Consider the following 109263-nt stretch of genomic DNA (forward strand, 5'->3'; position numbering starts at 1 on the left):
GTAGCTACACACTGCTCCGAGTGGCCATGCTGACCCTTGTCCTGCATGACATTACCATCACAAGACCATCAGTGGTAAAGTGAATATGTACAACCTAATCACAATTCTCTTAAAAAACATATGTTTATTACTAAAAAAATGCATTGGCAAATCATTTGTCACTCTAAACTCTCAAATAGACAAATCAGTGCAGTATCTTCCATTAAATATTATGTTGGTCTATTTAATTTTTTTACAGTGTGCAGTTATGAACACAATCTTCAGTGGAAGATGATGAACTGAAGATGGGTTGACAATTAAAGTGTATAGATAAATAAATGAATAGGGGCAAAGGGGGTCACTGAATTGGTAAATTGATATAAAAATTATGTAAATCAGTTGGTCTTGACTCTGAAGAGATTTGAGACCAATTACAGTATATGTATACATTTACCCTTTACCACATCATCGTCAAAAACGTTTTAGGAAGAATTGTGGTCCTCTCCATTAAATTCTAGAGACTTGAAGACTCTTTGCTCCTAAGCACTGCAGATTATGGAAGGTCAGTTATTGCTTTAATATATCCCCCATCTGCACACTTTTCTGTTCAGCCATGGATAAGTGAAGCATTCTCCCTTACGATATCCATAGAATTAAAAAACAAAAAGTATGGGGGAAATGACAGACTTACTGAACATTACCTCTCTTACATCAAGCCTTAATATATTTCACCTAACAGACAGTGGGCAACATTTTTTTCTGAACATCCTACCAGGTTGGTAGCTATGCAAACAGAGGGGAAGTGTGATGAGTCTGCAGGGACAGATGCCCTCAGCACGTCTGTTGCACTTTCACCTTTAATCCTGGCACTCCGACCTTTATCCAAAAGCAAAAATTAAAAATCAGCCTGGAAGAGACTGTGATGACACACTGGGTCAACAGCTGATTTAATTAATTGTGAAACCTACAGGGGTGTCATGCAGCTTTGAGGGCACGGAGATTATTGCCTTTCCATGATGTTAATTATTAATCTCATTACACTGCACATGGAGGGGGATATTGGGGAGATGTCTCAACACACAAATTCAGATGCCGACCATTGCGTGTCTGAATCTGCTTTTGGCAGGGGAGAGAAAAGGGGTCGCAGCTCATCCCTCTCAAAGCGCATGTCCCCCCGCGTGCACCGCGGTGCCATTTGGGACTGACCTCACACTCTCCCGTGCCATGTCAAAACTTGTTTGCGGATCCCAAATAAAATCTCCACCGCTGTAAATAAGCAGTCTCTAAAGAATTACAGCGTACCACCCTCCTGAACGCTTGAACAAATAGGGGGCGAGTCCTGTAGCTCCCCCCGTTGATATTCTCATGCAATTCAACAGCTTTCCAAGCAGAACAACGCTGCTGAGAGAAACCACGTTCTACATTACATAATGTGCATCTGGCACACGGTTGGGATGAGGCAGGGTGTCTCCAGGACTGCTCTTGCATCGAGTAGCTGCGCCTTTGTTCAAGTGTCCATATGTGAGAGTTGAGGCAGCAGGCGCTTATTTCAGCCGCTGTGGTTGTCACTTACTGGGAATTTTGTGAAACCTTCCCGAGTAACAGGTAGAATTTCAACTTTGTGTGTCTAAATCGTTCCTGTGCTACAGCAGATAATCTGGCATCCAAGCAGACACGTAAACGTCATTAGATGGTCTCTATACTAGTCTTTCACACTTGACGCTCAAGAAAACGAAACACCGTCTATTCAGCAGTACAATGACTTGGGGGTCAGCTGTGTTTGCTTGATGCATGTTTAGGAAATGTGACTTTTAAACCGCTGTCAGCAGAATCAGACCCCCCAGGATCCAGCGGTTGGTCGTGCAGTTTTGATCAGCACCACGGACAGCTCCTGGTCCGCGGTTCAAACTCCAGGCAGCGTCAGTCGCCTCCTTCATTCATTCATCCAGCTCCAGTGCAGTTCACAGCCACACTGGTTTTAGGCTTTTTTAAAAAACAAAAACAAAATAAAAACTCTACATTGCTGCAAGGGACATGCCTTGATTCCACACGGTTCATTCACCACACGGCAACACTGGAAACCGAGGAATCCTGCACAGGTAAGATATGCTGTGTGTTAGGCGCCTGAAGGTGCTTTAGCTGTGTACTTCTACAGTAGGAGCGGAAATTAAGTCAGTTTATTCAGTTCTGAATTTGTTGTCACCTTTTTAAAACTCTTTTTAAAGTAGTGTCATATTCTTGCAGTTTGAAATGGAAGGAATCAATTAGGATGTACCTTGTTATTTTCCAGAAATGATATTTAAGAATAATGTTATTTTTTTTCATTGATGCGTCTTTGCCTCCTTTTTACTTACTACTATCTTTGGTTAAAGCCAACACTTGCTGCACATGTATAAGCCTGCAACACAACTACTAAACCGCCAGCTGCAGTGCAACAAAACCGCCATATCTCAAATCCCATTCGTTTGGAAAATTACTTTGTGTAATAAGAAGTACGAAAGTGAATGTTTAAAGTCAAAAACACGAGCTGCTTTGTTAGAATATTGATGTAATGGAAACAACGTAAAACAAACGTCGCTCATCTTCTCGACGAATTTACAGAGAAGGCATTCCTTCTCCTCTTTCACGCGATGCATTGGGAAATAAACTTCAAATGTAATAATCCAAATTGTTAGACAACGTTAGTGCAGATTACCGCCAATCGTTGTAAATGAGCATGAGGACAGTGATGGACTGTATGTGTGGTTATGGACAGAGTGACGGACTCTGTGTGTTTTATCATGTCAGTGGGATTTACAATGCATTTTAGGAAAATAAAAATACCTAAATACTTCAAGGAGCAAATATTGAGAGCCTGCGTCGCTAATAAGCCATTAGGGAGGCAAAATGCAGCAACAGTGGACGCTTCCTATAGTCCCTGGGACATCTGCATGTTCAGCAGATAGAATACAACAACAACAACAACAAAAAAAAAACGTCAGTACAGTGCAATCTGTTCATGACAGGATACAGACTGATACAGACTGATCAGCCACAACATTAAACCAGGCGCAGTGAATATGATTGGCTATCTTGTTACAACAGCACATGTTAAACAGTGGGATATATGTGAAGTTGATGAAGCAGATAAAAACGGTCTAAGCACCTTTGTGACTTTGACAAGGTTCAGATTCTGATGTGTGAAAGTGCCTGTGTGAACATCAGAACATTAATATATTGAGAAATTGAAGAAGCTGGTCTGGTCTGTATGAAACACGTTTATTTTTACTTCATGTGAGCGGCCGGGTGTGTGTGTTGTCTGCTTGGGAAGGAGATGGCACCAGGGTGCACCATGGGAAGAAGGGAAGCTGAGGGAGGCGTGTGATGCCTCGGGCAATGTTCCGCTGGCAAACCGTGGATTTCAGGATTCATGTGAATGTTACGTTGACATGTACCATCTACTTAAACATTTTTGCAGACCAAATACATGTCTTTGTAGCAATGGCAATATGCCCTGCCACCATCCACACATTAATCAAGTGTTGCCTTGTCCTCCAGGGTCCCCAGATCTCAGGCTAGTTGTACATCTGTGGGATGTGCTGGAAAAACAACCTCTTGCCAAAGGAGACTTTCTGAGGTCTCATGGAGTGCAGAGCTTAATGGCTCAGAACTGTTTTGGTGGCCCGAGGAGTCCCCACACTTTATTAGACAGGTGGTTTCAGTGTTGCAGTTGATTGGTGTAAATTTTACTATCAATATACTCTAACATTAATCATTTCACTGATCATCAGTACGTCAGACAGATTTTCTTACTTCATGGCACAAAGCATATAAGTAAAGTGAAGTTATGTGTGAGCATTCACAGCTGAAATTGACTGTAAATTCAGGTCATGGCTGACTGGAAAACTTCATCTGCTGTCATCATCTAAATCCAGAGACAAACAATAGCAAGCGGCTGTAAGGCTGTCTGACCTATGGTCTCTCCACAGCTTAGTCCTGCTTACAGTATGCCTCACCTGTCACGCTTGGCTTGATGCTTGATAGGGACAAACTTGCAGTGTTACATAAGGACGGGGATTCATTTTAATTAAGTTGGGCACTCAACAACCACGGCTAGACAGCAGCATGTAAGAGTTTTTCGATAATGCATGCATGACTCCTTATCTGCAAAGAGAACCCAAAACAGATTAACCAAAATGCTACTCATAGAAGGAATTCAATTATAACAACAAGCCTCTTTAAAACCTTTACAAACAGCATAATTTTTTCTTTTAATGTCCGCTAAAATTTACAATGATCAATAAAGTGGTTTGTCTGTTAGTTATAAGTGAAGATTAGGACCAATTTGTGGATTGCCACCAAGTCAACATAACATGACTAAACTTTGTGATTTGAAATCAATAGACTTCTGCCTTGTTGCTTTGTCATCACTCAGACCTCTTACAATGCAGCTACCACTGATCCCTAATTACATTTCTCAGTCCTTTTTGATGGACAGCTTGATAGCTTCCTTATTGTTAAACAGTCCCCCCCTCACACACACACACACACACACACACACACACACATACACACCTACACACACACACACACACACAGAAGCTGATGAGGTGATGAGGTACATCACTTGAATGACTGCCAGCGCCATCCATATAAAGTCTATACTACACACCTGATGCCCACAACAACTGGTAAATGACGTCCATCTGTACTGTTGTAAATATACTGTAGGCATTTATTTACTGATTTATATTATATAACATGATAAAGTACTGTTATCTTATCTACACCAGTGTAAATTAGACAAGTCCATGTTGTGTGCAAGGCAATGACATTCCTAGCACTAATTTTTTGTGACACAGTCCCAGACAGAGTAAATGTAAATTTTTTCAGTGTTTTTTAATAAGCTACTGGATTTATAGTTGCTATGCAGTATGAGTTTCAGCTCAAATGTCACATAGAAGTCAGCCTCCCATACACTGGTGATGCAATCGTGGTAAAATTACAGGTTAAATAGCAAAAGCACTTGTAACTCAAAGTAGAATTTAAACAGGTTTTTACTCAAGTGAAAACACAGAGAAGCCTCCAATGAATTATTGATATGTGTAATACGTTCAAATGAGTAATTTCTCTTTTACATTCTTTTTGTGCTGTATGAGTGAAAGGTTCTTAGGTCAGCTTTGTCAGTTATTTCAATTGTGAGTATTCACGAAATGTTTCTGGTTCCATTTACTTAGAATTTTTATATAAATACATTCCAACTAAACCTGACAGGAATAGGAATGCTCAAAATAATATAATTAATAAAAATGTTTTTCTACCTGTGTTCAAAAGATGTCCAAGCTCACAGAAACTTAACACAAAATATCTGAAGGTTCTAATTCAGCTGGTAGTTGCTCATAATTGAGCAGTGACACACTGTAGGGACCTGGTTGATAATTATATTTGAGGAGAAGAGTCAGGCAAACTTTGCTTTCTTTGCTTATGCCACTAAAACACTGTTAAACGTCCAGAACAGTTGTGTTATCTGAGTAGTAGTTCAAAAGACCATTTAACTTAATACTATGCTTAGTGAGGGCTTTGTGATCAAATACTGATGCAACAAAATGTTGTGAGCAGCTTAAATAGAGTGGTTATCATTTTTAGCAGGTTTTTAGAAAGTCTGAAAAATAAACATAATCTTGTGTATCAAAATTTATTGATATTGATAATTATCTTGTAATGCACCAGGTTGATCTTGGGAGTCCTTGTAGAGATGCTGACCTCCAAGTTTGGAACCGCTGCAATACAATATTTAAGGTCCAGCTTTTCGGCAGCATTTTGGTTTTTATAGACTGACATCTGACTCACATGGACTATTTAGTTTTATGTTGTTAGAAATGCAAATTAAGTGGAACACGTAAAATGTTGTCTAGTTAAATGTATAATTAAACAAAGAATGAAATTAAATAAGAACAAAGCCGGACAAACCCACTGCCCTCAATTGGAATAAAATAATGGGATTGTTACATCATTCTGTGCCCTGACAGCAGTTTTGATTAATACAGTTGTGGGTTTGTTTGCTGAAGTTTTTAGACCAGTGTCAATTGTATTTGATGACACTACACACACTACACTGTCCTGTAATCAAACGTGTAATCAAACTTAGGACACAGATTTTTCACGTTTAATAGAAATAATATAGATTTATTCTCAGGGGTATTAGATAAAATGTGCTTTCTGTTACTTTCTATTTCTGTTATCAAATGCTTTAAGGTACAGGTTATTGTTGTATGTGCAAGCGTAACTATAACCATGAAACTTTCAATTTATTTAGGCAAGATCTAAAATTAAGAGAAGCAACTTTTTACATACAGTCCTGATTGTTATTTTTGTAGTTTTACAATGTAAAAAACTGAATCTGACCTCTTGATTGGTCTAATTTCAAAATAATGTAACTTAAATACTCTTGTTAATGTGAATGGTTAGCCCAGAACCAACATTAATGCCTGCCAATAAATACATAAATAAATAAAAAGCGCAAAAGTAATGGTGACCCATGCATCTTTCTTCTAATATTGTGGTGTAATGATGAATAATGCAAAGAAACAGTAAAAACCTCTGGAACAAAAGCATCATGCATCCATCACAGTGTTTTGGCCAATCACTGGCTCTGCAGTAATGATCTCTGAGAGACAAAGAGATAGGATGAATGTTTGATGAGGGAAGCAGAATTGGGCTCCTGGGAGGCAAAGGACTGTTGAACACATACAAGGGATTCCCTGCTTTACAGGTAGAGAGAGAGAGGAGATGGATGAGGAAGAGGTTAGGTACAGTCGGCTTTGACAGATGGAGAAGTCAGAAGCATATACTGTATTGCAAGCATGCAAATAGTAAAAAAAGGCTGGAATTTACTGGAATAGTTGCAGTGATTCCTTCAAATTGAATAATGTCTTCTTAATTGCAGCAAATGTTACTCAGAAAATGTCTTTTTCTTTCATCAGTAGATTTTCCAACACTGAGAACTTCTTCAGTTTCTAATTTCTAATAGTATAAATGGCCTAATTAGCAAAGAGCAAAGAGTTTTATGATGTAACTTCAGAGTTAATATTAAGTTATTGAGTTATACATCTGCAAAACATTGAATCCTTGAAGTGGATTTAAATACATGATTGCTCTTGAGCAAGGATGGCCATAGCTTTTCTGTGGCCATGGGCATGTTTTTGATAGATATGAGATGTGTATTATATCATCCTGCAAACTGACAGGTGAACACATTAAATTAGTTGAAATCTGCTTCTCTGTGTTGTATGTTTGAGTGCAATGAAGAAACAGAAGATCAAAGAATTAAGTTACTGCTGCTGTGCCATGTGGTAAATTGTGCACAATCCGTCTTTTAATTTAGTAATGTGCTCAGGGTTTATCCTACCGCTGAAGGACATATGGGTAGCACAGAAATATTTTTGTGGAGGCCTTAAGTTAGTTGAAAATAAAACCGCATTTAGATTAAATATAAAAAACAGTGTAAAAACACCAAGCTAACCAAAAAACTTTCTCTCTTATTTCTCTGTATTGTTATTGTTTATCTGTATTATTATTGTATGTTGGGATGGCGAATTTCTCTCTTCTTGACATAATTGAACCTTTTTTTTGCATAGGTTTAAAGCTACGGGTAACACTGTGTAGTGAAGCAGCAGATGTGCCCTGTTGAGAGGCGTTCAGGGATAGTACAGAATGTAGGTCAACCCTGTTTAAGACACTAAATGGAAAGTACTGTAAAAGTCTTTAAACATAATTTCTTACTGAGTTGACAGCTGTATAATTTAAAGACTATATTGACTATAGACACCTTTTCTTTTTGTAAACATGTTGTTTTCTGCGGGACAGAGCATAGCTGGAGGCTAAATACTTCTCTCAACACATTAGCTAATGCAAGCAGTGGAAGATGGTATCCAATAAAACATAAAGTTAGAGCGATTATTACTGTGATTTTGGTAATGAACAACACAACACTATTACATTTCCGTAAGTGATGTAGCTTGACGTGAGTCATGTTTGCCTCAATTTCTTTCTTAACCTAGAGCTAAAACCTTGACATGATCACAGAGAAATGTTTGTTTTTACGGAACGATTGCTTCTTATATGAAAAGGTTGGCTCGTCCTCTGTAACTTATAGAAGGAAAAAGGATTTTACAGTTTGCAACTTGTCTATTGGACTCAGCATGCAATAAATAAAAAACAATTATACATAAATATTACCAAGTGTGGTCACTAAGGGGCAGACACTGCTTTCTTGAGGTGTTTAGAATGTAGGATTTTCTGTAAATATCTGTCAACACTTCAGATCAATGTAGTAACTACTAGTTTTTAAAAATGTAACAGCCTAACATTTTAACAGGCTGCCCACGCTGCTGAATCACGTTGTCATGTTACTGTTGGAATAATTCAGTGTGAACAATTCCACAGAGGTTTAGTGAGAGAACTAAGTGATTTGAGTCGAAAACGTATCCAAAATCTTATCGATAGAAATACTCTTAGATTGGAATGTTAAAGGTCATGCAACCACAGAGATCTTCACATGACCTGAAAGACACTTTGGTGGTAGACAGTGGATCTCAGTTGTATCCACTTACAGTTGATATTTGTATCTTGTGAATCATGCCTGAGTAGAATAATTCATTTATACTGTTTCTATTTGGATGTACTGTATCTTGAATACCCTACTTCTTAATAAGGATAGTTATTGGACAGTTTTGGTTTTTCAAATATTACAACTAAATATCAAATATTCAATGATCTGAGTCACATTTGTCATACATGCTTTGAAGATTTTAGTTGCATATTGTTTGTGACCAGTAACCAAACAGTGTGTGTGTGTGTGTGTGTGTTTGTGTGTGTGTGTGTGTGTGTGTGTGTGTGTGTGTGAGTGAAGGTGTGTGTGCTTTCTTTCCCATTAGCAGACCATCTTCAGTCTCCCCCACCGAGGACCATTCTCTTTGTCAGCTGGAAATGTGATTTTAGGGAGGTCTGACTCCCATTACCTTTGCTTCCTCTCAGCCATAGTCCAAGTCATTCCACTGGGGATATCTATCCTGCTCATCCAGGCTAAGGGCTGCATATACAGTGGATGACCTCCACTCTCCAGCACTTGCTATTGCCTAGGGGGATATTACCATATTAATGCAGCGCTCCACTCCTGGGGCAAATGATTGTCATAAAGAAAATCAGCTTGGATAGCATCTTTCTCACCCCACCCTAAAGCCCCTTTTTCACTGCTGCCAGTGCTGCCATTTTTCTGTTTTTTCTGCCCTCTCACATCTGCTATCTTTTCTTGTATTTTTTCAGCCCCCAATCACTCCTCCCATTCCTTCACACAGTCTGGTTTGAACTGTTTAAGAGGCTGGCAGGCTTTTTGCTCTTGAATTAAAAAGGCCATCTGGTGAAGAGGGAAACAGGGATGGCGGTATAGGAGGGGAGAGGAAAAATAACATTCACGGTTTTTCTTTGAACTTACTGTGTGTAGACAGAATCTTGGGAGGGATTTTACATCCAAAGTGTAAATATTACTTTTAGCATCTAAGCATCTGTCACTATACATACATTTGGGATATATAATACTAATTTAATGTACATTGTGAGTTACAAACACAACAATCGCTCCAGTATTTTCATGGCTATAAAATATTATCACTATTCATTTCATCACCATAAGAATAGCTTGAAATATAGATAGTTGGTTTGAGTTAGATCAGACACAAACTGATAGCACCATCATGTGTGTTTACCATTGTGAATATGAAGCTGACACCAGCTTAGCACAAAATGTTAAAGAGTGGTCTGGCTTTGTCAATAAGTAACAAAATCACCCGGCCAGCACCTTAATACTCATTCCATTTTGTTAAAAGCCAAAAAAAATCACCTGTTGTAGTTTAATGACTGCATTATAAATCTTGGCTGGGAGCAGGACTCCAGTACCTGAGTGGCCAACACATAAACCTGGTAAAATGTGTCAATCTTACCCATTTTTTTTTAATGTGCATTAACCAAGCAAGACACAGTTAATTAATTACTGTCTGTTTCTAGTTTTCAGTCTTTGTGTCAAGCTATATTGTGCACAGGTGTGCGAGTGCTATCAGTCGTTTCATAGAACTCTTGAGAGATGGTGTATACGTGTATTTCCCCAAATATCTTTGTATATATACACATTTTATTTATTTGTTTAATGCAAATAAGTCAGAGACTTCTGGGTTGAATTCTTATTTGAGCCAGAATTACCTGTGTTTGTTTTCAGGTAGCAGAGGTGCTTTTGCAATAGTGTGACGAGTCTATTGTTCAGATCTAATTTTATATGGCAAGTTTTCTGGTTAGCATTGTTTTATTTTTTTACCTTTAAACAGTGCTAGGCTTGATTCATTTATGTTCCAGCTCTGTTTTAAACAAATTGCTAATAGCTTTCTTGTCATCATACACACATAACTCTCATTACTCTCTTTTAACTCTTGACAAGAAAGCAAATAAGTGTATTTTAACACACTGAAGTAGTGATTTTCAAATGAAGTAAAGGAAAACTTATACTGTACTCATGATAGGTTTTGGTTAAGAAATAAAGAAGCAAAATTCATAACAATGTTGCATGTAGAGAGGAGGTGAATGATAAGGAATGTGTGTTCTATCATATTGATTGGATATTGGATGGTAAGGATCAAAGAGAGAGATAAAGAGTGTGCAGGTGACAGAGACATCATCTGCAGGATCAGGGAGGAGACTCACAATGTGTCAGCTAGAAATCCTTTTGCCACTATTCTCTCTTGTGCCTGTGTGTTTAAGTGCTTTATCAGTGTTACTGCCAAGAACCATGGTTAGTCTGCTTACAGCAGCTTACTTCACTATTAAGACATTTATGATGGCAGTGTTTTACATGCTGCAGAGCGACACAACTACGCTCCCCAAACACAAAAAAGCTCTTGTTGTACACAGTCGCATTTTTTCCCTTGTCTGCAGTTGCTTTTCTATCTGACAGAACTAGAAGTGACTTAGCCCATATGTTCTAGATGTTGCAATGGACTTTCACTTGTTGACAAGCTGCTGAGGGAGCAAATCCATCGTCTCACATCCAAACACTTATTTTATGTGGGAAAACTATTCCCCATTAGGTATAAGTAACAGTTCATCACAAAAAATGTGACACATCACATCTTATTTATAATTAAAGACTGCAGTGGTTGCACCAGAAGCATCTCTAAGACAATACATAAGACAACTGCTGGACAGTTCAGACAGAGATAGATAGAATATATTATTGCAACATTTTGTGTCCTGAAAGAGACAGTTACTGTTTTTTTTTTTTTTTTTTTTTTTGGGTTTCAGAGATGCTCAACTGAAGTCTGATCAGTTCGGTCAGTTTTAGTGCAGGCTTCCCAGTTCTCCCACAGGACCTAGCACCATGCATGGTCAGACTGGCCCACTTGTCACCTTCTCCATCTACTGGCAAGTTTCCATGGAAACAGGGAGAGAGAAAGGATAGAGAATGAGACAGAGAAAAACAGAGAACACCCCAAAGCATGGGATCTGTAGTCTGACTTGTTGAGAGCTTTATGTTATTTTAATAGGTATGACAGTATTTTAAAACAGAAGTGAGGAAATATAACCATAAATGTCCCCTTGCTTTGTTTTGATAATGTCCCATTACAGTGATTACTGCTTGTCAGCCTACTTGACTTGTTGAAACAGTGGATATGAGACAGTTCGTTCTGGCTCAATAATTTACTGCAGTAAACTTCATCCCCACTCAACACTCTGCTTTGTTAAGCCTCTGGGATTTGTGGGGACTGATGCCAGGACTGAACAGTAGCCCTGCATCTCTTCTGTTGCATACATGAGCTGGATCAGCTCTAACTATTTACAAGTGTCACACAAATTTAGGACAAGACAGAAACTCAGCACAGGGTTAATGCCAAACTTATGATTTTTTTTTTAACTGGAAAGTTTTTTTAATTCAGGCAAATGATAAAACTTGCAATTATACAGTACAGTAATATATAAAAAAAGTTATCTACCTTAGTGGACAGAAACGTTTATCAATTTGCTTTCAAGATGACAACTAAAAGCAAAGATTAATTCTATGGTCATGCATTTCCATTTCATACAGTATCAAGGAGCCGCTGGTTTGTTTATCATGCTAACAAAATCAATTTTAGTAAGACTCAAACAACCGTAACTAAGAATCCAGGAAATCCATCCCAATGCTAAGCTCTGGTTTGGCTGATCAATTGTGTATTATTATTCATTAAAATATATAATGTACTTCACTGGCGACTCTAAAATTTAATGTTTTTTTTCACTACACTAACCAGTCACATTTTTACAAACATGTTCTTAGCTGGGAAACTGAATTACATGCATTGAAGTTGCATTGCACTTTGTATTAAAAGAAGGCAATTTACCACATTACAGATTACACACAAGTTAAAATCACACAAGTTATTTAATCATTTCTATGCTTGAAAGAGAAATATTCTAATTACTTTTTTCATTATACTTACATGTGGATTTTACTATTGTTGTATGTGTTTACTGAAGACTGTGTGAGTAGTTAACAAGATTGGACAAAATGTTCCTTGGGAGCATGATTTGTTAGCTCTGTAGACTTGTAGACGGTGTTCAGGAGCATGTGCATATGTGATTAGAAAATGAGTTATACAATCATCTACCTTGGAAGGGAAGCAACATAAGGTTGGAAAGACAATGAATAAAAGGAGAAAGTGGAGCTGGAAAATATAAAATTTGGTCTAAACGAAGTCACACTGACTGTGTGCATGTTGAAAAATCGAGAAATCCTTTTGAGGTGACGTCTGGTCTAATTGAACTTTGCTCTAAAGGTGAACTTTGCTGTCAAGTTTCTGCAGACAAAGTAATTAGTTGATTATATAGTATTTACCTTCTATAATAAAAAAACAAAACACAATTGTCCTTGTAATTTCAGTCAAAGAAATTAAAGATCAAGGTGTACTCATGTCGTCGATGAATGGTCTGTATTTTATTCTGTCCTGCTTATCACATCCATAATCAATCATAATCAACAAATACAAATGTTGACTTGTGCAGATGTTAAAAATTTCCACAGGACAATTCAGTCCCTGGCAGATGTGATGTGAGTGAAACAAAGAGATTATTGTACTCCAGCTCAAAGGCTGTGACTGAAATTCTTTCTGTTTGATCTGCAGGCTGTAATCTACAAAAACTCTGAAGAAGAGAGGGATGGAGAGGATGGCAATGAGGCTGAAATGGCCTCTGTCAGAATAAAAACAGTTGTGCTTTGAGATCTGGTGCTGCTGCGCCTTACTGTTCATCTCTTGAGTGCCACCATCATCAAAAGCAGACCAGACACCGACCAGAAACCACAGGCAGGACCGTGACCTTGTTTTGCCCAGGGATATGTCATTGGGGAAATCCCCTGTGGTGGGGGTGCGCCCTGTGCCCCGACCCTTCTGGGTGTCCCACCTCAGCCTGCTGTGCTTATTTGTGTTTCTCTTTGCCCAGGCTCCCCAGGGTTTGCCTGTGGTAGGTTATAGCACAGACTCCAAGAGAGAGATCACACTGGACGGAGATTTGATGATTGGCGGCCTGTTCCCTGTGCACCAGAAGGGCGAGGGGGCAGAGGACTGTGGGAAGATCAATGCTCAGAGAGGGATCCAGAGACTGGAGGCCATGCTTTTGGCACTAGATGTAATCAACAAGGATGAGCGCATCTTGCCTGGAATCAGGCTGGGAGCACATATATTGGACACTTGCTCAAAGGACACCTACGCTCTAGAGCAGTCTCTGGAGTTTGTCAGGGCATCCCTCACAAAAGTGGATGACAGTGAGTACACGTGCCCAGACGGCTCCTACGCCATCCATGATGATGTCCCTCTGGCTATATCTGGGGTCATAGGTGGCTCCTACAGTGATGTCTCCATTCAGGTAGGAACTAAAGAAAAGACACAAACTTAGTGGATGGGCTCTGTTACATCTGTAATATAATATTTATAATGATCTAATAATAGATTTTCAAGATCGTTGTTTTGAATAAAGATCACTGCTAGTAAAATGCTACATTATTTCTTTTTACTGTTATTAGTGCTACTGTATGCTTCAGAGAAACACAGAATAAGGAGGAAGTACTAGAGTGTGATGGATGGTCATATACTGTCACTGTCTATCTGTACCATGTGCAATTACCTCTTGTGAGATGTTAACACAGGCACTTAATGAGTATCGGCTCCACAAGGAGGATGTGTTTACCTGAATGAACCCATATGCTTGTCTGATCTAATTTTGAAAATCTCTATGTTTTTTCCTGGCAATTCACACTTTAGTCCTGTCAGGGGCAGACATGCTACAGATGTTTTTGCTAGAGACGGGCTGCCAGGATGACTAGAGACGGCGTGATTACTTTAAGCAGCAGTCCTCCTTTCAGCTCACTCAAGCCGATGTGATGAAAGCTCTGCTAACTGGGTCTGGAGATCTACAGCTGTAAAATGGTCGCCACATCAGTGAAACTTTAAGTCACTCAGAGAAGAGATTTGTAAATATCCACATATATACATGCCTTAAAGCATTAACTTAACCTCATCATCCTGGCTCACCCAACCATGTCTGCCGTCTCGGCTGAGCACGGTTCACGGGTATGGTTCACCTCACTCGAGACCCACAGCCTCATGTTCCAGATATCTGCTTGTCTGAACAATGGAACAGACTTCTGCCCAACCAGAAATAATGACTGGGTTCAGATCATTAATAAACCATAGATACCTTCAATAGCTTGACTAAACATTTTTGTCATGGTTTGTAGACAACAGTGGCCAGCAGTAAATATGTCAGCACTGAGATCCGAACATAATTTTAACCACAACGAATAGCTGCTTCACTGTCTGCTGTCACACAAATGTTTTCTTAGGCGGGCATGTGTTAGAAGTTTTAGCAAGCAAAACAAATCAATATACTGTATTTACAGATATTCAATTGAGTAAATGCTACACTTAAAATGGTGTTAGGTTTAATAGTCCCTGATTGCTCATACTCGTCTGTAGTTCAGAAACAAATGTTTTTTCTCCCAGCTGACAAAACACAATGCCAAACAAACACAGTACAGTACAGTGATACATTATACAAGTAGAAAGCTCCTGACAAACGATGGAAGAGGACAATTCAGAACACCTATAAAAAGGGATTCCTCGTGAAAAGGACAGTTTGGAAATAACAGATTTGATAAACGAGCTGTAATTTTAGTGAAATCCAGCATCTTGGGCTCCTCAGAGAGTGCCCTTGTCTTGTGGTAATTTATAGGTGTACTATTACAAGCCTGAGGTCTGAGGTCTGCCCTAGCTTTTCACTGAATCTTCCTTACCATTAGGACTGCACCACGGGACATAGTTCCCTTTCCCACCATTAATAACCCTCTAAATAACCCTGCAGTATAAATTGCAATGCACTTCATTTATTAGGTATGCTAGCTCTTCGATAATCATGGCAGACAGCTACCCAGACATGTCATCGCATTATTATCTCATTTTAAAACACATCACTGGCTGTCCTTGCAACTAATGTAATCACTGTGAGGTTGCACAGATTGCTGTGGGAGATTTGCCCTTTGAAAACAAGAGGTGCATTTCTTTACAAATGCGACTGTCCTACTTTTTTCAGGCCCAATATTATTACACAGAGATAGGCTTTTAGGGCATGTAAATGTGTGGCATTTCTTTAGCACTTGTTGTTCTGTAGATACCATCTCCACATGATGTTTCTGTCCTTTGTGGCTGCCTGGTTTTTGCATTGTCAGGCAACCAAGAGCCAAACGTGCCTGCTCGCCTGTGTGAACAGCAGGCAGTCAAGTCAGATGTGTGTATTTCATCCCAACAGCAAGGCACTTACAGGACAACCAACAATATTAGTTTAAAGACCCCGATTGCCATGGTGACATGTTGGAGCATGGGGAACTGACAGGTGGTTAGAACGCTGAGTGCTGTCTAAATCTGTCACAATGAGGCAGTGCATTGCTCTGTTGCTGGTGTTGTAGTGTGACAGTCACAGATATGGGGGTGTATCTGGCTGCATGCCTAGCTATGCTGGCGTTACATTGGCACAGTCCGAGTTAAGTGTGGAGGCGAAGTTCTATGACGCTCATGCAGGCTAGGCCCTGTCTTCACCATCTGTGGTTGCAGCAGGGCTGTCTGGTGGTTTGGCAGAGGTGGGCATGCACACAGAGGATGTAGAGAGATTGAACGGGGGATCATGTTTCACAGAAACACTGAGACAGTGACAGGCAGATATCATAGTGGAGGAAAAGAGATGGAGTCACATAGCGGTGTATGCCGTCAAACCATTTGACAATCAAAGCCCCTCTTTCACAGTCAGAGGGAAGTCGGCAATGCCATCTGGACAGTTTGAAGGAATCTATTTGTAAAAATATTTCTATGATTTGGATGTTGAGCCTTAATCATGTTCTAAGTACTCGATCTAAACAGCAGTGAGAGTTGAGCAATGACCATCTGATGGCATGTTCATTAGGCTACGTTCAGCATCTTCAATCAAATGTGAAGACTAGGAGCACTGACAAGATATGTGTTTGCCTACAGTATCTTTAGGGGTATTTTCCCATACTGAAAGTAAAAAGATTAGAATCTCCTCTGGTGTTTTGCTGCTTTATGAAGGGGGCATATTATTATGTAGTGTTCTAAAAATGAAGGTTAATTACAGATGTGTTATATTTTTTTACAGCTGGGAAATATCTCGCCTCTGGGTTGGTTTTTGGTTAATAAATGGAAAGGACTCCACTTTTTTTGCCCAACAGCAGTCTGTGCTGCTAAATAAGATTCACTGGTATTAGAGCATCACAAGGCATAACATCACAGTCACCATGGCGCTTTAGAAGAACACCACCTCTTGAATGTCAAACACTCAAAGTTCACAAAATATTTATTCTCAGGCATGAAACAAAGATAGAGGAAATTTCTGGAACTAATGTGCAAACAATGAAAAATAACCTACTCTGATCTTTCAGAGAGCCATAAAAATGGCAGAAACCCAGCTTATTCTGCGTCATTTGGATGATAGCTCTTATTGTGTAATGGCACCTTTTTGATATTAATTGAAATATTTTAGCTCACTGCCTGAGATGTGATCATTTTTTCTGATTGGAATAGGAGAAGACACACTCACAAGGATGCATGCTGGAATTTGAAGATAAAGATCCTGATATGAACAAGCTGTTTGACATTTGCAGACTAAACTGTGAGCGGAATAATAATCTAAATGTATGAGCTTTCAGCAAACTTAGGAATCTCATTTTTAACCACCCGCAAACACTCCTATTTTTAGAATATCTTCATCTGCAGGTAGTAACCGCCAATGTCTGGAGAATACATGAGTCATACAAGGAATGTTAACATGAATTTACATGACAGAATCAATGCAAGACATAAGCTAAACCCCAATTTGGTTTTTCCTTGTACTGTATGCAGATGTGTGATTGACCAAAAGCAGCTTTCTTGCTAGGTCACACTGAGCAGGCCTTTTTATGTATCTTTGACAAAACAAAACTGATTGTAAAGAGATAATAATGCAAAGATTCATGCAATGGAGCCATAAAAGCAAGTCAAAGCTCAGTTACAGACATTGTAATTTAATGGAAGTGCAGCTGCAGCTTAACATGTGGTGTGTGAATGGTGGACACTGGGGGCTTTGAAAGACTACTGTAGCATAAAGGAGATTCCTATTATGCAGCAGTTCGAGGGGGAACAACTTGATCAAAAAACATCCTTGCTCTAGGTAACTAACAGTTCATGTTTCTACCCTTTCAAAGTTGTTACCAAGCAACTGAATCATAAATAAACTAAAAAATGATTCAGTGCATACTCTAATTATGCTCTCTGTGTGTGTCATATATGCATGCATGTCTTTTTATCGTGTATGTGTTTGCATGTGTGTTTCAGAGTGTTGCGGTGGGCCTTGTGTATGTGTGATAATGAGTGGAGCTAAGGACTGCTGCTCTGGGAATACAGAGCTATTGCTGTAGAAGCACACTGAGTCAGTCTTCTGGGAAGAGCAGATGGGCTTTTCATGTAGAAAAAATCATGACATCTCTACAAAGTAGGCCTGATATTTCCTGGACCAGGAATCTCTCTAAGTCTTCTATTTCTTGATTCTTGTATATCTCTAGGTCTATTATTTGTCTATTGCCCAAACTACATCTGATCTTTCATTTTTGTAAAATGTCTTTGTCTGTGTTGCCTCTCTCCCACTCAAAAGCACATTAAGCAGCCACATATCCAAATAATTACAGTTCCTAATATGCACTATAGATGCATATTATGCATTTCCAAAGCACATTTTAGAAAACTGCCTTTCGATTTCATTAAAAGTAAATAGAAAAAAAATGAGATATGCAAAGTTTAAAATGTATTACGGTTTGTTATGTATAAATAGGGTTTTATGCTGAGTAATGCAACTGTAAATTGAGATTTTCACAAGTCAGTCTGAAAAAATCTAGCTCATGGTGTTGTCTGGTGCCTTAGGGGTATCTGTATGGAAACAGAATCCTTTTATTCTGTCTCTCTGTGTCAAGTACAGTTAGGTCCTGTATGCTGTCATTGCTTGGGAGAGAACCACTTTCAGTGTAATCTCCTCAGTTCCAGAACTTGCAGTCAAAAGCCAGTTGTTAATTTTGTTAATTAGATATAGTGCAGTTTGATCCAGGATGATCCCTAAAGCTTAATTCATAAGACAGTTGGTCATACAGTGTGGTGCAGTGTGGAAAACTATTATATATATAAACCTTTAGTTTGCTCTTGTAAAACTGATATTAGATTAATATTAAGCGACTGTGATTGCAAAACTCTTGTGTGCAAATTGTGAGGACCGATGACTGTAATCCTCCTCCTCTCATTTCTTCTTTCTAAGCATGAATTAGAAAGTACAAAAGTGGTAGACTATTTACCTTTCTTTAAAAAAAAATTATTTATTATTTTCTTTACTATATTCCTATGCTTAAATCAGTACAGTATAACTGATACCAATATTTTATGTTACTGCTAAAATTTGGAAAGTTCAAATTTCTGATTTTATTTTAATTCTTAAGTATTAATTTTAACATATTTGTAATAAAATGTTCAGTGTGGGAAGTATTTGAGTTGATCATTTTGTTAATTCAAGTCCTTAGAGATGTAATTAAACTCCACCCACCTGTCAAACATCTCTGATTAAACATGTCTGTGCCATTGAACTCCTGGTTTGCAGATTGTGTAATCACACCAAATTTACTGAAATGTAACATTATACCTAATTTTTTGGTTTTAACAACTGAACATACATGAAGAATATTTTAGATGAACTTGATAAATAAGGGCTATGTCTCTAATTAGAAACCACAAGTAAACCACAATTATATGTATCAATGATGTTTTTTCATTTGCATCGTTTAGTCTCTACTGTAAAGGATGCCTTCACTGATTTGGAATTTGCTTCTTTTGGTTCTAGTTTGGGTAGTTCATGTAAATATATGCCATTAAACTTCCCTTTGACTTCCATACATTAAAATATATCTTCTAGCTAATAAAAATGCCTCCAGATGACATCACTTGAAGGAGCTTGAGTTCAGATAATGTCATCTCATCGCTCAACCTGCTTTTCCAGAGCTTCTCCACATGACATCATCTGAACTTCTAATGATGAAAAATTCCTCTGGGTGATGTCAACTAGAGGTGTTTTTCAGCTAAAAGCATATTTTAATATAGGGGATTTAGAGGGAAGGTTAAAAGCATTAGTGCACATTTAGACCCTAAACTAAAGCCATAAAAAGCAAGTCAGAAATTGATGAAGTCGTCCTTTAATGCATGTCTTTATCAGACTACAAAAAAAACATGGCTGTCCACTAGTTCATGATTACCCTGACAACTCATATGAAAGCATAATTAGTATATGTTTTATTATGTTAAATATAATATCACTGACAAAACAGTAACACTGCTGTTCTTGGGAAGCTACTGTTGTAGTAATTAATACTGTAGGAGTGTTAAAGGTCAGTTATATCAATTTAGAAATTACTAAAGAAATTACAAAATTAACTACATTACTAAAGCAATCGAAGATTTGTTCATGTCTTAAATTTTCATGTACACATGTATAATTGCCCAAATTTACTGTACAACACAGCGACAGTGATGCACAGGCAGGTCTCGCAATACTCTGTCTTTTTTGTTGTTGTTGTTTTCTCACATTTGCATATGAGAAAACAACATTGTCACAGGGTTCTTAAAACCCTCCAAGCACAAATTGCTGAACAACAATGTCTGGAGGCTATGAAGTCGCCATAGAAGCCCTTAATGCATTGCATGTTTCGCTCCTTTTGACTCAGCATTTTTTTGGTGTCATGTGAATAATTCCTCAAGTTCTTCTTCTCTGCTGTTCTTGTCCTCTTAAACGCCAACACTTCTGTGCTCCTTTGAACCCATCACAGTCAGGATTCTCAACTTAAAATCCTCATGCTTTTGTAACAAGTTGGCAAAGGGTTTCTTGGGTAAACTAAACATAGTTGTAAATATTCATAAGCAATCACAAAAACAAAAAACAAAACATGATCACTGTCTTGCCTGTAGATTGAGGTCTGCCCTCTGATACATTCATGATTCGTGTTAGTGACAGGCTTAGGTGCATAGAAGGATCTTGACTTGTCATGTATGCATCTTTTCAAACTAACTGCTAATATTTTGCAATACTGTCATTTAAAGACATCTTTGGCAGAGTGTGTTGCAACCTTTCATAAATCACATATAGTTGGATTATACTAACTAACCCTTATGATGAGTATTGATGAGTAACCTTTTTTAGTTTTGAATTTGTACCTGTATATGGAGAAACCTCTTTGAACACAACTAAGATTTTAAAAACATATTCGAGCTGATGACTGACTATTAAATTTAATTTATCCAACAGTTAAAGTAAATGTTAAACTTGTTTTTTCCTAAAATAATTCCCTTTGTTATGTTTTTTCTAAACAAAAACATAACCAAATCTTCTGATTTGCTAGTATTTTTTAAAATATTATTAGCATTCTCAAAGTTTCATGTGTTTACATACAGAAAATCAATAGTTATTAGTAAAAGCATGTATCTCACCAAATTCTTTGGATTATGTGTAAAAAGTTAATTCTTACTTATTTTCAATAAGTCAGCCCTGTCAAATTGAAATGTTCTAGTAACATTGTGTAAGTCAATGTTGTCACAATGTATAGTTGTTTTGCCGCAATAATCATTTACTGTACATTTACAGTAATGTATAATCTTTCCTGTAATAACATTAAATACTGTAAAACAGAGTAAAAAACAGAATTTTTGCCTAGCACAGTGGTACATTACAGTAAATGTACAGTAATGTTTCATCAAGCATAATAAATGCTGTAGAAACAAAATATGCAACAAATACTTATGGTGTAGCAAAACAAAATTGCAGTATAAACAAAAATGCAACACTGAAGGATTGAACATGTCTGTCCTGTCTGTCTATTTGGCCACACATTTTAACACACCATACTTCACCATCACTTCATATTCTCCTTCAAAATACACAGGAGAGAATCATCTGGTTTTCTGTATGCATCCTCTGCAAGCTTCTGTTAAAATGTCGTTATAGGCATCAGGCAAAGTCATTTGATATAATGGTCTGTGATCATTTACTTTTCATTGCCATACGGGAAAAAGTCAATAAGTTAATTTAAATAGGTTCAAAAGTAGAAAGTATGATGGTAGGAACTCTCTCAACATGCTTGTGTGTGCACCGAACCTCCATTTGATGATAATCAGAGCAGTGGAAACTGAATATGTGCATAGTTTGCCAAGCTTCCTCTCATTACTCCTGTCTCATTTTTGCTATGGTACACCAAGGAAGGCCAGAATGTGTTTTTCGTTTTTAAGTAAACCGAAAAGTCTTCCGCAATTTTAGTCGATTGTCAATTTTTTACAACGTCTTACTGTTCGGTCAGCACCTGTCTAACTAATCATCCTCAAATGTAACATGTTCCAAATGATGAATTTGAAGTACTGCCTGATAACTGCCATGTATGCTGCGTATATGGAGAGCATGATGGTGCAGTAACATGCTGATGTCATCTTAGACATGCAGCTGAGTTTTAAATGTTTTGTTATGTGATATTTGTAGCTGAAAGCAAAGACTAGGTCAGTTCATTTAATTCAATTCAAGAATTGAAGTGTCTTCAGTACAAAACACATAGCGCCTCTTTTATTATGAAAAGTATTTAAATGCAATTATGTGGGAATTATAGAGAAGAACCCCAGAAGAGTTCATTATTATGGGAATTGCTTTCACAGTTTTTAATGAAGAATTGAAGGACGTTAAATTATTAATTACTGTTTGTGTGTCACTTGCCACTTTAGATCATACTCTGATTTCTTCCTAAGAGATCAAGCACACTGCTGCCAGCTGTTTCGCCACATGTTGAGAAAGGCTGTCAAGGCAGTTTAAGGAAAGAGACAATTCAATGTAGGTAATAAGAAATGGGATTATTAACCTGTGTGCCTAATCAGGGTTTCTGACCTGAAACAGGGGGGTTCAGGAAAGAATAACCTTTGAACTGATATGAAATCCTCTCTCATGCATTTTAATAAGCGGGATTCCCATTTTGTTTGTCAGTTGCTACCTAGAGAAACAGCTGTAATGTTCAGCTAGAAAATTAGTTCACCATTGCCTCTTTATGATTTGGTTTGGATGGTGTGTAAGGCATTCTCTCATTAATTCAAATAAATCTAGTGGTCTGGAAACCACTGTGATTGGCTTATTTAATATTCATCTCTCTGATTCTGCAGAGTAACTAGGATTCCTATAGGCACACCACAGTTGATATACTGTAATGTCTTTGTTTACTGCCCAATTTTTCATTGAGGATCTATTTGGATCAGTGTCATGTCCGTGTATCATGTGCCCCTTTGTGATGGAGTATTTGATTTATGATTTTTGTCTGATACAATACATTGCTGACTGCTATGTAGTTTTTGTGACCAATATGCCAGCAGTTCTAAACTGGCTCCAGTAAGAAACTATTTATTTGGCCCCATACTTGTTACCTTGTAGCTTATACAGGCAGTTGTATAAGTGACTTTAAATTGTGACTTATTGAATTACCGTAATTTTTTCATGTAACTTTCCCATCACCAGCATAATTTCAAGCAATCTTTTGCTATAAATGCATGACATTTACTCATATCATTGTGTAAAAGATAAAATGCAGTAACATTTTTCACATAGAGAATGACAGTTTTATAGTTTAAAGTACACTGTTTGAAATATTTCCAGGGTGAAAAAATATCACGTTTAACACAGTCACAATGTGACAATATAGAAATGATGATTAAAACATCGAGTGGATGTATTTATTTATGAATTTACTCTCTTGTTCAGTTCCCGGGGAGGGACTCATTGGCATTCAAGATGTTGTGCCACGAGTGTGTGCTGGTGTGAGAGCCGACATTAAAGTCAACCAGATTTAGGTTGGCATTCTTCTTGAGTGATCAGACAGGCTCCCCTTAGGCTCCCACAGAAATGCCTGAAGCAAAAGCTAGTCAGTAACTCCTTCAGCACTCTGTGTGCCATGTCACGACACTGACAAAACCTATTACATAGAAAACACAAAGTTTGAAGATTTTGTGATACTTTTACCCCCTTCCACTTACCCATCCCTGCCCTCAACCTCTCTGTGACTACTTCTTATCTCTCCAAGCAAAACAAGAACTTTCTGTTCGTTTTGTAGTACAAAAAAATTCTATCCACTGTGGCTAACACCTGCAACCACAGAGGCCTCTGTACATATTGTTTGGTTAGTTTTGTTGACAGCACCAGAAATCAGAGAAATAAGGTAGAATATAGAGCGACTCATGCAGTTTTTAAATACACTATCTCACCACTCAGTCAGCTGGAGTGTTGTGAAAGTCCCAGCAGGGATGTGGTGCAGAAATGAAAAACTGAATGGGGTGAGACTAATTGCATCTGCAGGGGAGAAATATGTAATGTAGCCATTTTCATTAATTCATTTAATGACAAGCAATTAAAACAATTCCCACAGTTGGCAGGTGTATGTTTTCTGTGTGACCTATAATCAGATAATTCCCAGTTTCCCAATTAATGTATTATAATAGTATGCTTATTTACTCTAATAGATATTTATTGATGTGAAGTCTGATTTCAATATCACATTATTCATCTGGTGTCTTTCCCTTTTTTACCAGGTGGCCAACCTGCTGCGACTCTTCCAAATCCCTCAGATAAGCTATGCTTCCACCAGTGCCAAGCTCAGCGACAAGACCCGCTACGACTACTTTGCTCGCACCGTGCCCCCTGACTTCTACCAGGCCAAGGCCATGGCAGAGATCCTGCGTTACTTCAACTGGACATACGTATCCACAGTGGCATCAGAAGGTGACTATGGTGAGACTGGCATCGATGCCTTCCAGCAGGAGGCACGTGCCCGCCAGATCTGCATTGCCACCTCAGCCAAGGTGAGCCGCTCCATGAGTCGATGGAGTTATGAGAATGTGATCCGCTCCCTGCAGCAGAAGTCAAACGCCAAGGTGGTGATCCTGTTCACGCGTAGCGAAGACGCCCGCGAGCTGCTGGTGGCAGCCAATCGCATGAACGTCACCTTCATCTGGGTTGCCAGTGATGGATGGGGAGCGCAGGAGAGTGTGGTGAGGGGAAGTGAAGCTGTTGCAGATGGAGCGTTCACTATTGAACTGGCCTCCTATGTAATACCTCCGTTTAACGACTACTTCACTGCCTTGCATCCATACAACAACACAAGGAATCCGTGGTTCAGAGAGTTTTGGGAAAACCAGTTCCAGTGCAGCCTCCATGATCTGAGCTGTGGGAAGCAGTCACTCCGTGAAGTTCCTTTTCAACCCGAATCCAAGATCATGTTTGTAGTAAATGCTGTTTATGCAATGGCTACCGCCTTACATAACATGAGGCAGGCCTTATGCCCCAACTCCACCAAGGTGTGTGACGCCCTTAAACCTGGCAATGGTAGAAAGTTTTACAGAGACTACATTCTCAAAGTCAAGTTTGATGGTGAGTAAAATCGCGCTAGCTAATATTTTTACAGTGTTGTTTCAACAATATGAATTGTCATGATGTGATGTGTTTTTCCTTTGCTGATTGTTCCCTTGTTGGAACATGGTCTTGACTGAGATGGAGAAGAGTTGCATTAACATGACACTGAAATGACAGCTGACAGCAGCAGAGAGACAAACAAGTTTAAAATTGATAGCTATAAGATGATTGGCTCATAGAGACTGTGGCAGAAGTCAATTGGTTAACAATAAGGAAATGCTTTTAGTCAGTGGATAGATTTGGAAGAGGAGAGGGAATTAGATAGGCAGATAGGAATAAAACGAGAGAGGGTAAATACAGCACAGTGTCTTGCGGATTGAATTTTTGCTTTGCTTCATTATAATGTAATCTCACTCAAGTGCACTGTACACATACTGTATCCTAACAAGTTAGGTTACATCAATTCATTGTAGCAGCTTATATAAAATGTGAAATTAGGGCAGGAGTAATTCTGCATGTTTATACACTGCAGCTACTGATGAACTCTGCAATAATTCAATTTTCAAAGATAAGGCTATTTCCTCACTCCCATGCTTGGAGGCTTCTTTTCTCGTGCATCTTGACTTAAGTGTGAATACAGAGAGGGTTCTTCAGTTTAAGCACAGCAGATACACAAATAAATCACTTCCTGTCTTCATGCAGAGAGAACATGTGCTTTCTGCTTGTCTGCACAAAGCTGAAGCACAAAGGTTTAAACAGCATATCCATCAACACATTCACATTTCACAAATGATGGACTCGCTTTAGTGAATGATCTGTAATGTTCTTATTATTTAATCTATGAAAAAAATGAAAACAAATTTTACAATCCAAAGACTTGGAATAGAGGTTAGATTGGTCAGTCTGTGGGCAGCACATTGGTGGAGTGGTTAGTCGTCTGCTGCCTTTCTGCGTGGAGTTTGCATGCTCTTCCCCGGCTAGTTTGGGTTAACTCAGAGTACTCTGGTTTCCTCTCATAGTGCAAAGACATGCACATTTGGTTTATATGTTACTCCAAATTGCCCGTAGGTGTGAATGGTTGTCTCTCTTTATATGTCTCTCTGTGTTGACGGCTGGGATAGGCCCCAGCCCCCTGTGACCCTACACAAGTTAAGCAATTACACGTGATGGATGGACGGCTGGTCAGTCCGTGCATTAACACACTATTTCCTGGCTGGGTATGCAGTCACTACTGCTACTTCTATTAAAGTCAGCACAACCAGGATATTGGTAGGTGCCTTATTTAAGCCACCTGAATTTCCAGTCTTGTGTTCAGCTATGGAACTTTCTACCAAAATAACATGAATTTGTATCTGTGTCACTTAATTAACAGTCACTGTTTATGCTGTGATAGACAGAGAAAATTATAGCACATACTGCATATAAGTAAAGGTACATTAATTACAACACTGTTGTATTTGAGGAAAACCTGCTCTGTGAGAAGCAGGTTCATCGTGCATTATCATTGCTGAAGCTTATAATACACACGTTCACATTTATGGTTTGCTTTCATTTTGGCAATTTTCATGACAGGTTTTGCACCTGTCACAAAATCACTCCCCTTACATTTGCCATTGTTCATGTCTAACACTGTCTTTTTTTTCTTTTTACCTTTAGCCCCATTTCGTCCACCAGACACAGAGAATGAAGTACGCTTTGACGCCTTTGGAGACAGTCTTGGCCGTTATAACATTTTTCATTATCACAAAGAGGGAGGACGGTATGTCTACCATAATGTTGGCTACTGGGCCCAGAGCTTGACCCTGAACACTAGCCTTATCCCCTGGGCTGGCCAGGTTGCCCCAACATCCCAATGTAGTGACCCCTGCAAGAAGAACGAGGTGAAGAGCATGCAACCTGGAGATGTGTGCTGCTGGATCTGTATCCCCTGTCAACCTTACCAGTACTTGCAGGATGAGTTTACCTGTGCTGACTGCAGCTTTGGACAGTGGCCCCTTGCCAATCTTACAGGCTGCTACGACCTGCCTGAGGAGTACATCCACTGGGAGGATGCCTGGGCCATAGGACCTGTCACCATATCCTGTCTAGGGATAATGTGTACTCTCTTTGTCATTGGCCTCTTCCTTAAATACAATGAGACACCAGTGGTGAAGGCCAGTGGACGTGAGCTCTCCTATATTCTCCTGCTGGGAGTGCTGATGTGTTATTGCATGACCTTTATCTACATTGCCAAACCTTCCACAGCAGTCTGTACGCTCCGCCGGTTAGGTTTAGGTACCTCCTTTGCTGTGTGTTACTCAGCCCTTCTTACCAAGACCAATCGCATTGCTCGGATCTTCAGTGGGGTGAAGGATGGAGCCCAGCGTCCTCGATTTATCAGTCCAGCCTCCCAGGTTGCCATCTGCGGTGCTCTGATCTCCTGCCAACTTGTGGTGGTGGTGGTCTGGATGCTGGTGGAGGCCCCAGGGGTGAGAAAGGAAGTGAGCCCAGAGAGGAGAGATGTGGTCACCCTTAAGTGTAACAGCAAGGACTCCAGCATGCTCGTGTCTCTCACCTACAACTGCATCCTGATTATTCTCTGCACGGTCTACGCCTTTAAGACACGCAAATGCCCAGAGAACTTCAATGAGGCCAAGTTCATTGGGTTCACCATGTACACCACCTGCATCATCTGGCTGGCTTTCCAGCCCATTTTCTACGTTACTGCCAGTGACTACAGGGTGAGTTAAGTTATACCTGATTTATAAGATTTAAATGACAAGCACTACACATTTCAATGACAGGTGTGCTGTAGTAACGATACAAATGAAATTATTTAGGTGGATTTTTTCTCTCTGGATTTCTCTCTAGCAAAATAGACCCCAGCAAACATTGACATTTTCTAGGGTTAAATTTGGATTTTATACACAAGAAAACACAATCTAATGTCAGCTAGTATTGACTTAGCAATTATTAATTAATTATCTGTTTATTTTTTGCCTGTGGTTCCTAGAAATACAGTAGAGATTTGTTATTACTGCCTTGCTTTCATTCTTCATGTAGCTCCATAGTTATCACTGTGCTATGTGTGATAGCAAGATTGACTCCCTTATTTCATATTAAATTTAAATATGAATAAAGTGAAAATTTCAAATACAATTTCAAACATGGATTTTTAATCCCCATGTAACAGACTTCTGGGGTGACTGTGGCACAGGAGGTAGAGCGGTCGTCCACCAATCCCCCAGTTGTTGGTTCGATTCCTGGCTCCTCCAGTCACATGTCGAAGTGTCCTTGAGCAAGACACTGAACCCCAACCTAGTTGCTCCCGGTGAGCGTTGTCCAGCTGCATAGCAGCTTCCCCATCAGTGTGTGTGTGTGACTGTGAGTGTAAATGGGTGAATGAGAAGCAGTGTAAAAAAAGTGCTTTAAATGCCAATAGATAGAAAAGTGCTATATAAGTGCAAGTGCAGACCTTTTACTTCTAAGATCCTCCCCCAGAATTGTTTAAATTCTTGTGACAATTTAACAAGTCAAAAGAACACAGCAGTTTCCTTGTACAAGGAACAACAAGTTACATACCCCTACAAACCTAATGGGTCCACAACTCTACATAACTCCAAAGTAAAAATATAGAAAATATACTTGTACACAATCTAAAACAATCCCTCTGATTTAAAGATAAGTCCACTCAAATGTCACTGATTAAGTCACACATTCTGTTTGTTCTATACAGTCTGAGCATCAAACTCAAAGGCCTCTGTCACTGTGATATCTTTTGCCCCAAACCAATGTGAAATGATGAACAGAGATACAGTACATATGTAGATAGATCAATGCTGACCATAAATGGTGATGATCATCTGTAGAAACACCAACATATACTAAACTGATAGAACATCACAGAGGAAGATGACCTGGGTCATGTGTGATTATCCTTTTGGGACATGAACTGGCATGCAGGGAAACAGAAGAGAGACATAGACAGAGGAATCCCCTGACACAGCTGCCTCTGCAGAAACATGGAGCAGGAAGGAAACCATGAGGGCTGAAAGGGAACTGAACGTCCCTGTGTGTCCCTGTGTGTGTCAGTGTGGAATGGAGTGTGAAAGAGTGGGATGCCGAGTCCCAGCTGTGCCCTCTGTCCTGGGACTACGGTGTGGCTCAGAGGACCCCTCCTCCTGGCCCTCCAGGCAGCAATTTACAGCCAGAGCAGGCTCATCACAAACAAAAAACTCCCCTTTGAAAGATGAATAATTACTGAAGCAACTAAGCTGGCACAGTGTCTCAAGATTTTCAGAAGCAGGGACATATTACTACTGTTCTCCTAGTTTTACACCGCTTCTCAATCTGTTGTCACAGCCAGATGCAAATTTACAGCTGAATAACAAATACAGATTTGATTGTGGTATGTCATAAAATGTTAAAGTAAACTAAACACAATCTACTAAACAATGAATAATGTATTTGATTATTATATGAAATATTAAAGATGTTTTCTTCACCCTGAGGGACAGGGCTCTCGTCACAAGCTTGTGCTGGTCATCACATCTTAGCAGCAAATAAAACTGATTAAACTGCTGCTAAAGACAAGTCAAAGCACTTCTCTGTAAACACCAGAGGCAAGGGACAGTCCTGAAAGACAGAAAAGGTGATCTTTACAGCAGCTGCCAATTACATTCCCTGGTCCTTCAGTCTTGAAAGTTTCTGTTACTGGCGCTTTTTTAAAGTAGTTCAGTGTCATAATACCTGGTACCTAAAATTCTATAGTAGCCTACTATAAAGCCCACTGACATTGTTATTTTACACCAATTAGATGTAGTGCAAACATCAGCTCTCCAAGTACAACAATCAGACTTAACAGGAGGGAAGGAGGAAGTGTCTATATACAGAATCTAGAGCCCTTTGAGGAAAAACTAGTAACAACCACCGCAATGCTGCTCCAGTAGAAAAAAACTTTTTTTGTTTTTGTTTTACAATAAATAAACTGGCCAGTAGGTTTTGTCCATGCTAGATCCATGCCTGCTACCTGCACCGGTTTATCCAATAAAGCATTTTAATAAACTATAGCACAGTAAAGACCAATAACAGCCAGAATCTCATCCCCTGTGAGAGGTTCTCCGGGGGAACGAACCTACCTGAACACAGCAGACATTATTTATATCTGAAGCAGCAGTGCTGTATTCGTGAAATAAAATAAAATCTTCAAAAGCCAAACAGTAAAAACAACAGTGAACAGAGACAAGCAGAAATTGTAGTGGCCATAGTGTACATCCTGTTCTATACCGTCAGGCAGAAGACATCTGGAAAAGTATTAGTACAAAGGCAGATTCCATGTCCACTCCTCTTCTAAAGCAACAGCTTGTGAATTATTGAAACCTCTTATGCAGCACTGTCCGTGTCTTTATTCCAAACTTTTCTAATTATATAGAGGACATTTAGCCTCTGCGCACTTTTGGTGGTGGTCAAATTTGTATTTATGAATTCCCATTTTATCTCTGTATGTTATCATTATTCCATGTACCCAAATGCAGCTCAGATGTACACCTAAAGAAGATAGTAATTAGGGGTTTGGGGAATTAACATCTCAACATAGGAGTGTATGTATACTCTGTTTCAAAGGTGGCATGGGGCAAATTCTAGTGGTTTCACATTCGATCATGTGACCTTTAGTCAGTGATCACTTTGTTGCAAACACAAACACACTGTATATAACCTGTATTATCATTCAGATGTTCAGATATTTGTCTTAATAATTTTCCTTAATCATATATTGTATTATTATGTTTATTATTATGATTACTACTTCAGTAGAAATCTATCTATATATAAGAACAATGACTCTGTAAACATTAATATAAGATGTTTAAGTCTGTAAATATGAAAAACATCTCTGGAACAAAGGAATGAGTTTATTCACTAATTTTATGTTATCTTTGTTATCTTTGCTGCCAAACAGTGTGTGCACAGCACAATACATGGTTCCCACTTTATTTTAATACCAATATTAGCATTCAGGGTGATGACAGACACCTGCTGTGCCTTGTGAAAATGAAACACACCTGCCACACACTACAGCTTGGCTATATCCTGTTATCCAGGAAAAAACAAAAGGAAATCTGCAAGAGGATTGGAAATGAGAGAGCAGATTGATGACACATAACAATGATGATGCGGGCAGGCTGAGGCGAAAAGGGGTGAGGGTTGAGTAGGTGATTGACAAGCAAATAAACAGAACGTTTAACACCTCTCTTTAGCAGTCCCGGGTGATAACATCCTCCATCCTCTTCTGTTACACCTAGCTTTGATTCTGAACTTGGAAAGATTTCCTTATCATTTCTTTTCCAACTCCTGAGACCCCTTCTTATTAAAATGAATATGGCAGAATAGTGCCTCATTTTTAATCAGTAATGTTAACTTAACACTTTCTGGTACCCTCAAAGCTTTCCCTCAGAACCGTATCAGTTTTATGGATGAACAAACATTTGAATTTTTTAATACAAAAAAATATCACTGAAAATATCAACATTAATTAACACTGGGACTGTGTGTGAACATTAATACTGGCACTGGTGTGAAATTAAGATTGTCTCTTTAGCTGGGGTGTAGGAATTCAACACTTTGGCAGAAATGTGGGTGTACTGTTCTGTGACATGTTTATTACAAAAGAAAACAAATTAGAGACCTTATCTTTTAATTAATTTTTACAATTTTCTACTTATGAGAACAGGGCCCTATGACTACAACTAAATATCTCATAATTATAAGGTCCTGAAGTTGTGAATATGGGAATCTTCAGAACTTGACTGAGAATTATCAAGTTTTTAAGTTTTCCTCAGTATCCATAAGTATTTGTCATCAATGAACTGTTTATGACTAATCTGGTGAACAATACATATTTGCACAGGCTAGAAGAAGTCACCTGTCAAATATACAGTAGATTTAAAAATTAAACCACTGCCCCACAAGCTAATCCTGGTTTTAGTTTTAGTAATTTTTCCCACCTGTCTCTGATCCACCAGGTGCAGACCACCACCATGTGTATCTCTGTCAGTTTGAGTGGGTCGGTAGTGCTGGGCTGCCTCTTTGCTCCCAAGGTCCACATCATTATGTTCCAGCCACAGAAGAATGTCAGCACCCTCAGGGTGGCCACCACTCGCTTCAGTGTTACCACTGGTCCAGGATCCAGTTTCTCTCAAGGTACCACTTAATACGCAATAACAATGAAACACATAACCAGAGCCAGATTTATATTACTCTATACCCAGTTATCAATTTATCACTGGTATTACACTTCCTCAGTCTGCACCACTAAAAATCCAGATTATTTGATTATTTCGTTTTTTTACTTTCACCAGATAAAATATTGAACATTTCTTTTATTTCTATAATTTACAAAAATGTGTAATAATTGGACAGGGGGCACAAATTGAACATGTGACATTAAAACACTCATTCACATACATGCAAATCACTCGAGATCACTTGATTTCACATATTTCATTACTTGATTATTGTGCCGTTAATTCATCTGTAATAACATGGTACATTGGGGTGTTTACAGTACAGAGCTAAGTGTAAAAGGAAACACAGGGTCATCTTATATACTTCTCTAAAGTCTGCTTGTGCAATCTAAAAAATATAAATCTTTTAATGTTATGCAGCATCAGCCTCCAATGTTGTTCGAACAGTGTGCAATGGGCGAGAGGTGGTGGACTCCACAACGTCCTCCTTGTGAAGATCAGCTGAGTTCTTTTGCCAAACATTGTAAACAAAGTTATATAATCCATAGTCCTGAATCAGGTGTCTCAGATATTAAAGAGGTCACACAGACGACTGTCCTGACTTAGTTGTCCTCAAAGTGCTGTGAGTACAATGTTCCAGTTAATTTTTGTTCTTTGACTCGTAGCAATTTAAAATGAGATGCCAATAAAGTCACATATAGCCCTTGTTTATATTGAAGAATCTACTTGCAACATTGGCGTAAATTATAGTAAATCTGTTAAATGTAATATATACAAGACGTTTTTAATGTAGATTTTGGTGGACCAGTTTGTGCTTTCTTGTAATTTATGTAAATAAAATGTGTTTTTTATCAATACTAAAATGACTTATAGTCTATTTTTTTGCACATAAGGCAACATTCTCCAGCAAGTTATAAATGAAAACATACTTTGAGATGTTTATTTGTTCAGCTTCAGATTATAAATCCCGGCAAAAAGGAATTCACATGATTCAAAAAGTAATTCTTATACTTAAGTCTTGGTAGAATGTACAAATCTGCCAAACATTTTTCATGTTATTTACACATTCATTTATTCATTATCTACCGAGAGGAACCCTACCAAAGCTTGGAAATAACATGGAAACTCCATGCAGAGAGGGGTTCAAACCGGAGACCTTCTAGCTGTGAGATGGTCGCACTAACCACGATGGGCAGCACAATTAAACTCATGCACATGTTATTTCATACTACACAGATAGAGTATAAATAAACTTTAAAGCACACATACATTTTACACTTCTTTGCTTTGTTTCTTATTCACATCTTGCTGATTGCAACAGAGCTGTCATACAGTGTGCTGACATGGCCTTTGAGCAGTACCAATTTCAGGTGCCGTGTCTTGCTCAGGAACGCTTCAACATGTGTACAGAAGGAGCTAGATATCAAACTATCAAACTGCAAAATTTTTCCAGCTGTACCTTCTGAGACACAGCCCTAAAAGAAAGAGATGTATAAAGTCATAATTTCAATGAAAACTTTACAATTCCTTGGCTATTTAAAATATATGATGATGTCAGTGAAGTTCAAATTTTGAATTGGATGGGTTGGAAATCTGAGCTGTATTTATCAGCTTCAATTTACACCATCTGCCATGACCAGACAGGATCTGCATAAAAATTACCAGTGCAAATATCATTATCTGCTGAAATGGGATAAAATCCACCAGAGCTGTCCTAGGAGTACACACAGCAGGCATTACCACTGTGTACTCAGACCACATCAAACGGAACACTTTGTGATTTAACACTGCCATCTTCTGTCCAAAATGTATCATTAAATCAAGGATTTTGCAACAAAAAGTGAACTGACAATCTCAAACTTGTCTGACTTTATTAGATCTTGGCAATGACCATCATGTAAGTACAGAGTCTGAAAAAAAATCTCCACTACAGGCACAACTTCAAATCTGTAAAAGTAGTTTTTAGTTAAATAAAAGTAAAATTATTTAACTAAAAAAACATTGTCCTCCAATCAATAGTGATTATAGTAAACGTGTAACTAATAAAAAACAAAGGTCAAAGGTCACTGTTGGTAAAGGTCAAGCTGATTTTAATACGACAGGTGGGTAACCCATGATAAATTAGCATTAGTAGTTTTTAACATTTTCATGAAAAACATAAAATAATTTTAAGCTTATTTTTTGTGCGGGATCTTATTTTGATGAGCACACCATGCAGCCAATCACATGTGAGTTCAGATTAGGATCATACCATTATGAAAAAGAAAGAAGAGGGGCTGACGTTTCGTAATGTTAAGCCTTTGGCCTTTATTTATTTGATCAGTTAAAATTGTTCTGCGTTACTTTTGTTCATTTTGAGGTTTGATTAAAATGCTAAACGATAGTAACTGTAATGAAAAACAAACTTAAAAATAAGGCTTTTTACACACGCACACACCATTCATAATTGCTAAATTAGGCTAAACTAGAAGGCTGATGGTGATACTAAATTAGTAGGCACATGGGAGAGAGATCCGCTAGATGGCGCTATAGCAGACAACTGTCTCCACAGCAGCCTCATGGGGCTCCGGGAGCAGCAGAGGTTACACTGGAGCTCCTCCTCTTCCTCCCACTGCAAAGTGACAGCAAACTTCCCGAAACCACTCAATCATTTGCCTTTAATCCTCCTGATCCAGCGCCCTGTGAACGTCGCGTTTCCGTCTGCATCTCTTCAAAAGGTGAGTTTCCAGCTGTAACTACCGACGGTCTTCGGGATACACCTGGGAGGGCGCCGGCTGCTTCTTCAAAAACATCAACTATCAAGTTGACGTCACAAACACAGTATCCTGGTTATAGTTGCCCAGTAAGTACACATGTACACATATAAGCAATGAATTCGTTTGTGCCGATGAAGAGCTGAATTGTCTAAACTGTGGGGACATGTCTGAGCTTGTCCAGGCACCGTCTCCATTTACCAACACCACAGGTTTGTGTGCTTTGCTGTCAACCAGCACCATGGCACCAAAGAGGCGGGCTGCTTCTGCTGTGAAGGCCGGTGGCAAGAAGGTGAAGGAGGAGCCCGAAGCGACAAACCCAAAGGACACCTTTACTTCTACGAAGGAGGCGCTTCTGGCTGCAGGGCCACAGGTAAAAGGCAAGAGGAAGGTGGATGACCACTGCTCGCTGTCCGACCGTGGACAGGTAAGACGTTTGACACCAGACGTCCTCGTATAAATTCCAGTAACAGGATTGTTTTGCGGTCACGTAAATAATGTTCTGTAATTGTCTTCGACAGGTGTTTGAGGACTACGACTGTATGCTCAATCAGACAAACGTTGGAAATAACAATAATAAGTTTTATGTGATTCAAGTTATCAAAGAAAGCAGAAAATACTACACATGGAACAGATGGGGTAGAGTGGTGAGTTTCATCTGCAGGTGATTCCAACCAAACTACTGCACCCTGTGATCGTTATTCTGCTGGGTTCGATTATCTTCTTAAAGCCTTGTGACACTTCACTTTACAGATCAGTAGTAATAGTGTGGTCATATTTTCCAAATAACAAACTGATATGATGTGATATTTATGTAATAACGATAACAATGAAACAAAAACAACAAGTGATAGCTTAGGAGGCCAGAATCACATATTTATAATATGGAAAGTAATCTCTAACAGCTGCAGGTATTCTCTGTAAACACATCCTGCTCTCCATAACTCCATGTTTCTACTTAATTTCTTTGTAATATCTGTAGTGATAATGGTGGATGACATGACAGCTGTCCAGAAGTGAGACCACCTTAAGCCATGGTTGCTATATAGGTCACAAACCTGCCCCCTCCATGTCAGCATATGGAGCGTTTTTCTTTACGTACTTTTTTAAATATCATAAAGGCCATATTATGGTATAATTGAGTGTTTTGATTCACAGGGTGAGATGAGATGTGCCACAGAAGCTAAGAATCAAAAAGCAAATTTCATTTGTTTATTCATTGCAAACAGTGGCAGGGTTTATAACCTGTATTGTAACGATTGATGACACCAGCCGAGTTTTCAAAACCCTTTGACAATATGTGTTTACATTAGGAGGAATTTTGGAGCATATTAACTAAAACTAAACTAAATTAAAAACACATTTGGAAAAGTAAATTCTGTAGCTTTTAGAAACTGCTGTACTTTTAGTATGAATAGTTGAATGAAAGCATCCATTGCAGAAACATGTTGCTGATATTTTATTGCATACTGTATGAAGTTTTTGCATTTTCAATATTTCTGTTGACAAATAGTACGTCTTTATTGTCCCCAGTCATCCTTTAGTGGTTAAAATAATTGCTGCTGTTATCACTTGCAAATGAATGTATTGAGTATGTTAACAACAATAATAACTAAAAATTGATGATTAATATACTGTAATGATCATGCTTATTTTTTATTTTTTTGCAGCTTGTGCTGCCTGTTGGTGTGTTTAATTTTGTTGTACAAAGCAAATTGCCCCTGATTGCCTCATGTCTTGTTTGAATTCAGGGGGAAGTGGGCCAGTCCAAACTTAATCCCTTTGATAAACCTGAGAATGCCATCAAAGACTTTGAGAAAAAGTTTAAGGACAAGACCAAAAACAACTGGAGCGATCGGATGAATTTTGTGTCTCACCCTGGGAAGTACACCCTAATTGAGGTGGATGGAGAGGAGGATGCTGAGGTCAAGGTAATTAAACTGCACATCTCACTGAAACAACAAGCACTGACTCAAATAGGAACCATAAAAACACAGTACACTGTTGAACCACTATTAATGACAGATTTTATCATGAAGGTGTTTCAGATATTTTAAACATTGGTGGTCTGTTAAATTGTCTGAATCTCACTGGAGATACTTTTTGCAGGTGGACAGTGTGGATGGAAAGTCTGTCAAAGTCACAAAAAATACCCTACCTTGCACCCTTGACAACGCTACACAAAAGCTCATCAAGCTCATTTTCAGCAATGACATGTTTAATGAGGCAATGAAATGTATGAATCTAGGTGGGTGTGTTTCAGTCAACCAACCCTTAACAATAAACAGGTACATGTGTGTATATATACTGGTTCTATAACATGGCTAGATTATGTTAGAGTACATATGGCACTGAACTGCTAATCTAAAAATAATTTCTTGAGCTTTACAGATATTTATTTTGACTTTCAATACTGCTGAGAAATCTAGAAAACTCAGTTTAAAAGATTGCCAACAATGACATAAAATTGATCACTGCTATAAAGAAAGGGTGAAGTCTGCATTTACAAAGCACAACGGTTTTTCTAACATTGAAAGTAGTTGAAGTAAGAAGTCGCATATCAAAATAATCAAAACATACTTAAAAAAACAAAACAATCTCCAATAACTACTTTGTTTAAGATTCATGTTCTTCTGTGCATGTGTGTGGATGCTAAACAGACATCAAGAAGATGCCTTTGGGAAAGCTCAGTAAATTGCAGATTGCAAAGGGCTTTGATGTGTTGGAAGAAATCCAGGCAGCCATGAACCAGAACAGCAGAAGGGAATGCCTGGAGGAGCTCTCCTCAAAGTTCTTCACCACAATCCCACACAACTTTGGACGGAACAGACCCCCAGTTATCAATGACAAAGAGATTGTGGAAAAGAAGAAAGAGATGCTTATGGTCAGATTTATTTAATATCATATATATATATATATATATATATATATATATATATATATATATATATATATATATATATATATATATATATATATATATATATATATATATATATATATGCATATGAATCGTTTTTTCCATTATGATGTCTCAATCCTAAAGTCACTCTCCTTTTACATACTCCATAAAGGTGCTGGCTGACATTGAGCTTGCCCAGACTCTGAAGTCAGAGACTGAGAAGGCTCAGGAACAAATGATAGAGGCAGTTCCTCACCCTCTAGACCAGGACTACAATTCTCTGAAATGCAGACTAACATTAATGGACCCAAAGACAGAAACATTTAAGGTAGCATGTCAGACAGTAAGTGATAGAGGTAAAAAAAAAAAATACGAAGCCTTGTAATGTGTATTTATCTTTTTTTCTTTCTCTTTTTTTTTTTTTTTTTTTTTTTTTGCATTTAAAGGTCATAGAACAATACCTGAAAGCGACTTCAGGTTGTTATCATTGCCCCACAATTGTCAATGTTTGGGAAGTTGATCGAGAAAAAGAGGTAGGAATTGTTAATTTAAATTGAATGTAATACATACATTCAATTAACTTTTTAATGTAAAAAAAAAAAAAAAAAGTAAAAAGCAGACTCATGTCAAAGTGAAACATATCGCCACAAAGTAATATAAAGTAATCAAATACATAAAAATGAAAATAAAGGATTGCATAAAGATTGACCCTCTTTAATATAATTCACCTAAATCATTACTTTTGCTGCCATTTGTTTTCTGAAGTCACACAGTTAGTTAAATGGGGTTAACCTGAGTGCAATGAATGTGTTTAAAGGATTGTAGTATAAATACACCCATTGAAGCGTATAACTCCTTCATAGAAGTCATAGGTGTTTTTGTGGCCTCCCTCTAGTCTCTTGTCACTTGTTTTTTAGCATTGCCTGCCCTAGGCAGATTTACACATGTTATGTCTTAATGATAGATGCACCTTTACTCCAAGGGATATTTAATGTCTAGGAAAGTTCTTGTATCCATTCTGCTTTTCATTTATTTATTTTTTTATGGAGTTAATTTCTATTTAACTTCTTGTGTGACTTCGAAAACAAATTTAATGTTGTAAAAACCATAAAAGGTTTAAAAAAAAAAAAAAACTTCTTTCTTTTTCTATAACCACTCCTGTGACCTAACACATAACACACGTATGTTGCACATTGCAGGGAGAATGGTTCAATGAGCATGATCACCTGGGGAACCGCCGCCTTCTGTGGCACGGTACGAACATAGCAGTGGTGGCAGCTATCCTGAAGAGCGGTCTAAGGATAATGCCCCATTCAGGAGGCCGTGTTGGTCGTGGTATCTATTTTGCATCTGAAAACAGCAAGTCTGCGTGTTATGGTGAGGTTATATTAAAAGAAAGGGACTAAAGAAGATCATAATAATACTTCCAATCATAATAATATGAAGTTAGATGATTATTTTCCCCATGTTTTGTTTTGTTAGTGCGCACATCAAATAAAACCGGAGTGATGTTTCTAAATGAGGTAGCCCTCGGCAAAGAACATACCATCACCATAGACGACAGCTCGTTGAAGAAGGCTCCTGCGGGCTATGACAGTGTGGTGGCAAGAGGGACTATGGAACCAGGTACAGTACCTTCTTCATTAAGACTATGTTACTCTTAGGGTCACTGCCATTTAATTTATGTTGTTTTTTTTTTTTTTTTTCACCGCGTGTCAGCTCAACTCATCTCTGCTCACTTGTGGTAACATGTTAGTATTTCACTGCAGATTGTACTGCCTCGTTGTAGTGGGTTGTCATAGCGACGCTGCTTGAAAACATGGTGATGTTATTGTCTCTGTACACAAACAGAAACAATGGAGGATATTGAGGAAATGCTGTATTCGTTTCTTAGTCTGTGGCTGTTAGTCACAGTGAGGAGATAAGTTCTGTTCCAACAGAAGGCAGAGCGACGAGGGACTGGAAGAGCTTATAAAATACTTCTTCAGAGTACAGAAAATTAGTCGAATGTGGACACAGTGTTGCTTTTTAGTTTATGATCCTGTTATTTAAACAAAACTATTTGATTCCGTTTTGAAAAAGTTTTGCAGATGTTGATAAAAATGTAATGTATTAATAGCATCACGCACCATCTTTTGTTTGGTAAAGTGTTTCACCTTCTTTGTTTTTAGATCCCTCCAAGGACATCTTCATCACCCTGGAGGGCAATAAGGTTGCTGTGCCTCAGGGCGAGCCCATACATCAGCCCCAGTTTTCAAACAGCTCCTTCACTAACAGTGAATATCTCATATACAAAGAGAGCCAGTGTCGTATTCGCTACCTGCTGGAGCTCAAAATGCAATTCTAATTTACTCAAGGAAAGAAGCATGTCCTCTGGAAAAAAAGAAGTTTCTCATTGCTTCTATACAGGAGTCTTCCTATGCTGTTTTCTAATCTAATATGGTTATTGACAGTTATTGTGCAGATGTTCCTTCTATGATGCATAAATGACTCATAATTTGCTGTGCCTTATATTTTGCACACTATACAACTGGCCTGCAATTGACTGCACTTTGGTTGTTATTGATACTGACGTACTGTGGAAATGTTTTCTATTATTACGCTAAACATGGTGTCTTTTCACCATATAGTTTACTTGAAATATCTGAAAGGCTTGAGTAGCTTATCTTTTACTCATTCAATTTATTTTTGAAGTAGTATCCATCCCTCAGAAGTAAGATATATTGGATATTAACAGAAGTTTGCTGCACGCTTCCGCAGTGATTTAAACAATTATCATTGTAAAGAAGAGAAGTTAAAAGATTGCACATAAATGTTGACGTGGTAGTGCAATTTGTGGTAATGTTTGAGCACTTGCATAATTCTAACATTTTGTTTTTCTGTTGCTGTTGTGATATAAATAATCTAAAAGTCAAATGTAAGTCATGAATAGCTCATCAAAGCACAATGATACCATAGAAAGAGCAACTCCCTTTAGAATGTAATTGCCTCAGCATTTTTGCACTATGACACTTATATACTGAAAAGCAATATTTAGTAAATAAACTGAAGTGCCACTTTTAACTTGTTGCAATGATTTTCATTTTGGATTTTGAGCTTGAAGGCTTTGATCTTTTTATAAACTTGCTGTTTTAGGTTCTGATATTCAGTTATTGGATTTTACATAGGAAATCTTTCCTGCTGAATGAATTTTGATAAATGAACTAGAAGAAGAAATAGCTTTACTAGCTACGTAGGCTAACACAAGACATTTTCTATCAAGGAGTGTTTAGATCTTAGTAATTTCTTTTGCCTGTGTTTGAAGTCCTGGAGGGAGTGGAGCGAAGCACCAGTCCAATCTGTTCCTGTCCTTTTTGGAGGCTGATCCAAACCAAACTGTGATAGACGTGCACAAGACATACTTAATAACAAATTAATTAAATTCATTTGCAAGACAGTTACATGCAGTTACAGACAGTACATGAAGAAAAAGTGTTGATGATAGTCTGTGCACAAGTGAGATACTTTAAATAACAGCCGTAGATGCTTTGCTCCAGTGAAGATAATGAACATCAATAAAAAAAACAGCATGTTGTTTTATATTACAGTCAAATCAGAAAGGGAATGTAAAGATTATCAAGGTCCTATGACAAAAAACCAAGCTACATGTCCAAAATTATATATCCAGTGTAATTTAAAACAACAAAGACGAAAGTGCTTTTAAATACAATTCAGAACATTGTAAACACCTGTCAAAAACAATATGAACCACATAAATAGACTTTGCACTTTACCAACTTTACTGTTTACAAAATCAAACAGCCACAATCTGGCAACAGCAAAGCACACAACCACATCACAGTCTGGTTATACTCAGGAAGTTAGTAGCAAAACTGAAGTCTTCCACATGTTCTCTTGACATGTTCTCATGTTCTCTAATGTCTTGGCCGCCTCTTTCATTCTAAATAGGATACAAATCAACTAACAGCTTCAACGTCAATAATAAACAGAGATTAGAATTGTGACCTTTCCTACAGTTTCAACTTTAAAAACTGAGTAATGATACCATTGTAGATGTAGAATTCATTTGAGAGCTGCTGTATCTAATAACAAAGTGGCCAGTGGATGGATGGATGGATGGATATATATATATATATATATATATATATATATATATATATATATATATATATATATATATATATATATATATATATATATATATATATATATATATATATATCAGCTGATGTATCAGTATGGGTTAACCACCTGAAATGGTTCAAATCAGCTCGACCTTTACCAACGGCAATCCTTTATTGACCTTAATTTTTTATTAATTACCTTTTGCTTTACCATAATTACCATAATCTATACTGTTTACAGTATATTGTGTACATATACGTTTGTACAATTCTTTTTGTATTTTCTAGTTTAACATCCATGTCGTCAGACTGTTTGAGAAATCCAGAGTACCAAGAGGAAATCCACCCAAGCACGGGAGGACATGCAAACAAGCCACAACATATTTTCAATCGTGTCAGTAAAGAAAATGTCTTTCTCTAGTCATACAGTTACTCTGCTTCTAGTAAGTAACACTACTTGTTTTAAAGACACAAGATAGTTGCATCAGAGTAACTGTGACTTTGTCTTTGAACTTGTGGTTATTAGGACCCAGAGACAAGGCTCTGAAGGGAGACAGTGGAGTGTGTGTCTGTGTAAAAGAGAAAAAAACACCCAATCACACAAAACACAATGTGTGACAGTCACTGCCATACACAGCACAGGACAGGAGTGAGAGTGTTACTGGAGAAGAGATGAGGACAGACAGGAAGCATCATCTTGAATCTAAAACAATCGTGAATTCAATGTTCAGCAGTTCTTTAATTAGAAATATACATGTGTGCTATGTCTGGACCTTTGGACCTTCACCACAGAAGGCATATACCTCATGGAGTTAACTGGACTTGATAACATGGAGCTTTTACTTTAATGTTTTTTGATAACTTTCAACAAAATACCAAAACAAACGATACGTAGCAATTTTACAGAAGCTTTATTGAAGCTGGTCAACCACTGTTGTCTGAAATGTATCGCACAAACAGAGAGTGGATCATGGGTAAGTGAGTGTACAGTATGTGCTCTATAATCAGTTTGAATGCATTTCTTTTTATTTTTGATAATAACAGTCTAGACATACATTTACATTTGTTTCTTATGTTTTTTTGTTAGAGCAAAACTTTGTGAAATAAAGATTAAACATGAATTTATTCCATGAAACAGTCAGAAAGCAAAAGCAAATCAAAATGTTACAAATCTTTGTCTTGAGTCTGCATAAGTCTGTTCAGACTTTTACATATACACACAGGTGAAATCATAGGCTGCCTTGTTAGCATTTAGCATTTGTACAGATATATACACATTTTTCCACTATGTAAATTGTAAATATTAAAAAAATTGGTGTGCCATTGCACAAAAAACTTTCATCTTTCATCAAATAAACCACTAATCACAAGATCAGAGGTTTGATTCCCCAGGTTCTCGCGTCCACATTTGAAGTTGTCTTAGGGCGAGACACTGAGCCTCTGCTGCTACTTTTATCCTTCTTTGGATAAAGTGCTGCTAATTGACTAAATGTTAATGTTAATGGAAAACAAAACGGCTGATAGCTGAGACAACAAAACATTATATGAAGTAGGCACATGTCTGTATCTTATAGTACAGTTTTCATTTTACCCTTTAAACATAAATATGTGTTAACTGAATTGCAATAGATTTTCTAAATAATTTCATCAAATATATCAATTTGTTTTCATACATACATTTTTATATGAGTAAAAGTAAAAGCACATACACATACATTTTTATTTATTAAAGCAATAATTTAACATTTTTTATTCAAATTATTCTGTAATTGTGTGGACTGTGTGTCTTCTTCCATTTACAAACTGTGTCTGTCTTTTCAACACAGGACATCCAAACCTCACAACATCTGAGAAACAAATACACTGTATTGAGAAAGAATAATGGCTGACAAAACTGATCCCATGATTGCCTCTGTACCAAATCTCACAACTGCCTTATGGGAGCGCAATCCAACAGTTCCTGCAGATGTAGGTGTCGTCACAAGCTCCCAGTCGCAAATCAAAGACCTGTTTGGGTTATTCTGCATGGTAACCCTTAACCTCATTGCTTTGTTGGCGAACACTGGTGTGATGGTGGCTATTGCTCGTGCACCCCACCTGAAGAGATTTGCTTTCGTGTGTCACCTTTGTGCAGTGGACCTGCTGTGTGCGATCCTCCTCATGCCTCTGGGTATAATATCCAGCTCACCGTTCTTTGGCACTGTGGTGTTTACTGTTCTGGAGTGTCAGGTTTACATCTTTCTCAATGTTTTTCTCATCTGTCTGTCCATCCTCACCATAACAGCCATCAGTGTGGAGCGGTATTTCTACATTGTGCACCCAATGCTTTATGAAGTTAAAATGACTATCAACCTTGCTGTTTGTGTAATGCTCCTTATCTGGGTTAAATCAGTCCTCTTGGCTTTGGTCACGCTCTTTGGGTGGCCAGCTTATGGACATCAGAGCTCTATTGCTGCAGCTCACTGTTCTCTCCATGCGAGCCACAGCCGTTTGAGAGGAGTGTTTGCAGTGCTCTTCAGTGTGGTCTGCTTTCTGCTCCCCGCAGTGGTTATCTTTGCTGTTTACTGTGCTGTGTACAAGGTGGCTCGTTCTGCCGCTCTGCAGCAAGTACCCTCCGTGCCAACATGGGCAAGTTCAAGCCCTGCTAAGGATCGCTCAGACTCCATCAACAGCCAGACCACTATGATCACAACCACCCGCACTCTGCCCCAAAGACTATCTCCAGAAAGGGCCTTCAGTGGAGGCAAAGCTGCACTTACTTTGGTTTTCATTGTGGGCCAGTTCTTGGTTTGTTGGTTGCCCTACTTCATCTTTCACCTGCAAATGTCTCTGTCTGGCTCCATGCAGAGCCCTGGGGACTTAGAAGAGGCGGCCACCTGGCTAGCTTATGCCTCCTTTGCAATTAATCCATTTTTCTATGGCCTGTTGAACAGACAGATCAGAGAGGAGCTGGTAAAGTTTCGACGCTGTTGCTTGACCCAGCCTCTGGAGATTGGGACATCCAGCCATGAGGGGTCCCTTCAGGAGAACTTCCTCCAGTTCATCCAGAGAACGGCCAGTGTGGCTGAAACCCAGTCTACCTGTGCCAATTCCAGCAACAGTAACACTGTGGACAAAGGCATTAAGATCCCTGGACAAATACCAGAAGAAAAGGCTTAGCTACACTATATGATCTTCAGTACTAATAGAGTATACAGCCCATGTCTCGTCTGTATTTTTTCATTGATTGTTCATTTTTCAAGTTTTAAAAATAATCCTAAAAGAGTGTCGACAAGCCCATATGGACCTTGAAAAGTTATTGTAATAGCTCCCCCTGTCCAGACTGGCTACAGACATCCCTTCTTTAAAGTAATCCCCTGATTTGGATGACTCAGTTCTGGAGCCTTGTATTATCTTCAGCTAAATTGTGGATTTTCCTTCATCATTCACAATTAGGTTACTTTAATAAGAAATATCTTTATGTCCAGTATAGACAAGGGGCCATTACTGTGAACAATAGTCCTTTCAGTGATTATCTATGATATGTCAGTATTGTTTTATGACACACTTCAGAAAATATGAACTTACTGTACCCCTTTAAATAGCCCTTAAATACACAGTGGAATTTGTTGTTTTATTCAGGTAGGCTTTCTCATTATATGTTAAGATGCTATTACTGTACTGTAATATGAAATTTTGAAAGACTACTGAAAATGTGTATTTGTAGACTTAGGCTACAAAAACAGCTCATGAATGGATCAATAACTTAATGTTTTATTGTCTTTATTTTTGTCATTTTAAACATGTCAATAACAATATTCTGCCTATGCAAGTGTTATATTGAACGTATAATGAAAATACTGGTTCCTGTTACCAAGCACTGTTCTAAGGAAGAAGTTGAATAACAATAGCATGACTCAAGCTCTTCACTAAATTATCTTTTTATCACACTAACACGTGGGCTCCGAATGCGATGAGCTCTCACGAATCTGAGGGACAATACCTCAGAGTTCCTGTGTGAAACAGATGTGCTGATAGACGGTGAATGTCATCTGCCCCTGTTGTCATGGAAATTGAGTTAGCCGGTGACTCACGTAGCAACGGTGGCCTTTCGGCTGGATGTATGCTTTACCTTTAGATCCTGATTGGAGTATACTAATTCTCACTCATGCCTGGTTTTCACATGCAGAGTAATTAGACAAGGTATATAAGGTTAACATCGAGGCCTTTTAACATGTGAATAGTGGCTAAGGGCAATTACCTCTGAGTATAGACTGCTATGATAGGGACATGGTTATGGTGAGGCAGTGGAAATCATTACTGGGCATTGATAATGCTCTCAGACTAGTCACAAAGTGCTATTTTATGGCCTTTGCTGTTTGTATTAATCTTTCACAAACAAAAGAAAAGACAGAATTGTGTGGTTACAGCAAATAACAGCATTTTGCTCTATGGCCACCATTAACAGATATATACACCAGTATTACACAGGTATGATTGTTTATTATACTAATACTATAAAAATACTACTAAATACTATTGTTTATTATACTAATATTTTGAATTGAACACAGCATTAGCTGCATTAACACATTTCAAAATTATGTTGTGAGAATATTTGCATTAACAAGAATGCATTTAATCCTATTTATTTTTGATGACCATCTGCTTCTCTGTTCACAGCTTTTCTGACTACTCTTTTATTTCTCGGTTTCAAATGTTTGGCTGTTAAATAGTGAGAAGATTTCTTTAAACCAACATGACAAAATCTACCTTATATGCAGAGTCTCATGTCAGAATTCATGGCATAACAGCTGCTGAAAGGTTTAAGAAAAATCCACACAATTTCCACTGAATGCAGAGACTTGGCTGGGATGAACCCTTGTGTTTAAACAATTATTCAGACGATACAAAACATCAATTCTACAGAGAATTAGCAAAAATAAATATTACTGAATACACATTAGGACATAGTGATATCTTTTCTTGTGACCTGATTCAAGAACCTTTGACTCACTACCAATCAGTTCATTAAACACTGTTATCCGAGTTGTTCATTAAGCTAAGAAAGACATTAGCATCTTGTTCCAGAAATGTCTGGATGGACAGATGCGAATGTGAAAAAGCTCAGTGCTTTTTTCCTTCCAAATTTTAATGCCATATTTTATCTACGGTCCTTTTGTCAACTTTGTCTTCTACACCCTGTCAGTCTGAAAACGTTAGGTGTTTAAGCCCTGACCGTGGTTCACATTCAATTGGAATCACAAGCTCCATGTTGCAAAAAAATACTTACTGAGCCACACATTTCTCCTAGTTTTCTGTAGTGTTACACAGTATCCTATCCCAATCAGCCCACATGGCTTCTACTGTTCAAGCATTATTTGTTGTTACGTAATCATAGTCTACCATCACTTCACTACTGTAGAAAAAAGTATTTTGGTATTTTCTAATTGGTGTAAGGTGTTTATTTTACCAGTTGGATATGCGTCATTAGAAAATGCAGTAATCTATGATCAACAGAGTGCGCTATGCACCAGTGAACACCCCCCCCCCCCCCCCCTCCTCTGACAAGTCATTTTCATTTAACAGTGAGATATTGTCTGCAAAGTGTCTGGTCAACTTATGTTCAAAAAGTGAAACAAACATACATACTATTCAACCACGAGATGAGCCAGGGTTCAGTCCAAACAGGCAATTGGGTAGGTTTAGCAGCTGAAATTAATGAGTGAAGATTTAGAGTTTACTGTGTGATCGTGGAGATGCTTAGTGAGAGATAGTACTGTGAAACACACATGCTGTGTTATTGCGAAGTAAATTAATGATTTACCATTTGTACAATAACAATAAACAGGTAGCACACATTTACAGTGAATAAGCATACAATATATCATGCCTGCATGTAGTGTCACAGAAAACCAAAACGGAAGAGAGTGAATACAGTAATAAGTGGAATTGCAATTATTGATTGTTTTCTGGGTAGAGCTCTTGGCAAGAAGCTCTTAAGGAGACAAGCAGTCGGGTCTTAGTGGACTCCCCTCACAATAAGAGGACTAAGATTGTACTGTATTAGTGCTGAAATACACGCACTAATCATTGTCACTCCTCCAAAGTTTAAGTCAAGTAAAGTCCATTGATTGTTTGTCAAGTATGTCTAAAATACATTTTAGATCTCTACAACGAGATCTTGTAGTGTGTCACCTGAAAAAGGCCACGAAAGACAATAATTACATTCCTCAACCAGGCAGTCCGCAGGCAAATATGTTCCGCCTGGGTGTCAGCAACAAGCCTGCAGAGTGGTTAGTCATGTTCCAGCTGCACCCTGCTCAGTCTGGTAATGTGATATTGGACTGCTAGTTAAACATCAATGTAATAGTGACCTCAAGTGGACATGATCATTCACACACTATTGTTTTTGTTCATTTCTATAGGATCCAAACAAATGATGAATAAATGACTATGTTGCCAGTGCAGTACCTTCACATACTATATACATCAATCTCAATCTGCATGTCAAGATTTTGTAATAAGTACCCAAGCTCCCAGTGGGATACAAACATCCCTAGAAATCACTCAAAATGTCTCTGCATGTATCTTGAGGTTACATTTGAGGATGTGATTGCAGAGTCTACTTCAGCACTGAGCTTTGGCAAAGTGTGGTTGTGGAGTCATGATCAGAGAGGTGTCTATGCGATGGTTCGACCATTTCATCCCCACTGCTGGCAGTTCCGCTCTCACTGGCAGCAGGGCTAATCTTCGTAGTGCTCAGCTGCCTTCACATCTGGTAGGACTGTTGTTATACTCAGATGAGGTAGACTTAAACACATGAATTACTGAATGTTATTTTTTTTTCTGGTGAATAATTATAGTCTATTTAAATCTGTCAATTTTGAAATGGTAATTCCTGCTATTAATCACCATAGATTTTCTTTATTAGTCACCTAGAAGGACTTTTCATTTTTTATATAAGGTCATGTTGTGTGCATGTTTTGTCCCTGTATATCTCCAGGCTGAACATCCTCTGTGTGCAGCTCCTTCTCATCAACATTCACTGGGTCAAGACAGTGTGGAGCAGCATACTGAACATCTTCATCTGCTTCTTTTGACCTAGAATTAATAAGTGCTGTGGTCAAATCATCATCTATGTGGAAAAAGATGAAGAGAAATGCTGCGAAATGTTTGTTTACAGCATTTCTGCTTACAGTGCCTGTCGTTATACTTGGCATGCTGACACAAATATAAATGGTCCCGTATGATGTATAGAGTAAACACCAAGGCAGAAGAATATGTGCAATAAATAACATTAAACTGTTGATATATATTTGTTGATATATGTTATCATTATACAAATACCAAAGAAGATATTGAGAAAATGAGTATAGAAAACACTGCAATTACTCATGAACTGACTCTGAAGCAGAGGAAATGCTGGTAGAGTTCCTCTGGATTGACCAGTGTTTTCCTGCAGGAAAGGCTTAAAAAAAAATCCCCTTTTCAGGTGCTGTCTTTTTCCTTCCTTCAAGCTCAGGCCCTCTAACAGAGACCTGCTAGATTGAGGGTCCTCCTGGGACTGCACTATTCTTGACAGAGATCTCACAATTTGGTTCTGGAGAGTCACACCCCCTAATGTTCCTTTTACCAGAGGGGCCACTTGTGCCTTCACCTTCTACATCTTTTCTGAATATTTCAGCCCTTGGTATTTCTCAGGGGGGTAGTTGGATGGAACTGCTCCCTTATGAGGGTCCTGTAGTATCAGAACCCTCCAGCCTTCAGTCATGATTTACAATGTCAGGTTATTGCTTTTGCATCAAACTTGTCTGGGGTTGATGATCATATTTCCTGACATGTCTTCCTAGCTCCCCCTTGCCATAGCATTTGTGTTATACCTCATCCATCTCCAGTTGTGATAGCAGAGGTGCTTTTTGCAGATATTGGAACACTGACTACTAGTTGTATCTATATTAGTCTAGATGTTGGGTTTTAAATTATTCATAGGTCCCTCAGCATCTGTATAAATCTCCTCTTGCTGGGGTTATTTGTTACCTACTATTCCAGTATTTGTTCTTTCTATCTATCTATCTATCTATCTATCTATCTATCTATCTATCTATCTATCTATCTATCGATCTATCTATCTATCTCTCTCTCTCTCTCTCTCTCTATCTCTCTATCTCTCTATCTATCTAGCTGTAATACTAATCTAATAATGTCCAGTGTCCTACCCAAGGACACATGTCACCTATGGGAACACTAAATCAAATTACTAACCCTGCAGTTCATGGACCACATTTTACAGTAGCTTGTTCAGTGTACTCACCAAGTACAGTGTGTACACCCAGCACTGCTCATTGCAAAGGAACCAACCACCTGCACTTGTAAACCAACCCCTGTTACTAAAATCCATGGTATACAACTCTAAATATAGCTCTGAGACCCCTGCATGTCTGTCTACATTAAATGGAAGACTGGACCCACTGCAGTCTCAGCTGATTGCCTTGAAATTCATAGAGGCAGAGGTATGCCACACCAACTTGCTGCTAAGCTATTTCTGTCTCTCAGCCACCATGGCTGAATGGCCTCTACTCCCTCTACTGCCACGCCAGGAATACTCCCCCCCACTCCCTCCCCCGCTCTTGTCCCTCTCTCTGCCACCAGGGATTTGAGCCTTGGAATTCAAATCCATGCTCTGAAGTCACACTTTCTGTACTGTTCACACACTCTGAGTGCTATGAACCCTTGTAACACTTTTTTTAGGAAACTCTTCCTCTTCTCGGTTGTTCTGGTAACACCACTCTGTTGGAGCTTGTTTATGCACCATGCTGATATAGAAAGTTATGAGTGATAGCAACAACTGTGCATCTTAAGCATGACTGAATCAGAGTTTTATTTTGGGAGACTATTGAATTTTATGTATTGGGCCCTGGTAAAATCAGAAATATGAGAGGAAGATCGGGACCTTGTGTGAACTCTATTGTGCGGCACTAAAACTGTGAAGCAATGAGTCAGTTTATAAAGACTGAGTTAAAACATACTTTACAAATTATATTTGCTTTCACTTGACACCCTTCTCTTAATATACTGTACACCACATATGCATACTTCTTAAAAGTACAATTCAGTTTTAACACGCAAAAATACTGTGTCCAAGTTATAAGTACATGGGGAGTGTTTGTGCATACTGTCTCACTCCGTAGTGGAAGTTTGTGCCACTGTGCAAACCCTGCCCAGTTTGCCCCACAACTCTGTGTGAAATGTGACACAGCCCTGGGGTCTCCTTTAAGTCATGTCTTTTCTGTCTGTGTGCACTACATTGTGTGTGTGTGTGTATGTGTATATACACACTGTTTCTGTCAGTGTGTGAGTACAGGGTGGGTGTCAGGCCTCCATTTTTACCAGGACGTCTGCAGCAGCTGTCCATTGGCATGTCAGTGGGAGCGCCACGGTGGTGATACAGGGGTTCAGAAGGGAACTGAGGCGACTGTCTGCAGTGTGATCAGGAAGGTTTACCCTCACTGTCTCCAGCCCATCGAGGACCTGCAGTCCCACTATGGCGGATCAGTACCAGTACAACACCAACGAGGAGAAGATTGTCAAAGACAGCCACACAAAGGAGATTGATCTAATTAACAGAGACCCCAAGCAGATCAATGAAGACGTTGTGAAGGTTTGTTCAGCATGGAGACAACGCCCTGTCAGAGAAAGGATTAGGAATGTAACCTGTTTTGGCCAATATAAAAGCATGTGAAGCAAATGCAGAGAGTGACTGCTAGGAACAAAGATGGGAAAACAGGTTATTAAACTCCACTAACTATTCCTGTAGCCAGTGCCGATCTTAGAGTTTATTTTTAGAATGGGGAAGAAGTGTGTGAAACTGATACACTATGCCACTGTGTTTTATTTAGGCTTGGCCAGTGTTACTGTGATTGTTGCCATGCTGCCACAAAACATTTTGTGCGAGGACAGAACCAAATAAACATGTAGATTAGATTTAGTTTAATTAAATGTGATTTGTGTAAACATGTTCCATGAGGGTGGCAAATCATGAGTAATGACTTCAGCATATGTCTGCATGACTCAGTTTGGAACGCTGTTCAAGCCAGTTCTCATGAAAATCTTTGAGCAGCTAATAAAGATTTTTAAAGTTTAGGAATTGCTACCCTTGTTAAGTCAAAAGAATTACAATAAGTGATGAATTGGGCCTTACAGTTTAAATCAATGTAATGATTCTGAAGCAACCTTTCCAATTTATATTCTTTCTTTGCATTGCCCTCAAATTAAAGGGGATCAGTAATATCTATTCAGTGTCCCTAATTAGTAAGGGAATCTTATTCTCTGAGCAATCAGACTTAGCAGCGTCAGATCACATCAGCATCCATCTATTGTTTATAAACAGAACTGGCTGTTCTTTTGCAGAATCTGAGTCTAGCAGTCCTCTAAGGGCTAAAAGTAGGTAAACCTTACAGAGAAAGTACAAAATAAGCAGGACATGTCCAGTCATTTATTCAGAGGATGATCTCTGGCTGCTATCTCTACGGGAAATGAACCAGGAGTCAGTACTTCTCATACTGATCCTATCTGATGGTCTTGAAGAAAGGAAAAGTTTTAGATGTGTGGCACGTTGGCTTGCATTTGATTACTGACAAGTTACTTAACATTTTAGAGCTGAGAAAGTGAAAAGCTTTTTGACAATGGGCACCTGGCACATACTGAAAACTGAAAACATTGCACGGTTACTGCAATGCATTTTACATGAAGTGTAAGGACTGAGCAAAAAGCCACTCCAGAACTCTGCCTGTATTATTTTTATGTTTACCATTATGAAGGGAAATTGTTCTCCGAATTACTTTTACACTCTGAAACATGTACACTTAACGTCTGCCTGTAGAGATGTGATGCAAGAAAAAAATTGTTGTGTGTTAATGAAATCTTAAATATCCTCTTAGGTAGAATTTGAGGACGTCATTGCAGAGCCTGATGGTACACACAGCCTGGACAGTGTGTGGAAACTCAGCTACACCACCTTCACTGTGTCCAAGTACTGGTGCTACCGGATTTTGTCTGCTGCCTTCGGTATCCCTGTGGCTCTGCTCTGGGGCTTCCTGTTTGCCTGCATCTCTTTCTGCCACATCTGGGCTGTTGTTCCCTGTATCAAGAGCTGTCTAATTGAGTCGCAGTGCATCAGCCGCATCTACTCTCTCTGCATCCAGACCTTCTGTGATCCTTTCTTTGAAGCCCTGGGCAAGATCTTTAGCAGTGTGCGAGTGGCACTGCGCAAAGAAGTCTAAGAACTCACATAGTAGTGTTTACAGTTTGGTGGGATGAAGTGTGGTATCTTTTTATACACCAGAAGATCACTCCCAGCGTCTTTCCTTACTCCTTGATACTCCTTCTCCTCCCTTCATAACATGCTGTTCCCCACCCTCCTGTCCTCAAGCTCTCTGCATCGAGTTCCGAAATACTCTGTGCACCTCCTGCCACCAGAAGCTCTTTGACAGCTGCAACAGGCAGCGTGGTTCTGTGACAGCTCTGGCACTCCTGGAGCCCTCAGTGTTTCTCTCTGAGGAAGAGGAGGGCCACCTGCCAATAGGAGGAGCTTTCCACCTTCATTTATGTGTATTTATTTGGCTACTCATTCATAACAATTGAAATTAATCCCCCGATGCTGCTGCACCTGGACAGTGTTGTCCATTTGCATTATATTCAGCTGTTCTTAAAAGTTATATTAATATTGATGCTGAATGCTAGTGTGTCTGGTCTTGTTTATCTCTATGTTGATTGAATTAGATTTGACAATTATAAACCCAGTATGTATACTTGACCTCTTTAGAACAAATTTTAATCGTCTGAAAAAAAATTTCCAATTTCTTTATGTATGGAAAAAAAATGTGTTCTTATACTGGGTATTTCCTTTTAATTTGTGATGATGCCACATTTTTATAAGGAAGCATTTTACAAATGTAGACCTGACAATTGATGGGGTAAAGAAAAACTTTCTGTATCACTATTATCTTGCTGTTTTGTACCTAAAGTGTAGAAAGGGAAATCAGAAGCGTTTAAATACACTGTGGTGTATTTAAACAGTTCGTGAAACTTTCCTTATAACGTATGTGGCACCACTGGTTCTGTTTTTGAAAGAAAGTATATTGTGTGTACTATTTTGAATTATTCTGACATGTTTAAGGAATAAAGTTTTGACATTCACCAAGCATGTTACTTCAGTCAGCGAACAAGCAATAACCTGCTCTGACCCACTAGAGGCTGCTGTTGTATATCTTTCATGTGCTTTTCTTTCATGTCAAAGGTCCAATAATAAAGGTTCAATGTCACCACACCCTTCTGTGTTTATAACCCCAATGTGTTTGTTTCTGTTTTATTCCAGAAACTGTAAGCTGAGTAAACTTGTTACCAGGGCAGTGTAATTAGTGCATAGGATCAACTCATGTGTGAGGTTATGTGGTGAAATGTCAGTAAATAAATAAGACATAAAGTATATGTATATTTGCTCAATATTCATCATGCAAACACAGTACAGTTAATTTTTACATAGATGTTTCATGTTGAAAAATTTTAAGGCAGTTAGAAATGCAAATGGATACATCATCATCATACATTATTTTATCCAAAAAGTCAACTATGCTGACCCCACAGCAAATGGACTTAACAAAATATACAATTATTATGTTCAGCAAATCAAAATAAAGAGATTTTCCATACACACAAATTTAGAATTTAAAACCCTCCCAGCTAAGAATTAAATACAATTGTACAGGCACAGACGTACTGTACACACATTCTCTTCCTCAGTTATTCTTTTCTAGAAAGGGAAAATGAAACAATTACAATTACTTTTGGCACTTTAATAGATGGAAACAAATGATCCACTGTGGTGACGCTAAGAGGGAGTGGCCAAAAGAAGAAAAGAAGAAGAAGAAGAAAAAGAAGAAGAAGAAGAAGAAGAGGAAGAAATTAGAAGAAGAAGAACACGAAGATGGGGAAGAAAGAAGAAGAAGAAGAAGAAGAAGACGAGGAAGAAGAAGAAGAAGAGGAAGGAATTACTCCTTTAATCCACATGTAAAGCAACACCAGTAAAATAAATTTAAATACTCCAGCAATAAGTAACTTGTGGTTTACAACAATACATCCACCTATTTTCTATATTTTAAAGGTTACAGTGGGGATGGAGCCTATTCCAGCTGTCTTTGAGGGAGAGATGTGCTACACCCTAGACAGGTCACCAGTCATATTTATATATTAATATAAAAATATTATTAATCCATGTACTGTACTTTTGAGTTTTCTGCATTAGTGTATATTTGGTGTAAGATGGGTTGAATCTATTTTTTAAAAGTATTTGTTCCAAACATGTTGGGCTGGGCTGTTTTTATTTTTATTCAGGTCACACCTCATTATTGAGAATCATAACTGTTGCAGTGCAATTGAAATGACAAATGGTGGCTCATAGATTTATAGTCATTACAAACGGAACTGACTGGACAGGCCAGACTTAATTAGGGTTGGAACAATGAATGTGGAGTGAATTCATGACTTACTAGTTTGTTTCAATTATCTGCACAGCGTCCAGACCTCAACCCATTAATCCCTTTTTGGGGCTGAGCCTGAAAAGGATGTTTGCAGGATCTCAGCACTGTTATTGAGTCAGTATGGACAAACATCCCCCTGGAACACTTCAAGCAACGCTGCCAAGGATTTTTTCAGTCTGAAAGGAGTGCTAATGAGCATCAGCTAGGTGTGAATACTAATGTCCTTGGTGCATTTTCACTGCTTTTGCTATTTAGTAGTGCTTTAAAAAATCTTTAAAAGAAAGCCATGAGAGCTCGTATCTAACAAAGTGAACAACATTGGTACACAATATTTATTATAGGTAAGTCATTTCATTAAATTACAGACAATCATGAACTTTGCTGGTGACAACAACGGAATCAATAGTACAACAAGCCAGGTTGACCAAGCTGACACCTATTTAAAAATTTATTTTTCTTTGCAGTTTAATGTTTTCTTTGCACTTTAATATGTAAATATGCTTTGTAGCCTACATCAAAAAAACAACAAACATGTGAAAACTAACCCCAAAAAAAAGAGCTTTAGGTGACTGCTCAGCTTGGTGTATGGTTATCTCATAAGTTGCTATTAAACAAAATATTGTCCCTTCAATAAGAATGTTCACAACCTTCTTATTTTTGCAATTTCATTTTTACCCTGTAAAATACTTCTGAGCAGACCTTGATCCAAGAGGTATCTGAAGGATTTGGACTGTTGGAATTTTTGTGGCGGAACAGCATATGGTGACAAACTGGGTGGGCAGCTTAAGAGAAGGAAGGACGGGTGGTGCTTACGTGTTAGACGTCTGTGTGATGCTCCTTTGGCTACTAGTGCTCTTAATGTTAAAGGTTGAGGAGTTGCTTTTGTGACTGGAGTCAAAATCACGCTCACATTGGCACTGGGATGACTTGAGGTAGCGAGTGGAACAGCACAGAAAGTTCTGCCTAAGATCCTGGAAAAGATGCCCAGCAAAGCACATGTAGATCCAGGGGTTACAGCAGCTGTTGAGGCTGGCCAGCAGCATGGAGATGATGAAGGGCATGGCTGCGGGAGAGGACAGAGAGAAAAAAGTTACTCTGCGGGGACAACAAAAGTGAAAGGTTTTTTCTCTGTGAATGAAAAGTAAAGGCAACATGGCTGCAGGTACACTTCTCTGATGGCTGGTGGGGGAATTTCTCTGTGGAGTTTGCATGTTCTGCTCCCCGTGTGGGTTTATGGTTTACTAATGTAGCAATGTAGAAGTTTGAATCACAGAGTTATAACTGTATTATGAGTAATGAATGGATTCTCAGTCCTTGAACTCAAAGTCAGTATTAAATAAAGTAAAATGGACAGGGTCAGCATCGTCGTACTTTTAATAAAACTTACTGTGCCTTTCCATTTCAGAGATTTCTTTTAGAGAAGAGACTTTCATAATAGTTGTTCAAAAGATATGCACCTATACACCTTACTATGACTTACTCAAACAAACATTCCCATGATGATCTTTTGCACCAAAGAATGAGACAAGCAGAAATGTTTCTCACGCAACACAGTGGCAATACATCACAACAAGTAACCTGCAGTGGCATCTTGGATGACATTTAAGCTACATCAACTCCACCATCCCCCTGACATTTGGCAAATGAGGTTTTGATTCATGTAATTGGTTTGTATCCCATCTTTAACCTCTTCTTAGTGATTGCTAATCTTTCTTGCAGCCTATCTATGCTCCTGCTGTTCTCACGTTGTCGCTAATGATGGTGCCTCAACTCTAACAAAAAGTGCTCAGCGTCAGTGATTTCTGGAAGGGCACAGGCATGATTAATAAGGACTGATCATCAGCTGTTAATTTATGAGACAAAAACATGAGTTTAACTTAGTGTAGAATATTCACTTACCCTTGTACTACAGTGTCATAGTTTTTATAATCTGCTTTTGAGTAGATTTGTTGCAGTTTAATTTCAGATGTACAAGGAAAAGAGACAGAAATACACATTAAATGTTGAAGCTGAGGATATTATTGCTAATGTTTAGGTAAGCAAAACCAATGTGTGAATTCACAAGCTTTTAACCATGTTTTAACTTGCTGTAGGTACTTACTTGAAGCGAATAATACATTTAGAGATGTTGCAAAAGACCAGCTTGTGGTCCTCAAGCACTTTAATCAGGCTGGATGAGACCACAGACTCGATCTAATTTGAGTAATAGAGGAGACTATAATGAAAATGTCTTTACTGAGCTTATGGAGTCTTGCAAAAGAGAGCAAAAAAATCATACAGCAAATGAAAAGAAGAAAATGATCCCCTAAGTGGTCCTTATGTCTGACTGGGAGGGCAATTGCTGATTTTCCCCTGAAGCTAAAACAGTAATCTACTTTTGATGTTTACATTAAGGAATTTGTCTAGGCACAAATGCTTTTCTGTAAGTTTGACGTTGTCGTGCTCTCACTCTTAGTAAGGACACTTTATGTTGCTGACCTTTAAGAAAGAGGTAGACTTTAGGTTGGACACTGGGCTTTGTGTCCATCAAGCACTTAATGCAAATCAATAGCACGCAGATTGTGAGTCAGCAGCTGAGGGCATCGGGCTCAGCAGGGAAAGATGTTTGTGTTCACAGATTTTCTCTGGGGGCTTGTATGAGTGCCTGAGTCAGGTTCTAACCTTCAGGTGTTTTTTTCCTCTACATAATGAAATCTGTCTGGCTGTTAAATGGGAAAACACAGACACCAGCAACATAGCTTAAAAGGATTGGGCATTTTACCGTCTTCATACATTTCCAAACTTACTGAGGATCCTAATGTGGTGCTAAAATGATACCTTCCAATCCTTGAGAGGTCCTGCCTCCTACACTGGAAAATCTAGTCAAAAATGCAATAAATCAAATATCTCAAGAGTTTTGTAGGACCTCGAAGAGGTGATGAACTTTGGCGCATTGTTAACAAATTTTAAAATGATGATGAAATGATATTGTGTCTTTTGTCAAACATGTTCTAGTCTAATCCAACATGCTTATAGGTCTCTTAATGCAAGTTTGTATGCTAAATTAAGATAAGGCAACAAGCTGCTGGTGGTAGCTTTACACAGTTCAGATGAGGGAGTTTAGTCAGTCCTATTATCTAAATTATTCATGGCAGAAGACACAATTATTTTAGTAATGGGCTAAGGTGGACAAAGTGTAAGAGTCTGCATGTAAAATCGCACAAAGAAAGTGTTGCTTGCAAATCCTGTTCCTGCTGAGAGTGGCCTTTTAAAGACAGACAGCAACCTTTAAGCAAATCTCCATTTATGTTGAAGCGGCAGCTTGATTGATGTTGAAAATGATGGAAAAAGAAGTCGTTATTAGGCGAATCTCAGCAGATGGTAATAATGTTCTATGATAGTGTCAATCACTCAGAAACATGCTGAACACATTTACTTTCACTCACTATAAAACAAATAAAGAAGTGAAATTTCCAGACTTCTAATAATGTTTTGTTTTATAACATTTCCAGACATATGGCCATATTTTATATAAAAAAATAACAAACTTAATTGTTTTGAATGATCACTGTCAAATAATATGGTGTGTTTGAGATCTGCCAAATATTTACCGTAAACCTTCAGCTAGTCATTATTAAAGATTACACATACTTTAGTTTATGCTACATGTAAAATATTTATAGCTAATCTTTTACTATGATGAAAAGTTTTAATTTATTGCTAAATCTGAAACCTCAGTTGTCCCACACACAAAAGTCAAAACAAAAATATAACCAAAACCTAGTAACAGTTCCATTTATGACTTTCAGGACTTACTCTACAGCTAAATCTAACATAGTTTATGGTTTGTTTACATCATCTGCTTCTGTCTGTGTAATCTGGTCTCAGTATGAGTCTAATGGGTAGGATTTTAATGGAGACCCTTATCTGGACAAAAACAGGTGACACTTCAGTCTATATTTTGTACACAAACACTGGCACATGTCAATGTCAATCCTGGCCTTTCTAACTGCTCCTCATGTGGAGAAAAGCCAGACATTAGCCTTCTTCCTGCACTGATTGGTGCTCTGCAACATAAAATGAATGAATCACTTTATTTTCCATTCACCCTTGTTGCTCTTTTCTGGATGTGACTTTGAAATATTGTTTTGAGATATGCATCAGACCTAATTACTGACATTTCTTCTGTGCATTAACAATATGCCTCCTAGGCACTGAGTACTTCACTGACAGCTAAGTGTATTGTGCAACTATTTAGCGCCAAAGTGTAAATAGCTGGTGTGAACAAGGCAGCCTGTGGAGGATATCAGCAACTCACAGCCAGTCAGGTGGAACCTTTTACACAAATCTACAAGGCAAGAGATATTAACCAAAGGCTGTAACACTAAACTTCACAATAAAATTCTTCCCCTTTTTTATCTTTTGAGCATGTGATCTATTTGTTTTTTCTAGTCTTTGTAGAGGAATTGTGAACATTTTACTCAGATAAAAAGCAATGGAATGGTTTGACATTTTGTGTTGTTTTCGAGGTAATATTTTGTTTTCACTCAGCAGGGGACTCAGACTTATGATGTGTTCAAATGAATGTATCTAAAGTTACCATTTGCTTTCTCACTAAAACAAAGGTTTACTCAACAAACAGACAAATTAAAGCAACTTTAGAATCAACCACTTGTTTCCCTCCCATGTTAATATGTACCATTCTGTTAATTCTTCCTCAATGTCCAATGTTAATTCTTCTCCAAATGTCTAAATACGATGTGAAGTCGAGTTTTCACATTCATCCTAACGTTTATTTGGGTGTGGCCATGTCAGATCAGATCGATAAATATAGGGTTTTGGTTAAACTTCCAAAGCCATAAAAGCTGTATGCGTGCACATTTTTCTGCAGGATGCTCAGGGGAATTTGGGAATCTGAGAATTCAGTATGCAGTATTTGCACTATGAAGAGAACAACATTTTTCATATCCTTATAATACACTTAAAAATTAAATATTAGAAATTATAAGTTACGACTAAGACAGGAGCGAACTTTTCGCTCAGGCGGCAGAAGAGAGAACACGTGCCCCAAACACCGCATGACCCCGATTGTCTCAACCTGGTTAACATGAGACAGAAACACAGACAGCTCTTAGCTTTTTACAGTTACCCCTGTGACCGGAGATAGCTGAGTTTATTTCGGGAACCATCAAACGGGAGCCAGTCACTCCTATACACGACACGTTGTCGGCCAACAGATACACCATGTATGACATAGCAAAAGCAACTAACAGAACCAGAACATTTAAACACACCTAGAATCGTCAACATAACACAAGTTAAACACATTCAACACAACACACATAAGTATTTACACATCTCTACCCATAGTGCCCCGGTGCCCACTATGCCAGTATGCTAGCTGGTTGGCTAGCTGGCCATTACACAACACCCATCTCCAAGATGGTTCAGTGTCCCCACAACCCTCAGTCGTTCCATAGCCCCACAATAAAGTCCCTTAAATTTTCTGGCTCGCATCCAACACGTGGCGGTCTTGCTGGCGATCCATCTGCAGTGCCAGGCTCAGTCCTGAGTCCATCATTGTCGATGTTGGCAGTGGGGGTGGACGATGAAGGGCTGTCCTCATGTTCACCCCCAGTGCAATGATCACCCCATGCTTGTTGACCACATGCCCCAGAAACTGCATCTATCTGGCCAGCAAGCTGCATTTAGTCGGGTTCAGCCGCAGCACAGCCTATCGGATGGTGGTAAAATCTTCTTTGAGACTTCTAATGGTGCTCTCGAAGTGCTTGGGATGCACCAGCATGCACCTTTGCAGGTTACTGCATTGAGGCACCTATTATCAACACAGGTGCACCACCATACGCTTCCACACCATGATCATCGGTGCAGCCCAGGGGCTGTCCGAGGGCTCAATGATGCCATTAACCGCCATGCTCTTAATCAGTTGCTGGGTGACTTGGCGTTTCACCAGCGGCAGTCTGTGGGGCTGCAGGCAGATGGGGAGTGCTTCAGTGTCAATGTGGTGCTGCAACAGGCCCATCTTGGTGCAATCCTCATCCCTGGCAGCAAAAATGTCCATAAAATCCTGCAGCAGCTTCTTCAACTGTCCCTACTGCAGTGCATCAAGATGTCCACCATTTCGCTGCTCCAACTCTGCAACAGAGAAGAGGAGGCACGGGTAAAAGGGGACAGCTGTTGGGGTGTGCAGGCTCAGGCTGGGCGGGAGTGGCAGCCTGTGCTGGAGAGGGGCTGTCAAGGAACCGAGCTGGGCAGCGGTGGTCTCAGTGGGGCTGTCGTGGTGGGCTGGTCCTGGCTGTGTGGCTCTATGGCATCCTGGGGACCCTCCCTACCCTATTCTTCGTCTGACTCACAGTTCACTGCCCTGACCTGTGTACACCAGAACAGGGACCGGCCTTGTGGTTATCCACCCCCCAGCACCTCCTCTGCTCGCTTTGCTTCTCTCAGGGCCTCATCTAGCGAGCTCAGTGTGAACAAGTGGACATGTTGGCAAAGCTGCTCTGCTGTGAGCCCCATCAGAAAGAGATGGAGACTCAGCTTTTCTCATACCACAGCTGGGAAGGTGGAGGAGCCACTCTGGGCGTGTAGCTGCACATTGGAGGCAAAGGCCTCCAAGCTCTCTGCATCTCACCAGTGGCAGCTGGCTACCTACTACCAGCTCTGCTCAACAGTTAGCAGGATTTAGCATGAGTCAGAAACACAGACCAGTCTTGCCTTTTTACAGTTACCCCTGTGACCAGAGATAGTTTATTTTGGAAGCACCAAACAGAAGCTGGTCACTCCTGTACACAACACTATCCAACCCAGTGCCGGCCAACATGGCATACCAAAGACAACTAACAGAACCAGAAACGCAAATTAGAGACATTCAACCCTTTGAAGAAACTGAACTATTTACACGTCTCTACCCACATTGCCCCGGGCCCACCTTTACGGTATTGTGCAGAAGAAAATGCAAAACGTCACACCTACCACCCAAATGTCACATTTACTGACATAAATCCGGACAAATGGAATAGTCCAACCTTCAACTACATATTTAGGTTCCCTTATGGGTCAAGCCTTCTTTAGCCAGCTGTGCTCAGCCAAAGCCTCCCCACTGAAAACTGCGTTTTAATCGACTAACACGCGTTAATCAATGAAAACAGAATAAAAACTGCTCAAAAGTGTTTTCAGGGGCCTTAGATTGTGTCAACTAGATAATTACACGCTGGTAGTTTTGTGCGTAAAGAGCACTGGCTCCCACAGCACCAGAGAATCGTGCCTCTGAAATCTGGGAGTAATTTCACTAATGCATGGGGATGGATGGACAGTTTACGTGTGGAAAATGCTAGGTTCAAATATGTGAACATCAACCTTTGCGCATTGGTGAAATTATATTAAACTTTTAACATACCCTCACGAGGCGCCGCTGGATCCCACGCGGACCACATCTGAACGGAGAAAAAGGGGGTCCAGCAGACAATATAAGCCACGACGATTACAAAAGTCATTTTCACTGTGGTTATCTTCGCCTTGGAGATGAGCTTAACGCTGCTCACACGTGTGAGTGTGTTGCCTTTGGATGTTTTGGGCGTCAAGCGTATACACTGCTCCCGCCTGGTTTTCAGTTTAAAGTTTTGCCATATTTTGCAGCTGATCAAACCATAGCAAATGCTCAGTATGGCAACTGGAATGATGTATATAGAGAGGCTGATCCATGTGATGTAAGCTTTGGCTCCCCAAGGCTTCACGAATTCGCCCCAGCAGTCATACACTCCGGATCCAACCTCTCTCAGGGAAAAGATGAACATCTGCGGTGTACTGAAGAGCAGACTCAGGACCCAGGAACATATGACATAGAAACGGTCTTTTCTTCTGTGTAGAGAACGAAGGGGCTGACATATGGCCAAACATCTGTCTACGGACATCAAAACTAGCATGTACGTGGAGGCGAACATCCCAACGACCTGCAGGTATTTCACCAATCTGCACAAAATATCTGGTCCATAGAAGCGAAAGGTAATGTCCCAGATAAGTTGAGGGAGGACTTGAAATATCGCCACAACTAAATCGGCAATACTTAGATGCTTCATGAAGTAATACATTCGGGACTGGCTGTGTTTGGTGCTGTGGATGGCCAGCAGGACGCACAGGTTCCCAGCCAGCGCCAGTAACAGCACCAGTGCGAGCACAGTCACCTCAACCTTCGCCACCTCCTCATTACGCTTTAGAGGGTTCGTCTGATTCGAGCCACTGGTCCCGTTTAGGAGACTCGAGTTCCTCCAGGATTCGCTGAATTGCCAGAAGTCACTTTCATTTGAAGGACTTTCCATCACCGAAGTCGTTTCCTCTGCAGATGCGTCAGGTTTGTGTAGTCATGTAGTGCTCGCAACATTCACCTGGAGAGTCCAGAGGACAAAGTCTTCTTTGCGTCCTCACAAAGGCAAGGGTGGGAGGTGATGATGTTCAAAACATTTTAGTGATAAAGGGCTCACTTTCTGTTGATCTTCAATTACCCATGCTTTCTAAAAACGCCAAACGCACGAGTCCAGAGGTCAGAATAGCAATGTTCCACTTGTCCAAATAATATGGAGAAAATAAAAATGTGGACGCTAAAGGAAAAATAAACTAGAGATACAGGCGGCTGCAGTGAGGAGTTACAAAACAGAAAAAGTGGGTTCTAAAATAAGAAGTACGCCTGACCAAGGGTAATTGGCCCGTCGATGGTGGCACAAATATAATGCCTTCAAAATTGAAATTAAAATCTCAAAATTATAATGTAAAGAATGCTGCGGAAATGAAAAAGCTCTTCTTCATCTCTGGTAAGAATCGGAATGGCCACCAGCGCAGCTCATGAGCCCCTGTTATATCCGGCCCCGGTTCAGTAATAACAATAAATAGTCTTACTGGGTACCACCACTAAGTGGCGATGTGCGCCATTAATCAGGAACCTTCATGCCCTTTTGCAGCTGGGAGTCTCAGTCCTCTTTACACGAACCCTCAGATCTGTTTTGAATCATAGGTTTCATCTCATCTGAGAAGATTTTTGTTGTGAGATATTTTATGGCATGTTGTAGACCTGCACATCTGTTTATACTGAAGGTGAAGGTAACTGTGGCTGCACAATGAAGCATGTTAGGAGAAAGCACACATGATGTTAAAAGACGTTTTAAAATTATGGAAACAATCTGCGGAGCAAATTAAATTAGCTATAATTCACAATAATTTATCCCGGTTGTATACAGTACAGTGTACTATACAATAGATCATAGCGTATTTCTAAACAGTTCTTTTATGAAAGACCATTTCAAAGTAAATATATTCGATAGCGTGACATCAAATACTCTTAGTTGATCGGAAGGAGGGATGTTGGCAAAAAAAGTCTGTAGCTTTTTTAGGCAATGCACTAAGACAAGAGAAAACTCCAAACATCCCTTTAGATGCTGTCAATGTGGCATTTGTTGATCATATCAAAAAGCATTTTGAATTGGATCCATGACTCAGTTGTTTTGAGCTTTGGAAAATTGGTATAAATACACAGATTTCACAAAACAAGTGGATTTTATTTTATTGACACAGGACTGAAAGCTTCTTATCATTGTCCAGTTAATATATTATTCTGTATTTATTGATAGTGATCAGGTTATTATACTGTAAAATAATGTCACAATTATTAGTTGACACTTTCCTACAGATGGGCAAAGCAAACCCTGAAATGTTGTTGGTAGTGGTGTGTGATTCCTATGTTAATGCCCTTGTGCAACATTCCTGTGATTGCTGTGAAAGCATTTCCCCCTTTTTCTCATTTGGGCAGCCAAGTGCAATGCTTATCGGGGTTTAGGGACTAAAATGACAATAGTGGTGATTATTAGATGAGGGTGATGTTGTAACACAAACACATAATAGGAATTTTAACAACAGAGAAACAGTGAAACATGAACACAGAAAGCATCATAAATTCCTTAGTGAATGAAAGCGAGCTCATAAAGAGTGATCATAAAGGGAAAGACAAGAGAACAAATACAGGAAGATATGATTTGTCTCCACAAAAAAACAAATACTGTTTGTCAAATCTGCTGCTTATATCCTGTTTCAGTGGCATAGAAATTCAAAACACCAATTAATATGTGAAACCCTGCAGATGATGACAATTAGTAAGGAGTAAGACCAAAAAGTCTCTTTGTCGTGATTTGACATGTTTGCAAGGCTCTTTTTGAAACAACACACAGTTGGAAACCCTGTGGGAAAAGGCCTGTGGTCCTAGCTATGCCAGCGAGTCATTTGCCCTTTTTGTGGCTTTGGGTTTGGAAAATGGCAGACCCACTGGAATTTCAAAGCACTGACATTAGGACTAGAAATGATTTAGTTTGGACTGCAAAGGAAAAAGATCCATCATGATTCATTAAATCTAATAATATTGACTTGGGAATTTGGAAGGAAAATAATTAAAAACCTCACTAACTACATTTTTGATGTGCCACATGAAATGAGTCATGAAGTGAATATTGAAACTGAATAATAAACAATAACAAAAAACAAGTGTGATTGTCCTAATGTAACAAAGTCACCGCTGAAAATTGAAAAATAATGTATAGTTGTTGCAAGAAATATTCTGCAGACCATTTCAGGGTCTGGGTCCTTCAATATCAATCTCATATTTTAAATATTCCTCATTGTTCTTCACCTGCATTGATTTTGCTGCCCTCAGTAACCCACAGCCCACAGTGTGCTGCTAAGCTGTTAAATGAGACATTTAGGCATTCCTTATCAATGCAAATCCAGAAAAATCAACTGACCTGAGGAGACCAAGCTTCCTGATGATAAACCGTAGAATTAATTGGCTTTAGGACTTGATAAGGAGCACCTCAACACACTGAAAGATTGGTTCTAGGTGAGGCTAAAATGTTGCCCATTTAAAGGACAATTTTGCTCATTTTCTAAATTAAGCCTAAAGACACTGAAACACAGTAAATGTCCACTCACAGCAAATATTTGTCAGCTAAGAGCCTGGATTAGCTACAGTATATTATCAACACTGACCCTAGTGTTTCTTTAAACAGTGCATGAGACGCTTCAAAGCATCATCAGTTTTTACAACAGTCTGAAGTCAACAGGAGTGTACTGTGCATGCACAAGATCCCTGCACATGAGATACATTATGCTGTTTTCACTTCAGTTTGTTAGCTTTCGTTGGTACACAGAACTACATGGACTTTGTATTACTTAATTTTGGTAACATTTTTCTAACTTGAAAAGAAATGTAATCTAAAGTATAAAGTAGTAAAAGTTTATTTGAGTAAAAGAAGTGTGCACTACCAGAATGTGGTAACGTCCGGACTACGTCTATAATTTGTTGAACTTTCATATTTTCTACAAAACATCTCCTATGTTTTGTATGTTTTCAATGGCTGGCAGCAGAAAAAAAAAAAGAAAAACCCAAAAAACAAAGCCAAAAGTTACTTCAATCTCAACAAACAGGATTTACAATCCACATGTGCGCAGTGGCCACCTTAGAGATGAGGATTATAAAGGAGAGAAAAAGGATTATAAATGTGCTGTTGAAGCAGGGAGGTTTTCCATGGCTGCTACCAGGTCAGAAAGTGTGGCAACATCTTTGACACCTCAGCAGGTAACAGAGTGTTACTGTAATATCTCTACAAGATATTTTCTGTGTATCATCAGTGGGTAGAAAAAGTTTTGATAAAGCTATCTTTTAGTCTAATTTTAATATCATGATAAAGCTAACAAGGCAGAGTGTAAAAAACCGAGCTCTTAGGTGGAGATCTCGCATATGTGACTGGTGCAACATTTAAAAAACACAGGGGCCATTATTGATTATATGAAGACATTTTTGACCAGATAAGATTTTTTTTATCTTTCATATTGATATAGATAAAGGAATCAGATTAGGATTTGTCTTGTAAAATTATTAATGACTCAACATTTAGCCTGTGAAGCTTTGTAGAACTGTAGTTAAAGGCAAGTTCTTAATTATCAAATCTGATTGCAGTTGGATACAACCACATGTAGAGCAATGTGAATTCAGGTGAACAAGTACTCTACTCTAAACAGCATGACATCCAGCCTGAAGTTTCTGCTGATAGATTAAAAGGATTGAAAGCTGTGGCAGTAGAAGACATGAATGCTATGGCAGAAGGAAAAAGACAGGAAATTGGGGTGACAAAGCTGAAAGGTTTCTTATGGTGAGCAAAAGCATGATGGAAAATAGAATAAAAGTAAGAAAGATCCCAGATGGAAAAAAAATGATGCTCTAGGATTTCAGATATTAATAATGTTGGCAGAGTAAATCTTCAAAAAAATATTGAAGGGGATTTATATAATGTCAGGCTGAGTTTAGAGAGATGAAGGAGTAGATGATAAATTAAGTCTGAAGATCTGTAATGTTATAATTTAAACTCCAGGGAACATAAAAAAGACAACAATTTAGGGCATTTCCATGGTCTATTGTAGGTCTAGGGTGGGAACCATTTAATCACAACATTCCTGATTCAGTTTGAGCTGCAGACTTTAATGTATGTTATAATTTTTACCCTCTTTCCACTTCTGAGTCTATCAGGTGTGTATCAGGCATAACATTATGCAAGTTAATGTAATCCAATACAGTGGCTCTGCCATGTATCCATCTATTTTTACAAGGTTATAATTTCTCAGTTTTCACGTTGACACTGTCAGAAAGGTGAAGAAAGGTGATCATTTTAGATGAGCAAAAAAGGGAAGAGCAGGAAGTCTCATGGAAGGACAAGTTCCTGCACGGTATGAACAACCAGCAGATATCAAAAACATTCTACCAGTGGCTGAACAAAGCTGGACTGAAAGACAGCACAGAGGAACTAATCCTGGCAGCACAAGAACAGGGTCTAAGTACAATATCCACAGGGGCTGGAATCTACCATACCGTGAAGGACTCCAGGTGCAGGCTGTGCAAAGATGGCAATCCAGCACATAACAGCAGGCTGCAAGAAGCTGACAGGCAGGCATGCAACGCCATAACCAAGTGGGTGGCATAGTGTAACTAAACATCTGTGCCGAGTATGGGCCCGAAGTAGCAAAGTCAAAATGGGAAACACCCCCAAAAGTGGTTGAGAACGACAGAGCTAAGATCCAACCAGACATTGATGTGTACAAACACAAGCAAAGGGCTGTATTGATAGCTGTAGCAATCCCAAGTGATATTAGCATCAGGAAGAAGGAACACGAGAAGCTCGAGAAACACCAAGGTCTAAAAGAATAGTAAAAAACATCAATACTACAATATTTGTATAAGAACCTTTGTTTTCTACTACTTATTGAAATATGACTTATATCTATTGTAAATGATACTTGACATTTTTTTATGTAGTATATGTACTGCACAGGCATGGCCTAAAATGATATGCTTTATGTATATTATTATCATTCATACCTCACACATCATGGCTTATTCAGTTGCAATACTTCACTTCTTTTGCACAAATATTTGCATAATTCAGGAAAATCACTGTGAGCTGACAGATGTGTGTTGTTTGCCCAGTCATACAGCTGATACGGTGTAGGGACAGCTATTGTAGAAATCAATATAAGGTGTTAAATTACCTGATGGTTGAGGACACTCTCCATACAGTGGGCATTAGATGAGTCTTAAACACTGAAACATTTGCTGTGCTTTGCAAGGGCTCAAATCCAGCATTATTGAAATGTATTTACTTCTCTCTTCTCCAGCTGCTAAAACCTGTAGCACACACAGTGTTTATCACACACTGACTGATTACAGTGGATCAGCAGTTGATTGTACTGTTCCCACAGACACCAGGCTTTGAGTTGACAGATCTAATTAGAGACAAAGTTCAAGCCCAAGCCCCTAATGAAGTACGAAGATACAAAGGATCGGCACGCTAATACTTTTAGTGCCTGCTGCTTATGTAATCACTCAGTAGATGAACTTCTCACCACATCATTTTCCTTTGGGTGATCTTGTTCTATTACCTTAGATCTTTATAAAAGAGCAGGCAGAAACACCGGGTGCTGTCAATCCAGGCTCAGTGGATGACAAGTCTGCATGCTACCATTACATAAGCACTACTGCCAGCCATAAGCTATATAGACAAGGTGTTGTTGATTTTCTGGGAGGTTGTAAGCTTAACCTGCTTTACATTACTTGTTACACTCCACTACGCTCTGTGCAGGTAGTAGGTAGCCATACTTATCAAATTACAATAAATAAGATAATACATTTATTAGTCATTTCTATTCTGGTTGACAAAATTCTTTCAGAAGTATATATCTGCACTGCTGGTAGTGTTGTTCAATGAGTCTGTGTCATCAGGCTCCTACCACAACTCTCTGCATTAATATGAGTGTTGATCAGTATATTTCTATATAAAAATAAATATCTTACTTAAGCCATCAACTTGGAAGAGTTGCAATATTATGCTGTAAATTTAATTTTAAGGAGATAAAATAGCAATTTTCCCTAATCTATATACTCAATTAGCCATAATGAAGAAGGTAAAATCTTATTCTTAAAAGCACTGTCAATCTATTAAAAATGAAAAACCCACGTTTAATTCATGGAGGTATTAAGACCTCATTGCATTGCAGAAGCCCGGTGGCAGCATCTTCTTCAGTTTTTTCTCAGTTCAGCCACTGCTTCCTGGCAGATATATTCAAGCTCATTCAGATTAGAACAGATAAGGGGGGGGCTGTAGCGCAGTTGGTAAGGCAGTCGTCCACAGGTTCAGTGGTTCGATCCCTGGTCCCGCGTATATGTCGAAGTGTCTCTGGGCAAGACACTGAACCTCTAACATTGTGGCATTGTGCTAAATCAGCATGCAGACAATGATCCGCTGTGGTGACCCTGAACTCACGGGATAATCTGAAAGGACAAAAAAAATTGAATAAAATCCAGATTAGAACAGATGGGAGCATATGTAGCAGAAAGAAAACTGCAGTCTTGCCATAGCATAGTTACCTCAGGACACATAATGTACACCCACAAAAAGGAGTGTACATTCTCTCAATTCATATGAGGCTCCATGTCACAGAGAAACCTATTTCTGCAGTTCTGTTAATGCACACATACCCTTGAATGAAACATTTTTAAAGGAGATTTCCAGCTTCAGAGTCTGTGCAAATGTAAAGTTATTATTGCCAGCAGTGAGATAATTTAAACTGTATGCAACTCTGACTATAAGTCTAATTTCTATTTATTGTGCAAGTTCAATGGATGCCAGGTTACAGCTGTTTGACAGCTCTGTGACCACAATTGTTTACACAATAAGCCAAACTTACAGATAAAATTATGATAACCAAATCTTAAAATTATTGAATTTGAGTAAATGTTACTTGACTAATTTTATCAAAGTAGTATGTCACTCTTTTAAGTAACCCGATGCATCAAGTACTCAAACACCTGAAAGACAATCATATCCATTATGTCCTTCAGATCTTGGACATTCAAGGACATTATGGAAGCAGAGGGACAGAAAAAAGGGCTACAGGATATTAGCTAATAGACAGAGGTTTATTTGGATAGCTGCAATGGGGAAGATAGCGCCACAGCTAAAGACGTCACAGTTAGAGCGGTGGCACATTGACAATATGTCAAGGTCTCAGTGTGACATTGTTTACAATTGTTATTGCTCCAGAGAGCAAGAAGCAAAATGAGGCTCAGGCCTCTCACATGGGCCCATGACACTACCAGTAAACACACATGCCTCACAAATCATTTCCTTGCTCACATTGCACTGTACTGTGGTGCTTTGGAGATAAAGTAAAAACAGCTTGTGCTGAACACACACAGTATACTGAAGCAGTTAACATGCACTGTGCAAACAAATCCTGGACACAGATGTAAAAATGGCTTCTAAGAAATTTCTCTGCATAGCATTAGGTTGAAACAGACACATGGAGGAATTTATATAATATTTAATTAGAAGAAAGTAAAATGTTGCTTCCTGTAATGCTGTTATCATGTTATCAGTGTTGCTTTAAGATAAAAACACTGACAGGGAGGAGTCTGTTTTGTTTTTAATTATAGTGTTAACAAAGATTGTCATCTGATGTATTATAAAAAAAAATACATTTTTGGTTAAATTACATACAAAGAGGAGTAAAATAGTACATTTAAAAGTTATGTCTGGGTGAGAAACATTTACATTAACAAAAATACAAATTACAATAATCCAAGAATCAAAAGGCCTATTTTCCAGCAAATCCATGCTTTGGTGATAGGAATTATAAGTAAAATGGTAATGACTAGAGTTTTATGATAAGGATGTTCCTAACTGAATTGAAATGGAAACACATGCTATGTGCGGGACTTCAATAAACTAGATATCATCTGCTTTTGCTTTATTAAAAAGCCTGAGAAAAAAACCTGATGTTGAAAACTGACTATTATGGCTATATGCATGAAGAAAATCTTGGTTTTAAAGTTATGATAAGGAAAATGTGATAAGGGACACTTGGTTAGTGACTTAAGTTATATCAAGACAAGCAGTCCTGACAAAGGATATTCAGAGCTCTTTGAAATACAGCAAGTTCCCCTCTCCTAGACAGTCACCTCCACGGAGCTACTGGCCATTGGACTGTTTGTTCTACTCTCTTCAAACTACAAAAAAATTTTCTGGAGAATATGTCTGTGTAGTTTTAAGTTAAGTGTTGGATTTGTGCGACTGTACTTCTTCATGAAAATCTGAATCTAAAATTTACACCAAAATTTTCACAACAATATTACTTTTATTGGGGTTTGAAGAAAAAAGCAGCTGTGGCCTCTGTAAGTCAGCATACTGTATGAACATTTTAAATGATTTATGTATGTCTCATAGTTGTAAAAAGACCTTTTCAAATTTTCATTTACTCTCTAATAATCTAATAATAGTCCTAATGATTAAAATATTTTGTCTGGAAAAATATTTCTATCATTTAAAGAAGGTACATCAAAAATGATGTACCTACATAAAGTATAAAATTTCTACATGACAGGCTTGAATTTTGAAGATTTCTGTTGAAAAAGAACTGTAATAGGCTGAAATAAAATTGCATAAATAAATAAATAAATGTTATGAAATACAACATCATTTGAAATTGACTAGTCAATATAAAACAAAAAGGTGATTTCCACTTCTCTCTGATTTGGAGCCACTTTCACACATATCTGCCAGAAGAAGCATCCCCAAACAGTTGTTCATTTTAAGAAAAGATGTCAGAACTCAGCAAATTAAATATTCAGACACGGACACAGTTTGATTTTGAAATACAGAATCTGAGATGCTTCCATGTAAGACTCTCCCAGTCTCTTGGTGCAGAACAAACAGGCTTAAATGTTTTGAATGAATGAAAAATTATGTGTCAAAGACAACTAGGTAAAAAAAATATCAGTACAATAATATATAATATATAAATTTGTCTTTTTGTATGAGGAATTCTCCCTAGATTCTAAGTATGCCTGACAAGGTTTAAAATATTTACAGTATGACACTGTAGGGGGGTTGTGTTAAGTTGCTGTTATGTTTTTTGAATTTTATGTAAGTGGCCTACAAAGATTTACTTACTACAGCAACATTATACTGAATGCATTGTTAGGTAGCAGGCGAGAATTATGAAAGTGAACCTTCTTGTCCAACACTAAAGACTACTTAATAATCTAATTTACGTGTAACAACACATAATCCTCTTAGCAATTGAAATTTAGCTTATTAGTCAGTCTTCTGTCACCCTATTAAGAGGAGGACTGAGGATTATGCTCACTCTGCATTAGTGTCAAGTTTTCCATTTAGTCCAAATAGCCAATAGTCCACTGTGGCTGTGATGAATTTCCTGTCATTCTCTCCCTATTATCTTCTTTTGCAGATGAAAACATAAAAAGTTGTCTCAAACTAATTCAAAATCAAGCAGGTAGTCATCTCACAAGACTGAAGTCAGGTTGACTGGTTGTTCCTTTGTTTGTTAATAAAATGGTGACTGATGTGTTATGTTGTAAAGTTTGGGGAAGAAACAAAATATTTGACACTATATTTCCTAAATTGTCAGTTTGCTCATACCAATAACCTTCTAATATTAAATAACATTTTTAGGAGGATACACTCAGTGGTTGTATTTCCAATTATTGTGAAATAATCTGGAAATAATCTTTTCAGTGACAGCAACAGGGAACAGAAAAAGCAACTAGGAACTTCAGTAACTGTTACATTTGTAATGGACAGATGTCAATTTATCAATTTACAATTACTCGAATGAGGATAATAGCAGGCGTGTCTGCTTTTAGCTGAGAACTACTGCAGTACCTGAATCCACCTTTACACATTCTTCACTACTTCAAGAATTTTAGGGCCATATACATTCAGCTGACCTTTTACTTTAGGCCTACTGTTGCTCTTGCAGATATGCTTCCAACTGACTCGTTTGAAAAATGTTTAATCCTCTAAAAGGGTCTTGAATATGCAGTTAATGGTAGCTGCAGAATGTTAGTGCAAAAGGACTAAGGCTAAATCTGCATGTACCTGGGAAAAGATCGCCATTCTCACCAGATCAATCTTGAAAACTGAAATGTAGGAACACATTGGTTGTATATTGAAGTGTACAGCAGAGCTAGTTGTAGTTGGCCATACCAATTTTTGTAGGTTACATTATAGCAGGCAAACACACGGTTTAATCCATTCATCACAATTTTAATGCATATTTTTAAATCATTTTTAGTGCAGCAAAGTCTTTTGTCAGGTCTGTGTTGACCCCTGTCATTGTACATGTATGTGCTTCATTTAAAGGAAATATCTTCTGGAAAAGTGTTGAAGCTTCTATTCTTTTCTGTATTTTCACGTTGACCGATCTCAAAGATCTGGTGTCCAGGGAAATCAAATGACAGTTTCTGGTTATAAAGTGAAAAGCAAAAAACATTATTGTCCATATGTTGTGACCTTCATTTGGATTAAACTTGCTGCCCAACTCTTCACTGAATGGGAGTCTACACTGACGTCAAGGTATCCACCATTTCCTGCAGTAAGTTGTAATGCTGTAGACCTATTAATGCTGTAGACCTATTAACCAACACAGAAGGTAAATGTGCTTACATAATTGGAATAAAATAAAATAAATTAAAAATGCAGAATGAAGTAAGGAATCTGTTCAAGATCTCTATAGAATCCAGTGTGCCAAGCTCACAGGCAACACAGCTTCTGTCATCCTGATTGATGGGTCGCTCCCAGGGACACAAAGCAGTAACTGGATCTGATTTTATTTGTTAATTCATTTCCTGTCTTTCCCATACTAAGTGCCATAACAAAGAAGGGTTGGCAACAGCTAAAGCTACAATAACCATGCATCACTGGTCTGATTTAAATTAATGCCAACTAACTGAGAAACGGCATAAGTTGAAAGAGGGACTAACAAATGGAAATAAGCACACTGACCAAGACCAGGATTTCAGTATTTAGTTGTCATAGAAAGAAAACCAACTGATCAGAGCAGCGATTAATATTAATTTATATTCTGCCTGGTTTCATGAACAGTTGTCATTTCTCCTCAAACCATCTCCATATTTTTTAAACTATATTACTCATAATGCCCTAAGGGAAACCGCGGAGTAGATTTCTTAACATAAAACATCTGGAGTATCTGTTGGATTTTTGTAGATGAAATTCACATGTTGAACTTTCCCCCAAACAGGTATCCATACTGTTAAATTGTGTCATAATTAATTCCAGGAAAAAATATAATATTTGTTTGTGTAATGGAATCTTCAGAGATGTTATAGAAACAACTACTGCAGCATTATCTGACATGCAATCAAAATACTTCAACACACTGATTAAAGATTTAAAAGGCAAAAAATCTTAAAGAGACCCATAACAGAAAAACAAGAAACTCCCTCAATATGATGGACTGACTATAAATATAATATAAAAAAGGGGTTTTAATTGCCAAAGTAGTCACATGGTTACCTGAATATTATTGTGATACTACATATTCCATTGAGTGTATGAGTACTTCCCCAAAAAAATCTGATTTAATGTGAAAGCCAAGTGTTGCTCAGTGAGAAGAATGTAGACCCAGAGTAGTGCTACATTAATTATTCACCAAGTTCACTGAATGCTGAAATTCTGACGTTTTCATAGTTCCTCCATAACTCAAGATGAAGATAAATATCAATAGAAGTCAAAGAAACATTAAAAGATTCTGAGCACTGGTCAATAAATTTAAGAAAGACATAATTAGAAATAAAAAAAATATTTCCTATATTTTTGCGGAAGATAGTTCATGATGTTGTGCTCAATCCTCCATATTTGTGTCTCAGTGGTGCTGCGACGGTTCAGATATTCTAAGCATGTGAATAAATAACTCTGGCATAAACTGATCAGACACAGATCCCATGATAAGTGAGTACCGTAGATTTTTCAAAATTTATTAAAATCAGAGTTACATGGGTATAAAAAATAAATACATTTTAATGACAATCTATGAGACAGAAACCAAACCATCTGTGCAACCAAAACAGGCACCGTATCCCTACAGCCAGAGCAATGAGCTCTGCAGTGTGGCTAATACAGAAGAATTTCCCCCAATATCAGTATGATACACCGTGGCCAGTTGAGCAGTCAGACTGCCTGAGTGTCTTGGTTGTTTTGTGTACAGGTTTGACTTGCAGACTTGGTTTAGAGTTGTCATCTGGCACAAAAATACTTCCAGGCAAGAGTAATGTGAGTCCTAATTAGTTCCACAGAGGTTAAGATGATATCTGTAAACATTATTTTCTGAGTATCCGTATATCCATTTGGAGTGGTTATTTTTAACTTTAATATTTTACTTATTTAGATACTATTCAGAAGACGAACAACATAATTAAATAATAATTTATTTAAACCTCAAACTTACCAAACCAAACGAAATACAGGAAACTGACAGCATTTCTCAAACAATCAACAACGACCGTGCCTTTTTAACTGCTCTGAATGAAGATGGAAGATGGAAAAGGTTGTGCATATGTCTCAATGTCACAGCGTGAAACTTACTGAGAAGAGAAAAATGAGTGGCAGGATGAGCCCCAGGGTCTGAGTCTGTAATGAGCCCAGATTTACACAGTGAGTGAGAGGTCCAGACACAATTGAAATGTAGTTCTGAATACATACATACATACATACATACATACATACATACATACATACATACATACATACATACATACATACACGCACACACATATGATGTATATTTGTTATGACTTTACCTTTTCAGCAGACTAAGTAGTGATTTAGTCCTGTTTCTAAACTGATGATCAACTGTGTACTAACAGGTTCTTTTTAATTCAAACTGAGTCAGTCAGTTCAGAGGCATTTTGGAACACAGAAAGACAGAGTCACATCCCAGAGCAGGAAATGAGACAATAAATTGCCTCTATGCTTGAGTTCATCCAGAAATCCCACAGCACCGCCTTCCACTGCACCTTAATTGAAATGTTAGTCAACCTACTCAGAGGCGAGTGCTTGAGCCCTTCATTGTAGGAATTACAGCAATGGCATGGAAAGCAAATTAAGTTTATTTGAAAAAGGATTTAATTTCATAATGTCGTAAGAAAAACTAAATAAGAAGAAAAATTATTTTGTGCCCTGTTACAATTTCTACAGCCAATCTCTTGTTTGATGTCCACAGTTTGTTTTATGACATATTCACAACGTACAGTTAAAATAATATGTGTAAAATGTAATTTAACTGCCATTAATTAGACCATAATCCTTCTGTATGATTTCATATTACTGTGAACAGAGAGTTTTGGATACAAAAAGCCAAGGTAAATGTCAGACCGGGGTGGGAAGACGTAAATGCATTTGCCACCCTGAAACATCTGCCAGTGCCAGCAGCACTGTACAGCACAGCACAAGTATATATGTTTTAAAGGCTTTTCTTTGGTCCTAAAAAATGATGCAGCAGAGAAGGAAGAGCAGAAAACAGAGGTAGTTAAACACAGGGTAACTGTGTACAGTTACAGTGTCACAGGACTATGTAGCTGGTCCCCAGTGACAAGCCTCTTGTAGATAATAGATTTGACAACACTGTGTGCTGTCTCCAAGGAACCATTTAATTTACAAGGCATTGAAATGATTAGCTGCACAATGTTCTGAAAGTAATAATGCACAGCTGATATTTCCTTTCTCCCGATTGTATTATGCTATTAACAGTCCCCTTGACAACTGGAAGTGCTGAGATACGGCTCTATTAAAACTCATGTCATTCTTTATCCATTTCACGGTCTGACAGAGATCATTTAGGGGCATGTCAGGGGGAGACAACAGAGCTTTAATTGAAATGGCAATGCATGGGTTAATAAAATTAACTTGATCAAAATGTCAGCGGGCTAGGAAAAGACCAACCAACAGTTTGCTGAGGTACAGTCTCAATCAATCTTCCAGTTAGTGTTTCACAAGTTTGTTGGCTGTCCAATTATTGAAATTCATTATTTTCTGTGTCATTTAACTGTTTTGCAAATCAACCAACTGGGTATTATAACAAATACAATCATATGTGGCGTGTCAACAGATCAGAGGAAACTGAATGAAATGGTGTTCTCTTGAAGGGCAGCTGTGGCCTGCTGTGTTGGAAATGAAGAGACACATCAGTATTTGCAGAATGCCTCAACCCTCTATCTTTATCTCAGTAATGTGATAGACAGGGATTATGCTCCAAGTGTAAGTAAGAAATACAATCAGAAGTACTGAGAGGGCAAGTACGAAGAAGCAAACAGAGATCACTGCTCTTCTGAAAGAAATGACTCTCTAACATTCAACTGCAACACTCACAATAAAAGTGACTTTAAAGATTTTTTTTTAAACACTTCAATCCAATTTCTTTCAGTTTTGAGAATTTGAAACATATGCATTACATTATTGCAGAGATATAAATCAAATTGCCATTGCAGAAAGAATTCCAGAGCCTTTGAAAACTCATTCCATTTGCTGAGAGCAGCAAACAAACAAGGAGTAGTGGAGCTGTCTTTCAGGTGTTTTGTAATCAAGTTCGATAGGGAGCATAGGAGACAATAATACCTATAGATACCTACTCAAAAGCACCATTGCAGGCATCAGGGCAAGTTTTCCATACACCATACACAGTTATCCCAGGCAATTCACAGGCTTGCTGTGTGTTGGGAATCCAGTTCTCTCGCCAAACTCCTTTTGGGATTTTTTTTCTTCCTCTTGCTGAGATAAGACTACAAGTATTTAAACACAGGAGAACTCACTTCACTGCCTTCTATGGCTCCGTGTACACGCTGTTCCAAGTTATCGTCACACTAACTTAAACATCCCCAGCTGAAAAGAGCAGCATTTACTTGAAGCAGTGATAGTATTTTAAAAAAGCATGTTGCAGGTTAAGTGCATAATGAACATCCATTTAGTTTAAGCTATTTTAATCCAACATTGCTAAACCTGAAACCTCCAAGTATGTAGTGGATTCTGAAAAAGTGCTTTCTAGAGTGCTGTAATAGCTTACTTTAAAAAGAATAAAAAATGATTCAAACTATTCCAAAATTGTACACTAATCAACATACAGACATTTCCAAGATAATAAGGAGGACAATCTGCATGAAAAATTACAGCTCTTTATGTTCAGCTGGAAGAGATGCACCTGCACTCATCATGTAAATCTTACCCAGTGTCTATTGTTAAGCTTGTCTGTCTCATTTCATTTTTTATTATTCTTCCTGTTCACTAAATCCACTGTACAGTGATAACCTACATAACTATTGCAAATCAGCAATAATTAACACCACATTTTTTACATAAATTAAACAATTGTATTTATACTTTAACATTTGAACTTTATGTGTTTTGAAAAAACAAAGTCTTCGTCACTGTCTACTAAATACTCAAATTTTGGTGAACTGAAATCCTTTAAATAAACCTGAGTGTTTTATGGAAATCTAAAAAAAGCACTCCACCAATTTAGCATTGCTCTCTTATCACATGATTAGATACTTTAAAACAAAAAAAAGAAATGTGCAGAGATGATCAATGCTTCATTGAATGCACTTTTCAAATTTGTCCAGTGACACGTAAGTGTAGCTAGATGTTTGTGTTCAGTTCATCTTCCAAACATGCCGGGTGTCATTACAGAACTGCTGAGGTGCAGAGTGATCAGTTGAGATCTACCAAAGTCAAAGAGGCCATAAAGAAAATTATGACGCAGTAACTCAACACTACAAAGTTTACTTTTCCCAGAGGGGCAATTAAAAATCACTGGGCAAACTCAAAAATCACTTAAATAGGTGGAAGACAGAGCATGCTGCCTCCACAAATAAACAAGCAGGGATTGCTCAGCTGCCAAGAAAAAAGAAAAACTTAAATGATGTCAATGTCAGAATTAGGTTTGTAAAAAATCCATATATAATATCAATGTGAGCAAAGTTTTGGCATTCAGTAACACACCAACCTCCTACTTAATCACTGCTTTCCTCTCAGTGTAAAGAAGCCCTATTCAAAATCTAATCATGTGTATCTCTAAGTAAATGCAGCTTAGACTACTCCCGCTGAACACAAATGCTAAAGATCATCAAGTTAATTTAACGGATCTGAGCAACGTCTATGGTTTTCTTTTGTTATCTGAAGAAACAATGCAGTTACACTTGATTATGCAGATTCTTCTAGTGTATTTATGCAAATGTCTTCTTGGGAGACTCAGTTGCTTCCATGTTAAAATATTGTGTGCACAACCTCCCACAATCTCTGAATATGGGACTAGTGACTGATAATGAAAACTAACCGGATCCTTTGTTGAAACTTACACAAAGAAGTTTTTATATTAAAACAAAGCTTGTTTCTATACAGTTCTCTATATTTTACCAGTCATCTATTCATAGTATGCTTTTGCCATGTATACTTACTGTAGCAGAATCACATCATATAGTTTATGATTTAGTATTCATTATTGCAAATAGACTCCATATAATCTGTTCTGCAAAGTGCATATGTGCTACCTTTTTTAAACTTGAACTGCAATGTTGTTACTGAACATTCTGTTTGAATCCAGTCTGTCAGACTGCATTAACCCTTTTAAACATATGTGCATTGCAATTGCTTAGGGTTCAGCGGAGTAAATTGCCATGCACTCAACTGGTATAGTAATGAGATGCATAAATGCAAGTTATGTGATGCAGTAAGCACTTTGCAGTGTATCAAAATAAAAAGACATAATTATACATTAAATTAGCTCTAAAAAGTTTTTCTGTTGGATGGCCATGTCAAATCAAATTGGGCAGATTGCTTAACTCTCAGCTTTCTTTCTTTTTTAAACCTTTATTTATTCAGGGTAGTTTCACTGAGTGGTGGGCGTATGGAAACGAATGATTGTAAACAGAAGCACATTAAAAAAATGCATGGACATACACTTTGGCTAAAGTGTTCTCAGATGCTCTATAACTTGTCAAAGAACCTGTATCTTAATACACAGTTGCAGCACAGATTTGAGTTCTTACAAAGTTTGAAATTCCTTGTATATTGAACTGATCCAAACTCAGAATAAAGTAACTTAAAAAAGTTGTGTTAAAAGAGATTTAACACAAAGATATAATTTTTAGAATCCTTAATAAAAATGTATAAAATATTCCTGAATATAAGCACATAGTTAAATGCACAGACAAACACTATCATTGGGCTTTTTAAAAAGCTACAGTTTGATCTTTTGCTGCTTTTGTGGTAAATGAAAACTGCAGCTTAAAAAATAACCAGACTTTGTCTATATGGAAGAACAGATTTCTGTCACTGTAGGTCTCAAAGAAACCTTTTGATACTGTAAATGTAATACTTCTTCCTACCTGCAACAGCAAGGTGTGGATTGAACAGGATTTGTGTCTATCAAACCGCTCATGTTCTCATTCTCCGAAGTCAATTTATACTATGAAGACATCCCTTTAATATACTACCAAAACTAAAGTATATACTGTAGTACAGGTCATCATGTAGTTTTACTGGTAAAACCAGAATTCAGCCTCCTCAAGAATGCAGCAAGTCAAATAGCCCAATAATGGTCAAAGGCAGCATAAGGAAAGAACTGTGGCTCCTTGAAAAATAATAAGATATCAAAGAAAATAACAGAAATTCAAATACAGCAGATCCTCTCTAATAAATGGACATCTGGTATGAATACATAGTTATTTGACTTATGTCTATGTACTCCCATTTATTTTTTCCTCCTTACAATATAAAATATGAACTTGCTCACAAGTTGGTGTGTTTAATCTGACTGGGCAGTTAATTGCATTCATTTTGCAGAGGATTTAATTACATTATGGGGAAAAACAGCTCTGTTGACAGGAACTGCTATTTTATCTGAACCACAACAATTTAAGTAATTCAATACTAAATGACAATGTGACAAAAGTCCAATACCTTTGAAGCAAAACTGACCCACAGCCACAAACAGCCCCCCATCAGAGTATGGCCATTGGTAATGTGACATCCCACATGCTAGGCTCAGATCAACACATATTTTATAAAATGACAACAGATTTAAGATTATCTGGTGATGTAAAATTACTTGTATACAGTAAGTGGGAATGTGAGATTGGTGGTACAACAGATTCAGCACATTATTGTAGCAGCTATAGCAGAAAGGTACTTTAGACAGAACACCAAAAAAAAAAAAAAATGTTAGACTTTATTACAATGATTTAAAAATTTAAAATGATCTTGTTCTTTCTCATCATAAATTATTGTAAGCAATATGCAAAATATGCTGAGCCGTAGCACGTAAATAGTGCCGTTGTAGTAGAACCCTCGTCAGTCGATTGCATTTAAGATCCTGGCCTTATTATATATTAAAAGATTGAGGAACTCTTCTTTGTAACGTGTTTTATGATGAGGTTTAGCTTAACGAGAGCGTAGTCAGGCTTGAGCAGTTAGTCCCGAGGGTTAACGCTCAACATAAGGTCTGCAACAATGCAATACTAAATGATTCCTCACCGTGACATTCAGATTAGTCATCCTTTCTTTGGAGTTCTAGAAGGGGGTTTTGACTTTACTAAAGGTTGTCACAGGGTATTTCAGAAAGTAGTGAACATAGATTAGGGGCTGGGAAAGCGATGTTAAAGAACTAGTACATATTTAAGAGATAAGAAATCCATTTCACCTTCGCTTGAGTCGTTTGTGGTTTTAAGGAGCTGGTTAGGTTTCAGCCAATAAGCCAGAGACAAGCAGCATCATTATAGAGTAATGAAGTGAGGATTTAGTACAATCCTTAATACTACACGAGACAAGTTATTTCTGTCATCACTGAGTCACGAGCAGCATGTTTCCGACTCCAGGTGAGCCCTGTTTTAAATCAAGGTCGACTCCCATTTGTGCTCCAGCCCACGCTCCCATGCCATCTCTATATAAACACCACCTCCCCTGCTAAAGTGTTTACACTCCTGCTTAGTTGGACCTAGGATTTCCAAAGCATTGGCTTCATTGAATTAAGCCGACCCCAGTTACTTAAACCTCCAAAGAAAACAATTTGAAAGCTACAGATTTGTTGTAGGCTTTGAAATTGCAAATGACAAAGGAACCCAATGTGACTGTACTCTTAATCCAAGTCAGGGAAAATGAGGGAAGTATTTGAGGACAGTTGTGATAGGTTAGCAGACAGACCTCCAGCTATATAGTAAAAAAGAAATACATTTTTGAGGATCATTTTACAGCTGCTAATTAAATAAACCACAGCAACTGTATCTAGAGGTTTAGCTCTGTAGACTGTGTCCAGAACGTAAACATTTGTTTGTGACTACTTTGGAAGAAAATGCTGGAAAAAGCTATATATCTATATATCTATATATCTATATATATCTATATATCTATATATATATATATATATTTTTTTTTTTTTTGATAAAATGTTTTCCAGGACATATTCAGTGACACACCTGTATGTCAGGTGAAGAGAAAGATCTCAAATATCAAGACCCTCAATGCAGAGAACTCATTCGTTGTTACCGGCACTGTAAATGCTTTAGACACTTGAGACAGCAACCCTGCAGAATGAAACAATAAAAATCTATACATTTTCTCAAAAGCTCTCAAGGACACTCAATGTCTCATTTTACATGACTGAAAAACTCAACTTTTTTTTAGCATGGGAACTCTGGGGAAAAAAAAAAAACCACACAAACTTTTAAAACATGGAAGCTAAATACCACACATAATAGCACTGAGGAACTCTTTAAGTACATAGTTCATTATCCTTTCATTCATGAGGTAACCTGGTGAAATATGGCAAGCAAAATGTCATCATGGATCACAGCACAACAGAGTGTGTTAAAATACTAAACATTTATTCATAATATGAAACTGAGCACAAACGGCATGTTCAGAAAATAACATCAATGCCTGTGAGCAATATGCATTAAGTCACTTTGAAATGGCTGAAATTTAGTAAGACGTGTATTGGTCCCGAAAGGATTTCTCTTTTACTCAATTTGTCCTTATGATTTACGACGTCGTTTTCCAAAGACAGGTGATGAAGCTATGTTCTCTCCTCTGGAGCTTGATGTTCGCTTTTGCAATGAGGTCCTTTCTGCGTCTCTATGAAAGAAAATGTTCAGTGCAGAACTCATGGTAAATGAAAAGAGAACAAGGATATTATCCTCTCTGCAAGTATAAGTTTATGCTGTCAGTTAACACCAAAAAATCCCTAACTTTGTCGAGCTAATTTGAAGCAGACATAACAAATTGACAGACTGCAATAAACTAATAGGAAGGGAAAGGATGTCCATAGCCTGAGTGAGTGATTGACTAATACATGGGCGAAGTGGTTAGTCACACCAGTTAGAATCATTTAAATATACCGTTTAGTCAGAAAAAAATACATATATAAAATATCAGTTTACTCACATAAACAAACATCATATCAACACGCAAATGTTTTATAAGGTTATCACAATTTCCTGAATGACCAGCTTTTGCAATGAGGAATGGGTTGTAGTTTGGATGTTGCCCCCAGCTGGTAAAATACATGTTTGCTGAGCTCTTTGCCAAAATGAAAGCCTTTTGAAACCTCTCTTTATGTAGTTGGTAAATATTCATTTATCAAAAAACATTGTAATCTGTTATATGACATGTCACTTTTTTTTTAATTCAATGCATTAGTCCTCTCAATTTGGTATCTGGTCCATGACAGCAGTCCATGTTGTGTTTAAAGTCTGCTAATTTTTGGTGCTTTTAGTTCTGTGTCAAGCAGCAAAAACACTAAACATCCTGGGATGTAACTACTGGAAATATGCATATCATGATGAAAATGCTGAATCTAGTATAAATGAAAAGAAGGGGAGAAAAAGGATATATGGAGGCACCAGTGAATCACTTAGAGCTAAACACTAAACAGGTAGCCTTATATCTCAATGGGTAGAGCAGCAGGATAGGATGCAGAAGTTGCGGGATATAATCCCAGGCTACCAGGTGTGTGCCTAAGAGAGACACTCAGAGCTAGCTCCCAAGCGCCGCCCCTTGGCAGAATTTCATTGTAACATGTATGTGCAATATGTATATGTGCTCAATGACAATAAAGGATGTTCTTTTTCTTCTAAACACTAATCATGGCTCAGCAACAATTATACATTAATCCCCTTGGTGATTATCCACTGCCACATCAATGTTCCACAACCATGTGATGCATGTGAGCATGAAACATAACACGGCAAGAACACTAAAGGGAAGCCCTAAAACTATAGCATCTTACATATGGAACCACTTACAACTTAACACATTCTTCAGCTGATTATAATATCATCCTTCAGCTTTCTTTGTCACGACAGTCTACTACTCTCCTTTCGGCTTATCCCGTGAGTTCGGGGTCGCCACAGCGGATCATTGTCCGCATGTTGATTTGGCACAGTTTTTTTTACGCCGGATGCCCTTCCTGACGCAACCCTCCCCAATTTCTAGCGGGCTTGGACCGGCACTGCACAGCTGGGGAGGGGGAATGGGCTGTTAGGGGTTCAGGGTCTTGCCCAGGGACACTTGCTTGGACCGGCACTGCACAGCTGGGGAGGGGGAATGGGCTGTTAGGTGTTCAGGGTCTTGCCCAGGGACACTTCGACATATAGCCAGGGCCGGGGATCGAACCACTCACCCTGTGGTCCGTAAGCAACTGCCTTTACCAACTGAGCTATAGCTTTCTTTGTCACGACAGTATTGACTTGAAAAACAAAATTCCAGCATTGGAATTTGGGTCAGAAGTCTACATGTGGAATAGAAGGCGAGAGATATGAACTACAGTGGATTACTGCCAGAATTGGCTTCTACCCATTGTGATTGATGAAGGATTCCAAGGCCCAACAATGCTAGTGTAACATGGCTACATACAGTGAGGTGCTATGTGGGAAGAGCAACATTAGGAATGAACACTAGGAGGATTAGACTTAGCCAGTGGGTCATTCAGGCAGATATGAAGAGCAGAGTCTGGATTATCCCTGACAAATACAAGATGACATTATGGTCAGACTTGTTGCTTTTGTAGTTTGTCAACTGTGTGAAGGTCATGCCTATTTATTTCAATAAAAATTGCATTTAGTGGATAGTAAGATTTCTCATTGAATTTTCTTGTTGCACTTCATGCGATTTGAATCAGATTCATCATTCTAACCGGTTAAAAGTGGTCCGTGAGCAAATCAACACTATGTCACAGCACCAAATGATGTGAGTCCTCTAAGGGTAAGAAGGTAGGGCTTAATCAAATTTTGGTTTCAATTACGATTATGCTTTCCAATGATTATAAAAATATAATAATTCTTTACAGCAGTGTGCCTTTGTCCCAAACCCAAATCTCAAACCCTCTCTCATCCAGGCTGCAGCTGTTAAGTTGGGCCAATAATTCTGCACGACAAGGTGGTTTGTCTGCTTGCAATGCCTGTTAGCATCATGTCACACACTCAGGCAGTTCCATTATCACAGAAGAGCCAATGGAGTGAACCAAATGACGAAAACAATTCTTAGATTAGTGGTTAAATGATAATTACTTTCCAGGTTTGGATGTAGAAAGACGCTAAAGTGTTTTACATCATCTCTTACTTTGAATAGATTTTTCCCCAAAGGCGCAGCCTGACCATCTAGGCAGAAATGCATAAATCCTTCACTTGATGCGATTTATCTAGTTAGTCTAGTGAGAGCAGGCATCAAACACGATAAACATTAGATCTCGAGGCCTCGACATAGTTGGCGGTAACTGCTTAGGTAATATTTTGTTCAGGTAAAGGGGTCCCTATGGGAAAACAGACTTCATTTCCCGTAAAAAATGTGCTCCCGAGCTTCGGAATCTAACACAATATAATGCAATGCAGTGAGTGAGAAAAATAGGCACTTGTTCCAAATTACAACATACAAACACTTTTTTTGCCCTACAACAAACAGCAAGCACAATAAAATGATTTACTATGGTGGTAAAAAAAAAATGTATAAATACATAAAATGTATTAATAAACTTAATGTGTCTCATAGGCAGAATGTATCAACAACGAAGATTCAGCCTACCTTAAGCAGCTATAATTGGTTCAAAATATGACCAGAGCTGCCACAAGTCAATTACATTAATTATTGACACAACTCAACCCCTAACAAACAGTTTAATCTTTTTTAAGAATGTTAAGTTGTCAAAAGAATCACAACAAACTCAGCCACACCTACCATCTCCTATCTGCCAATAATGCTTCAGGAAGCATAAATCACTTGTTGTTCTGTCAGGCTGCCACTTATAAAATCAGATTTTCTCTAAGAAATGTATTGCATTACATTAGATTCCCTGATAATAATAGAAGAAACTGCTAAAACACATAGATGGTGCTTATGGTTTGGTATAGTTTAAGATGAGGCTCACAATAAGTAAGCTTAAAAAACACATGCCATTAAAACAGGCTTGTATGGAATTTACATGGATAGCACATAAAAAACAAAAATTACATAAATATGAGCAAGATTCACTTACTCAAGGTTTCCAGCAGCCTCTGGACCGAAGATGTCAGAAATAGAACTGTAAAAGGGGGGGGGGGAGGATGACATCTTATTTACAAAGATGAACAGATAAACAGTGTTTGTCGTTGTCTTACTGCACTGGCTTGTACGTGAGTTACTGCCCAGAAAGCTAAGTGCTTCACAAAAGAGTAATGTTCTGTCCTCTATGAATGTTCTCTATGCAAGTATGTCCACACCAAAAGGCTGAAGGGTGCACATACTTAATTTTGAGCTCTATTCAATTTGTAAGTCAATATTTGAGACTGTGCAGGCATGGATTTTTAGGACAGTCAGACTTGAGCAGGAAGGAGGAAAGAATCTTGAGCACAGCACATAATTTGAGTAAGCAGCAGGGGTTGACACCAACTCCCAACAGTATATTCAGGAAGTGAGAAGAGAGCGTCACCTGTTGAATTTCCCCAGAAGTGAAGGGTCATACCGCTAAGACTCTTAGCAGATGCAAGATTTATTTCTCAGAAATAATATATCTTCATATATTGTAATGTTATAATTACTTGTGTCCAAGTTAGTCTACAAGTTGGCTTGTTAAAAAAAATGATGCAGCCGTTACACTGTAGCCCACAGCTACATACAGCATGACAGAGCTACATTTACATTTAAACTTCTGCTACAATTACATCCGAATTTATGGCTGGAGGTCTTCTGTTACTATTACCTCTCTAAACCAAGGTTAACAAACTACTGTTGTCTAGCAACCGTTATCAGATATTGGTATTTCGGTGTGGCACATTGGGGATTTTTTAAATCACTGATGCTAATTTTATTTGCATTTATGATTTTACTTTTAAGAACCACAGAAAGTGAGAATACTGAAGTAACCAATGGCAAATTATTTTTTAAAAAATTGTAATAAAATACCTAGTCTAGTAAATCAGGTATAAGAGAACAATGTTACCGGGTGAACTCATCTAACCTTATTAATTTTTCTCAATTAAAGATATGATTTCTTGACAGAACAGCACAAATGTGAAAACCGAGAATAAGAAATGAACTTTCAATGATCTACCCAATGAGCTACCAGACCGCTACAAGTGACCTACACTCTGTACTATCCCTGAACACACCAACAGCAGAGCATCACATTTTCCTAACTGGTAGCTACTGTAGCACTACAGCCTGTTCACAAAGAAAAGCGAAAGAGAGACGTTGAGATGTATGACATTTATATATCACTAAGGTAAGATGACCTTCCATCAGTTTTATTTTATTGTCATCACCCGCTGCAGCTTGTTGACTAACAAAGCCAACACACATGCAGGCGTTCCCAAGGCAACGGTGACAGCTGACTGTACTGTTATAACTGGAGAAATGCTGCTGCAGCTGTTTGAGTGACTGCAGAGAAAGTAATCATCTCAATCTTTAGATTAAGACACTTTTCACATAGGTCAAAAACAAAAATGTAATTTAATTGAATACATTTTTAATAATCGCCTGGCCCTATTATTGGGCCATGTTTTTCTTAATAATAAATTATACAGGCAGGGCTGCTATGACAAAAGAGGTCTCCCTTCCCCCCCCCCCCCCCCCCCAAACATGCCGGCGTCTGAATGCAATTACCTCAGATTGGGTTACCACAGTAATTGACATTATCATTATGGAGTTAATGATGAATGCACAATCAATCAGATTATTATGCCACCCTGTGTATGCCAGAGAGGAGCAATTAAGATGTAATGTATTCAAGAATTTCTTATTAAGCAGTTACAGGAGAGGCATGCTATATTTTTAACAGAAATCAGAAATGGTCTAGGGACAAAGCAATCTCTTATAATTTTCACTGTAACATTATACTATTATATACAATTACAGAAAATAGAAATAATTAGTAACAAGGTATTCACCATTTAATACAAAAAATGGACAAACCAAAAGGCTACAAGAGGCTTTAAGGGTGGGGCCTACTAAAAGTATATACTATCTATGAGTTACCTGCTGATGGACACATCACTGTAAGTGGGACTGGGTGAGAATTCCGTCTCTATTGCTGATGGTTCCTGACCATCATCTCTGTCTTCTACCTTTATCACTAAGCAGCTCTTTGATTCTTTAACCTGACCTGAAGGAGGTAAAAACATATTATGTGAGATATCTGGAGGGAATCAATGAATGTAAAAATTCCTGTCAAAACGAGTATGCATAGGCCTCTTTTAAGTCTCAGTTGGACACCAGATTTTTACTTCTTGAACTAAAAGCAGATTTATATTCAGAGCTTCTGAGTTATATCACATATGCAATCTCTAACACAGTGGACAGTGCCATGCAAGTTTTGTATACCTTACTATGCACAAATTAGCAACATGTAATTTAATCTATTATTTAATCTTTAACAAATCGCTGAATAATAACAAATTACAAATAAAAAAAGCATGTCACTGATTGAAGATAAATAATAAATACTGTCCACCTGAAACTCTGTACCTTTGCTTTTGGTAAATTATTATCTCTTTTTCATTCCTTCCCAAAGCATTGATTCCAGCTACTGACACACCTTTATCCACCACCTTCCACTACCTGATGGCTAAAGGGTACCAGAATGTCTACTGTGCCTACAGAATATTTTATTCTTTCAGAAATATGTAAGCATTGCATACCTGCAGTATCTGTGTTTTGTGCACCCTCTCCCTCCACAAAGCTTTCTTGTTTGATACGAGTCTGTCTGGTAGTCTCTAAGCGACCGCGGACCTGAGCAATCAGGCGAGAAAAGTCACTGCTGTGCTGCTTCCCTGTGGGGAAAAACAGACCACATATTGCAACAGGTATATATAGAAAAATTTTAATAAAGTCATTCCATTATGAAAAATTATCTGAGGTATACGCAACTTGTCAATGAGCTTAATGTTCTAACAATATGATGCTGGATGACTGGATGCCATTTAAAGAGCTAGGAAGCTAGGAGCTAGGAACCCAAACTATATGCTTACCTGTCACTTTGTTAGACACACCTGTTCAACTGCTTAAAATAAATATCTAATCAACCAATCATATGGCAGCAACTCATGCATTAAAGCACTTATACCTGGGACTTTTATGCACAACCATCACTAGTGTTGGTCTGAAAACAAAAAAAATATCCAGTGAACAAAAGTTCTGGGGACACTAGACTGGTTTGAGCTGAGAGAAAGGCAACAATAACTCAAATACCCACTTGCAACTTGTTACAATAGAGGTAACCCATGCAAGGAGCATCTCTGAAAACACAAGACGTTAAACCATTAGCAAATAAGCTACAGCAGCTACCACACTGGTTGCCACTCCTGTCAGCTAAGAACTGGAAACTGAAAGTACAACTTTCACCAAACTGGAAACTTAAAGTTGGAAAAACCATCACCTAGTCAAAGAAGTCTCACTTTTGTTGTGACATTCTCATGGTAATGGTCAGAATTTGATGTAAACAACATAAAAGCATGAATCTATGTATCAACATTTCAGGCTCATGGTAGAGGTGTAATAGTGTCGGGGATATTTGCTTTGCAGTCTTCGGGCCACTTATTAACAATTAAGCATCATTTAAATGTCACAGCCTACCAGAGTACTGTTGCTAATCATGTTAATGTATTTATTATTACAGTGTAGCCATCATAACACACCATGTTACAATGCTAAAATCATCAACTGGTTTCTTAAACACGAAAATGAGTTCACTATACTCAGATGGCCTCCACAAGAGAGTTGCATCATGGATGTAAAGGCAACATACCCACAGCAACTGCATGAGACTACCTGGCCAATTCGGACTAAAATCTAGCAAGCTAATGAGGCCATTGTGTTTAAGTTTTTGAAAATCACGTAGTATTGCTGTCGCCCCTCCAGATTTGCAATGTTCAATACTGATTTATAAATTTACTAAAACGGTGCAGTGCAAAAAAAAAAAAAAAAAAAAAAAAAAGGAAATGAGATCCTACAGACCTACAACCAATGGTTAATGTAAATTGCATAATTATGTTTTGTAAATTGCATAATTAAAATTCTGTTTTCACTTTGTTATTATGGGGTGCTGGGTGTTGATTAAGGAAGAAAAAAATGAATTTAACTAAACAACGTAACAAAATGGAAATGCACTGTACATAATTTTTCTCAAGCCTACAACCATGCTGCTCACTTATTGATGCAATATTGGTATTTTTCTGATGTAAGTCAAGTCACCATACACAAAACTGTCTATGAGTCATTGCAAAATGTGTATCAGCCAGGTAAAAGAAAACAACAAAAACAAAACAAAAAACCCTGGGTAATTAATATAACTGAGTGAGTTGAAGAAAGTTATATTGGATTACAATAATGTTTTCGGAAATACCACAGTATGGAAAGGCTGCTAACTGCTGCTGCTGCTGCTGCTGTCTACTCATTCACCATTCCCCACACTTGCAGAATGAGTCATCCACATCCTCTGATAAATCAAGATGTTATCACAGCAGTGCAGTTATTTATAGAGCTCACCTCCCATGAGTCATATCCATTTTACAACAACTTTTAAAGTTATCTGAACAGAGTTTTTTCCAACAAGCATTTCATGTCCTTCAACCATGTCCAAATAACTTTGGATATGTTTGCTAATGCTGCTGTTGTTGCTTGACGTTTGCACCTTCAGCATAAAAAAAAAGTAAAAATTTCAGTTTTGATTCCCTATAAGCTACAATGGGATAAAATAATCTTAGACATTTAGGCAAGCAATGGTATTGTTCATAAAAAAAAGGAAAAAAAAAATCATAGAAGCAAAAAACCTAGGTCACCTCATCAGTTTTATGTTTTCATTTCACCCCTTGCTGCTAAATTGCACTGTGATTTTGCTTGTTTCTATTTCTGGTAGTGTGTTGTGGAAAGTATACAAGGCTCCTAACAGAAGGCTTCTCGACTGAATAAAGTACAAAAAAAATTACAGCTGGGTAATAGATGAACTTAATTAGCAGAATTATAATGATCTTTTTCGAAAAACATGTTGTGACTACTGTTTCAGTTCAGTTCAGTTCTGTTCAGTTTCCAAATGATTAGCCTCTAATGCATCATAGCATTAACAGCCTTTTGACCCCACCCCAAAAATAAATAAAACCATCATGTAATGTCTGTGATGGATTACCTCTCAAGCAACAATCAGGTCTGGACTGGACTAGTTTCCTCAAAGAGGAAAAAAATGCTCTGATCAGACTAAAATCCTTTAGTCTGCTTTGGACTGTACCAACAGGCCGTCATTACAAAGAATAGCTACATTTTATTGTAATTTCAAACATCAATTCCTGAACTACAAAAACATTTGTGGCCCAAGCTTTTACCCTATGTATTTCTGAGTTTTTAAATGTATTTTACTTATATGCAACGTTTACTTATATGCAACGTTACTTAAAGAAACAGAAGATCAAAATACTCAAGAGGGTATCTTGCAGCACTTCAAACCAGAGGTAGGCTGGGAATAATCTCAAAGGAAAAACAACAGGGGTCTGATAAAAGAAAAATATGGTTGGATCTAAGATGCTATCTTTATTTCAGTCCTTGCCTTATGTGTACATGAGTAGGGCAAAGTTTAGCACCTTTCAAACAAAAGGCAGTTCACACAGCAATACATAAGGCAGAGGAAATTTTTTTTAAAGAACAATCACATATATGAAATTCCTTAAAAAAGAAATAAAAGCTTTGATCTAGCTTTGAAAGGAAAAAGAAGTGGTGCATGCATGGGTACAGTTCATTTCCAATTTTACTTGTGCCTTTTTGTATATCTGATTATGCTAATAAAGCAGTTACTTTTAATGTGGTTGTATTTGAAAAATTCTTCTTAAAGTTAAATAATGAAATGAAAAGATATTCCATTTAAATAAAAAGGTGATTTAATTTGACTGTGCTAGCTTTCTCTAATATACACATACGCATGTTGTACTGTCTGGTTATACTGACTTGCCTGATGTGTTGAACCCAAAAAGATTCACAGATGCACACTCACACCCACAGAAGGGGGAGAAACCCTTCTGAAGCCTAATGTGTACCACTCTAGTAGAATGGAAATATGACAAAGAAAAATGTTTTTTAATATTAGTTTACATTCTATAAAATATAGTGACTGTAAAAAGGTAAAAAGAAAAATATAAACTCTTTCACCCAAAATAAAATTGGCCTTTTCAACTAAAGCTTAGAAAGAAATTTCAATATTGTAGAGAGACATGGTCTAATTCTGAGATATAATTTTGCACTTTTCTTGGTGTGATGGGTTTTCATACATTTTGGTCTTTTTCAACAAAAGACGGCATTCATATATTTAGCTAACTTAAACACTTCTGTGCAGTGTGGCCACAGGGTGGTTAGGCAGAAAAGGTCACGGTTATCCATCCTTTTACCTCATAAAATTTGACATTTATCATAGCAAGAAAGCATTTGTGTTTTAGCCAAATTCATTAAACGCAATATTGTGTTACTTGATATTAGTCAGAACCTTGTTTATGCATAAAGAAATATAATGACCTAATAAATAATAAAAACCTAATAATGAAGGTTTTTTTTTATCTAACACTTAGTTTTTTTTATCGTTACTGTACACATGCCAGAAGCATGATGATACAACATTATCTTATGCTGTATTCCTTGTGAAACTGTTTACTAGTATTTAATTACTCTGTTTGTTCATCTTTCTGTAAAACTTGTTTTAATTGGACTTACAGGATTCTGACTACTTAGTTCCTCAAATGCAGACAGTGCAAACATATTTTTATTAGCTGAAGTTTTCACATTATTTAATTTTTTAAATAATTTATTTTTAATTATTTAAATGCTACATGTATCACAAAATGTTTGGTAAATGTTGGGTAATGCTATTTCATCAGTTGATTTTTGTTGGCACTGATCACAACTCATAGATACACCGAAAGAAAATGAAGGGATGTCCCAATGCAGATACCAGTATCACCTATCAGGTCTGATCCTGCATTTGTCTACTTGTACTCATACTCTTAAAACTACTCATATACTGAGCCCAATACCGTGTTAGCCTCCACATGTAGGTTAAAAATAAAAAAAACTCTGTGGTTTAGAGCCATTTTAAGATTTTTGATGATGACAAAATGAGTATTGTAATAATAGTAATAACAACTAATATTTGTGAATGGCATCAGGAACAACGTTATTTACCTTCATATTCCTGTGTATACTCTACAGCCTATTTTTCCACGTTTCTCCATCAAGGATCTCACTCTAAATCTGTGCATTGTTTTTTCCTTTTTTTATTATTCTTTTCACCAAAAGTTGCTCCATTTATGAAACGCGGTTCTCCGCCGTATTTGTTTTGGCAGAAGAACATGCAAGAATTTCTGTTCTCACAGGATTTGCTTAACTGCAATGGATTGATTAGAATTTTACCGTCCCGTCATACTAGAAGCAAAACAGTTAAGTACTCATATAAATCCTCTGTATTGGCGATTACTCAAATATAAGTACTTGTACTGAGTCTGGGAAAAAGTGGTATCAGGACATTCCTAAAAAAAGGCACTGTTAAATTACTTACTATACTGTGAATGCATCTCATCGATCTCTTTCTCAGACTGATTCTTAGTAAAAAACATGACCTGCAAGATGTTTGAAAGAAAAAAAGAAATTTACCATCAACAAATCAACAAAACATGACTATGCTGTTTAAAATGAAAGATTTATAAGCAACTGCTCCATTTTAGCTTGGTCCAAGCTATGAATTGTGAATGAAGACCTGCTGTAACTGGAAAGTTATCAGAGACAGCTGACAAAACTTGATTACTTAGTTAAACCGACCGGTTTTGTTTTCCCCTGCAGTTGATTCCTCATTTTTTCATTGGTCTCCACTTCTCTGGCTATATCTTCAGCTGTTAGGACACGAAAGAAAAATGTTTTATTCCTCTTAAAATGTATAGATTGTTTCTGTACGACACAACACTAATGTATATGTTAAACATCCTCTATAATAGTTATAAAACATTTTTTCTCAAATTGAGTAGTTTGATTATAGTGGTTTGCCAATTTATCTTTTACTTTGTAGACAACTGAACTCCCCTCTTTTAGTTTTTTGTGGATAGGCTTAACGTTAAAAGAAAGTAAGTTCCGTGTAAGCTGTAGTGTTAGCCACTGATTAGCAACTGCTAATGTGTCATGCTACACTATTGGATAGAACAGTATGTAGGTCACCTGGGTTTCAAAAGCATTCAGAGCCAGATATTTAGTTATTATGGGTAGGCCTTACCTTTTTTGTTAGTGTTGCACAGCTGCTCCTAGTGTTATTCTATAGGTTTATAAACAGCAGTCTTGCTGGCAATGTAAGTTTTTAGTAGTTTAAATAGATTTTTTTAAATCATGTTTTGTCTCAAGTTAATGTAGACAAAGAAAAAATTTTATCATGAATCCACCAGAACACAAGAGGTATATAATGTAATAAAAAAAATGTTTGGCCATATTGCCCAGACAATGCTACAACATCGCTTTTATAATCTATGTGTTTCATTGTCATATCTGCAAACATAAACACATTTTAGCTAAGTATAGTAATAGCATTATGATAAAGCAATCATTCTCACCAGATTTTGGGTTTAAGGAATCACACTGAGCATTGTATATTTGGACAAACTCCTTATGTCTTTTGATCATCTGGTCCCGAGAACCCTGCATAGAGAGATGACATTCCTTCAACCTCCTCTTCAGCTCCTGCATGGAAAGTAGGTTGTACACCAGCTTGGCCATAGGACGCTTCAAATTGCCTGGAGAGCTGCGAAAGACAGGTTGCCTAAATTTATATCAGTTGTCATCAGCTACTTTTTGGGAATGTCTAATGAGGTATTTCTCTGGACAGTAAAAATAAATGTCTATGACTGTAAAGAATCTAAAACATTTGGACATTATAAGCACAACAAGCAAATAAATAACTTAGTGGCCACATCCGTTGAGGCACAACAAGTGATAATAGTTTCCATTTGTTATTCTGGTCGGACAATCCATAGCCCTGTTATAATCACAGAAGCCTGTCAAATGTATTTTCCACTTGTGTCCACCATAGAAGTAACACAAGTGTAAGATATTAAGGTTGGTAGAAAGAGGAATCTTCTTTGTACAGGGCCAGAATATTAAAACCGCAGTAGTTCATCATTACAAGTTCAAGGACTACTTAAGATTAAGTATATTTGCACTGTTATACAAATATGATCATTCATTGCAGAGGCTCATAATTGCAGTATGAGTCATAATTCACCTTGAAAACCAAGTCCTAACGACCACTCAGAAGGATCAGTCTCTCAATTCATGTCAAATTATGGAACTATCAACCACAAGATATGTGGCAGGTATGTGAGACATAACAAGAGTGGTCATTTTAAAGACCAAATGATATATTGTGCAACAATTTCAATTTTCATTAACTAAATAGTATAGTATAATATCAACCTCTCCTATTTTCCTTATTTTAAAATTTTCTTTTTGAAAAAAAACTTCATACAGCAAATTGAAATACAAATCTCAAAATACGCAAGTGTGACACTGTGACACAGTCTTATAAAAGTACAGCGTTTTAGTGGTTACATTTCATTTGGATGGTAACTCAAAACAAAATACAAAAAGAACCAGTACAACAATAGAATATATTAAACAAAATAAATATCTATCTAGACAGGTTGCTGAGATTTTAGAGGTGTGCATATCTGGGCCTCTGTGGCCTACAGTTACTCGTAAATCCCTTTTCCTTGTCTAGGTCCGCGTCAATGTAACGATGGAGAAATATAATGCTCCATCTTTCAGGCTTTGTCGCTAAACATTGTGCAAGGCCATGAATACACATGGGTGACAAAGTAAAGAAAAAAACAGTACTGGAGAGAACACCAATCTTCATAAAGATATTCCCTCAATTTTGTGTTTTAATTATAGTGACAGGTGCAGTGTAAGATAATCGTCCAAAATTTACCAGCTGTACAAAAGTGTACAGCTGGGTTGAGAGCTAGTGATTGCAAAGGTCATTACACATGATCCACATAATTTTCATACTTACCAAATTATTCAGTGACCCCTTGTGCCCTATGGAGGGGGGCATTGTCAATCTGGAATATACCACTCACACACGAGGATAGAAATCTTTCATAATAGGCTAATGGTGATCACAAATAACAACTTTGTATTGATTTGCAGTCACCCGTCCCTCTAAGGGGACAAGTCAATACATGCCATTACAGCATAATGCCCCAAAGTATAACAGTCAGTGGATCCCCTCACTGTAGATGGTCATGCATTTAGAGCTGTACTGTTCTCTCGGTGTATGCCACAAAAGGTCTCCCCACTTGACCCAGGAAATGACTCAAATGACCATTTAACTTTTTCCTCCACTTCTCTGGAGACCAACGCCTATGATTTCATTTATTACTTAACTATCAATGCGCCTTAATCTTTTTAATCATGGGTTTATGCACTTCCAGCCTAGTATACCACTACTCCTTATGTAACTGTTGAAGAATTGTTTTTGCTGACACAATCTGATCACACTTACATTCATCACATACATCATACATCCTGCATTTACATTTCACCAGATCGAGCTGCCCTTCGATCCTATTTACTGACGTCTTTCTCATAGATTTAAATAAGCATGACACTGTTCCTATTGAACCCCTAGGCAGTTGACCCATAATCAGAATAACCTGGCCCAGCTCAGCAATTTACATGCCAGTGTATGAACGGATATTAACTGCACAGTTGCACAGTTGTTCATATGTCGCTTATCTGTAGGTAAGTTTCACATGTCACTCTTGTGACAGAGATTGTTTGCCAAGAAATTGCAAATTAGCTAACTTCTTATACAACAGCTTCAACCCAGGGATCTTAATTGGCTTCCTTGTATGAAGGTCCTGCAGGATTAAGGTTTGGCTCAGCCATCACTACATTGTTCTGTAGTGCATTGTTTAACTATTATTTGTAAGATTTCCGTGTTTGCTGCATGATCCATTTACTTTTAAGCTTTACTTCATAGATGGATACATTGACATTTTCTTTTTCTAGCTTGTGCAAGACAGACCTCAGAGCTCCGTGATTTGGCTTTGGCTTTTTTTTCCAGTTGGCTTTTAGCAAACTGTAGCTGGGCGGCAATGTACTTTAAGAGTAGTAGCTTTCCTTTCTGCATGTACCATTGTTGTTTAGTGTCCTCTGATGGTGGAATTATAAAAATTAAAATTAGTGACTGCAAGGGAAGCCTTTAGTTTCCTAGAGGTCAGCCTGAGGTTCATTTTAACCCATTACACTATTGCACTTTGTTCTTGGTGTGAACATGGTTGGCGGACCACTTCTGGGGAGGGTAACAATGGTGCTGAATGTTGTAATGAACTGTAATGTTGTCATTTGTACATGATCTCCCTGACAGCTGAAATATCGAAACTCTTTAGAAATTCTTTTGTAACCCATCCTGGTGAGCAACAACAATTATTCTTTCAAAAAGGTCTTCAGAAATCTCTTTTTTCATGAAGACACGGATTCCTCTTCTTCAAATGAGACAGGGCTTCCCAGATTCAAACAGTGATTGTCGTGCCATTGACCTAAACACTATACTCCAATTTACCTTTCAAATTAATCGATAATCTTAAAAGTTCAAAGCTTTGCCACAAAAAATAATTTAAGATTGGATTTTCCACAAAAACCAAATGAACAGGTGTAATGTTTTTTGTGTCATATCTTAGTAGGTTTTCTTTATCTTGTTCTAGGAAATAGATTACATTTTAGGTCACATTCATGCAGAAACTTCTAAAAGGGTTTACAAACTTTCATGCCACTATTCTTTAGATCTTTATGGCTTGAACAAACAACAAAAGAAGATTTTTAAGTGGCTAATTTACCTCCTCAAGCTTTCTTTCTTTTCTCCACTGGTAAGACATGTGTCCAGATGCTTGTTGATAAACTGCTGTGACACACTTACAGAACACACAGGGCACTCCACTGCAAGAAGACAAACAAGACAATATTAAAATCAGCTTATTAAAAAGATAAATCTTTTTTTTGTAATATATCAAAATGCATTCCATATTTAAACCAAACCACTGCCCAAGCTGCACTTAATAAGAAAGTGTTTATGTAATTTACTCATAAAATGGGAACTGTTGTTATATGCCTTCACTGATTGGCTTAAAACGAGAAACTGATCCTGAACAAGTCACACATATTACAAAAACATCTACTAGCAGCTAAAAATATCATACTTTGATTCCTTCCACCAATAATTGGTACCACAACCAAATGTAAATGTACCGCAACAGTTAAAAACATTTGCAAACAGTTAAACTTGTTTGCAAGAGTACAGTCTAAGGTTCGTGAGTCCATCAACACTCAAAACAAAAATGACTGAAACATACTGTATGTACGAGTTTGTTGAGTGTGATGGATTGCCCATACCAAGGGTTTGTTTTTATTATTATAAATAAAAATGATAAAAGCACTCTGAATGTTTTCACACATTACATGTTCTTTTGGAATGGCCCCCCATGTTATTTAGCAACACAAGGATGTACAGGTATAAGGAAAAAACTAAACAAATGTGGTTTCACAAAATTTGCTCTTTAGTCCTAAATTATCAAGTCTAAATTTATCACATGTACAAATGCTAACTTGTGGCACTTTACTGCAAGTTAACATAAAAGCTGTTGATGCATGTGTCAAATGTAAAACTATTAATAATGCACACAAAATTAGCAGAAGCTATAAGTGCATTGTTCTTTGTTTGTAGGTGAAGCACATGTTAAATTATGGCAGTTTTTAATTACTTTGACATTGGACAGCAACAGCAAGAGTTCATCTGATATTCTAAGCATCTGCAGCTGTTACTTTACAGTTCTGTAGCTGTAAAACTGATTAAATCTGACATTGACCAAATAGCTCTCCCTTGTGGAGATTCTGTGGCCTGGAGAATGTGAATGAGTGAGAGTTTGTGCAAGCAGAAGAAAAGATTCACCTTTGGCTACAGGCTTCACAACTGCTGATGTCGATGAGGAATGTGCCATCTCAATGCCTGTGTTAATTCTATGTAAGACTGTATCTTCCTGTTTGCCTGACATCAAATCCTGCATTGAAGCCACCTCCACATCCATATGTTCTTCTTTTACAGCCCCTGGAAGTTGATCAGTTGCTAAAGGTAGGTCAGTAGAATTTTCATTGTGGATGCGTGTAGTCTGTATTTTTCCTCTCTGAATATAGTGAGCGACAGCACCATCTTGGTTGGTTTCTTTGGCAGGAGAGGTTTTAGTCCTCTTTTGAAAAAAGTTACTCAAAACACTGTTGCACTTCCGGTCCTTCTCTCTGGGAGTTTTGCATTTGGCTGTTGAACCTGGGGTCTTTGGTGATATCGGAGGAGATTCAAAATTAGCTTTGGACAACTGCTGCCTGGAAAAAAGAAAAGCAAAATGTATGTAAATGGAAATATTTAGAGAAATTCCCTTTTGGGGAGATTAAAAACATTCTTATGTACTGTATACAATCGCATGTTCTTTTCATCACACAAAACAAATCATCTACCCAAAAACAGGAATGTATAATTTCACTAACGTATATTATCTAGAGTTACAAATACGAGTTGCCTTTAAAAACATTTTGAGAAAATTAAAAGAATAGCAAATATGTTCCACAAGATACTGCTGACAGAGTTCTTTAACGTTAAACTCTACCTTTTTAATTTTCATTCCTCCTTTCAACTGAGTGAGAAAAAGCAGACATTTTGGCTACAGTCTTGGAAATTTGGAAAGCAAATAAACTGCAGCAGGGCCATTACCTGGCAATAAAGCAGAACCACTGAGGCGTGTGATGTTCTGATTTCGATATTTAAAATGTATTCGTGCTAACTGTGCCCGCATACCAAAGTGGCTGTGTATCACTTGTGATATAAGTGTTATATTTTTAGAAAAAGAAAAATATGGACCAAGATAAAAATACTGATGGTTTTCTATATCCATTTAATATTGATCCTGCTGTAAATATGTATACAACGATTTACTTTTATTGATACCTGCACTGTTGCTCAACACAAATTCAGAGGAACTATAATCTCACTTTTACACTGGCTGTAACAGTTTTTAATCTCATTTGAGTAAATAATGTTTTCCTTATAACTTCAGTTTGTTAAATATTTTAAAACACTGCTGTTAGTAATTGGCCAGCTGTTGCCATAGAGAGGACACAGGCAAGAAAAGTAAATTGGGCATATGTCTTAAGATGTACTGCACATTTTGGATTTAAGCCATAATTTATTATTCAGGCCATTAGTAATAACAGACCAGTTTTTTTGAATTACCCATAAACACTAAAGTATACAGGAAACAAAATGCATCATGCATAAATTAATTTAAAAAAAAATGTACAATTTAAATAAGATACTACACGATACTACAATCGTAATCGTAAATGGCCATTTTTATCCAAAGCACTTTATAATGTTGCTTCTCATTCACCTATTCACACACACTGATGGCGGTGGCGGCCATGCAAGGTGCTCGCCTAACTGCACCGGGAGCAACTTTGGGTTCAGTGTCTTGCCCAAGGACACTTCAACATATAGCCAGGAGGGACCGGGAATCGAACTTTAATATTGTTGTTGTCAATCTCTTTTTAGCTTGTCATATATAAAACACATACTGCCTGTTGCAATTAAGGACTGTCAAGAAATCATCAAATACTGTATCCACAACACTACCTAGGTGATCAATTGAAAAAGTTGTTTATGTGAAGTTTCCGTGTACCGGCTCCATCTCTACTTAATTAAATGTGTTTATGGAGTGAGAGAAGAGACTGTGAGGTAGCTGATTACTGAGATAATATTAATAAGTGTGGCACTGCAATAACAGCTAATGGTTTACTTGATAAATAGGCCTCTGATTGAATGGCAGTAAATTCATGGCAAAAGCAACAAACAACCAGTGTTTTCACTGTGACAGATATGATTGCCTTTATTGTGGGGGGGGGGGACACAATCTACTTGCTATGGTAGAAAACACACCAACTAAATGGGCAGATTCTTTCATTATTCTTTCCTGAAATACTCTCCACAGACAAGTTCTGAAATCTGAAATCTATAAAATACATTTGCATATATGGTTTGTATTTTAGGAACTAATCAACACTATTAGTTTCAAAATGTCTAGTGCTACATAAGACCACATCCGACTCATATCTGAAGGAATCATATTTTTCAGTTGCTCAATGTTAGACAACAGGAAATTAAAAAGGAAAAAAGAAAACAGAGGAAAAGGCAGCCACTCATTCAGAAGAGTGATGACAATCAGAAAGTGCACATCTGTAATGGAGACCTTTCATAGTATTGATAAAATTGACGTGATTGATGGCAGGCAGAACAGCTTACTGACTGATAACAGCACCAAGATAATATGTCAACATCTGCTCAGATTTTGAAGAAACAATTCTGATCATTTTACTCAGTTTTTTCCATCCCTTTGTCCAAGCACAACGCTGGCCGATGAGCACAAAATGAGCTAAAGTTTAGTTGGGTCATTCTTATATTTTTTCCTAGGAAGCATTATAGATGGCAAATGGTCTGCACTTATATAGCACTTTTCTACCTTACTGGTACCCAAAGTGCTTTACACTGCTTCTCACCCACTTACACTCAATCACACACACACGCCCACACAGTGATGGGGGAGCTGTTGTGCAGCTGGCCAACACTAACCAGGAGCAACTAATCCCAGCAACCAATAACCCGCGGATCGTTGGACAACAACGTCTTTAAAGGAGATGTCTGTACTGTTTGTTTCTTCATTAAATCCAACTAAAAGACAAACAGAAAAACTGATTCTGGATTACATGAGGAGAGTGGGGTTGTGATCCTGAGGCAAGGATAAATGACCAAAGTGCAACAGGTGATACACTCTATCTTAATATAGTAAATCTGTTAATTTTTCAATCTGCATAAAAACTCATCAGCATTTAATTAGTCTAGCTACAACAAGGATACTGCTAGCTGCACCAATGTGGCCAGTTCTATGGATACTAGGAAGTCTATTTTGAAAAGATGTTTTTTCACAATTTTGTCACTGCAGAGAAGAAAAAAAAACACTTATGGTACCAAGAAATTTCTTTTTGACCACCTCTGAACACTGATCCCCATGTCTTTATCCTGCAGTAATGAATAAATATCGACCCGGTAGATGAACACATGTAAATACAATACAAGAAGAAGCTTGAATGACCTAAAAAAAAAAAAAAAAAAAAAAAAAAAAAAAAAAACCTGCACTAGATTTAAAATCCCTATGTCAGAGGCTTATTACTTGAAGGCAATTGTAAGTGTTTCTTCAGTGTTATTTAGTTACAATTAACTGAAATCTGTTCCCCTTGTGGACGTTCAGTAATAACAAAGGAATCTCTTGAGTTCACCATAGAAATGATTTTTCTCTTCAGTCAAAAAAGACAAAAGTATAAAGGTTTTTACATAGATTGTACAGTAAGACACTTTTCCTGATCTACTATTTTAATTATATTTCTTATTGTATCGTGTCAAAAATAAATGCTTTGATCCTAGTTCTCCACCTGTATTGGTGTGCAAAAGGCCATGAGAATATTTAATTTGGGATCAACAAGCCAGTAAGTCAGTGACTCCAAAATCAGGTATATTTGTCAACTTTTTTATCTGGTCAAATGCAATAAATGCAACAGTCATACAAAATCTTGTTATCCAGATATGACCATGGGTTTAAGACAAATACGAAAACAGCATTTTATTCTATAATTGTATTGACTTAGGCAATGCCGCCAACTGTATTTGAGTTTTTCTATCACTTACCCTGATAACTGTAGTAATGTTTGAAAAATTATTTACTGGTGATGGTGCAGCACACACGCAAACATTCAACACTTTATAGACAACTGCTCATGTTGTCTATAGTCCTTAATCATTTATATTGGGTTGCCCGGTTACCTTGCAGCTTGAAAGTTGACCACCAAGTCATCTAATAAGCGGTTGTTTCTTAAGTCTTGTTCTGTTGCTTGCTAAAAAAAAAAAAAAAGAGAGCAAGATTCAACAAACCAATAATAGTTACTAAATTAACACAATTAAATAAAAAAGGATGGTGTGTAAATTAAAATTCTTATTGAAATGACGTTACTCCATGACTGAAATCCAACTTGGAAGTTTAATTATTCAATAATATTCATACTTACTGTATTACAAACTGGACACTGCAATTTATAGGAAAGAAACTTTCTGATGCACAGTGAGCAGACTGCAAAATAGGAGTAAACAATAATTATGCTTTACCTAAATTTATGTTGGTCAGTATTTCACTTGGATGTATAAGTTCACATCTCCTTATTTTGAAATTGCAAAGAATAAATCAAAGAACATTTTAAGATTTGTTACACACTGAGCTAATACAAATTTTCCATATTATCATCATGTATGGTTCAGGGTTAACTTTCCTTATAGATCATTTCTATGTAAGGAAATGCAAACCTAAACCCAACATTAAAACAATGCAAGAAAAGATATCTCCACCAAAATTAAATCAGCTCCAACTTGAGCAGGAGGAAACATGCAGAGTAAACAGCAGGATTTTGCATCTGGAGAGGCTGGACAGTCCTTACACTTATATTGATAACATCTATTATCATTGAAATATTCAACTTATATAGCATTAATTTAAACTGAAACATTTCAAGTTTTATTTGTTTAAACAAATATGTGCCTGTGTGCTAAATGCTCTGGGAATACATGGTGCTTTAGGTGTAACTTACAGTTGTGAGAACATTTTGTCATCATTGAAATATTGAGGAAGTCAAAGCATATTGGACACCGAAGCAGGGCATCAACATTCTGTTCATGATAAGAAAAAAGATGACAATCACTTAACAATAACTATGACACAAATCATGTTTATTGTAAGGCAATAACCAAAATAAGACAAAAAAAAAATGCAGATGCTTACAACATATCATACGTCATATTTTACAGCATACTGAGAAACGTTTCCCTGAAAAGTTACCTAATAGGGTCTAATTCTTTTGAGGTAACTAATTGGGAATTTCGCGTGGCATTATGTGAAACAATCAAAAATATATCAAGTTTAAATTAGCTTATATTATTTTACTGCCGTTAGCTATAACTAAATCGCAAATTTCTTAGTTGCATTGTCATAGTCTTAGTTAACTAATGTCATATTAACATTTAGCCACTGTCAGTGAAAGCATATGTTCTTATTAAAAAATGTAAGTTGGTTAACCTCCATAAACATTCCCTACGTTATTTCCCGAAGGTTGGCTGTTGTGTTAGGAGGGTTTCATTTAGCTAAGAGCTAGTACCTAGCTTGTTAGCAATCTGGGTGCGTTTAAAAGAGAAAAAAGACTAATCTTACTTTCAGGCATGCGAAGGCAGGAGGTAAATCGGCTTCAAGTTGAAAGGCCATATCTAATAAATAAAAGACAGCACCCCAAGAAAGTCACCAAACGTTTTGTTTTGTGGTCAGTCGCCCGCTCAAAGAGACGTAGGGCGCCACTTACGTCATTTGACGACTTCCGCTGAGTCCGCTGATTTTTGTGATTCAACTAGTGGCTTCATTAAGAGCTATTTAGCTCTAGCCTCTGCGTGTGTGTGCGCGCGCACGCGTGTGAGAGTTTGTGTGTGATAGAGAGAGATCTACCATATGAATAATTAATTGAAACAAATTAATTGAAATGAATTGCTACCCAAAATAGTAAACACTGCAATTACACTCCATTGTATGCATTGTGCAAACTAGATACATTGAGTGAACAGACTTCTATATACAATGTTTTCTTTGTAGCCTTTTACTTTTGTTTGTCATTTTTGTAGATCAGTTTGTGGAATGGGCGTCTTGTGATTCTAGATGTCTGTCCTGTTTATAATAGCAAGTTCCATCCATTAAAGAATTGTTTCTATTTAATTTTCCAGATGTTTGTATTTTTTAGAACAAAGTCAGCCCTTCAAAATTGAAATTCTGCTAAATGTAGCCATGGCCACAACCGAGAAATCTGAGACTGGAAAATCTGTTGTAATGACAGCACTGCGCCCATAATGGGGCAGATGTGCTGGTAATTTCAGTTAAGAAGGAGTCAAGTGTTCTTGAATGAAAAGTTTGAATATGAAAAATCTGTTATAAGTAATTCCAAACTGTAAAATGCTGTTGCAGTTTTTTCAGGTTCACTTAGTTAAGGGAAAGTCAAATGAGACACAGAGACACACAAACATCCTACTCTGTCCAACAATTATAATAAATGCCCATGCAGGAGCTTGGGTGCTTTTGTTATACTGTTACTTTAAAACATTGGCACTTTATAACTTGGATTTATTTGGAGGAGATAGGTTGACATTTCCTCTCCTAACATAAAAATCTAAATTTTGTGTTCTGTTCTGCCAGCCATGTCATTTTATTCTCTAATTGTGTTATAGTTTGCCTATAATGGTTGTACTGTACCCTCAGCTCACGAAAAGAAAAAACTACTACCATCAGACAACCTCAGTTTTAAAATAACATAAATTGGGGTCTGCAGAACAGACTAAAATAGATAATAAATGCTCTGCAGACGGTAATGAGTCCTCAAATTAAATGGTGACACTGAAGATAAAGCCACTTCACCATGAAGAGCTGGAATTTCAAGTACCAGCTGATAGATTGTGGCCTTTGGGTCAATCCTCAATAACATTGATCATGCATTCTTATCCATAAATGCATACACAGCAAGCTACTGTATATTGCAGAATGCAAACTACTGATGGTGAAGCAACCCTTTTGTGTACCGAATGTCCAGCTTTGTTATGTCCTTTGAATGTCCAGCTTTTATCATAGTAAGATGTTACTGTAATAAAATAAATTAATAAAAACACTATTACAAGAAGCCTGCTTTCATTACATGCACCAACTGTGCTTTATCAAGTGAGTGTTGCAAATCTATTTACAGCATAATGGACCCTGTCCAATGTGTGCTTGAACATGACTATCCAGAGTCAGAATCCAGAGATTTGTGTGAAGTGATTTTATTTTTCTGCTACTGTTTTTTTTTAATTGTGATGAAACACTCACATCTAATAAAGTCCAAACGTTTTGCATTATGAAACTGTAAATGTCACAGTCTATCAATTATACTGCTCAATTTCAGTTTATTTTGTTCAGTCTGATTATTTTTATTATTTTATGAATCTGGGAAAACTCAATATTTGTAGCTCTACTTTGGAGCTTTTTCTTGTAGTCTATAAACCAATCAGACATAACATTATAACCACCATGCAATTTAATGCAATCCAATATAGTGGCTCTCCCATGAATCCTACTTTTACAAGGTTATGATTTCTCAGTTTTTAGGTTGAAATTGTCAGAAAGGTGAAAATTTTACTGTGTCAAAGTGGTCGAAGTGGGTAATGGGGTCATACTGGAGTGCATCATAAGAAGAGGTGGTTCTAATGTTTTGACCACCATATTTTAAATGAATGAAATGGCCAAAACATTATTTATGACTCCATTACCCACTTTGATAATAAAGTGAGTAATAAACACATAGATGGTCAAATTGTTATTATTGTCTTTTCACTTATGTGACTTTGTGCGTGCCTGCATATCTGTTTGATAATCCATCATTTAATTTATTCTTACTTTTAGAATCACAAGAGGCATAGATAATGCTTTCAACTCTGCAAACCTGCCCTGCATGAGTAACGGTTTTAAATCACCACAAAATATGAAACATTGAATGATAAATGCTTTTGCAGAAACACATAAACTGACACACTTGCATCATAAAATTACAGGATGCTTTTTGTATTAGATGATTTGAACTGGAGTTTGATCAACCAATGTCCTTTTCTAGCACTCAGATGGGTTTAGAAACTGGCATTGTTTTTTCACTGGATGATCAGCCAAGCAGTAATCATATACTTGATACAATGATTTTGAAAATTATTTTGTCAGAATATCCCTCTCATAAACGTTCTTACAATAGTACAGGGCTTGCTTGGAATTCTCCCCCTGTCATGATTCACATTTCTGCATCATACATACATGCCTGTGTTTCTCTCTTATTCTTACTGTGTCTTCTCCCTGTGTTGCATCGTGCCACTCTGCTCACCTTTACCCCGCCTTGCTCCACTGCTGGCTCCCATCCGCCCGGTCACGCAGCTGTGGCTCATCCTGCAATCACTGCTTGTTCTTAAGGCTGCCACTGACTTTCTGTTTCTGCCTGTTTGTCTTGTATCATCCTCCAAGTTATGTTCTCTGCTCCTGTTGCACTGCATGTTATGGACCTCGTTTTTTGTGTCCCCCTTCTCATTAAATTAAGTTCCTCCATGCACCTTCTTATCACTGTGTCTGGATAAATTAATACTTTGAGTTTATATTATAATTGTGCTGCTTGCTGACTGAGTTACATAGAAGCCTCCTTTTGCTTGCTTAAGATTCTGGCCTTGTTGTATATTCTGTTGTAGCTTGTTGGATAACACGTTGAAGACATGAGGTTTTTTGCTGAACCCCCAGACTTTCTATGTTTGTGCATTTGGGTACTAAAACATAATATTTAACAAATGTCTAGTCAGGAGCAGCTCTCCCAGACAGTGGGGAGGAATGCTTTTGGTATCTGGAACCTATTCCTTTCACTCTAAGGAAACAAAAGAAAATCATCTTACTGTTTAACATTTTATCGATTATTCATAAATCCTTTGTTTTAGTTGTGCTGGCTATGATTTAAGATGACGTACTGTACATTGAAAATGTAAAGGTAAATTTAGGACAGACTTTGGCATTTAATGATTCCCTAATGCTTTGTTTAAAAAATATTGATTAAGTTT

General features: G+C 37.8%; 6 protein-coding genes and 1 pseudogene across 12 annotated transcripts; 5 read left to right on the forward strand and 2 right to left on the reverse strand.

The window, feature by feature from the left end:
• The first annotated feature begins 1259 nt into the window (after window positions 1-1259).
• grm2a (glutamate receptor, metabotropic 2a) lies at window positions 1260-33089 on the forward strand. 2 transcript variants are annotated; one of them, XM_067505772.1, is made up of 6 exons: window positions 1260-2078; window positions 13161-13899; window positions 24210-25047; window positions 26686-27749; window positions 32031-32208; window positions 32673-33089. In XM_067505772.1, the coding sequence occupies exons 2-6, from the start codon at window positions 13372-13374 to the stop codon at window positions 32744-32746; spliced, it is 2682 nt and encodes an 893-aa protein (XP_067361873.1). In that variant the 5' UTR covers window positions 1260-2078; window positions 13161-13371; the 3' UTR covers window positions 32747-33089. The 2 variants fall into 2 exon arrangements, with proteins under 2 accessions (XP_067361873.1, XP_067361874.1); XM_067505773.1 differs by lacking the exons at window positions 1260-2078; window positions 13161-13899 and adding an exon at window positions 22358-22470.
• Window positions 33090-34737: 1648 nt separating this feature from the next.
• On the forward strand, window positions 34738-40970 carry parp3 (poly (ADP-ribose) polymerase family, member 3). Of its 4 annotated transcripts, none has more exons than XM_067505443.1 (11): window positions 34738-35094; window positions 35181-35432; window positions 35527-35652; window positions 36757-36936; window positions 37115-37253; window positions 37666-37889; window positions 38080-38235; window positions 38354-38440; window positions 39107-39284; window positions 39390-39533; window positions 40079-40970. In XM_067505443.1, the coding sequence occupies exons 1-11, from the start codon at window positions 34753-34755 to the stop codon at window positions 40252-40254; spliced, it is 2004 nt and encodes a 667-aa protein (XP_067361544.1). In that variant the 5' UTR covers window positions 34738-34752; the 3' UTR covers window positions 40255-40970. The 4 variants fall into 4 exon arrangements, with proteins under 4 accessions (XP_067361544.1, XP_067361545.1, XP_067361546.1 ...); XM_067505444.1 differs by having other exon boundaries at window positions 35190-35432; XM_067505445.1 differs by having other exon boundaries at window positions 34953-35094; window positions 35243-35432.
• Window positions 40971-42469: 1499 nt separating this feature from the next.
• Window positions 42470-46971, forward strand: gpr61l (G protein-coupled receptor 61-like). The gene is made up of 2 exons (XM_067505938.1): window positions 42470-43005; window positions 43858-46971. Exon 2 carries the CDS (start codon window positions 43913-43915, stop codon window positions 45188-45190), a length of 1278 nt encoding a protein of 425 aa, XP_067362039.1. The 5' UTR covers window positions 42470-43005; window positions 43858-43912; the 3' UTR covers window positions 45191-46971.
• A 124-nt stretch (window positions 46972-47095) lies between these two features.
• On the forward strand, window positions 47096-49290 carry LOC137128149 (caveolin-2-like; annotated as a pseudogene).
• Window positions 49291-51325: 2035 nt separating this feature from the next.
• On the forward strand, window positions 51326-54355 carry cav3 (caveolin 3). The gene is made up of 2 exons (XM_067504336.1): window positions 51326-51671; window positions 52951-54355. Exons 1-2 carry the CDS (start codon window positions 51555-51557, stop codon window positions 53290-53292), a joined length of 459 nt encoding a protein of 152 aa, XP_067360437.1. The 5' UTR covers window positions 51326-51554; the 3' UTR covers window positions 53293-54355.
• Window positions 54356-56227: 1872 nt separating this feature from the next.
• On the reverse strand, window positions 56228-64934 carry oxtra (oxytocin receptor a). Of its 2 annotated transcripts, none has more exons than XM_067504333.1 (2): window positions 62945-64885; window positions 56228-56611 (listed from the first exon to the last, which is right to left on the reverse strand). In XM_067504333.1, the coding sequence occupies exons 1-2, from the start codon at window positions 63861-63863 to the stop codon at window positions 56358-56360; spliced, it is 1173 nt and encodes a 390-aa protein (XP_067360434.1). In that variant the 5' UTR covers window positions 63864-64885; the 3' UTR covers window positions 56228-56357. The 2 variants fall into 2 exon arrangements, with proteins under 2 accessions (XP_067360434.1, XP_067360435.1); XM_067504334.1 differs by lacking the exon at window positions 56228-56611 and adding an exon at window positions 60697-61683 and having other exon boundaries at window positions 62945-64934.
• Window positions 64935-83800: 18866 nt separating this feature from the next.
• Window positions 83801-105983, reverse strand: rad18 (RAD18 E3 ubiquitin protein ligase). Of its 2 annotated transcripts, XM_067504854.1 has the most exons (13): window positions 105824-105983; window positions 105207-105285; window positions 104634-104695; window positions 104392-104462; window positions 100423-100850; window positions 99314-99413; window positions 96029-96216; window positions 95253-95323; window positions 94993-95053; window positions 90104-90235; window positions 89442-89568; window positions 87466-87510; window positions 83801-84071 (listed from the first exon to the last, which is right to left on the reverse strand). In XM_067504854.1, exons 1-13 carry the CDS (start codon window positions 105872-105874, stop codon window positions 83972-83974), a joined length of 1515 nt encoding a protein of 504 aa, XP_067360955.1. In that variant the 5' UTR covers window positions 105875-105983; the 3' UTR covers window positions 83801-83971. The 2 variants fall into 2 exon arrangements, with proteins under 2 accessions (XP_067360955.1, XP_067360956.1); XM_067504855.1 differs by lacking the exon at window positions 87466-87510.
• Between the last annotated feature and the right edge of the window lie 3280 nt (window positions 105984-109263).

This window comes from Channa argus, chromosome 5 (genome assembly GCF_033026475.1).
Source record: "Channa argus isolate prfri chromosome 5, Channa argus male v1.0, whole genome shotgun sequence".
NCBI lineage: Eukaryota > Metazoa > Chordata > Actinopteri > Anabantiformes > Channidae > Channa > Channa argus.

Coding starts and splice junctions, on each gene's coding strand:
- oxtra (XM_067504333.1), bottom strand. CDS start 63,863: ATGGAAAGTCCTTCAAATGAAAGTGACTTCTGGCAATTCAGCGAATCC. Junction 56,612..62,944: donor TCCAGCGGCGCCTCGTGAGG/GTATGTTAAAAG, acceptor CCTCTCCCGCAG/CCATGCCCTTCATCATCTCC.
- cav3 (XM_067504336.1), top strand. CDS start 51,555: ATGGCGGATCAGTACCAGTACAACACCAACGAGGAGAAGATTGTCAAA. Junction 51,672..52,950: donor TCAATGAAGACGTTGTGAAG/GTTTGTTCAGCA, acceptor ATATCCTCTTAG/GTAGAATTTGAGGACGTCAT.
- grm2a (XM_067505772.1), top strand. CDS start 13,372: ATGTCATTGGGGAAATCCCCTGTGGTGGGGGTGCGCCCTGTGCCCCGA. Junction 13,900..24,209: donor ACAGTGATGTCTCCATTCAG/GTAGGAACTAAA, acceptor CTTTTTTACCAG/GTGGCCAACCTGCTGCGACT. Junction 25,048..26,685: donor TCTCAAAGTCAAGTTTGATG/GTGAGTAAAATC, acceptor TTTTACCTTTAG/CCCCATTTCGTCCACCAGAC.
- gpr61l (XM_067505938.1), top strand. CDS start 43,913: ATGGCTGACAAAACTGATCCCATGATTGCCTCTGTACCAAATCTCACA.
- rad18 (XM_067504854.1), bottom strand. CDS start 105,874: ATGGCCTTTCAACTTGAAGCCGATTTACCTCCTGCCTTCGCATGCCTG. Junction 99,414..100,422: donor TGTGAAGCCTGTAGCCAAAG/GTGAATCTTTTC, acceptor GTCTTCTTGCAG/TGGAGTGCCCTGTGTGTTCT. Junction 89,569..90,103: donor ACAAAACACAGATACTGCAG/GTATGCAATGCT, acceptor TACCTCCTTCAG/GTCAGGTTAAAGAATCAAAG.
- parp3 (XM_067505443.1), top strand. CDS start 34,753: ATGGGAGAGAGATCCGCTAGATGGCGCTATAGCAGACAACTGTCTCCA. Junction 35,433..35,526: donor CGCTGTCCGACCGTGGACAG/GTAAGACGTTTG, acceptor TGTCTTCGACAG/GTGTTTGAGGACTACGACTG. Junction 38,441..39,106: donor AAGTTGATCGAGAAAAAGAG/GTAGGAATTGTT, acceptor TGCACATTGCAG/GGAGAATGGTTCAATGAGCA.